General features: G+C 40.6%; 2 protein-coding genes and 1 long non-coding RNA gene across 5 annotated transcripts; 2 read left to right on the top strand and 1 right to left on the bottom strand.

Annotated features, from left to right (window-relative positions):
* Positions 1–9093: 9093 nt before the first annotated feature.
* LOC129643760 (uncharacterized) lies at positions 9094–21024 on the top strand. The gene is made up of 3 exons (XR_008710489.1): positions 9094–10496; positions 15744–17006; positions 19535–21024. It is a non-coding gene; the product is annotated as an uncharacterized LOC129643760 (long non-coding RNA).
* Positions 19606–39717, bottom strand: LOC129643759 (nmrA-like family domain-containing protein 1). The gene is given in 6 exon segments (XM_055568813.1): positions 19606–19785; positions 24470–24660; positions 32820–32919; positions 32921–33070; positions 35057–35295; positions 39678–39717. Coding segments are annotated over 6 exon segments (900 nt in total).
* Positions 39718–53250: 13533 nt separating this feature from the next.
* On the top strand, positions 53251–73044 carry TRA2B (transformer 2 beta homolog). Of its 3 annotated transcripts, none has more exons than XM_055568814.1 (9): positions 53299–53438; positions 64738–64871; positions 65925–66087; positions 67404–67592; positions 69506–69621; positions 69928–70011; positions 71217–71276; positions 72083–72156; positions 72619–73044. In XM_055568814.1, the coding sequence occupies exons 1-9, from the start codon at positions 53403–53405 to the stop codon at positions 72627–72629; spliced, it is 867 nt and encodes a 288-aa protein (XP_055424789.1). In that variant the 5' UTR covers positions 53299–53402; the 3' UTR covers positions 72630–73044. The 3 variants fall into 3 exon arrangements, with proteins under 3 accessions (XP_055424791.1, XP_055424789.1, XP_055424790.1); XM_055568815.1 differs by having other exon boundaries at positions 72086–72156; XM_055568816.1 differs by lacking the exon at positions 64738–64871 and having other exon boundaries at positions 53251–53438.
* Positions 73045–109723: the final 36679 nt, after the last annotated feature.

Genomic DNA, 109723 nt, shown 5'->3' on the forward strand with positions numbered 1-109723 from the left:
CTGAGCAGTACCCCTTGGGTCCTTGGGAAGGGGAAATCCCTCCACCATATCCTTTGCTTTAGCTCCTCTCTGAATAACAGTATCTGATATACATTTCCTGAGTTGTTTTACAGCTTCAAAAACCCCCACCAAAAGAAAGACAGTAACTATTTGATGACCATGAGCACAAACCCTCAAGCCCATAGGGATCTGAGGATTGATAACGTTAACCCCTGTGACACCACCCTGTTATGTCACCATCAGCCAATCAGATACTTATGCACAAACTGATCACAGAGCCCTCTCTCATCTTGCCTTTAAAAATGCTTTGCTAAAACCAATTGGAGAGTTTTGAGTATTTTGAGCACTAGCTGCCCTGGACTTCTTTCTTGGTGCCCTGCAATAAACACTGCACTTTACTTCACTACATCGTGGGATCAGTAGATTGGCTTGACTGCATACAGGAGAGTGGACCCAAGTATGGTTCAGTAAACACAGGGAGAGGTCAACAATGACACTCAGACTTTGGCTTGAATGACATGATGGCTGGTGGTGCTATTCACCAAGATGAAGAGCCCAGAAGGAAGAGAGTGTTGAAAACAATGAGTTTAGCTCTGGACCCTCTATCTGGGAGCTTTTCTGACCTTCTGCTCTGGCTCATGGTGGTCACTAAACTGGAATGCCCTATTCTTATATTCAGTCATCAAATCCCAACCATCAAAAAGTTTTGTGATCATAAAAGAGCTTATTAAGACCATTGAAGCAACATGGGAAACATTTATTAAGTAATGTTAGGCAAAGTAATAAAAATGCAAATTAAAGCAACATAAAGTTCTTCCCCTATTAAACTGGCAAAAAAAAATTTTTTTTAATTAAATTGTCCAAAGCTGCCAAAGATGTGGGAAAACTGGCACCCTCACACATTGCTGGTGGTAGTATAAATCGGTACAAATCTTTTAAAAGAAATTTGGCAAAATGTATTAAGAACCATAAAAGAGTTTGTATCCTGTGACCCTGTAATTCCACTTCTGGAAATTTATTCTAAGGAAATAACTCAAAATGTGGGCGAAAGTACTTCATATCCAGAGATGTTTATCATAGAAGAAATTGAAAACATCCAAAGTGTCTAATAATAGGAGATTGGTTAGATAAGTTATGAAAAATTTATTTGGCCTCTTGTACATAATGAAGATGAATATAATGTAAAGTATATATACGTATAATATATCTGCTATTGTGCTGAGTCACTTCAGTCATGTTCGACTCTTTGTGACCCTATGGACTATAGCCTGCCAGGCTCCTCTGTCCATGGAATTCTCCAGGCAAGAATACTGGAATGGGTTGCCATGGCTTCCTCCAGAGGATCTTCCCAACTCAGGGCTTGAAGCCGCATCTCTGGCATTGCAGACGGATTCTTTACCACTGAGTCACTGGGGAAGGCCTTATCTGCTCTCCACCCAGTAAGTTCATTTGTGCTATTTTTTAGATTCCACATAAATGATATCATATAATATCTGTCTTTCTCTGTCTGACTTACTTCTCTTAGTATAATAATCTCTATGTCCATCCATGTTGCTGCAAATGGCATCCTTTCTTTCTTTTTATGGCTGACTAATATTCCATTATATATATATACACACACACCACATTTTCTTTTTCCATTCAACAGTTTATAGACTTGTAGGTTCATTCTATGTCTTGGCTACTATTAATAATGCTGCTGTGAACATTGGGGTGCATGTATCTTTTCAAATTAGAGCTTTTGTCTTTTCCAGTGATAACTTTCTTGGAGTTGACCACTTAAAGCAAGTTACATCAGTGCTCCATGCTTTGGCTCAAGCTGTTCCTCTGCCCAGATTGTCCTTCAACCTCTATCCTATTCAGATCTCTATACATCCAAAACTCTCATCTTTGTAAGTCCAGCTCAAATGCCATCATCTTCTCTGTCACTGTCTCTCTCTGCCTGTCACCCTCTTCACCACCCCACCAATAAACCTTCAGTCCTGAATGCTCATGGTAGCTTGAGGCTGTGTTGTTTAGACTCATTGTCTTTGCCTGTTGAACTCCTATACATTCTTTAATGTTCAGTCCAGTATCACCTCCTTTAAGAAGCCTACCCTGATGCTCCCAGACTGAACTGAGCATACCATCAAACTTCTGTCTTGTCTTGAAATTATGTATGTGTCTATCTGTGAGGACCCCCATGGCAGGCACAGAATCACACTCACTTGTGTGTCCCCAGAGTCAAACACAGGGTCTGCCACATACTAGGGATCACTTCCAGGAGCTTAACTGAGCTGGAGTAGTTGCCAGTTGGGACAATGTCTTGGAGACATGTTCTCAGGGAGCAGTAACCCAGAGTAAACGAGAAGGCATTTCCCTAGCACACTGCACTGCTCTGGAGATTAGGACAGGCAGAACCCATGAGCCTGACACAGCCAAAAACTCAGTGTGCTTCTCTGGCTTCTCCTTGGCATCGTGGGAGTTTGTCTCATCAGCTTTCATAAATCCAAGTAATGGAGTATAAGCTGAACAAGGCACTAGGTGAGGGTGGGGGAGACACAGACAAGGTCTAGTCCAGCTTCAAGGTCCCGCAGTGGCACAGGTGAACAAGTGCGGCACACTGTCCCATGGAGCAGAGAGGAGGTGGTGGTAGCTGTGCTTGGAGAAGCTGAGACAGGCTTTGTAGAAGGAGCCGTCCTTGAACTGAGTCTGGGAGCCCGCAGAGGGATCCAGGTGCAGGTGGGAACTAGGATTGAGCCATCCAGGCAGAAGGACCAGCCTGGGGAAAAGCTCAAAAGGTTTGAAGGTACTGTACTGGCAAGTCAGTGGATAACCACGTGTCTACCTAGCTGGTGTTTGAGGCTCTGTGGAGGATGAGGGATGAGCTGAGATCAGGGGATAGTTTGGGGCCTGCTTGAAGGTAGGGGTACAGGGGAGCTTGAGCACTCACCTAAAAGTGGGGCTTTTGTTTAATAAGCACTGGGGAGCCTTGAATGTTTTTAAGCAGAAGAATAAAAACTGGCAAATGTGTTTAGGATGAACAAGAGGGACAAGGAGGTAGATTAGAAAGTATCGCTGTTGCTGGTAAGGGTGATGAGGACCAGGACAGGGGCTGAGCTAGAGAAAGAGAGGAAGGAATGGCTTAAGAGATGTTGTGTTGTGGGGGTGGAATCACAAGGAGCCAAGCCCGCTCAGCATCCTGAATCTTTCCAATTCCTTTCCACACACCTACCCCCTCAGCCCCCGGCTCCCAGCTCCCCAGCATCCTTCTTCCCTCCTTGGCTGTTATATTCTAAGGCAAGGAGATTCCAAATGCTGACTACATCTTCCTTGGCCCATGTCAGCTTTTGGCAAATAAGCTGGTGTCGCGTTCCCCAGAAAGCTTTTCTCGAACTTCATAAAGTTAGCAAAGAGGAGAAGTGTTAACAGTATGATCTGTTGAGTCTCAATTTCTAATCCCAGCCCTAACACTAACCCAGCTTTTCACTCCCTGAAGTTCTGCCAAAATGAAAAGAGAAGGTCTGTGCCAGACACGAGTGATTTCAGCTGAACAAGCACTTGGAGGGTCACAGAGCGCTGCTGTGCTCACAAAATGCTCTTGCTTCAGAATGGGCTTTGGGCGGCCGGTGGCGGTGCATCTGGGCGACATGGTCAAAAGGAGCATGGAAAGTATTTTTCTTTGGTAAATAAATATTCCAAACGTTGATGCTGAATTAAATCAGAAGCTCCAAGGAGACAGGTGCCTTTCCTTTATTTAAAAAAAAAAAAAATTGTGGAGGGAAAGAGAAGGAATGATTTTGGACAGCCTTCTTCTAGTTAGAGACATAAACAATTTAGCCCCAACAGCTGGAGAAAAGTCAAGGTTTGGGAGACAAACATTGCACATTCTTGTGTGTCTAATCCTTTCAAAATACTGTTGCATTTAATTCCCATAATCATCCAATATGGCTGAAGATATTATGCCCATTTCACAGATGAGGCATCTGAAGTTCAGAAAGATGAAGGCATGTGCCCAAGGGAATATATAATCAAATGTCATTATAATGAAGTACAGGCTGTACAGAAATAGTCTTACCTTGGGAAACGTGAGGTGAAAATGCTGTCAACTCCCTTCCATTTGCATAGGGCTCAGAGTTTGCAAAGCTCACTCACATATGTTATTCTCACATCGTGCTCAGAAAGGCCCTGGGAGGAGGACAGTAATATTCTCCTTGTAGAGAAGGGGAAACTGAGAGTCAGGGAGAAGAAGGGGTTTGACGGCTGGAAACTGGGACTGGAACACAGAACTGAGTCCAGACTTCGCTCTTTTTCTATAGAGGGTGGTTCTGAAAAAGCCAGGGGGGTTGCTAAGAGAGAGAAGGGCTTTTCTGGGAGAGAGAGGACCAGGGGAAAAGCCCCGAAGGGGAATTTAGGGTGTATCATAGAAGCACAAGCTGGTATCAAGATTGCTGGGAGAAATATCAATAACCTCAGATACGCAGATGACACCACCCTTATAGCAAAAAGCAAAAAAACTATAGAGCCTCTTGATGAAAATGAAGGAGGAGAGTGAAAAATATGGTTTGAAACTCCACATTCAAAAAACTAAGATCATGGCATCCAGTCCCATCACTTCATGGCAAATAGATGGGAAAGCAATGGAAACAGTGAGAGATTTTATTTTCTTGGGCTCCAAAATCACTGCAGATGGTGACTGCAGCCATGAAATTAAAAGATGCTTGCTCCTTGGAAGAGAAGCTACAACCAACCTAGACAGCATATTAAAAAGCAGAGACATTACTTTGCCAACAAAGGTCCATCTAGTCAAAGCTATGGTTTTTCCAGTAGTCATGTATGGATGTGAGAGCTGGATCTTAAAGAAAGCTGAGCACTGAAGAATTGATGATTTTGAACTTTAGTGTTGAAGAAGACTCTTGAGAGTCCCTTGGACTGCAAGATCAGACCAGTAAATCCTAAAGGAAATTAGTTCTGAATATTCTTTGGAAGGACTGATGTTGAAGTTGAGGCTCCAATACTTTGGCACCTCATGTGAAGAACTGACTCATTGGAAAAGACTCTGATGCTGGGAAAGATTGAAGGCGGGAGGAGAAGGGGATGACAGAGGATGAGGTGGTTGGATGGCATCACCGACTCAATGGACGTGAGTTTGAGTAAACTCCAGGAGTTGGTGATGGACAGGGAGGCCTGGCGTGCCGCAGTCCACGAGGTTGCAAAGAGTCGGACACGACTGAGCGACTGAACTGAACTGATAGAAAGTCTAAGATCCATGGGGCTGAGTTACACAGGCAGGGGCATTGTGGTCGTGTGTCAGACCTGGAGCCACATGGCCAGAATTTGAACCCAGATTCTGCCATTTAGCCCCCTCTCCGTGTCTCCATTTCCTCACCTGTAAATGAGGAGACACTAGTGATAGGAACTGTTACCCTCCAAGAGAATGCTGTGACAGTGAGCATGGGAGAAGCACTTAGAAGAGGACCTGAGGCGCATATAGTCACAAGGAAGCTTCTCTATTCTGCTATGGCTATGATTGCTGCCTCTGCCAGCAGAGTCCTGGGGATAAGGCTGGGCTGAGGAGGGAGGGCTTAGGATCTCAGTGTGCAAAGTTTGACCCTTGTTTTTTCATGCTGCTACAATAAAGTACCAAAGACTGGGTGGCTTATAAACAACAGAAATTTATTTCTCCCCATTCTGGAAGCTGGAAGTCTGAGATTGGCAAGCCCATTGGGTCAGCTTCAGCTGAGAGCCCTCTTCTGGGTTGCAGACTGCTGACCTCTCGTTGTGTCTTCACACGACAGAAATAGGGCAAAAGAGCTTTCTGGGGTCTCTGTTATAAAGGCACTAATCCCTTTCCTGAGTGCTCTGCCCTCATGACCCAATCACTTCCCAAAGGCCCTAACCTCCTAATAATATCACACTGGGGGCTAGAGTTTCCACACATGAATTTGAGGGTTAGGAAACATTCATCCCTTTGCAGACCTGAAGAAGCAAAAGTAATCGGAGGCCCATTGTGGTTAAAACAGGATAAAATTGTTATTTTATGAAAATAAGTCTGGCAGCAGTGTGCAGACCTCCCTAACACTTCTCCCCATCTGGACTTGGACTCCCTGAGGCATTCCCTAGCAGCTTGTACCCGTTCCATCAACACACTCACCCTCAGGCACCGTAATTGCCTGACAATTGCAACTGGACCATGTGTGTCTTACTCACTGGTATATCTTGTGTCCAATACATTACCTGGCACTTTGTGGGTGCTCAATAAATATATTTTTGATGAATGAATAATAAATGGATATGGGATGATAGTCTGAAGAGGAAAGAGTCTATAGAGAGACCAGCCAAGGAGCAGATGCAAGAGTCAGATACAAGATGCTGACTCGGGATGGAGGCAGAAAGAGTAAAAAGAAGTAAGAAATGCAAGAGGCATGGGGGAGACAGGACTGATAGGATTTTGTGAATGAGACTATGGGAGTTCCCGGGAAAGGAAGGGTCAATGTGGACTCCATTCCAGGGTTCCTGGTCACTGGCAATGGCCCTTTTAAAATGGGAAAAAAGAGGGAGAAATTAGCTTGTAAGAGAAGATTCAGCAGTGACTTTGCCCTTGCTGAGCTTCACAAAAGTTGCCGGTGAGGAAAATGGTGTAATAGGGGGCACTATGGGGTAAAAAAGTACTGGCTGGAGTTGGGGATTTGGGAAGAACCAGTTTGGTGACCTTCAGTGAGTGCCTCTTCCCTGGGAAAGGAGCGAGCACCAGGAGGCAGGTGGGACTGACAGTCGGGGGCGCTTAGAGCAGAGAGGAAGCAGGTAGATGGCAATAAGCCCCTTGGATGTAACAGTGTCCCCAGCTGTCAGCTTTGTCTCAGCAGCCCCACCCACTTCATGGAGCTGGCTTTACAGGCAACCCTTGCCCCTACCCAACCTTCCCTGGTGGCTCAGCAGCAAAGAATCTGCCTACAGTGCAGAGACACGGGTTCAATCCCTGGGTCGGGAAAATCCCCTGGAGGAGGACATGGCAACCCACTTCAGTATTCTTGCCTGGAGAATCCTACAGACAGAGGAGCCTGGCGGGCTACAGTCCTTAGGGTCACATAGAGTCGGATATGACTGAAGAGACTTAGCACACACACACGCACTTGGCCCTCCCCAAACTTGGACTTCCACCCTACCTCCTCATGATGCCCATCCTTGTTCTTCCCTTTCCTTGGGTGGTCACCCCACCTTTCCCCTGCTTCACAAAGAAAAACAAAAAATACAAGCAAGAAGAAGAAGGCACATTCATCAAGTGTCCTAAAAGAAGGCACCTCTTAGCCCTTGGGACTGCTTGTTCTCCTCTTCCTTTCTTCCTCAATCCACACCCCACCCAAGACCTGCCAGTGAAAGAATGACATCTGAAAGGAAAACCATTTTGTACCCGAAGGCCAGTTTAATGTAAAGTGAATTTAGTGAAAAAGAAGACCAAGCCGTTTTGCGTTTGTTTTGTTTTCTTGAAACACTGTATTACCGTCATGGCTACTATGAACTCACAACTTCTGGTTACCTCATTTCTGCAAGAAAACTATGACCGCTGGGGCTCCAGAGAGTGCAAGCACAGAGCCATTTCTGCATGTTTTTCTGGTGGGTAGAAAAATCAGGGAAAAGAAAATAAAGTGGGACTTCCCTGGTAGTCCAGAGATTAAGACTTTGCCTTCACATGCTCAGGACTTGGGTTTGATCTCTGGTTGGGGAACTAAAATCCCACATGCCTCACAGCCCAAACACAAAAACATAAAAAACAACAGAAGCAATATTGTAACAAATTGAATAAAGAATAAAAAAAAAAAAAGCTAATGCTTGTCCTCACTATGGGACAATGGGGAAAATTTACTTTGGAGTCAAATAATCTTTTTTATTGAAGTATAGTTGATTTACAGTATTGTGTTAGTTTCAAGTATATAGCAAAGTGATTCTGTTATATATTTTTTCAGATTATTTTCCATTATAGTCTATTATAAAGTATACATTATAGTTCCTTGTGCTCTACAGTAGATCCTCGTTGCTTATCTATTGTGTGTATAGTCATTTGTATCTATTAATCCCATACTACTAATTTATCCCTCCACTCCCTCCCTTTTCCCTTTGGTAATCATATATTTCTTCTCTATGTCTGTGAGTCTGTTTCTGTTCTGTCTATAGATTCACTGGTATTATTTTTTGGATTCCACATATGAGTGATATCATTCAGTACTTGTCTTTCTCTGTCTGACTTCACTTAGTATGACAATCTCTAGGTCCATCCATGTTGCTGCAAGTGATAATATTTCATTCTTTTTTTAATGACTGAGTAATATGCCATTGTGTGTGTATATACATTATACATACATATATATATACACACACACACACAGTAGGTGGCGCAGTTGGTAAAGAATCCACCTGCCAATGCAGGAGATACAAGAGAAGCAGGTTCAGTCCCTGGGTGGTCGGGAAGATCCCCTGGAGAAGGAAAATTTTTGCCTGGAAAATCCCATGGACAGAGGACCGTGGCAGGCTACAGTCCATAGGGTCACAAAGAGTCGGACACAACTGAGCATGCACACACGTGTATGCATACATACACATATACACACACATATACACAGCATACTTCTTAAGCCAATCATCTGTTGATAAGCAGTTGGGTTGCTTCCATGTTTTGGCTATTGTAAATAGTGCTGCTGTTAACACGGGTGTGCCTGTATCTTTTTGAATTAGTGCTTTTGGGTTTTTTTGATATATACCCAGGATCATATGGTAACTCTATTTTTAGTTTTTTAAGGAAGCTGCATACTGTTCTCCATAGTGGCTGAACCAATTTACATTCCTGCCAATAATGTAGAAGGGTTCCCTTTTCTCCACACCCTTTCCAGCATTTATTATTTGTAGACTTTTTGATGATGGCCATTCTGACTGGTGTGAGATGACACCTCATTGTGGTTTTAATTTATATTTCTCTAATAATTAGCCATGTTGAACATCTTTTCATGTGCCTATTGGCCACCTGTATGTCTTCTTTAGAAAAAGTCTAAGTCTTTGGCATATTTTTTGATTGGGTTGTTGGGATTTGTTTTTGTTCTTGTGTTTTTTTTTTTGATATTGAGTTGTATGAGATGTTCGTATGTTTTGAATATTAACCCCTTATTGTCTGCATTGTCTGCAAAGATTTTCTCCCAATCTGTAGGTTATCTTTTCAACTTATTGATGATTTCTTTGCTGTGCAAAAGCTTTTGAGTAGGTCCCATTTGTTTATTTTTGCTTTTATTTTTTTGCCTTGGGAGACCCATCTAAGAAAACATTGCTAAGATTTATGTCAGGGAATGTTTTGCCTACATTCTCTTCTATGTTGTCACATCGTATATTTTGGTCTTTAAACCATTTTGAGTTTATTTTTGTAGATGGTATGAGGGTGTGTTCTAATTTCGTTGATTAACACACAGCTATCCATCTTTCCCAGCATCACTTGCTGAAGAGATGGTTTTTGCAGTCATTCTATATTCTTGCCTCCTTTGCTGTAGACAATTGCCCAAAGGTGTGCGAGTTTGGAGTTGTATAATCCCAGGTGTGATCTGCAACTACTGGGCTGGCTCATCGCCTCTCAGAGCCCGTCCACTCATCGATCAAGCACAGCTGACGATGACTCATACCTCCCAAGATGACATGAGGAAACAACACAGTCAAGCTCTTTGCACAATGTGGGTGTGCCCTGAGGAGCTACTTCTGATGGCCCTTCACGTTTCTCCCAGGAGCCTCCCAGCCTCTGCTCCCTGCAGGCCTCTAGGGGAGCCACAGAGGAGGGATGAGTTAGGGGCCCACTCCAAACAGAGCTTTTCATCTACTGATTTCCAAGAATTTTCACTTTATTACACTTTTTTTTCAGGCTTCAGTCTGACTTGACTAAAATGTAAAGAAACCTCACGTATTTGGGTGGCCAGAGCAGCATGCCTGCTTTCCTAGGCTTATCACATTCTGTCAGCCAAAGCTGAACAACATCTTCAAACAAAATGTCTATTTCTAGCCAAACGAAGGCCCCAGAAAGACTGAACCATCTACCTCAACCATGGTGCACTTGCTTGGAAAAGATCCAAGCGTGTTGGAGTCCTGGCCAGCCCAAAGCACCCCAGCCACTTTCAGCGAGAGCAGGTGGAAGTGAGGGCTCTGATTTTCATGTGAAATCCCCATTTGGCCTCGGAAACGTTAAAAATAAACTTTCACCTGCATCTGATTTTCCTCTTTGTTACTGCAACCATTGTCTGTCTGAACAAAGAGGTAGCAAGAGCCTCTTTGAGCAGTTCACAGAGTTCAAGCCAGAGCCCGAATTGGAGGGGACACAGATGTTAATGAACAAGAGGACCAAGCGAGAGCGCTATTGGGAATGGAAAAACCTCCCTGGGATTGTCAGGCCCCATGCTGCTCTGCCAGCCGCCGGCCTGGCTCTCAGGAGAAAGACCCGGGACCTGCCTGTGCTTTGCCCCTCTGCAACTTGATGGTAGAGCGAGATCTTGGTGAGTCATACATGATTTCTTCCCACTCGCTTGCATTTTGGAGGCACCCATCAGATTTGGGGGGTGGGTGTGCTGGTTAAAATAAGGTGCGAAATCACAAATTATGACTGTGGCATTTATCATTTCTCTTGGAAGCAGTATGTTTTTATAGAAAGAGCCTGGGCTTGGGAACAGGATAAACCTGGGTTCAACTTCTTTCATTTTCAGTTTGTGACTTTAGGCAAATTAGTTGACTTCTCTGACCTTCATTTTACTTCTCTGTAAAATGGGTGTTTAAAATGTTGTATTGGTTAAAGCAATGCTAGTGGCTGTGATACACACACACACACACACACACACACACACACACACACACACAGAGTTAGAGCTCATTCGCTCTAACATTATAGAAACTGATTTCTGATGCTCATAAAGTCCACAACAGGTTTTCCTGGTCTCTGGGCTGCTCTTCTCCAAGAGAGGAAATAGGTGCCTGCATCCTTTCTTTATCTGACTTCACCATTTTCTAAGCACGGCTTTCAAGGTCACCAGCCTTGTAGATGTCCAGCCAAAGGTAGGTGGGAGAAAATGTAGGACTATGGCAAGTGGAAGGTTTTCTGCTGGGCCTACAAACACACCGCATCCCTTCCACTTGCAGGCTAGCATCTATCACTGCAATGAATTGCAAAGAACACTGAGAAATGAGGTCCAGCTGCGTGCCCAGGAAGATGAGGAAACAGGTTTGGTAAACATCTAGCTAGACTTGGCCACGTACACCAACTTTTCAGCGAGATAATAAGACTTAAATGAGATGATTATGAAACTGTGTGACTCTCAACAAATGTTAATTCCTTTCTTCTTTTTCTTCCCCCATGGCCAAATTTTGCTGGAAGCAATGAGAGAAAGCTTCACTTGTAATGACATACAAACATGAGCAGTTGCTGCCAACAAGCTCCTCCCCAACCCCTACAGCCCTTGCCTTCGACATTTTCCCCATTGACAAAGCGGGGAGCCCAGAGTCTTGTTTCTGCTCCTTCCTCTCATAATCTGTCCTTACGGCCTCACCAGGTGCCTCTCCTTCTACAAAATAGGAAGATGCAGCTATTAAACCCTGAAGTCAGAAAACCATCATGTTAGGAACAGTTGAAGCAATGATGCTTGGTGACACTGTGTTTCTCCTACATTCTGTTCTTAACCCCTGTGGTGTAGTTGGGTCACCCAGGCTCTCACTGCTGTGGTTCCCAGCATCCTTTATTGTGTTACATCTGGCTGCTTCATAAAGTTACCCGCCTGGCTCCAGGAAACATTTGGAGTTGACACAGCCAGCCCTCCTGAGGGTTCCCAGGTTTCTAGGCTGGGCTTTGTCCCTTAGGCCCACCCCTCCTATCCTGGATGCCTCACACAGTCAGCCATTCAGACGTCATGGCTTTTGCTGTACCCTGGGTCACACCTTGATTCTGCTTTCTCCTTTTTCACACATACAGCTTGAGACAGCCTTTTCATGACATCCCCAAGTACTGACTCGTCCTCACCCCTATACTCACTTGCTTGTACATCTGGGAGAAAGGGTTAGCAAGAAACACCTTATCAAAAGTTGTGGTTTCACAGTAAATGAGTAATGTGGTTTCACCGGTTTTGGAGGCTGGTCTTTATACAGTGTTGTGGGTTAGCATTGACAGTATTTCTAAGAGAAAAATATGCCCCCAATTCCAAACAACTAAATTCTGAATGAATTCGATGACCCAGTTCTTTCTTAAGTTGAGAATTGCATTGATCAAAGTCCTGATATGCAGAACAGCTCACAGACTTTGCATACATACAAACCTGAATTTAAATCCTGGCTCTGCCACCTAGTAATGTGTGACTTTGGGCAAATTACCTAAATTCTTCAAAATATGTTTCTTTATCTGTAAAATGAGAAAGATAATCTTGTTTATAGTGTTTGTGTAAAGATTTAGTGCAAGAATGTTCATACAGCTCCTATCACAGTGGCTGCTGCTGCTAAGTCGCTTCAGTCGTGTCTGACTCTGTGTGACCCCATAGACGGCAGCCCACTAGGCTCCTCTGTCCCTGGGATTCTCCAGGCAAGAACACTGGAGTGGGTTGCCATTTCCTTCTCCAATGCGTGACAGTGAAAAGTGAAAGTGAGGTTGCTTAGTCGTGCCTGACTCTTAGCGACCCCATGGACTGCAGCCCACCAGGCTCCTCTGTCCATGGGATTTTCCAGGCAAGTGGCTAGTACATAGTAAATAACAATTATTATAGTTGTCATAACATAAGGAAGAATTAAGATCATCTATGATATTTGTTAAACTTTAAAAGGAACTTTTTTACACAAAATTTTAATGTCTAACATATTTTAATTACGAAAACCTGGAAAAAAGGGAAAACTTAAAAGGAGAAAGTAGAAACCAACCAAAATCTCACTGTTCAACGAAAACCACTTTTAATGTCCTGGTGGTTTTCTTCTCAATATTTTACCATATACTTGCATATTTTACACAACTGGAATTAAGCTAGGTATAACATTATTTTGCATACAATATTTTCTTTTTTTGCCACACTGTGCAGATATGGGATGTTAATTTGCCAAAAAGGGATCAAACCTGGGGCCCCCTGCATTAGAAGCACATGGGCCGCCGCTGCTTAACCACTTAACCACTGGGCCACCAGGGAAGTCCAACATTTTTCACTTGAAACATAATAAGTTTTTTCCAGTAAAATTATTTACAAATTCTAGCTTTTAAGAATTTAAAATTTAAGGGAACTTTAAAACTATTCAATAATTAAATTATCCATTCCTTTAATGCTGAACATTTAGCTTATTTCCATTTTTTCACTCACGAGCCAACAGTTTCATATAAAATCCTGGAAATTTAATTGTTATCTGTATTTGTGTTTATTTACCTAAATAGTTTCCTAGAAGCATTGCCAAGTCAAAGGGTGTGCACGTTTTTTTTGTAACCGTTAGCTGACTAGCCCTTCAGAAATAGTCTAACAGCTTATACTCTGGGGAGTTTTAAAGTCTATGCTCTTGCCTTCCTGCTCACTTCTGCGAGGACTCCAGGAGCTGACTCTTGCCAGGGAACAGCTGCTTTGGAGAGTGCACAGTGTTTGGCCCAGTAGACACTTCCTTTTCCTAACAGTGCCCCGAATTCCTTTCGGGGAATCGTCTCTGCCCCTTGTGCAGTTTGGTGGGACATCAGAGTTGGAAGTGTGCCCTGGGCAGGAGAATGGATGCTGGTGAAGAAGCCAGCTTCGATGAGATTGCAGGGACCCTTTCCCATGCTAGATGCTAGACTCGTCCTGCCATCTAGTGGTCGGTAAAGGGAGATGGCAGCAGGGACCAGACCTCCGGCAGAGGGCAGGGAGAGCAAGATGAATCTGCACTCCAGGAGGCCACGAGTGCATGGCAGGTTAGTATCCCATAGGTACCCCCGAACTCAGAGTGCTATATGAAGAAGGTTGAGTGTTAGTCACTCAGTCATATCCAACTCTGCAACCCCATGGACTGTAGCCCGCCAGCCTCCTCTGTCCATGGAATTCTCCAGATAAGAATGCTGGAGTAATCCACGCACATATGGACACCTTATCTTTGACAAAGGAGGCAAAAATATACAATGGATTAAAGACAATCTCTTTAACAAGTGGTGCTGGGAAAACTGGTCAACTACTTGTAAAAGAATGAAACTAGAGCACTTTCTAACACGATACACAAAAATAAACTCAAAATGGATTAAAGATCTAAACGTAAGACCAGAAACTATAAAACTCCTAGAGGAGAACATAGGCAAAACACTCTCCAACATACATCACAGCAGGATCCTCTATGACCCACCTCCAAGAATATTGGAAATCAAAGCAAAAATAAACAAATGGGACCTAATTAAACTTAAAAGCTTCTGCACAACAAAGGAAACTATAAGCAAGGTGAAAAGACAGCCTTCAGAATGGGAGAAAATAATAGCAAATGAAGCAACTGACAAACAACTAATCTCGAGAATATACAAGCAACTCCTACAGCTCAACTCCAGAAAAATAAATGACCCAATCAAAAAATGGGCCAAAGAACTAAATAGACATTTCTCCAAAAAAGACATACAGATGGCTAACAAACACATGAAAAGATGCTCAACATCACTCATTATCAGAGAAATGCAAATCAAAACCACTACAAGGTACCATCTCACACCAGTCAGAATGGCTGCGATCCAAAAGTCTACAAGCAATAAATGCTGGAGAGGGTGTGGAGAAAAGGGAACCCTCTTACACTGTTGGTGGGAATGCAAACTAGTACAGCCACTATGGAGAACAGTGTGGAGATTCCTTCAAAAACTGGAAATAGAACTGCCTTATGACCCAGCAATCCCACTGCTGGGCATACACACCGAGGAAACCAGAATTGAAAGAGACACGTGTACCCCAATGTTCATCGCAGCACTGTTTATAATAGCCAGGACATGGAAGCAACCTAGATGTCCATCAGCAGATGAATGGATAAGAAAGCTGTGGTACATATACACAATGGAGTATTACTCAGCCATTAAAAAGAATACATTTGAATCAGTTCTAATGAGGTGGATGAAACTGGAGCCTATTATACATAGTGAAGTAAGCCAAAAAGAAAAACACCAATACAGTATACTAACGCATATATATGGAATTTAGAAAGATGGTAACAATAACCCTGTATACGAGACAGCAAAAGAGACACTGATGTATAGAACAGTCTTTTGGACTCTGTGGGAGAGGGAAAGGGTGGGATGATTTGGGAGAATGGCATTGAAATACGTATAATATCATATATGAAACGAGTTGCCAGTCCAGGTTTGATGCACGATACTGGATGCTTGGGGCTGGTGCACTGAGACGACCCTGAGGGATGGTATGGGGAGGGAAGAGGGGGAGGGTTCGGGATGGGGAACACATGTATACCTGTGGCGGATTCATTTCAATATTTGGCAAAACCAATACAATATTGTAAAGTTTAAAAATAAAATAAAATTAAAAAAATTAGTACTGTAAAAAGAAAAATTAAAAAAAAAAAAAAAGAATGCTGGGGTAGGTTGCCATTCCCTTCCCCAGGGCATCTTCCAGACCCAGGGATCAAACCTGGATCTTCCTCATTGCAGGCAGATTCTTTACCATCTGAGCCACCAGGGAAGCCCAAAGGGGATGAGGGCAGGAATTTTTCTCAATAATAATTAGTGAGCACTGACTATCTGCCAAAGACTATCCAAAGTGCTTTTTCCACTTTTAATCTTGTAGCCGGAGCCCAGCAGCACCTGTGAGGATGGGGAAACTGAAGCCAAATCCACACAACTAGTCAGTGGCACAGACAGAAGTCAAACCCAGCATTGTGTGACTTTATAGCCAACGTTTCTAGGAACATTTATAGAATCACAGAGAGATACCGCCCCCTGCACCCCTTCTGTTCCTGCACTTCCACCCTCACCCCTACCTGCCGGGAGCTGGCATATTGCATATTGAGTGCAGCACTTTCCACAGCATCATCTTTCAGGATCTGGAATAGCTCAACTGGAATTCTATCACTGCCGGGAGCCAGCGTGAGGAACTCCGCCCGTGACAAAGGTCATGAGGAAGGAGGCTCGGCATACGCAAAGGCGGGATCGAGCCTCAGGAGTCCCCCTGGAAATTCTCGAGCATCTACCCCCCAAACCTGAGTCTGCCTACTTTCTGCTTTGTGCTTTCACCTACACCTCTGACTTTACGGGGGCTGTCCCCCACTACCTCTCTCTGAAAAAAGAGTTAGCTTACAGCTCCAGTTAATAAGTCCTGGGTGTGACAGTGTTTAAACCTACAAACTCCTTTGGAAATCCTCTAGCCTGCCTGAATAGGTTTTTCCGGCCACATGTGATTGTTCAGAGCCTCCCAACTGTGAGAGGCAGGAGATGTTCTAAACTGTCTAAACACAGATTCTTTTGAGTAGTTAAAAGATTGATTAGAAATTGTATTGGTGAAGGGTTTTTCACTTATTGGGCCAATGTTTGCTGCTAAGTCTCCATACTCCTTACCTACTGTGTCCTTGGCAGTGTATTGATTGATAGAATGGGTGTATAGAAATGTAAAACGCAGCTTTGTCCAATGCTTTTTTGGAGGCTGGTGCCTGACTTTGGAGTAATCACCTTTAGAGAAAAATAAGTTTCTTAAAATGTTAACAGGCCTCCTGGCCAGAAGATGATGTCAATCACCTGAACTTTTGCATATGATAAGTTTGAAAGCCTGGCTTTGATTAGGACCAGGAACTGCTGTCCTTGCATGACTCCACCCCTTCCCCCATTATCCTCTATGCATAACTTAAGGTATAAAAACTACTTTGGAAAATAAAGTGCAGGCCTTGTTCACCGACGGTCTCCCCATGTCGCTCTCTTTCTCAAATTCTGGCTGAGTCTCCATCTGGAGTGTGGAACCCGCCATGCTTGCTAATTATGCCTGGGCTTCTACGATCCGACCGGGGAGGCCTCAGTGTCTCCTCTCCTTTGGGAGAACGGAAGGACGCCTGCGGCCTACGTAAGTGGTGCAAACTTCTTGTCTTGAAGTTTTATTGGTCTCCCGCGTAAACCAAGCTACTCAGCCTCTTTTCTCCACTGAATTTTCCTACTGACCTATCCTCATTCTATTACTCTTTATATCTTTAATTAATATCTAATTGAAGCTATTGTATCCTTATCCTCACCGACGCCGTCCCCGCTTCGAATACCCTGGATCAGCCGGGGCTGGACCCCGGCACCTACCCACCCCATTCCCTGGACCACAGAGGGTGGTTGCATTTCCTAAGGTGCATAGCTCATTTCCACCTGCTGTGCCCCTTGTGGGTCCCCAAGTCTCTTCTCTGAGAAACTTGGAAGGGAAGCTTTTCTCTCCGTAGGCTTGGAGATCATAGCAGGAAAGGGGCAGGGGTGGTAGTAGAGCCCCTCATCTACTGTCCACAAATGTCAAAATGTTTTAGGCCAATGTTAACAGCTCTTTCCCTTTATTAATTGTGAGATGGAGATGCAAACAAGATCTCTAAAAGGCAGACTTGTTTCAGATCAGCCACTGTAAAGTTTGCTTCTAAATCCACAAAGAGGGACTTCTGTGGTGGTCCAGTGGCTAAAACTCCACACTCCCAATGCAGGGGACCCAGGTTCTGTCATTGGTCATGGCACTAAATCCCACGTGCTGCAACTCAGAGCTTGCATGTCGCAACTAAAGATCCCACAGGCTGCAAAAAACACCCAAGGTCCTATGTACTGCAGCTAATACTTGGTACAGCCAAATAAATATATAAATATTTTAAACCCAGAATGGGTTTCTTGGGCTTTCCAGGAACAAGAGTGTGGCTGGCCCAGAGTTACCCTAGCCTTGTACCAAAGGCTAAAAGAACCAGCCTGCCACCCCCAGTGAACACACAGGGAGCCCAGGGGACCCACTGGCCTACAGACACTTCCACTTAGGGGATGCTGAGGTTTATTTAGGAAGCAGTGGCCATTCTTCCTGCCTGGCCCACCAGATGAGTAATAAGCCACCTATTTTTAGTTTAGGGCTTTGTTTTTCTTTTCCTGTTTTAGAAATTTATCCATACCCGTTTCTCAGGGTTGATAGCTTAGGCCAAATCGAGTTGTTCACTTGGAGAATAAGGAGAGTGCCCTTCAGAAAGGAGCATGGTCCTCAAGTTGACTGATTTCCCCTTAAGAATCAAAATTTGTCTGCAATAACCTCCATCATTTTCAACAAACACCACTGGATGCCTTAAGAGACAGAAAGGCTGGCGTCTGGCATTGCTGAGCGTCCTCTCTAAGCCAGGTCCCAGGCCACTGTGCCCTTTCACACAGGCATTGCCACCCTGTCCTTGCTCGGCCCCATCCGCTACCTGCCCCGGAGTAGTAGGGGTCAAGCCCTCTCCCGGACGCGGACAGCCTCTTGTGCTTTAAGTATCAGTTGCTGGTTCTCACCACTCTCCAACCCATGCACCTATTTATTTCCCTTTCCTTGTAATGGTATGATCAGTTAACTTTATGCACACATTTAGTCAATCAACGTTTATTGATCGCCTACCATGTGCCAGGTGCTGGGGTAAAAAGGGGTCCAAGTCTCTCACAGCCAAGAGGAAGGCTAGTAAGCAAGACAATTACAATATGGGATAGAAAAAATGCTAAGCTAGCTACAGAAAAGGACACCCTGGGGGCACTTCCATCATCTTCTTTTTCCACTTTACTACCTTTTGCCAGACATTGTCTCAAGCCCCTGGACTTTACCCACTGCACAGGCTCTAGGCTTCACTTGTCTCTAAGTAGTGACATAGCCCCCCTCTTGCCCTGGCATGACACAAACCCAACCACAAACTGAAAAGGGGCCATGGCAGCCTTTGGAGAATGGACCACTCCAATAAGAAAACAGGAGGGGAGCAATGCCTACAAATGTACCATTGGTGCTGGTGCTGAAAAGCAAGCTGTGGGATGGATAAATGAGGGATGGGTGAGTGAAAAGACGAGTAACTGAGTGATGATTCAACAGCTGATTTAATGACTGAATCAGAGATGAGCTTTCAACCTTGAAGCAAAACTGAATTTCCATTTCCAACACTTGTTCACTGAACACCGAGTTCCCCAGAAAACCCTCTACAGAGATTTTTAAGAAAATTAAAATCACTTAAAACCTCACGGAGAAGTGACAACACGCTTGAAAAAACTGGAGTTGTCTAGGGGAGTTCCAGAGATAGGCCTCAAGGAGGCCTTATGAAGGAGAAAGCTAAGGGTCCCCCCATCCCCACTGATTTGTGAGCGGGAAGGAGCTCCAAGTTGCTCAGGCCAGAGACTTCCAAGGCAACGTGGCTGTTGGGAAGAGAGAACTACAGGGTGGCAGGCTGGGAGCCTCTCACTTAGCCTGACAGGTGTACTACGTTTATTAGCAGCTGGAACGTTACATGCGGGTCAATTACTGTGTCAATCAGCTCTGCAGTATCCTGCAGTGTCCTACCCGCCCCCGCCCCACTCCCAACCCAGGGAAGCCTTCAGGGTATAACAACTGATTCTAAGCTATCTGTTCTATAAACATAGATTTAGTGCTCTAGAGAAGACCAGGATCTGGGAGGAAGAACACTGCGTTCTCAGAGACCTGTGTGAACAGTTTAGGAGCTCTTCAAGGCTGCCTGGTTCTCTGAGATGAACTGGCTGAAGCTTTTGACTTTGGGATTCAGTCGGTGGGTGAGCTGGATGTCACGGTCTGGCTTCATTTGATAGAACCGACAGATGTTGGCCATTTCCTTTGCTCCAGGAAATTCCAGCTTCTCGTAAGCCTCTGGGGTGATCTTTTAAGAACAAGTTAAAAAAGAAGGAAAGAAAAGAAACAACAGGAATTGTTATAGCCTTCATTTAAAACAGTTGGAGAAGAACTTGTTCACCTTCATGATGATACAAATCCAAATTCTTTCGCCTAATCCCAAGACCCAAGAAACACTGAAGTTTTTTTCATGGGCAATTTGGCAACATATTGACTTTCCTGAACTAATTTGGGGGCAAAACTTTATCTAAACTTATGAGAAGTTATTTATAGTCTTCATCCTGTTTAGTGGAAATTGCCCTGTCTTTCTCTGCAGAGATATTGATACGTTTTGTTATAGGGTCCTGCCCCAGCCCCTGATGGTGATACAGACATAACCCATCTAAAAGCTGAAAGATTCTGAAAGCTGAATTGTTTCTGGCCACAAGCACTTGGGATAAGGTACCATGGGTGTATAGCCCCTTTATCGGACTGGTTTTCATATACATTTCCTCCTGGGATTCCTCAGCATTCCTTCGAGATCTTCAACCCATCAAGCCCTCCATGAAGCATCAAGGCACTAGACTCTCCATCCTTCCCTCCTGATTGGAAACAAGCATCTGAACTTCAGCCATGCAGCCTCTGCCAGGGCCAGGCCCAACAAACACTGCCCATCACATACCCACTGAGTCACCCTCTGTCACCCTCTGCAAAACCCTTCTGACACTAAGTGGAACTATAGTGACACCATCTGCATCAACTAAGACCATTTCTTTCCTTCTTTCTTTCTTCTTCTTCTTTTTTTTTTTTTGACCATGACACATGGTATGTAGAATCTTAGTTCCCTGACCAGGGATCAAAATCTTGCTCCCTTCAGGAGAAGCTCAGAGCCCTAACCACTGGATCACCATGGGATTCCCATTAAGAACATTTCTAACTATTGGATCCAATATAATCAGTCTTTAGCCTCCAACAATAAACTCTAACCTCGCTCAGAAAACTCTAACCTCTCTCTGGCCTTAGAATAATGTGACAGGTGCAAACTCATATAAAACAATGACTGTCATGCCATTTATAATAATGAAAAATCAAGAACAATCTGCATATCCAAAAAATAGAGGAATGGTAAAATAAACTATGGTAATTATGGTACATCTACACTAGAAATATTATGCAGTCAATATTTTTTAAAAAGTTGAATAGAAATATATGCTCATAATTTAATGTCAAGTGAAAAAGCCAGATACAAAATGGTACTTGGCATGTTGTTTTAATTTTATTACATATATATTGGAAAAAGACTAGAAGAAAATGTACAAATCTTAACAGTTACTATCTCTGATAGATTAAACAATGTGACTTTTATATTCTTTTTTAAAATAATTTTCTGTATTTTCTGCCATAAGCATTTATCATTTTTGAAATCAGAAAACATTTTTAAATTTTAGTGAGTTTGAAAATAGAACACCATCAAAGAAGCATGGAAGATGACTTCTAAAATGTCTGTCTCCTTGAGTTACTCTCTCATCCTGTAACTTTGGTAACTAATATTCCTCAGGAAAATAAGGGATTCTTTTCTGCAGGTTTTTGAAGAAAAGAGATTTGCTCTGTTGTGTCTCACTTTTCTGAGAGAACACTGTCCCTTTTGGAGTTAGACAGGCAGTTTCAGCCAGATCAGAGTTTCTGATGGGAGTTTATTCTGGGGAGTTCAGGAGTGGGGTCGGGGCTGAGGGGGTAGTCACTAAAGAAATTAAGCAAACAGCGATCTTCTGAACAGACAGGGAAAGTCAGACTGCCGGTGCTGGAGCGCCACCTTGTGGCCACATGCATCCTTTCAGAGTACCGCAGCCTGTAAGCCCTTTTCTACTCCAGACCAGCACCAGGGGCTTTAAAGTAGTTTCTAAGAACTGGAGAACGAAATGGCAACCCACTCCAGTGTTCTTGCCTGGAGAATCCCAGGGACGGCGGAGCCTAGTAGGCTGCTGTCTATGGGGTCGCACAGAGTCGGACACGACTGAAGTGACTTAGCAGCAGCAGCAGTTTCTAAGAACAGCATTAACCATTCTGTAGAACTTCCAGTTTCTAATCCCATAAAATTCTGTGTGCCAGAGAAGTTTCTGCTGCATTGTGAAACAACTTTTTGTACCCAAAGCCGTCGGAAATCTGTTATGTGACTGAGAGATGCTTGGACAATCCTGAGCCATCCCAAACAATGTCTACCCAGTACTCTGAAATGAATGCACACACACCATATGCCCACATTCTTCACCTTCCTCCCCTTCTTCTTTTGGAGAAGACAATGGCACCCCACTCCAGTACTCCTGCCTGGAAAATCCCATGGACGGAGGAGCCTGGTGGGCTGCAGTCCACAGGGTCGAGAAGAGTCGGACACGACTGAGTGACTTTGCTTTCACTTTTCACTTTCATGCATTGGAGAAGGAAATGGCAACCCACTCCAGTGTTCTTGCCTGGAGAATCCCAGGGACGGGGGATCCTGGTAGGCTGCCATCTATGGGGTCACACGGAGTCAGACACGACTGAAGCGATTTAGCAGCAGCAGCCCCTTCTTCTTTATAGAGTTCAGACCCCACAGACAAAATGAATACAAGACTCAAATGCAAAGCACTGGGAGAGGGGTCAGTCACTAAATAGTAAATTTGCACCCAGGGATAGATGACTTTGCAGATGTTCTCATAAGTACATCTTTTGAATGAGTGGTGACTTCTTGGGCTTGAGAGTAACATTTTCTCCATGAAATTTGAGTGGTTTTCAGTAAGATCCCCAAATGTGGTTTTATAGCTGGATTGATACCTACAATAGTTTTCTCCCCAAAATATCTGTCGGCCTCCTCACAGGGCCAGTACCTGAACAGGTGAAATGGGAGTCTAGATAGCTTCTCAAGATTCACTGGCCCAAGAGATGCGATGAAAATGAAAACCAACCCTCAGCCCCTAACTCTAGGAAACATTCTAGAGCAGGTTCACCAAACTTACTCTTGAAGGGCTAAGTATAAATATCTAAGGCTTTCAGGCCATATGGTCTCTGTCACAACTGCTCAGATCTACCAATGTATCCTGAAACCAGCCAGAGGCAAATGAAATGAAATGAACACACCCACAAATGAAAGTGTGGGTGTGTTCCAATCAATCCTAATTTGCAAAAGCAGACTCGAACTCTGTAAAGAGGAAGGGACTCTCTCTGCTCTGGAGAAATGTCAGTGCTGGGCAGAACCTGAGAAACCATCCAGACTACACTCTCCTTTCACAGATGGGAGAACAGCAGCCAGGAGAGGCAAAGGGCCGTGTTAGTTGATGCCTGCCAGCCTGAGGGAAGGTGTGCAGGCCAGGCACACACAGACGCACACTTCCTTCTCAGAAACACTGTTCTCTCTCCATCCTGGGACAACAGCTGCTTGGAGAAATGGCTGGAAGCACTCAAGATGAACCACTGCCCTCACTTCTCCATAAAAGGTCTATCGTGGCCACACTCAAGCCCAGGCCATTCCAACCCAGTTCGTTATTGAGGGCTTACTAAATGCCAGACCCAATACTAGCCTTTCCCACATGGGTCTCACCACATCCTCACAACAAGCCTATGGCAGGTGTAATAATCTTCTTTAACATATGAACTAAGGGAGCCTGGAGAGGTTAAGTCTGCTTCCCAGGTGGCTCAGTGGTAAAGAATCCGCCTGCCAATGCAGGAGACAGGAGACATGGGTTCCATCCCTGGGTCAGGAAAATCCCCTGGAGAAGGGAAAGGCAACCCACTCCAATATTCTTGCCTGGGGAATCCCCATGGACAGAGGAACCTAGCAGGCTACAGGCCAGGGGGTCGCAAAGAGTCAGACATGACTGAACACGCACACACAACCATGGAGAAGTTAAGTAACTTCCCAAGAGTCCCCAGAGGGATAAGGGCAGAACCAGGACTTGCTCACTTCCCCAGACTGCCTCCGGTTCATTCCTGTTGATTCTAGAACTTGTCAGGCCAGCTCTATTGCTCCCTTCACCCATACGCAGTCTTGCCCAGACTCAAGGACCACCTCAAAGCTACTCCTTCCGTGAAGCCTTCTCCTACCCTCTCTGACCGCCCGTAGAGCAGAAAGTGTGGGCAACACAATCAAGCACCACAGCGTTCTGCTCTTGTCTGATCACTGTGACTTCACGTGTGTGAGATTTTCACCCCAACTCTGCTGTGACGTCCTCAAAGGTAGCACCAGGTATATAACAGGTCCTTGAGATATGCTTGTTATATGCCAAACACTAGCCTAATATATATCCCTGAATATACCCTAATTTTCACAAAATGCCCCAGGTAGATGCTCTCATCCACTTTGTGAATGAGGAGGCCACAACTCAGAGAGGCTAAGTGCCTTGCCTGATGCTGGCTAACTCTGGCACACTGGCCTGATCAGCAATGAGTCCCTGGGAGGGGAGGGATAGGATGGTGTATATGAGAACGTTGTACCTTGGTCTTCAGAGTCTAAGTTCTTTCCACCCAAAAGGAATTGTATTTTAATAAGCTGATTAATCTGAAGCCAAAGCAATAATGTCTTAAGGGTAGGATTCAGATGCACCAACAGATGAAGACAGATTCATAGAAGAGGAATCCTCTCCAATTTCTTCCGACAGCCTCAGCTCAACCCTGCTCAAATCTGTGAAAAGTCTCCCAGAATTTGTAAGTTAGTGGGATGTGACCTCCTGTGATCATGTTTATGTTTCTTAAAAACTCACCTTTGCATCTCGGACTTATTTCCCCAAACCCTTGGACAGAACATCAGCATACTGCTGTATGGTCAGCGCTTCTGCACTGAGACCCACGGCCTTGCCCACAAACTCCTCTGGAGAATTAAAGATGCTGCAGATGACAGCTCCAATATCAGCAACCGAGATACCATCCATTGGTACATCCCCCATAGGCAGTGCTAGTTTAAAAAATAAAAAGATAAAAATAGCTAATTACGTCACATCCTTGGTAGGTCCCATCAATCTGAATCAATCAACCAGTTAAACAAAAGGTATGGGAACACCATGTAACACTGAGTCACTACCATCTATGCAATTATAAGGTTTGTTTGAGAAAATAGCATAATACCTGGGTATTGATTTAAAAAAAAAAAAAAGAACTACCATTTACTAGGCATCTTCTTGGAGAAGGCAATGGCACCCGACTCCTGTACTTTGCCTGGAAAATCCCATGGATGGAGGAGCCTGGTAGGCTGCAGTTCATGGGGTCGCTAACAGTCGGACACGACTGAGCAACTTCACTTTCACTTTTCACTTTCATGCATTGGAGAAGAAAATGGCAACCCACTCCAGTGTTCTTGCCTGGAGAATCCCAGGGATGGGGGAGCCTGGTGGCTGCCGTCTATGGGGTCACACAGAGTCGGACACGACTGAAGAGACTTAGCAGCAGCAGCAGGCATCTTCTTAGTAAAGAAGAAGGAATGGGTGAATTTAACTCAGATGACCATTATATCTACTATTGCGGGCAGGAATCCCTTAGAAGAAATGGAGTAGCCATCATGGTCAACAAAAGGGTCTGAAACGCGCAGTACTTGGATGCAATCTCAAAAACGACAGAATGATCTCTGTTCGTTTCCAAGGCAAACCATTCAATATCACAGTAATCCAAGTCTATGCCCCAACCAGTAACGCTGAAGAAGCTGAAGTTGAACGGTTCTGTGAATACCTCCAAGACCTTTTAGAACTAACACCCAAAAAAGATGTGCTTTTCATTATAGGGGACTGGAATGCAAAAGTAGGAAGTCAAGAAACACCTAGAGTAACAGGCAAATTTGGCCTTGGAATACAGAATGAAGCAGGGCAAAGGCTAATAGAGTTTTGCCAAGAGAACACACTGGTCATAGCAAACACCCTCATCCAACAACACAAGAGAAGACTCTATACATGGACATCACCGGATAGTCAACACCGAAATCAGATTGATTATATTCTTTGCAGCCAAAGATGGAGAAGCTCTATATAGACAGCAAAAACAAGACCGGGAGCTGACTGTGGCTCAGATCATGAGCTCCTTATTGCCAAATTCAGACTTAAATTGAAGAAAGTAGGGAAAACCACTAAACCATTCAGGTATGATCTAAATCAAATCCCTTATGATTATACAGTGGAAGTGAGAAATAGATTTAAGGGATTAGATCTGATAGATAGAGTGCCTGATGAACTATGGACAGAGGTTCATGACATTGTACAGGAGACAGGGATCAAGACCATCCCCATGGAAAAGAAATGCAAGAAAGCAAAATGGCTGTCTGGGGAGGCCTTACAAATAGCTGTGAAAAGAAGAGAAGCGAAAAGCAAAGGAGAAAAGGAAAGATATACGCATCTGAATGCAGAGTTCCAAAAAATAGCAAGGAGAGATAAGAAAGCCTTCCTCAACCATCAATGCAAAGAAATAGAGGAAAACAACAGAATGGGAAAGACTAGAGATCTGTTCAAGAAAATTAGAGATACCAAGGGAACATTTCATGCAAAGATGGGCTTGATAAAGGACAGAAATGGTATGGACCTAACAGAAGCAGAAGATATTGAGAAGAGGTGGCAAGAATACACAGAAGAACTGTACAAAAAAGACCTTCACAACCCAGATAATCACGATGGTGCGATCACTCACCTAGAGCCAGACATCCTGGAATGTGAAGTCAAGTGGGCCTTAGAAAGCATCACTACGAACAAAGCTAGCGGAGGTGATGGAATTCCAGTTGAGCTATTTCAAATCCTGAAAGATGATGCTGTGAAAATGCTGCACCCAATATGCCAGCAAATTTGGACAACTCAGCAGTGGCCACAGGATTGGAAAAGGTCAGTTTTCATTCCAATCCCAAAGAAAGGCGATGCCAAAGAATGCTCAAAACTACCGCACAATTGCACTCATCTCACACGCTAGTAAAGGAATGCTCAAAATTCTCCAAGCCAGGCTTCAGCAATATGTGAACCGTGAACTTCCAGATGTTCAAGCTGGTTTTAGAAAAGGCAGAGGAACAGGGATCAAATTGCCAACATCCACTGGATCATGGAAAAAGCAAGAATTCCAGAAAAACAGCTACTTCTGCTTTATTGACTATGCCAAAGCCTTTGACTATGTGGATCACAATAAACTGTGGAAAATTCTGAAAGAGATGGGAATAGCAGACCACCTGACCTGACTCTTGAGAAACCTGTATGCAGGTCAGGAAGCAACAGTAAGAACTGGACATGGAACAACAGACTGGTTCCAAATAGGAAAAGGAGTACGTCAAGGCTGTATATTGTCACCCTGCTTATTTAATTTATATGCAAAGTACATCATGAGAAATGCTGGGCTGGAAGAAGCACAAGCTGGAATCAAGATTGCTGGGAGAAATATCAATAACTTCAGATATTCAGATGACACCACCCTTATGGCAGAAAGTGAAGAGGAACTAAAAAGCCTCTTGATGAAAGTGAAAGAGGAGAGTGAAAAAGTTGGCTTAAAGCTCAACATTCAGAAAACGAAGATCATGGCATCTGGTCCCATCACTTCATGGGAAATAGATGGGGAAACAGTGGAAACAGTGTCAGACTTTATTTTTTGGGGCTCCAAAATCACTGCAGATGGTGACTGCAGCCATGAAATTAGAAGACGCTTACTCCTTGGAAGAAAAGTTATGACCAACCTAGATAGCGTATTGAAAAGCAGAGACATTACTTTGCCAACAAAGGTCCATCTAGTCAAGGCTATGGTTTTTCCAGTGGTCATGTATGGATGCGAAAGTTGGACTGTGAAGAAAGCTGAGTGCCGAAGAATTGATGCTTTTGAACTTTAGTGTTGGAGAAGACTCTTGAGCGTCCCTTGGACTGCAAGAAGATCCAACCAGTCCATCCTAAAGGAGATCAGCCCTGGGTGTTCTTTGAAAGGAATGATGCTAAAGCTGAAACTCCAGTACTTTGGCCACCTCATGCAAAGAATTGACTCATTGGAAAAGACTCTGATGCTGGGAGGGATTGGGGGCAGGAGGAAAAGGGGACAACAGAGGATGAGATAACTCGATGGATGTTATTTTGAGTGAACTCCGGGAGATGGTGATGGACAGGAAGGCCTGGCGTGCTGCAATTCATGGGGTCACAAAGAGTCAGACATGACTGAGCAACTGAACTGAACTGAAGCATCTTCTGTGTGCAAAAACCCCAATATCTCTGTTCGGCTCCAGATGCATTTGTCCCATGTCCTACTCAATATCCTTACTTAAATGTTTAATGACATTTTACATTTTAATGTTTAAAAGACATTAGAAACTCACTGTGGCCCAAAATGAATTCCTGGACAACCTGCTTCTGCTACAGACTTCCTTCTCAGTTAATGGCAACTCTATGATTCCAGTTTCTCAAGTTAAAAATCTTAGATTCAACCTTGACCTTTGTCTCCCACTCCAGATCCTTTTTTTTTTTTTTTTTTGTAGTCGTGTTCATAGTGTCTAGAATTTGAAGACTTCTCATCAGACTCACTGGCATTACCCTAGTCTAAGCCACCATCTGAGAAGAGCTAACTTGTAAAAGACACTGATGTTGGGGAAGATTGAGGGCAGGAGAAGAAGAGAGTGGCAGAGGATGAGATGGTTAGATGGCATCACCAATTCAATGCACACAAATCTGAACAAACTCTGGGAGACAGCAAAGGATAGGGAAGCTTGGTGTGCTGTAGTCTATGGGGTCGCAAAGAGTCAGACACAACTCAGCGACTGAACAACAAAGCCACCGCCATCTCTGACTTGGATTATTGCAAAGTTGGGCCCCTTATTTCCAATTCCACTCTTGCCCTTCCACAGTCTCTTTTCAACACAAAAGTCAGAGTGATTCTGTAAAAACTAAAGTTAGTTCATGTCATATCTGCCCAGACCCCTCCAATGGCTCTCTGTGTCTCTCAGGAGAAAAACCATGGCTTACAGGACCAGACCCTCTACTACCTCTGGCCTCACCTCCTACTCCCCTCTCCCAAGCCCCCAGCCTGCTCTGATCCAACCACACTGGCTGTTCTGTCTGCCTGAAAATGTCTTCCCCTGAATATTCACAAAGCCAGTTAGTTATCTCTATCAGAAGTTGCTCAGATGTCACCTTCTCAAAGAAGCCCACCAATCACCTAATTTAAATTTCACACACCATGCTTACTGCTAACACTCCACATACACTTTACTCAGCCTTATTTTTTTAGAGCACTTATCGCTTTCTAACATATAATACATTTTACTTCTCTATTATGCTTCTCTGCTATCTACCTCCTCGACCAGAATATGAGCTTAATGAGGGCTGCTAAGTCGCTTCAGTTGTATCCGACTCTGTGTAACCCCATAGACGGCAGCCCACCAGGCTCCCCCGTCCCTGGGATTCTCCAGGCAAGAACACTGGAGTGGGTCGCCATTTCCTTCTCCAATGCATGAAAGTGAAAAGGGAAAGTGAAGTCGCTCAGTCGTGTCCGACTCTTTGTGACCCAATGGACTGCAGCCTACCAGGCTCCTTGGTCCATGGGATTTGCCAGGCAAGAGTACTGGAGTGGGCTGCCATTGCCTTCTCTGTTAATGAGGGCAGAGCTTTGTCTGCTTTGAGTGGTTTATTACTGAATCCCCAGTAAAGTGAAGTAAGTGACTGGCATGTTGGAGGCCTTCAAATATTTATTGAATGAATCAGTTAGCAAACATACTGGCTGGTTTAATCCTCAAAACAACCTTGAAACATAGCAATATCAGGGAGTTGCCTGAGGTTACTCAGCCAGCAAGCAGCAGAACTCAAGCCCTCATCCATCACTCCGAATTCTGTGCCCTTCCTACAGGTGGGCACAGCCTCTCACAGATTCCCAGAAGCCCACACTCCTGAGGCTGGAACCCAATGTGGACGCGATCTAGCCCCAGCACTGCTGGTTTTTAAACTGAAGAATCTAAGTCTATTGACTTACCCAGTGCCTTACAGTTAGAAAACAACAGGCCAGGACAAAAGTCAAGGTCTCTGAAGTCCAGTCCAGTGTAAAAGTGACTTAAGGTTTAGCAGCCAGGAACTAAATGTCACAGTTTGTCTTTTTGCAGCAAAATTAATCTCCTACCTGATATCTGGGTAGGCAAAATATCTGCTCATTCCTCTGCATAAATTATAACATATATAAATTTATAAATATAAATAAATTATAATTATAAAATATATAAATTTATAAATATAAATAAATTATATTATAAATAAATTACATATTATAATTGTAAAAAGGCAGTCTCTGTTTTTGAGGCATTCAGAATCAAGTCTATTCTGACTCTGAGGTTTGCTTTTATTTGAAGATTGAAGTTCTTGGGCTGAGTTTAAAAGATGCTAAGGGACAGTGGTTCTGGAATTCTGTTCGTAGCCGGCCAGCGTCGCCTCTAGCTTGCTTAGCTCCAGCCAAAGGAGAAAGGGTTAAGTAAGGAGGTCTCTATAACCATGGCTCGTATGTAGGCAAATCAACCAGCGGTAAAGCACGGAGGAAGCAACTCACTACAAAAGCTGCTCGCAAGAATGCGCCCTCTACTGGAGGGGTGAAGAAACCTCATCTTTACAGGCCTGGTACTGGGGCACTCCGTGAAATTAGACGTTATCAGAAGTCCACTGAACTTCTGATTCGCAAACTCCCCTTCCAGCATCTGGTGTGGGAAATTGCTCAGGACTTCAAAACAGATCGGCGCTTCCAGAGTGCAGTTATTGGTGCTTTACAGAAGGCAAATGAGGCCTATCTTGTTGGCCTTTTTGAAGACACCAACCTGTGTGCTATCTATGCCAAACGTGTAACAATTATGCCATAAGACATCCAGCATGCCGCATATGTGGAGAACGTGCTTAAGAATCCACTAAGATGGTAAACATTTCAGTCTTTAAAAAAAAAAATTATCTTCTTCCTACTTTTGGTAGTTCTGAACGTTAGATATTTTTTTTCCATGGGGTCAAAAGGTACCTAAGTATATGATTGCAAATGGAAAAATAGGGCACAGAAATGAGGTATTGGCAGTTTTTCCATTTTCATTTGTGTGCGAATTTTTAATATAAATATGGGACATAAAGCATTAACGAATGTCAGAATGTTTCAGTGAACAAGTCTCAGCAGTTCAACTTTATAACAATTATAAATAAACCTGTTAAATTTTTCTGGACAATGCCGGCATTTGGATTTTTTTAAAACAAGTAAATTTCTTATTGACTGCAAAAAAAAAAAAGAATATGGTTCTGGAATTCTCTGGTGGTCCAGTGGTTAAGACTCTGCACTTCCACCTCAGGGGGCATGATTTCAATCCCTGGTTGGGGAGCTAAGATCCCACTTGCCTGATGGTGAGACCAAAAAAAAAAAATTTTTTTTTTCCATTAAAAGAGTATGGTTCTGGAGTCAGATTACCAGAGTTCAAGTTCTGGTTCTACCTTACTATTGATCTTGGCAAAGTTAATCTATCTGTGCCTCAGTTTCCCCATCTGTGAAACAGACACCAAAGACCCAGTAAGTCCTCAGTAAATGTTAGATATTCCCTATGGTGTGTGTGTAGGAGAAGGCAATGGCACCCCACTCCAGTACTCTTGCCTGGAAAATCCCATGGACGGAGGAGCCTGGTAGGCTGCAATTCATGGGGTCGCTAAGAGTCAGACACGACTGAGCGACTTCACTTTCACTTTTCACTTTCATGCATTGGAGAAGGAAATGGCAACCCACTCCAGTGTTCTTGCCTGGAGAATCCCAGGGACGGGGGAGCCTGGTGGGCTGCTGTCTATGGGGTCGCACAGAGTCGGACACAACTGAAGTGACTTAGCATAGCATAGCATGGCGTGTGTGGGGGGGGGGGCGGGGTGGTGGCAGGGATTTATTCCCTATGGAGGGGGCGGCACTTGACGGAAGGGAGAGGATGAGGCTCAGGGATACCTGAGGCTGGGTTTTACAAACATGAAAGAAAGTGAAAGTGAAAGTGAAGTCGCTGTTGTGTCCTGTTCTTTGCAACCGCGTGGACTGTAGCCCACCAGGCTCCTCCATCCATGGGATTCTCCAGGCAAGAGCACTGGAGTGGGTTGCCATTTCCTTTTACAAATGTAGGCAACTCAAATGGGACCGGATACCAGCAGAAGTTTAAAGCATCACCTCTTCACCTAGGGCCAATCTAATTCATAGATTATAATATCCTAGCTTAGAACCTGGGAAATGTCACGTGTGCAGGCTTCTGAAATCTGGTAGAGGCATAGGAAGAAGGGAAGTGGGGTGAAGAGATGTATCACATTTACATACTTATCTGGTCACCTGCTGAACTATTACCCAAGTCATCTGTGACATGTGGCAGGCACTCCGGGCTCAGATCTACTTTGACACGAGTTACGTCCCTGGTAAGTCTTAATTATGTGGCAGGGAAGAAAGACTGACTTGCAGTCACTGATTCTCTCACACTCCCTCCATTCTACAGAGCCACCCTGGACTATGGACAAAGAAAATGTCCCCAAAGGGCAGGGGAGTGCTGGCCAGTGGACTGGCAGCACTGGAATTACCAGGAGTCCTGGTCTTGCAGGCCCCAGACCAGACTTATGGAACCAGACTCTGCAGGCAGGGCTGGAAACCCGTTCCCAGGGAGTCAGTGTCCCTCTCAGGATTCTCCCATCCAAGTACTAACCAGCCCGACCGTGCTTAGCTTCTGAGATCAGACAAGCTTGGGTGCATTCAGGGTGGCCATGGACCGTCTCAGGATTCTGACCCTGAGATCCAGGTCAAGAGAAGAATGTGTTCCCTGTGGCCACAGAAGGGCAGAGAGATGAGCTAGAAAGGAAAGTCATCTTGTCCAACTTTCCTATTAGACATGAGGAAACTGAGGCCTGAGGCCACATGGCTCACTGATTATATGAGGAGCGTCAGCTGGATGAGACAGGAAGTGTAATCCTTGGTGTTTCCAGCCCAAGATCCAGCTTCCCGGGAAATCTAGGACAACGCTGGGCCCCTGTCAGCACTTCACCCAGAGCCAACCACACAGCAGGCACTTGGATGGCATGCGGAGAGAGGAAGGAGGGGAATAGGGGGCTGGGCAGCGGGAAAGCTGGTGTCAGGGTAGTTTCATTCCAACCCTCCACGTACCCAGGGTGTAGTAATCTCCATCAGAGGCCTTCACCGGTTTCAATGGGCCAAGAAAGTTTTCAAAGTAAGCTGCCACTCGGACTCTGGTCATGGGAACGCCAAATGGACCAGAAATACTCCTCCACCTCTCCCTTCCCGTCAAAGTGCAGCACCTCCAGCTTGCCGTTTGTCAGGCGCTTGACGTTCTCCAGGCCGCCGTACACCACGTGCTTCAGACCCTGGCTCTTGGCAACATCAGCCACCACCTTGCCCTGAGGGACAAAGGTAGATGCCTTATAGAGAAGGTTGAATTTGCATGCAGACTGGGGGGCTGGTTCTGGGTCCTCTACCCACCCCCCTTTCTCTTACTGTGCTCCTTGGAGGGGACTTTTCCCAGCCTCAGATCATAGGAGAGGCCACTAGGATCCAGGAGCAGAGGCTCCATTGTGTCAAAATGCTGAACCCATCTTCTGGTGCAAACAGTAAGGAATCTGGCCCCTGCCTCTGGGCTCAGTAACTCTGTGATCCACTACCACATTATATATATATAAGAAGCTCAGGGATACCTGAGAAAGCAGTGTGTGATGTTTTCTGATGATAGATTATATCTGTTCACCATTTGGATACTGAGGGCAAAATGGAGGGAGATATATATATATATATAATTGGTTTTTATAAACACACACACACATACAAGCATGCATGGATGTACATATATTTTCTTTTTTGTAGTTTTAGTTCCATTTTTTTCAAAGCTCCTTCATCCTTCCTCTCCCTCTTTCTTTTTTCCTTCTTTTCCTCACAAAACCCCATACCAGACAGAGAAGACATAACTAATCTGGCTTAGGTTGAGAAAGTGAGACAGAGAAATGACTTGTACCCCTACATTCCACAGTGAGTGAATATCAGAATTAGAACTCAGAGTTCCTAAAATAAGCCCTTCCTAAATATATCACTTAAAGACAAGCTGTAAGTGATGTAATTAACAGACATTCCTAAAATGGTTCAATCCTGCTCTTAATTTTTTTGAATTTTACCATTTCTGAAAAAGTCTGACCCCATCCATTACATTTTAAAAATCTAATCTTCATATTTTCTATTTAAACTTATGTATAATTTGCAAATAGTACTGGCATAGGGGAAGGGATCTTATAATACTACTATAAGTAGGTCTTTTAATGACAGAAAAGTTCGCTGTACCCCCATGGTGATAACTACTTTCCAGAAATTCTATGGGCTCATTCCCGATATTCTACTTGCTCATTTTCATCTCTTTTAGCTGCTGCTTTATTTCTAAATAACATGTTTATACTGCTAATTCTCGATTTTTCTCAGTTTAAGAAATCATCTACTAAATTTCTACTATAACAGATGAGCCTCATCATCAGCTCGCTCTCTCTCTCTCTCTCCCTCTGTCTCTCTCACATGGGCTTCCCTGGTGGCTCAGTGGTAAAGTACCCACCGGCAATGCAGGAGATGCAGCAGGAGAAGCGAGTTTGATCTTTGGGTCAGGGAAGACCCCCTGGAGAAGGAAACAGCAACCCACTCCAGTATCCTTGCCTGGGAAATCCTCTGGATAAAGGAGCCTGGTGGGCTACAGTCCATTGGGTCACAAAGAGTTGGACATATCTTAACAACAGCACAACAGCATTCTCACACATACAGCCCACCACCACCATAACCATCACATACATACACAACTGCCTTTTTTTCATCCTCAGAATATCATATTTGGGGCTACATCATTCATCAGTGCTAACATGGGTGAAGCGGACCCACGCGATATTTTACGGTCACATTCACCTTTTCTACAAATTTTCATTTTCCCTGGAGTTCATCCTTGTGGCTCATTTGCTTGTTTGCTTACTTCTTTTCTTATGTACCCATTGCTAATTCATTTCCAAATTCTCTGCCGGAAGTCTAAACATAGTCCTTCCATTTTGTTCTTCCCATTTCACTCTCAGAGTAACCTTAATTCATGGGATGTCCTTGCTGCCAACCCTCACATGCCGTCGACAACAAACGGTAAGAATCAGAGGCTCTAAAAGCTGGCTTCACTACACAACCACTCTCAGATCTCCAAGGTCACCTCTGGACAGATGTCACACGATACTGATTTTACAGTCACCTAATAATCCACCTGAAGTACATGGATTTCATAAATGCCAGAGGGAAGTGATGGGGTGAGGCCCACCCCCTTCCAGGGAGGGGAGCATGGCCAGGCAGGAAAAAAGAAAGGGTTTGAACGTGGGTCCCACCTGACACACTTCTTTCTCTTTGCTGAAATGGTCCCAGATGTTGGTTACCAGGAAGGCCCCATAGGCTCCTTTCAAGGCAGCCTCCACCGATGCTTTGTCATTCAGGTCCCCTTTAACCACCTCGGCCCCAAGGTCCCGGAGCACCTGCACCTTTGGTTGGGTCACATCTCGGGTCAGCGCTCTCACCACATACTTTTTGCCCTCCAACATGGCCCTGGCCACAGAGCCACCCTGAGCTCCTGCAGAATTGGGGAAGAAAAAATACAGAAAGGATCAGGAAGAATGTTCACTAAAAGAAGCTGATCAAGGAATCCAATTACTCAGAGTAAAACTGCTGCTCTAACTACTTCAGGAGGCATTCCCATGGCTTGCAAGAGCCGTTTTCAAATTAGGTTTCTCACAGCGTTCTCAGAGGTAGCTTAGCAGAAGCCATGGGGAAGAGAAAGAATGGGGAAGCCCGGAGGCAACAGGGAGGCCAGGAGAGCAGGGGACCAGAGCCCACCCCAGAGTCCACTGAGCAATTCTACTTTTAACTGGTCAGGCTCCTCTGTCCATGGAATTTTGCAGGCAAGAATACTGGAATGGGTTGCCATTCCCTTCTCCGGGGGATTTTCCCAACCTGGGTATCAAACCTGGGTCTCCCACATTGCAGGCAGATTCTTTACCATCTGAGCCACAAGAGAAGCCTTAACTGGTCATAGGTTTCATTTTTTAGGTTCTTCATAGAATTTTACTTTCAAAAGAAGTTCCTATTCTATTATTTTTTTTAAAAAGTTGAAAATGCAGAAGTTTCTTTTTATGATGTTTAAGACTGTTCATGATATGATCATCACTCACCTGATTTACCCACTTTACAAATATTTACTGAATGTCCTATGGGGGGTGCCACATACTCTGCACATTCACTGATATTTGGGATCCTCCATCAAAGTGGTCCCATATCTGTCCTGAATTTTGTGTGTGTGGTTCAAAAAACACCTTCCGTTCTCTCTCCTACCTAGCTCCCTGAGAGACTGCCCTGTATGGACTCCATCAGTGGGCTCTTTTGCCTTCAGTCTGGGTCTGGCCAGAGGAGGGCATCAACAGGGGACCCAAGGGTTGGAGCAGAGGTGACCCCTTCATACTGCTGCTCTTCCCAGGGTTTGGTCATCTCTCTTATCCTTTGGTCCTTTCGTGTTGCTTACTTGGTCTTTCTGTTCTTTCCCATCTTTACTAAATTTTCTCAACTTCTCTGAGAGAGTGTGGCACTTCTTTTTGGGGGTACCCCAACTGATAGACCATTGATAATACTGTCAGCCTGCAGTTCAGTGGACTTTACCTTTGGACCCTTAGCCAGTTTTGTGCTCTTGTACTGAATATGAATGGATAGCCAAAGTTCATCAGATGTTCGAGGAAAGCCTCCAGCATGAAAGGTAAAATGAAAATAAACAAACCAATAAAAAAGAAAAGATAAAAAAAGGCAGGGAACAGAAGAAAAATTTTAAAGAATTAATATCCTCAGAGATTGGAGAAGATATTACATTGAGAACACTATTTCTGAAATGCTGCATCTATAAAAATTAAAAATCAATTTTAAAAAATCTGTTGACCTTATTAGTTTGCTAGAGCTGCCATAACCAGATTCTACAGAATGGGGGTTTAACCAACCCATATTTTTCACACCCCTGGAGGCCAGAAGTCCATGAACAAGGTGTCCTCGGCTGGCTTGATTTCTCCTGAAGCCTCTCTCCTCGGATTGTGAAAAGAGAGGCTGCTCACTGCGTCTTCATGTGGGCTTTCCCGTGAGCACTTGAGCCCCTCGTGTCTCTGTGTCAAACTTCCTTCTTCTCAAGAGAACAGCAGTCAGATTGGACTGTGGCCCACTCTTATGGCCTCACTTTAACTGAACCACCTCTTTAAATGACCTCTTTAACAATACAATAACACATTGTATATGTGCAAATACTGTCACATTCAGAAGTACTAGGGATTAGGGTTTCAACATATGAACTTGGGGAGGGACACGGTGCAACTCAAAACACTGACTGTTGTAATTATTTCCTTATGACTGTACTGTAACTTAAAGTTCACCTTGGAGACAAACTGTTTACTCTTTATCCCCGTTTGCAAATCACATTTTGAGATTAGTTCCTGGAACACTGCAAGCTTTCAATATCTGTTTACTGAATGAATGAATCAGTGAATGAAGGAAGTACAAATAATGAAACCTCTGTGCTCTGCATTCTCAGCTTTCAGATGGACAGTCTTTGCCTGGACCCACATAAAATGGAGAAGCAAGCGATATGGCCAAGTATGAAAAAATAAGAGGAGTTGAACCAAAACCAGGACTGGCTCTCCTAATCACACCCACTTTAATGTCTCATTAAGACTCCAACCAGGGGACGAATTCAGCCATATTGGCTGTGCTCCCTTGCAGGTGAGTCCATGAAGAGAGCAGCATTTTAATGGCAGACACTGGAGATGATGCTCAAGAGTTTGACATGCAAACGCATCCACAAGTAACGGTTAACACTTTCCCTATCACATTTAATTAGGCGTCTTGTATTTTTATCTGCCAAACTAGTAACCTTTTCCCAAATCCCCAAACACACACCCAGAAATCCAAGGTTATTGAACAAAGGATTAAAACTGGGCAGTAAAGCAATCAGCACACCTCCTCAGCCAACTGCAAGTCAACTTTCTTCAACTTTAACACCTCTAACCTGATTCCTTTAGGAGCCACTCCCAAAGCTATTACCATCCTTCTACTCTGAATGCCTAGGCAGCAACTCAAGTTTAAAGAGACTGAAACAGGGCTCCTGACTTGTCTTGACCTGCTGCCTCCAGGTCCTCCCCATTTCAGTGAATCACAACTTTATTCTTTCAGTTGCTCAAGCCAGAACATTTAGGAGTCATTCTTTACCTCTGATATCTGACCCATCAGGGAACCAAGTCAATGCTCCGTAAAACATATTGGGATATGACCAGTCCTTAGTCTAAGCCACTGTCAATCATGCCTGGTTTAGGGCAACAGCCTCATAAGTCTCCCTGCTTCAGCCCTTGCCCCCTACAGCTTCTTCACCAAACAGAAGCCAACATGAAACTTTAGCACCAAGTCTTATCATGCCACAACTCTGCTCAAAACCCTTCAGTGACTTCTCATCTCTTTCAGGAAAAACCAACAACTTCACTATTGCCCTAATATGATATACAATCATCCCCTCATCTGATTGCCTTTTTTTTCCTTTTAAAGTCAGTGTCATACCTGGCTCTTGGAGTTGTTTTGGGGGCAATGTGGGCAGCTGCTGTGCTGGGTCTTCCCTGCTGTATGGGCTTTCTCTAGTCCAGGCTCGTGGGAGCTACTTTCTAGTTGCAGAATGAGGGCTTCTCATTTTGGCGGCCTCTGTTGTTGCGGAAGACGGGCTCTAGAGGGTACAGGCTTCAGCAGCTGCGGCAAACAGACTTGGTTGCTCTGCAGCATGTGGGATCTTCCTAAACCAGGGGTTGAACTGGTTGGTGTCTCCTGCATTGACAGGCAGATTCTTTACCACTGAGCCACCTGGGAAGCCCATGGCTGTTGGTTTTTTGATAATTTACTTCTCTTTTCTCCCCACTTTAGCACTTGCCTCCCTTAAGACAAAACCCCTGTCCTCATAGAGCTTCTATCCTAGTGTGGAGAGAAGATGGTAAAGGAAGAAATCAAGCAGGAAGGGGAGTCAGACGTGGAGTGAAGCAGGGTGGAGTGAAGTTGCCATTTTAAAAAAGGAAAGTCTGGAGAGCGGTTATGGAGAGGGCTTGGAAGACATGAGAGAGAAAACATCATGGGTGACGAAGGAAGGAAGATTATTCTAGGCTGAGGGAGCAGCCAGTGCAAAGGCCTTAAGTTGGGAGTGTGAAGAACAGGCAGAGTGGCAGAGGGAGAATGGCAAAGGAGGAAGTGCGAGAAGGGTCTTGCAGGCCAATAGTCTTTCGTTTCACTTGACTGAGGTAGGGGGCGCTGTTGGGGGGTTTTCAGCCGAGACCTGCCATGATCTGAAGTTTCAAATAGATCATCAAAAGGCAGAAATGAGAACTGACAGACGGAGAGTGAGCTGATTGGAAAGATTGGCAAAGATAGGTCTAGCTGTTGGAGAACAGATTGTGAGGGAGGCAGAGTGGAAGCAGAAATGCCAGTTTCAAGGCTCGGGCAGCTGTGCATGAGAAAAGTCCGGGCATGCGTTCTCCTAATCCCCACCCACTCCGTCCTTTCAGAGTCCTTCCAGTACTGGTCAGGATGCAGTTATCTTCTGCATGCCCATGGCCTTCTCACATTTGCTCCTTGTGTTTGTCAGGAAGCGAGTGGAGAAAAGTCTGTAGCGGATAACTTGTGCTGAAATGAGACTTACACCAACAAATCAGCCCATGATCAAGAACAAGAGAATATGTCAGATGTCCTTGTGCCTCTGAGATCATTTCTGAACAAATCAAGTCAAATCACCCTGCCCCTTTACCACATCAGAAATGCAAGCAAATGATAAACTTTTCTCAATTTTCTCCAAAGGGCTCTTTGTTCAGTCTATGCTTGCAGGCTCTGAAATTAAAAACAGGAAAACAAGAAAGTAAGCCAAGTCAGCACACACATTTAAAGTAAGAAGTTTTTCACCTGTTGCTCCAAACACTGCAATTATTTTCTTGCTGGTCATGTTACTAAACAAAGAATCAATGCAGTAGCAGTACTTTCCTCCGAACCACGACAGCAGCTGAAATGCAGTTTCTGTCGCATGTGAGAATTTTAAATCTTTCTGATTACCACACCCACCGCTGACTTTGTCCCTGCCTTGTAAAAACTTTTGTTATCACCACCTAACTCACTCACTCTGACACTGCAATTTTCTAAAGGAGGCTTCATTTATTCACTTACTCATGTGTTCAGCAAATGTGTAGTGAGTACTTTTGGTATACTAGGCACTGAACTAGAGGCTCTGGTAAGGGAGACAGACTAGTAAGTAAAAGCAGAGAGAAATGCAGAGGGAACGTAGGTCCTGGAGGGAAAACACAAAACCCAGAATGGGGGTGTTAAGGAAGGCTTCTGAGGAAAGATGTCGCTGGAGCTGGCCTGAAGACCCCATGAAGTGTTCAGTTAGTGAGAGTAGGAAGAGAGACCATCCCAGGCAGGAGGAGCCACACACAGTCAAGCTCACAGGCAGGGTAATCATGACGAAGGGCTCCAGATGGCTGCAAAAATGCTACTTGAGTGGTGGGAAGTAAGACTGGGAAGGATAGCGGAAGGCAGAGGACAGAGGGCCGGTTTGTGGATTAAAGGTGGCTCTCTCCTTCCCCCCATACTCTGCTTTATTTTACTTGATAACATTTATGACCTGACATGTTACAGGCATGTTTATTTGCTCATGTTTATTTCTGCTCCCTGCTCCCCAGAGCTAGGCTGTTTTTGTTCTATTCACTTGCCTATATCTCCAGTGCCTACAACTATATCTGGCACATGGCAGGTGCAGGTTAAATATTTGTTGAATGAATGAAAGAATAATTGGTAGAGTTAGGTCACTGGGAAAGCTGTAGGGCACAAACTCTGCGTCACAAATGAAGAGGAGCTGAAAACAGCAGATAGCACAGGATTACCTGGAGCCCTCTGCCAAAAGGCTGTGAAGATGGATCCAAAACAGGGAGTAACCTGCCCCTTGCCTGCAGCCTGTCTGCCCCTTGCCTTTCCCTCCACCCTCCTGCTCCTATCACCTACTCCTGCCTGTTCATCCTTGTGAGAGGAAGCCGTTCTCCCACCCACCCTCCTGTATAGTATAACCCACAAGGAAACAGAGAGGTAAATTCTGGAGTTGCTTCAGACTGGAAGAGTTGATCATTCACATCTTTCCATTTCATGTCACAAGAAAGATATATGATACCTCTGCTATCCTACACTACATATAGTTTTACCCTAGCCATATGGAGAGTTCTCAGTGCCATTACAAAGATTTATATTCAAGGAATATAATCAATATATTTTTCAATATATAATTCAAGGAATATAAATAATCCATGGCATTATTTGTATTTAAAAAACACCTGGGGACAATCTAAACGACCACTACGTTGTTTTTCAGTCGCTCAGTCATGTCGGACTCTCTGTGACCCCATGGACTGCAGCACGCCAGGCTTCCATGTCCTTCACCATCTCCCAGAACTTGCTCAAACTCAAGTCCATTGAGTCGGTGATGCCGTCCAACCATCTCGTCCTGTGCGGGAAAAAAGTTAGCTTTTTAACTAAGCTAATCCCTACCAGGGCAAGTAGCAACCCATTAAGAGAGTAGGTGTTCAAACAGAAGTCAGTGATGCCGTTTTCTTTGTAATTTGAAGGCATCCTAAGCTTATGTCTCAACATTTATTTAGGGTCCCCTTTATAGGAAGAGTTTGCTTTTTTGGTCTGCCCAGCCATGAGAATGAGAGAATGGGCAGGACTCTGCTCTCAACATTCAGCTATGCACTCCCTTGCCTATGTCTGCTTCTTATTTCCAAGTGTAATTAACTCAACCCAGTAAATACACAACTAGAAAGCTGTGCAACACATGACAAAAGCTTTAGAGTATGACCATCCCAATCCTACCTCTTGGACACTTTGTAAAATTTCCCTAAACTTCAGTTTCTTCATTTATAAAATGGGGGAGGGAGGCAGTGATTGTAGTATCTCCCTCTTATAGACGTGGTGAGGATTACATGAAATTAAACTACTTAGTCTTCCCTGGTGGTTCAGTAGTTAAGACTCCACACTTACATTGCTGGGGGCACAGTTCGGGGAACTAAGATCCTGCATGTCTTGGGGCCCAAAATAAAATAAAAAATAAATTAAAAAAAAACTGAAAGATAAGCTATGCAGTCTAAGTCAGAGGCCCCAGCTCCCATGGTCCTGACTAGGGGTGGTAGAGAAATGCCATAAAGAGGAAGCAAGTGAGGACCCCTCCTTAGAAAAATTCTTGGATTATCAGGAGGAATTAGGGCTGGCTGGGCATGGGGAGAGGATTTGGGAAATTTAGCTGGTTGAGCATCAAATACTGTTTTGTAATCTCTCATTCAGCTTCTCACTTTGGCATGCTGATGTGGTCTGAGAAGATCTGTGTTAGACTTAAAAAACTCAGTCATTCAGCAAGGTAGCAGCATACAAGATCAACATACAGAAATGGGTTGCATTTCTTTACACTAACAATGAAATATCAGAAAGGAAATGTAAAAACAAAAATAAAATCCCTTTTTAAATTGCATTAAAAAAATACTTTAGGAATAAACCTGATCAAGGAGGTAAAAGACTTTTATGCTGAGAACTACTAAACATTTAATACAGGAAATTGAAGATGATTCAAAGAAATGAAAAGAAAGTGCACGTTCTCAAATTGGAAGAATTAATAAAGTTGAAATGGCCATACTACCCAAGGCAACCTACAGATGTCTTTCAATCCATATCAGAAAACTCAGTCCATCCTTTGTGTGTGTGTGTGTGTGTGTGTGTGTGTGTATGTTAGTTGCTTAGTTGAGTCCGACTCTTTGAGTCTTCTTTTAATGATGCTGGCCCTATAAATATGCTGATGAGGACAATATTAAGATATTCCATTTTACCCTAGCAAACCAGAAAAAGAAAATCATATCAGAAAATTCTCTGGTGCTCGAGTGGTTAGGACTCTGTGCTTCCAAGCAGAGGGCTCTGGTTCTAACCCTTATTTAGGGAACTAACCTTCTCCTGAGACACACAGCACCCCCCAAAGAAAGTCTGATGTAATGTGTATCAGAAGACAAAGAAAGTTTTCCTTTCTTTCACATCTGTCCAGTTCAGAAATGTCTTCCTGTACGACACACTTTGTTTTCTGTGTCTTCTTCTACATTTTCACAGTGACACCCGTCCAACTACTAGCACATGTTTAAAGGAAACAATAAAAAGAAAACACCTAGAGGAAAATGTAAAGGTACATTAATTTCACTCAGGATGAGGACTTTTTCAGTCCATATGTGATAAAGAAATTCCTAACAAAGAAAATCTGCAGCTCTGACTACATGAAAATTTAGAATGTCTTGTGGTCGATACAAACTGGGATAGCTGCCCAGCTCATAATAATTTCCCATTGACCATTTTTGTGCCACTGCTTCTTTTCTCAGTAATAGACCTGCCTCCCAGCATAGGCATGTAACCTAGGCTAGCCAATTATAGTGTCTCTCTCTTCCCACTTCCTATTCATTTTTTTGTCTATTTATTCATTCCATAACTGTTTCTGGAGTGAGGATTCAATGATGAACAAAATATTCCTGCATTTTCTTGAAGCTTTGGATTTAGGGAGAAATAAGCATTAATCAAACACTTATGCTAATAAACACATAATTATAAACAGAAATATGTTCTCTGAAGGAGAAGAACATGGGTCTATGAGGACTATAAAGAAAGCCGAGCACAGAAGAATTGATGCTTTTGAACTATGGTGTTGGAGAAGACTCTTGAGAGTCCCTTGGACTGCAAGGAGATCCAACCAGTCCATCCTAAAGGAGATCAGTCCTGGGTGTTCATTGAAAGGACTGATGTTGAAGCTGAAACTCCAATACTTTGGCCACCTGATGTGAAGAGCTGACTCATTTGTAAAGACCCTGATGCTGGGACAGATTGAGGGCCGGAGGAGAAGAGGACGACAGAGGATGAGATGGTTGGATGGCATCACCGACTCAATGGACATGGGTTTGGGTGGACTCCGGGAGTTGGTGATGGACAGGGAGGCCTGGCGTGCTGCGGTTCACAGGGTCACAAAGAGTCAGACACGACTGAGCGACTGAACTGAGCTGAGAGGTAGGGAGGAGTGCAGTCAGGACTGAAGGAGTATCACTGGAGATGAAAGGTGAAGAATTGGGTCAAATAAACCACTGGGACTTCCCCAACGGCTCAGTGGGTAAAGAATCTGCCTGCAATGCAGGAGACAGAGTAGATGGGATTGGACCCCTGGGTTGGGGAGATCCCCTGGAGGAGAACATGGCAACTCACTGCAGTATTCTTGCTGAAGTACCATATGGACAGAGGGGCCTGGCAGGCTACAGTACATGGGGTCACAAAGAGTCAGACAGGACTGAGCGACTAAACACAAACCAGGTGAAAGGGATAATGAGGAGAAGACTGCAGGTAAGGAGAACCACACCTTCTGTCAGTGGAACAGCAATAGGAGATTAGCAGAGATAATCCTATCACTGGTTGTTAAAGAAATGCAAATTAATCAACTAACCTTTTATATTAGATTCACCTTTTATATTAGATTCACCTGGCTCAGACGGTAAAGGGTCTGCCTACACTGTGGGAGACCCGGGTTTGATCCCTGGGTGGGGCAGATCCTCCGGAGAAGGCAATGGCACCCCACTCCAGTACTCTTGCCTGGAAAATCCCACAGACTGAGGAGCCTGGTAGGCTACAGTCCATGGGGTTGCAAAGAGTCAGACATGACTGACTGACTTCACTTCACTTCACTTTACATTAGATTAGCAGAGTTTTTAATTTTGATCCCCATGGTATGGTGAACATTCATAGATTGTGACCAAGAGTGTAAATTAATACAACTTTTTTGGAAACTAAGTTGATAGTATGTTTCAAAAGTCCTAAAAAAGAGATCTATCTAGTACACAGTATAATGAATATAGACAATAATATTTTACTACTACAAAAAGAACCCTAAAAAAGATCATGTTTGTTGACAAAGAACTGTTTCTAAAACCTATTCTAAACCCCCTCAAAAATTATTTTAAAAGCTCAGATGTAGATTTATGAACAAAAAATATTCATTGAAGTATTATTTCAAATGTCAAAAAATTAGAAAAACACAGAAAATGATTAAATTATGTACAGCCATATGGTAGAATATTATACAGCCAACAGTGCACATGCAAGATACAGCGCTTTTCTAGTTAGAGGAAAGAATCCAATTAAAATGTTCCATTGCCAATAAAATGTTAGCATTCAATGCATAATTTGTTGCTTAATAACTACTTGTTGAATATAAATTCATGATTGACAACAAATAAGATTAATGAAGCCTAGATGCATTATAAGATTTTAACATATATCTAATTTTGTATTTGTAGATGGAACTGCCTACTTGACAACATCTACTTCCATATTTCATAACATCTCCAACTTACTGAGTTCAAAATCAAACCCTAATCCCCTCCCAGTTCTTAACTCTTTCCCTTTCAGGCTTCCCCAGTCTGGCACACCACAGCCTTTTTTGAGAGCTTCTTGATGTCTCCATCCGCTCACCCTCCTACAAGTCCATTCAATTCTGGCTTCAACATAGATCTAAGATCTGTTCATGTCTCTCTGTCTCCTTTCTCACCACTGTATAGCAATGGTCTCTCCTGGACCAAAGCAATAGCTTCATAAGTGAGTAGTCTAGTTTTCACCTCCCTCCAACCCATTCTTCATCCAATGGAGAATGTGATCATATAAAAATAAAAACTGAGTCAACTCTTTCCCCTACTGAAAACATTTCAATGGCTTTCCACTGTATTTACATAACATTCAACACCCTATTATGACCTACATAATAATTGCTAACTTATTATGGGCTAGACAATTATCCTAAATGTTTTATATTTACTAACTCAAGGAATCTTAACAAAGCCTGTGAAGTAGGTGTTCTCGTAATTTCTAATTTACAGACAAGGCAAATGAGGCACAGAGGTTAAATTTGCCTAAGGGCTCTCAGTAACGGTGGAAACAGAGTTCATCCCCAGGTGGTCTAGCCCCTGCTTTTAGCACCACTAGCCCCCTCCAAAACTTAGCTGTGCTCAGGGGATCCCGTGGTCTGGTCACTAGGCTCCTGGAGACTGACCAGTTGTCCTCATTTTAATGCATTTGTGCCCTTGCCTGACCCTCCCAGGGACACGGTTTCTACTTCTCTTTAAATAGCTGCTGCTTCTCATCTGTATAAAAAGGGAATAATAAAATAAATCATGGCAAATACATACAGTGGAACATCATGTAACTAGTTTTAAAATATGAACTAAATGTATATGTACTAATATGGAATTTAGTGCATTTTAGATTGCTAAGCAAAAAAAGCCAACCTGTAGGATAGTATATTAAAATAAAAGAATATGTATAGCATGATATTAATAAATTTGTCTACCTATTAAAGGTCTAAAGGTTCAGACATTAAATTTTTAACTGAGGTTACCTCTGAGGAGTGAGATGGAAAAAAAAAAGAATAGGAAAAAGGACTTTCACCTTCTACATTGTACAGTTCTTGTTTGAATATTTTTATTCCCAGACTACATTAGTAATGTAATAATAACTCTAAGGCAAATATTTTCTTTATATGCTAAATGTCTGATTGCTAAATTTTGTCATCTGGTATTCTAATTTTGGCTACTTTTATCCCTTTCCCAGTTTTCTCTAGGTAGCTAGAAAAGATGCCTAATTTAATAATTTTTTTATAGGCTGAGCTTTTCTTTAGTGTTCACAATACTCCAAAATGATTGGCTGTTTCACCACAATTATTTACATTATGCAGCCATAGCCATCATTATTAACTAAATGTTTTCCTAATTTTCTTTCAGCTCTAAGCTGGTTCATGAAAATCAGCCTTAACTAAGTCGCCAACTTTGATTTCCACGCTCATGTTTCCAAGCAATGAACAAGTGTTCAGCCACTTTGTTGCTGTTGTTCAGTTGCTCAGTCCTGTCCGACTCTTTGTGACCCCATGGGCTGCAGCACACCAGGCTTCCCTGTCCTTCACCATCTCCTGGAGCTTGCTCAAACTCATGTCCATTCAGTCACTTTATCTGCTATTGGTTCTCTGAGTGTTACTGAGTCCAAGCTCATACTGATCAATGCATGACAGGCCAATAAATCGAGAAACAAAGTGTTGAGGCAAGAAATAGCAACTTTATTCAGAAATCCAGCAGACCAAGAAGATGGCAGGCTAGTATCCCAAAGAATCATCTTACCCAAATCAGAATTTAGGCTTCTTTTATATGAAAAGGGACATCCTTTTTTTTTTTTTTGGGGTATTAGTTTTAGAAGATCTTGTAGGTCTTCATAGAACTGTTCTGCAGCCATGAAATTAAAAGACCCATGCTCCTTGTAAGAAAAGCTATGACCAACCTAGACAGCATATTAGAAAGCAGAGACAGTACTTTGCTGACAAAGGTCTGTATAGTTAAAGTTATGGTTTTTCTAGTAGTCATGTATGGATGTGAGAGTTGGACCATAAAGAAAGCTGAGTCCTGAATATTCATTGGAAGGACTGATGCTGAAGCTGAAGCTCCAATACTTTGGCCACCTGATGGAAAGAGCTGACTTATTAAAAAGACCCTGATGCTGGGAAAGATTGAAGGCAGGAGGAGAAAGGGATGACAGAGGATGAGATGGTTGGATGAGTTGGCATCACCAACTTGATGGATGTGAGTTTGAACAAGCTCTGGGAGTTGGTGATGGACAGGGAAGCCTAGTGTGCTGTGGTCCACAGGGTCACAAAGAGTCAGGCACTACTGAGCAACTGAACTGAACTGAACTGATACTAAAAGGGAAGGGGGTGTGACTTGTTGTCACAGACTTCCTGGTGCCCACCAGACTCCAGACAGCATGTGACAATGCTTTGATCTTGTAGCTGTCCATGTAGGTCCTGTCACTATGTTCCCGTACACCTCCAAAAGGACAAATGTTATTTCCTGTTCTACAGCTTTTTATCTCTGTATGAATGATCTACAACTTTTTATCTTTATGTGAATGAAGTGTTAACCGTTCTAAAGGTCAAGCCTGGGAGGCAGAGCCTTGAGAAAGGGATGCATGAGCCAGCATGACAAAGCAAAAGCAACAGAGCACAAAAGTTAGAACTAAGAGAATAAACTCAATATGGACTCAGGTTTGTTTTCTGTTACACGAGGACATCACTCCTTTGAACATCTTCTTTATTCAATGAAAGGTTTTCCTGACCATCTCTATACTGGGTAATTCTAGTTCAGGATGTATATTCCACTCAGATCTTCCCTAAGCCCCAGACTGTTATAACCAGTACTCACTAGACACCTTCATTTGGATGTCCTAAATTGAAATCATCATTCTGCCCCACCTTCCCTCATTTCCCCTTAGTTCATGGTACCATTGTCCTTTCACCTGGTCACCCAAGCCAGAACCCAGAAGTTGGTCTAGTTATTCTCTTTCCTTCACTTTCACATCTCTGTAGTATTTTGGGAGACCTCTCCTGAGAACAATTCTGAACCAGTTCAGAGTCCAATCACACAGTAATAGTAAGTGCATGCTCAGTTTCACAGTCATGTCCAACTCTTTGCAACCCCATGGAGAGTAGACTGCCATGTTCTTCTGTCCATGGAATTTTCCAGGCAAGAATACTGGAGTAGGTTACCATTTCCTACTCCAAGTAACATGAATAGAGAAAGTTTAATATAAAAATATATTGGGGGAGAGGGCCTCAGTTCTATAAAGAGATACAATAATTAAATTTGGGGCCAGCCTCTGATTTTCCTGTAGTTCAGTTCAGTCGCTCAGTTGTGTCCAACTCTTTGCCAGGCTTCTCTGTCCATCACCAACTCCTGGAGCTTACTCAAACTCATGTCCATTGAGTTGGTGATGCCATCCAACCAACTCATCCTCTGTCCCTTCTCCTGCTGCCTTCAATCTTTCCCATAAGTGGTAGAATAAGCCTCATTTAGAGAGTACACCAAGTGGGAACATTATTTACTCATGTACGTGTGTCTCTGTGTATGTGTGTGTGTGTGTGTATATATATATATCCCCTGTTGTTGTTTAGTCACCAAATCATGTCTGACTCTTTTGCCCAATGCCATGAACTGTAGCCCACCAGTCTCCTCTGTCCAGGGGATTTCCCAGGCAAGAATATTGTAACAGGTTGCTTTTTCCTTCTCCAGGGGATCTTCCCAACCCAGGGATCAAACCAGTGTCTCCTGCATTGGCAAGCAGATTTTTTACCACTGAGCCACCAGGGAAGCCCCTATATATCTCCCCTGCTGCTTCTGCTAAGTCGCTTCAGTCGTATCCGACTCTGTGTGACCCCATAGACGGCAGCCCACCAGGCTCCCCTGTTCCTGGGATTCTCCAGGTAAGAACACTGGAGTGGGTTGCCATTTCCTTCTCCAATGCATTAAAGTGAAAAGTGAAAGTGAAGTCGTTCAGTCGTGTATGACTCCTAGCAACCCCATGGACTGCAGCCTACCAGGCTCCTCCGTCCATGGGATTTTCCAGGCAAGAGTACTAGAGTGGGGTGCCATTGCCTTCTCTGATATATCTCCCCTACCAAGGCATAAACTTTTTATGGTCATTTTTTACTATCTTTTTTCACTGTGTCCTCAGATTCCCATCATGAAGACCAGTCAGGCCCACCCTTTCAGAGTCTTCTCACCCACTGTTTACTGTTCATTCTTGCTGTCATGAGGGTCCAGTCCTCCTCACCTCATGGTTATATGGAACATAGTACAGGGACCATGTTCCACAAGGCCACTCATTCAACAGCCCGGCACTATGCAAGGTGCTGAAGATACAGACATGAACTGATAAATAAACCTTCCAGCCTGATGTCCATGTCTTTGCGAGGACAATCTTTCCTGCTTTCAGCAAGTCAGTTCCCTTCTCAGGAACCTATAAAGGCATGTTGTTGCCTACTCAGTTCAGTTCAGTTCAGTTCAGTCGCTCAGTCCTGTCTGACTCTTTGTGACCCCATGAATTGCAGCATGCCAGGCCTCCCTGTCCATTGCCAACTCCCAGAGTTCACTCAATAAATTTTAAATTCATACTTTGCTTTCTTTCATTTACTCAACAAATGTTACTGAAGGGTCACTATGTGCCAGGCGCTGGTACTACAGCTAAAGTGGGGAAGACAGACATAAAAGCCAAAATCACAAAAATAATTAAATAATTCTATAATTATTATTATTATTATTTGGTTCGGGGGTCTGTGCAGCATAGCATGCAGAGTCTTAACTCCCCAACCAGAGATCATACCTGTGCCCCCTGCAGTGGAAGCTTGGAGTCTTAGCACTGGACCACCAGGGAAGTCCATAAGTACTATTGCTTAGTTACAATTATTATGAATGATATGAGGGGTGCTTATAAGAGTATATAAACAAGGTATCTAATCTATTCTAAAGCAAGACAAGACCAGAGATCTGAGTTGGAGCCCAGGTTTAGATGTGTGTTGGGAGGAAGGTAGTTGTTAAATGCCCCAGAGAAACAGTTCATTCAAAGGTATAGCTTTGATGATACATGGAGTGTGAGAAGCTGTGTGCCTACTGCATAGAAAACAAGGAGAACAGTGGCAGGTAAGGAACAAATCATGCAGAGACTTGCAGATTGTATTAAGGTTTTTGGACTTCTAAAAGTTATGAGAAGCCATTGAAGGTTTCAAAGCATGTGATACCATGGCCTGACTTACATTTTTTTTTTCTCTCAACAGTTTATTATGAAAATATTCAAAGAGTGGAGAGGACTGTACAATGAACACCCGTATTGTTGACTTACATAGATTTTACTATTAACATTTTACTCCTGACTTAAATTTTTACATTACATCACACAGAAAGGTATGCAGGTGTTAAAAAGGAGGAAATAAATTTAATTTCTTCATCCTAGGGAGAATATAAAAAAGTTTAGAAACAGTACAGTCTAGCTGCTACAATGATTTGGTGTGGTGCTCAGTTATGTCTGACTCTTTGCAACCCAGTGGACTGTAGTCAGCCAAGCTCCTCTGTCCATGAAATTTCCCAGGTAAGGATACTGGAGAGGGTTGCTATTTCCTCCTGTAGATCTTCCTGATCCAGGGATCAAACCCATGTCTCTCAAGTCTCCTGCATTGCTGGTGGATTATTTATGGCTGAGCCACCAGGAGCCTCCCTGATACAGTGAGTAGAAATCATTAAATACACAAAAGCACAAGGGATCATCACAAAATTCCAAGCACAATTATTGGGAAAAAGTGTACTAGAGTTGTTTTCTCAGGTACACGCTGTATCATTTTAACTTTGAAATGATAAGGTAAGATTTCTAAGGTAGTATTTTTGAATTTTTTATAACACGATTTTCTCTTATTAGAACTTGAAATATAGTGTTTAAAGAGGTAAAAACTCCACAAAAGGTAAAAACTCCACTAAAGTGTCTAAGATAATTTGCACTTCATCAAAGTGAGTTGATGAAGCCCTGACAAATGGTGGCAAGAGTAATGGAGGAAAAAAAAGATAAATTTTAAAAATATATGAAAAGTAGAATTAATGAGAAGTGTTAACTAATTAAATGAGGCAAAGAGAGAAGAAAGTTTTAGCAGAGATGTTTCTAGGGCATATTATTAAAATGCTTATGCTAATTTTTAAAAGCCTCTGAAATATCCAGGTAAATATTCCAGTAAGCACCTAGAATTTAAACATGGAACTGTGTGTGTGGGGGGGGGGGGGGTGAGTGTTGAAGTAAATATAGATTTGGAAACCATAATCATATAGGTCCCTGACTTAAGCTATGAAAGCAATGAAGTTGACTCTGAAGAGCATGTAAAAAGAGAGGACAATTGTTACCTTGATTTATCACGAAATCTCTGGATCTCAGGTACCTTAAGTTCTAATGCTGTTCCAGATGACTATTTTAAATCAAGCAAGAATCAAATTGCCAGTTCTTACAACTCAATGATAAAAAGTAATGGTGGGCAAATTATCTGAACATTTTCCCAAAGAAAATCTACAAATGGCCAATAAACACATGAAAAGATGCTCAACGTTCTTCTTAGGAATAGGCAAATCAAAACCACAATAGCATACCACTTCACGTCCACTAGGGTATCTGTAACTAAATGGCAGTTCCTTAAAAAGTTAAACAGCATTACCTTCATGACCCAGCAATTACATTTCTAGGTATATTCCCCAAAGAACTGAAAACATGTTCACACAAAAACTTGTATCAGAATGTTCATATTAGCATTATTCATAATAGCTAAAAGGTGAAAATCACCCAAAAGTCTACCAACTGATGAATGGATGATTAAAATGTGATACATTTATACAATGGAATATTATTCAGCAATAAAAAGGAATGAAATAACTGATGCATGCTACAGCATGGATGAACCTTGAAAACTTTGTTAAAGAAGCCAGTCACAAAAGACTCCGTATTACATATGTGATTCCATTTATAGGAAATATTCAGAATATGAAAAACTACAGATAAAGTAGATTTTAGATTCCTTAGAACTAGGAGAATTGGTGGGGGGAAGCTGGAGAGAAGAGAAAACATAACTATTAATGACAGGTTTCTTTTGGGGGAGTGATGAATTGGTCCTAAAACTGCGAAGGTTGCACAACTCTGCAAATACAAAAACGACTTGAATTGTACATTTTAAATAAGAGTATTGCATGGTATGTGAATTATATCTCAAGAAAACTGTTTTAAAAAATCATATGACCCTTTATATGTATCAGAGTACCTCACCAGCCGGGTACCACACACACACACACACACACACACACAGACACATATTTTTTAAGGGAAACAGCAGGCACAGAGAGATGTCTGAACTTCCAAGTTTGAGCTCTTTATCATGCTGTTGGGTGATGGCATAATTAATGTTTACTCCGAGACACCACTACAGTTGTACGTCTAACCAAATCAGTTTTTAAATGTATGTTTAACAGTTCTCCCTTACTAGACCACTAACTTCCTTGGGTTACGGATCGTGCTTATTTCAGTGCATCAGGATCTGGTAACGTGATTTGCTATTTGACAGATGCTCACATGAATGGATTTCAGGTAGGAATGATCCACAACTGAAGCTACAAAAAACCAAATTTATGCACAGAACCCTGTATACCCATATCTGCCCTCTGCAACCAAATAAAGACACAAAGAATGAATAAAGCGGAAGCAAGAAGGATGGGAGAAAAGGTGGGTATCTCTTCTCTCCATTCCCCACCTTCCACGACAGTTTACAGAAGGGAGTCAGGCGTGGAGGGTGACATCACTAACCCCCGCGGCGCCCACCACAGAAGCGATCCACTGTGCTCACTTTCCCGCCTCAAAGAAACTGGAGATGGGTTTAGCGCGGCGCGACGCGTGGGGCTTACGTCACATCCGGCTCGGGACGCGCCACAGCTGGAAAGCGAAGGCCTAACGCCGAGGGGCGGAGCCAAGAAAGCGCGCCCTCTGGGAGGGGGTGGGGCCGGGTTAAAGAGCGCCGCGTCACGTCCGGGACCCTTAGAGCCCAAGCGGAGGCGGCGCGGAGCGTTTCGGCTCTCAGCGGCTCGGGAACACAGCGTGTGGTGCGAGCCTGCGGCGGAGCCTCTACACTGAAGGCGCGAGAGGTTGGCAACTTTGATTGAAGCACATCGAGCGGCGACAGCAGTGGAAGTCATGAGCGACAGCGGCGAGCAGAACTACGGAGAGCGGGTAGGTATCGGTGGTGCAGGGGGCGGCTGTGTGGTCCCAGCTTCTTACATCTCTTTCCAGGCCCATCGGCCTCGGGCCGGGAGACTGGGGCGATTTTGGCTCCGAAGTCTGAGACCGGGAGGGATGCAAGTCAGGTTAAGAAGCCCTGGTAGTATTGTCCTTATTCAAGAAGGAGGCCGCCGACGGGTTTAGGTTGCCCGGTACTCGAAACGGCGGTTTTTTCCGTTATCGGGAGGGAAAGATTAAAAATGGCCGCTGCGTCCCCTCGGTGGTGGGGGAGGGGAGCGGTATCTGGTTTCGCCGTTGCTCTCCTGCGAAGCCTCGCCGCAGCCATCTTGGGCTGGCGGGCTGGGCGCGCTGCCAGAGGCACAAAATGGCGGAGGCGCCGCGCGACAGTTTCCAGGCCGCGGGCGGCGAACAGGGGGCGCAAAGAGCGATGTTCTTCAGGGTTTATGCTCAGCATTTAGGTTAAGACAGGATCATTTTGGACCCCGAAAAGATGTGAATCTAAGGTGTTCTTGGCTTCTTTAAAGATGGCAAATTAGTCTGACGTATACTTAAGTTCTGGGCCCGTTAGAGGGGATTGCGCGCGAGCTTTGTGTTCGGCCTAAATGGCGTGCTTTTCTTGGATGCCAAAAGGGCTGTTAAACCGCAAATAGTTACCGGTAACCAAGTAGATCACGAGGTCGCTGAGGTTTTCTTGCAGATCGAGTAGGTCTTTTTCCCACGGGATGGTGAAGGAGAAATTGGCGGGCAACAATTTTTGGCGCCGTTGTTTCCTTTGTTTTGAGCCATACCTATTTTATGAACCACGAATTGTGTTTGTGCGCTTTTTAAAGTTTCCACCCCAAAATGTGGAGTTTGGTGAGGACTGGATAAACCGCAGAAGTAAAGTTCCCGGGCTTAGAAAAAGCATAATATAAAGCTTGGTCGCGGGTCCGTGAGTACTAAGACGCAGAAATGTCAGTCTATTCGAATATTTTTGCAAACTTACGAAAAAAATTCTAGGTGATTTCATTAGGGCGTTTTTGAAAGGAAAGATCTTAGCTCTTGGAATCTTAATTTATTGTGTAACTTTGGGGCCAAATCTGATTAATTTGGTTTGAACCAGTCCTCGCCTTTACCTATGCAGATGAATACTGGCTTTTTTATTCTAAAGACGATTAATTTCCAGTCAGCAGTATGTGTATGATTATCGTTTTAAGCTCTTTGGTGAGAAAGCTTGGATCAAGCTCCCAAGTTGTTAAAAACTGTGGGTTATGGTTTCCGCCAGTTGAAAATAACTGGAAACTAGGCGTCGGTGTTTGGACTGAAGGCAAGTGATAATTTCAGTCTTCAGCTATTAAAACAATTATTGGGTACATTTTGAGAATAAAAAATGGCTGGTTTTAGTGGAGGAGCTCTCAGTTAGATAAACCTGAGTAAGTTACTTGTGGAAGTTCGTGAGAGGAAACAATTGCAGGGATTGGGTCCTGGTTTGAGACAGCTCAAGAGACATTATCGTCCCACTAACCAAGCTTTTGAATTTGGTATTTTTTTTTCTGTTAGTAGAATATACATCCTAGTTACCTCACAATCTTGTTACATAGGGTTATTCAACAAACTCTTAAGGAGGAAGAGAAAATAATAAAGGTACATGTTACAGGTTGATGTTCTGTCTTAAGCGCCTTGACTTGGAAGAGATCTCTGAACTTCGACGATGTGGAGTACTTCCACATTGTTTTCTTTGGCCTTTGTTTTGTCTGTAGATTGCTTTCTAGTTGGTTTATTGGAACCTGAAGTGGTTAGACTAGACCTAAAACAAACACTTTGGGAACACTTTGGGACTCCCAAAGAATGCTTGGCAAAACCATAAAGCTCAATGAAGTAGTTTAAATATAGTGCCACAAAAAGCATTAGGTAGACTAGTCAGGGCTGATTGGCTGAAAACTTGTTTTGGAAGTGCCTGAAAATAGCGGGAAAACTGTTGTGTGCAGGGTAGTGATCTTGTACTTGGATGCTATGAATAGCTTATCAAGAGCCTGAAAAATTACTTTCATTCCACTCTTAAGCTGTCTGCCATGCGGGAGACCCGGTTCAATCCCTGGGGTGGAAAGATCCCCTAAAGAAGGGAATGGCAACCGACCATGGACAGAGGAGTCTGGCAGGCTGCGATCCATGGCGTTGCAGAGAGTCGGACATGATTGAGTGACTAACATAACACTTAAGTTTTCAGACCTTACAAATCATTAGTGTAAATCACTAACACCTACTAATCTAATCATCTAGTGATAATGTAATATTAAAATCTTATCAGCTGAGGTCACTCATCACCCCCACCTTCTCGTGGCCCTGCCGCCACTTTAGAAATGTTTTTTTTTTTTCTCCTCTCTTTTAGTCATAACCAGACCGGAGTAGAGGAGGTGAGAGCAATAAATCAGCTTCAGTTCCGTTGTTTATAGCGTGTTTACTTATTGGGTGAATATTGACACTTAGAGATGTGATTTTTTTGTGTGTGTGTTCCTCTGTTTTAAACGTGCAGCTAGGGTGCATTCCTGAATTTTTGTGGTTTGTTGAACACTTTCGGTTACTGCTATATCTTTTATCGGTATCGGGATTTTTCATGTCTTGGTTAGACTTAAAATGTTTCTGGTTAGAGCTGACTTCCCTGATCTGGCCAAACCCACGTTAAAGTAAGATTACTCATTCGAATTCAAGTTTTTTCCAGTAATTCCCTAAAATTTCTCATGTTTTTTTGCAGAGAAGTTGGCTAGCACCTTTGGAAGGAAGAGGTGGTTTTAGACCTGTTGTCAAGATTTGGGAGAATAAGAACATGATAGGATCTGTAGCCAAGTGTAGAGATGTATGGTAATGGGGAAGGAAGTGATAAATCCTATGGCCTAATTGTGTTCACAGTTTAGGGTGTGGTGAAGTTTGGCCTTGGCACTGGTTTGTTGCTCTACCCTGATAACTGTAACTTCTTTTTTTTTCTACAATTGGGTCTTCACCTGCAGAAACCAGTAATTAAGTGAGGAAGCAGTATTGTAAATATTGTAAATTGTAAAAAAAAAATTGTAAAATATTGGAATTGTAAAAAATTTTAAGTATTGTAAATACTTAAAAGACCAAGTCTTTTAAATTTGTCTTGCTGTCAAGATTATGATACATACTCTTGTAGAGTATTGCTCATTTTTGCGAAAGTAATGGGTTTACAATGTAGGTATATTACCTTTAGTCTTCTTTGTAGAGATGAATGGCATTTGTATACCATCCCATCAAACTGCCTTTCATACTCTGCAGTTTCTCCTCTTCTGCTTAATCTTGGGTTATCTTTTTGAATTTTTAGTAATTTTCAAAACTGAAACATCTCAGCCTTTTTCTTCCCAAAGGGTTGTAGCCATTGCACCAAGTTCCTTAAATAGAGAATTAATGTTGGAGGGGTGGAAATAGTTTTGTTTCAGTTTGAGTCTGGTAAGGCAACAAGTCTCTTGAAACCAAGTTGAAGAATATTTTTGGTGGTTTTAATTAAGAATGATTTAATATTGTGGATATGGTCCAGAATTAGAAGGTGGCACCTTCAAACTGAAAATACAAGTGGTTGCAAGGTAAGTACTGGTTTTGTAGAGATTGAACAGGAAATCAGATGATGAGAGATAATGTTAAATGGAATTCGCTTTGTACAGCCTTTTCCATTTTTTATCTCCAATAAATCCCAAACCTAAATGATAAATATTAGTACTTTCATAGGTTTTTGTTTTTTTTTTTTTTTTTTTTTACATTTTTTTACATTTCACCCAAGAGGACAGGGCTAAAGCTTTGTATATCTTTTGAGCCTTAGCATGTGTGTTATATTTATCTTTTTTTTTTTTTTTTTTTAACACATAATTGCTTTATTTCCTCATAAAAGACAGTGATGAGGTGGTGGTTGAAGTTGGGTAATTTTAAGTGTTTTGCTTTTTTGAGGGGTGTGGGTCACACAGAACAGAATTAGGTATTGTCATGTAGTTTTGTTTTTAAGCGGGGGAGGAATTCTTTACAGAAAATTAGTCTTCAAATTCTCAAAAATCTTTGCTTTGAATTGGGTTTTGGAGGTTACATTCTGATTTTTATCAATGCAATTGCTAAATATGACAGCATGGATGAGGACTTCTTTTTTTTTTTTTGGCAATGATTTTTGTGCTGAGATAATAGACTTTTTTAAAAGTAGTAATAAAACATACTTGGCATTTCTGCTGAAAAGTACTAAATGTTTATGAATGTAAATTCAGAGCCTACTGTTTTTGCAAAGGATCTTTTAAAAGCATGGGATTAGAGCTGATTTAGGCTTGTCATGATAATATTTTCAGAACATATTCTCAGTCTTTGAGGATTTTTCTATCCAAACTTCTGGAAAGTTTAGCTGCAGAAAGAAAATAGTCCTTAATGTTGATATGAGCATTGATTTTTATAGCATAATCAGTGAGTTTTTCTTAGCCCGTCCCAGTTATTAAAATACTGTCTAGTCAACCTAATGAGTTTGCACTTATTAATATTGCATAAATTCCAGTTATAACCACTAGAATGATTTTAACAAAAATTGTGTTGGTGGTGAGACAAATTTCCGCTTATTTTTAAGTAGGACCTCTTAATATGTGTTTAACATTAGCCCAGTAGTTGGTCTTCTGGTTTTATTGAGTGGCCACCGCAACTTAGCTGAGTTTGAAGAAATGTAATGCTTATATTATCTAGCAGCTTATTTTGTTCTTCAAATATAAAGAAGATTGGGAAGGGGTAGTGAAATATCAGCAGGAAGGCATTCATATTGAAAAATTGTCATATCTAGAGCTTTGGCCTCTATTGAGCATTTTCTGAACCTAAGCCCTGTATATATATTTAAAGTTTAGGAGGCCTTAAAGGAAACCTGCTTGGGCATTCTGATTCCACGATTACAGTTGTGCTGCCAGTAAGCATTTCCCATTACATTTTAGTGATGGATATTAAGAGAAAACAATTACTGTGACTCCCTTAAGTAAAAAGCTTAAAATTTTTTTTCCCCCTGGATTAAATAAGCAATAATTGACTTTGAAAAACTAGACTGAAGATTATGCTTACTCTCTTAGAAGAGACATCCTAACACTTCCATCATAGCCATGCATGGTTGTCTTTGTGATCAGATAGGTATAAAGGATTTCTCTCTTTTTTTTTTTTTTTCTTTTCCTAAGGCAAGTTTTATTTTCAGGAAAAAACTAGGAGAGGAAATTGACAGTGAAGGATCATAAAGTCAGAAGTACAAGAAAACGAGGATGTTTTAGTAGAGCAGTATTTTGTTTAGGATGTTCAATAGACACTTCCAACTTATTGATCTTTTAAGTGATACTGAGTCTTTTTAATAATTTCAGGTGAGCTGCAGTTTTATCCACAACATTGCCACCTTTAAAAGTAGGGTTGCTCCTTTGGACTGCAGAAGATTTTAATAATCATTGGGGGGATGGATTTACCAAAAATTCTTTGAAAACACCGCAGTTGGGTTCAAGTTTGCTCTGCTTCCATCACAGCTCCTTGCATACAGTAGTTGGTTGACTTGATTTGGTCTTTTTATGCTTAAGTTAGTAAGTTGGGCCATTCATATTATAAAATCTCACTAGGGCAGCTTTCTAGAGGTGGGTTAAACATTAGTCCAAATTTTCAAATTCCCTGACACTGTTTTTTTACAGGCTACTTTTTCAGTTAAAAAGTGTGACATTAAATACATATCTTGACGTTAGTCACAATTTGTAGACCTCTTCAACCCTGAGCCTTGTCATCATTGTGCAAATGAATTGTCCGTGCTTTTCCTTTCTTGCACTTTTGTATTAATGTGTCATTTTTTGACTAGAGATGTGCTTTTGACACTTAACATACTTTCTATTGATGAATACAATAAGTAAGAAGTGTGAAATGTAATTGTAGTTCTTAATGTTAGATGAACAGTAAATGTTCAGTTGCGCACTTCACATTTCAGCTTAAGCGTGATAAATCTACATGGAGTAGACAAATGAGATTGACTATATTTTAGAACCAGCAGGAAACTAGTTTCAGATTTTTGAGCTGCATATTTTAGTTTTTCTAAAAAATCCAAAGCAAAAGGGATTTTTTTTCTAGTTTCAGTTTTGGCACTGGCTTTTATCCTGGAGTTTTAAAATATTCTTCATCCTGTTCTTTTTCTATTAAGGTTAATGTTGAAGAAGGAAAATGCGGAAGTCGTCATTTGACAAGTTTTATAAATGAGTATTTGAAGCTCAGGAATAAGTGAAGCTGAAATTTGAAAAAATAAAAGAAAGAATGCATGCTAATTATCAGACCAGAAGTCCCACTTGTAGAATATTGAGCAATTTGTGTGAAGTGGGGAAGATGAAAGAAGTCAGAATTTGAAACGGAAGAATGAAGAAAAGAAATAAAAATGAAGTTAAGATAAGAAGTAATCTGGAATCAGAAAGCACTACGCTAAGTAATTACTAGTCTGTTTATGTGTCCCTGTATATTTTGCTAAACATGCATGCATTATTTGTTTAATAGAAGAAATATATACAGGGTAAAGAAGTGCCTTCCAGGGGAAACGTTTAAATTAGGTAATTCTAATTTTAACTTCTTAGTCAACTGATTGAAATGCAACTTTTAAAAAAACAACCCTTTGTAGTCAAATAGGAGGCAGGAATGAGCTCTCCGATTTGGATTTGGGTAACAGCCGGCTTCATGTTGTCTCCTGGATTTTTCATCTCTGACATTGCTGGTCCTGGGGCGTGAGTACTTCCAGAATTGAAGTAGGTGGTCTAGGCCACCCTCTCTGGACTCAATGTACTGACCCCTATCCTTCAGTACAGATCAGTATAAGTAGAATGTTGTAAGTTTGTCAAAGTTTTCCTAAAGAATGTTACCAGGATGGTTATAGAACCGAACCCCCAAAATCCATTGGACAGGATCCTTCCTTTTGTCATTTATGAAAAAATTAATTTCTTTTTAGATGGCAATAGTGGAAAACTATGACCATTTAGGCCCTAACTTTAAGATGCATGTGTGCTAAATTCACAAGATGATTCTTAATTCTTTTTGTTTAATGCTTATTCCAGCTGAATGACTGGGGTTACTGCTAAAAAGTTGTAGGGGCTTCCCTTAGCATGAGATAGGTCATATAAGTGAACAGGATACCTAACTCCACAGTGGCAGTAACAGTAAGTGCCTTATTCCCTTTTCTTATTTTCTGCTATTAACAACTTAACTGTTAAAATGATGTGAGAGATAACAGATCATAAAGTAGCTTTGTTTCTGGTTCTCTACTCCTACCACTTGCTGGAAAAATAGACCTAAAAGTTCTGTCATTTCCCTTTCTGTATGCTTGTTTTAACTGAACAGAAGAGTCAAATGATTGGTGCAGTGTTGTTACTTTCAGTTGGATGGGGAAAGTTCATGTGTCAAAATAACAGTAGTAGGCAACCAACAGATAGCTTCTACTCTATTGGGAAAACTAAGGCTATCACTTCTCCCTGAAATTAAGATAGCCTAAACTTTGAGAGTTTTTGAACCTCACAACTCTTGGGGCAGTGTCTTAAATGACTTAGAGGGATTCATTTTCTGATACTTCAGGGCCTACTTGTGTCAAATTTGTGCTTTTTCAATTCTGTATCTTGCAAGCAGATGATTACACCCATTTATAGTTTCCATCATTTGCCCTGATAATTTGTAGAACTTGCCACGTATAAACTAATAACATTAAATTGGTAGTGTTAGTTTTGCATTCTGAATTACTTACAGATTAGGCTGAGGCAACTGATGTGAAGGGATGTTAAATTTTTATTCAAGCTCATTGATTCTTTTATCAGGAGACCTGAAAAGTCCTTGGGGTCTGAAAGAGAAAGTATTTGTTAGTCATGTAATGGGAAGAAGCAGTTTGGAGTTTGTTTGGAAAGGTGTAAAGTAAAAGTAAACACTGATGCTAGTGGACCATCTCATCCATTCAGGTTTTTGCCCCCCTTTGGCCAAAGCATCTTGGAGTCCGAGAATGCCTCTCTCCACCTCCTGCCTGGGTAGTAGGGGGAAACAGACTTCTTGTCCTGGGGCAAGCGTAAGGTACATGCCCTCAGGACGGCTAATAAATGACAGGGTGGGGAGGTGGGGGCAGAGAAGGTGACAGAAAACAAGGTTTCAGGAAAATGTTGAAAAAACCAGATAAGTAAGAAGCATAAAACTTGAAATTAAGTCAGTGAGACTTAAATAAGCATCACAAATATGTATGGTGTTTTTTAAGAAATGCAGATGCCCAACTCCAGACCTACTAAAATAAGCTCTGGTTGGGGATCTATATTTAAATGCTCGGTAGGTTTACTACATATCTGTAAGAGCCTTTGTTGAAGGTCTACTCTATTGCATCTAGTTTTTAAAATATGTGAGAAACCTAGAAATTGGATGGTTATTCCTACTTCTTTCATCTCTTTCAAAAAGTTTTTTTAAGATTCTGTCATTCTCAGAATAGGGAGATACTGGCTGGTATTTTGTTGGAAGGCTGAGTTTGTTTCTCCCTGATGTGTTCGCTATTGATTAGTACATGACTAAGATTCAGTTTGTAAGAACTTAATGCCCTGTGTGGTTTTCAGGGAATTTTTGGTTGTGTTGTTCATGCTAACTTTACGTTTGTGATCCTTTTCCTTGAGGTATTGTTAGGGTTTTAATGTGTTAGCACTGAAGAGTTTTGTGAGCCCTGAAAGTGGTCTTTGAATTTTTTGTGTTTAGGGGCTTTTCTAGCTGATTTTACGGATTTAACCATGGACCAAGGTTTAAAGCTAACTTTATGCTTTTAGATTTGGCCTTCTAGACAAGCTAAATAACCTTGCATATATTTCCAAACCTGTTAATAGCCAACATAATTGCAAAAGGGTTTATTTAACTTAAAGACTACCTCTGATATGAAAGGTAGGAGGTAGAGACAGTGTTTCTGTGTTAGCCTAACAAGTGTCAGTACAGAAGAAGACTTAGTGTTCCAGTGGTTTCTCCTATTCCTGGTCTGAGAAATGATTGTTCATAAAATACATCTGCATATAGCCAATTAGTTTTAGAGGTTGAGTGAGAAGTCTTATAATTTCACAAATACTGTTATTTTTGACCCTTGATCTGCTAGAAACCTCATTAAAGTTTATTCTGAGGCTATAAGGACTTTGTTTTCCTTCTTGAACAGATTGGTAAAGCACCTCAGCTTAGAATAAGGCTTTTCTGTTTTACTGAAGCAAGAGGCTTAAAAGAGGATCTTGACTTTCTACTCTCTTTTTCAGACGAACTGATTTCTGTTAACTATAGTTATTTTATCGGTAATCTTTTAACTCTTATTGTGAGGCACCCATATTGTCTCCCTGCTAGAGCAGATTGCTTTCTTTAGTTTCCACTAAAGGTCATAATCTTTCCATGAAGTCATCTTTGTAGCATTGCAATAAACAAAGGTGTTAGAGTCCCTCTTTCTACCTTATCTTCTAGATTAGCTTTTGCCTGTTGAATGATTGCAGAAACTGCATCCCCAATTTGAGAACCTCTTTATCCCAGGAGAGGAGAATTGTGCTTTTAAATGTCCAGAATATTTGCCAGAGAAAGTCAAAGGATTGTTAGTTGGGTCCTCAAAGCCATAGTGCCTCTTTTAAACATTCCTCGATGATAAAAGTAGCTATTTTCACTAATAATTAGGGGTGTCATCTTTTACTTTCACTCTTTATTAACTCATGGCAGGAAGGGAGAGTAGCCATGTTTCATGCCACTTCACACCGTTTTGTGTGACTTTGAAATGTAGAGTCATTTGGGGATATAGAGACCAGAATTCATTTTGCCCACTGAGTTACTCTTGTTCTAAACTTGAAGCCTTGTTTCTTCTGTGTTGCATGTAAGTTGTCCTTAAGCATCATAGGAAAGATCTTCCTAATTTTCTCCACTGTTCTCTTAAGTCACAGAACGTATTCCAAAATGTTTGGGGCTGTGATTTAGATGAATTTTCTTCCTTTATCCTTTTAAGAATGGCTGGAGTGTTTTATTCTGAAAGTCTGCCACACAGGGAGGTCTCGTGATAAAGTTTTATGCCACTTCAACATTGATTGTTACCCCTACAGCAACTTACCTGTAATGTTGATTCCTTTTGAGTCAAGCCATTTTAATTCTGTGTTGGGCAGGAAGATTCATGAGATTAATTAATGCCTTTAAGTTTGATGAAGGTGGATAACCTGAAATGTTGTCTTGTTTGATAATACCTTGGTTAGCTGTCAGACTGAGTTAATTGTTATCTTTTCCACTATTTCTATTTTGGTGCCTTGGCAGAACGTTCCTTTAGCTTTTTTCTCTAATTATATGTCTTTGGTTCACCAAACTAGTTATCCTGTTCAGCCATTTCTTTGCTAGTTCCTTTTAGAGATTTTGTTTTTGTACAACCTACCTACCAGCTAGTCACAGCTACGATAGGGGAAAGGTTAGGTATAAAGTATGTATCTAGATTTTGTTTTTTACATACAGTTCCTGAACTTCCTTCCTGAAAGTAGATTAGGAGCCTGTGATCTAAACTGTTGCAGTTTTAATATGTCCTTTCTGTATGTAACTTTTCTAACTACTTATTCCCAGTTTCCCATCAATTGGCCCTGGCTCATCTACACTTAGCTGAGGAAAATCTCTGGTACCCTCTTAATTCTTACCTCTGCAGTTCATTCACTGCCTTTCGACTGGAGCTTCATCTGGTTGCTTTGAGATCCGTAAGGGCTTCCTACATAGTTGGATGGACAGGGTCTACAGATCTAGTCTCCTTCAAGCTGGTCCTTGCTCTCTAGGTTTCTGTTCTTCCTCTGTGACTTGAAACAGTACTGTCCTTGTCTTTTTTCTCCACTCAGCAATAAATAAAAGTTGAAAATAAAGTAAATTTTATAAATTTCATAGGTTTTTTTTTTTTTTTTTAATTGATGGCAGTTTGACTGAAATAATAGGTATGAGGTATAGGTGTCATAGTTAATAAGGTTCTTTCTCACCCTAGTCTTTACGGAGTAACATTCCCAAAACAATCCTTGGGCAGTTCCCTTAACTGCTTGGCTTTGGCACCCATTTCTGAAGAGAGTGGGGTCAGTTAACTCTTATCCCTGCTCCCCAAGAAAGGTGGAAGTTCAAGTTAATTGGCTTATGTCAATTGGAGCAACGTAACTATTATACCAGGTATATTCAGTTCCTGCCCTTACCTATGTTTTCTTATCTTGGAAGGGGATTGCTTTCCCTCACCATTTATCTCACCACAGCTTATTTGTTTTTAAAGTTGCCCAGAAAGTATACAAATTAAACTTTTGACATCTACGTGTAGGAATCCCGTTCTGCTTCCAGAAGTGGAAGTGCTCATGGATCTGGGAAATCTGCAAGGCATACCCCTGCAAGGTCTCGCTCCAAGGAAGATTCCAGGCGTTCCAGATCAAAGTCCAGGTCCAGATCTGAATCTAGGTAAGAAAGACTGTCTTGGGATTTTCTTGTTACTCTTAGCTTTCAAACTGGTGTGTGCTTTTGTAAACTAGGAAGATAGAGAGGGTTAGATCATTTGTTGGCTTATTTAATATTGGTACTAGAAATGAACTTAATTGTTATGTTCTGGGAGACAAAAGACTAAGTGGCTAAGAGCCTGGGCTTTTGGTGTTAGGGTTCATATCTTACCTCTCTGTTTTTTTCTGGCTTGGGCAGATTACTTAACCTTTTCAATCTTAACTTCCTTATCTATAAAAGATGAATTAGCAATAGTACCAGTTCTTCAGAATTGCTGTGAGGATTCACTGAGTTTATGTGAACTGCTTAGTAGTATGGCAAAAAAAGACTACAGAGCATTGGCTTTTAGAAACTGCAATTCTTGATAAATAGGTGTAGTCTAGTATGACAAATGTACTATAAAACAAAAAACCTTAACACAGCACTTTTTTTTTTTTTTTTTTTAATGTTCAAGTGTAGGCTATATATCCTGGTTTGCCCAGGTCAGCCCCAGCTTGATGCCTGCTGTCAGGCATTATTAACAGTGCCCCTTTTCTCTCTCACACTGTATTCTTCCTGGGTTAGATGACAGTTCATATGATCACTGTAGTTAAGAGCAACTGGTTGATTTTAAAACTGCTGGAGAATACTGCTTGTAATGGTGATGTTATCATAAGTCAATAATGGGCATAATGCAAGAAGCTTAAAAATGAAGGATGGTATTGTGAAGGGTAAAGGTGGACACAAATCAGGCTAGTATGAAATGTTGCATGTTTTATGATTTTTAATAGATACTGTGTTGTTTAATCTTTGAATTATTTAAGATACGATGGAAGGGACCTTTAGTTAGTGATGGTTTTGGAACTCTTCCTAGCACAGAAATGACAATATACAAAAGAAAAGTATTGATCCCACTACATACCTGGATTGTGTGTTTTACCTTTTGAAGCTTAACTTTAGAATAACGTTTTTAAAGAATTAAAAGCCATATCCTGCCGTCAGCTATTCAGTCATAACCTTGAAGCCTTTGTCTTTCAGGTCTAGATCCAGAAGAAGTTCTCGGAGGCATTATACAAGGTCACGATCTCGGTCCCGGTCCCATAGAAGATCTCGTAGCAGATCTTACAGCAGAGATTATCGAAGACGGCATAGCCACAGTCATTCTCCCATGTCTACCCGCCGGCGTCATGTTGGGAATCGGGTAAGGTGAAAACAGTTGTTTCTGAAGCAGTGGACACTGTATGAAGCCACTTTATAATTAATGTATAGTATATTCCCCTCTGTTTTTGGTGTTTTGTTCTGTAATAATTTAAAACTGATAACTTTTGATGCTGGAGCTTTAGCATGATTCCTCTCTAGAGCCTTTTCAGTGTTTGGAGATTTTTTTCTTTTTAAAAGATTCTCCCTCATATATGGTCTACATTTGAACTGTTGATCACAAAAATTTAAGATACTGTCACACTAACAGCACATCAAATAAAAAATTCTCTGTGCAATACGGTTAATATAGTTAGATCATATATCTATGTTCCATACTATTGTTTGAGTTTTCTGGGTTTAATATGCTTTAAAATATGCTACGATTTTCCCATTTAGTTTTAAGCAAGTTTCTTTCCAGTTTTAAAGCTTTGCTTGTCTTCCATGCTGCTGCTAAGTCACTTCAGTCGTGTCCGACTCTGTGGGACCCCATAGATGGCAGCCCACCAGGCTCCCTGGGCTTCTCCAGGCAAGAATACTGGAGTGGGTTGCCATTTCCTTTTCCAAAGCATGAAAGTGAAGTCGCTCAGTCGTGTCCGACTCTTAGCGACCTCATGGACTGCAGCCTACCAGGCTCCTCCGTCCATGGGATTTTCCAGGCAAGAGTACTGGAGTGGAGTGCCATTGCCTTCTCCATGTCTTCCATGAGAAGTTACAAATGAGATGGCATTTAGTGTGTTCCTTTTGTGGTTTTTATTGAATAATATACAAGTAGACCTATAGGGAGTGTATGTTTTTGAAAGTGGGGTGGAATTTAACTATAAAATGTATGTGCGAAGTAGTGAAACCTTTAAGCAAACTCATGGCAACTGGGATGTCAGCAACATTTATTATTATTTTTTATAAATAATATAATAAATAATATAAACATTATTTATTATAATAGTTGACGCTGCTTAATATCTGTTTTAAAAAAGTTTGGTACACATCTGTAGTTTCACTTGTACGTATATTTGAACACTTATGATTTTTCTATAGAAATCAAGCTGAATGTACTTCTGTACCTCTTTGGCAGTTTAGAGCCTCCTATTGTGTGAATGGTATATGTTAATTCACCATTATGAAGTTTTACCTCTCCTCTTGCCCCAGCTTATAGAGACATTAGTTCTCTGCATACATGCTTGTGATGCTGATGTAACATTACTTTTAAAATGCTGTTTTATTTCATTGTTATCTTTTCATATTAGTGACAGTTTGGGGGGGGAGTTGATATGTGATGCTTTTTAAAAGTTTTTTTGAAATCTGTTTTTCTATTTCTAGGCAAATCCTGATCCCAACTGTTGTCTTGGAGTATTTGGATTGAGCTTGTACACTACAGAAAGAGATCTAAGAGAAGTGTTTTCTAAATATGGCCCAATTGCTGATGTATCTATTGTATATGACCAGCAATCTAGACGTTCAAGAGGATTTGCCTTTGTATACTTTGAAAATGTAGATGATGCCAAGGAAGTAAGTAAAAAGTCTTGTACCTTTGTGTAAAAAAAAAAAGGTATATACACACGCTTTCACTTTTACACACACTCTCAGAGTCTTTAACTATTCTTCCTTGGATGACTTTTGCTTTAGTAAGTCCATCAGTCGTGTCAGACTCTTTGCAGTCCCATGGACTATGCAGTCCATGGAATTCTCCAGGCCAGAATATTGAAGTGAGTAGCATATCTTTTAATGTGGAAATTTCAAAGATTTGTAGCATAACAGCAAAGTGACAGTTTGGTTCTAAATTCCAACTCAGTCTCTTCCACCATTTTATTTGAAGTAAATTCAAACATAGTCAACTGTTTCCAGATGTGTGCCTAGATACAGATATTTCTAAAATAGAAGAATATTAATAGTCCAGTTTGGAATATTTAATGAGTGTTTACATCAGATTACTTTGTAAAATGAAAAGAAACATTAAGAAGTGATAAAGCTATGACTCAGGATAAAGGAACTGGTACTGTGTACTGGCAAGTGATTCTATGTTTTGGATGTTGAGGTAAAACATAGGAAGTAACTTTTTTTTGGCCTTGAGGCTTATGGGATCTTGTTTCCCAACCAGGGATTGAACCTGGGCCACGGCAGTGAAAGCACCAAGTCCTAAACATTGGACCTCCAGGGACCTCCCTAAAATTTTTTTTACAGAGACTAAAGTAAAAATTCAATGTGTGACTCCTGGCCCGTTTAAGAAATTTGAACTTCAGATACACGGGGGTGATTGCTAAAGTCATCTCCAAGGACAGTAATAAGGAGGGGAGAATCTTGAGAAACTTAATGACAAGCTGTCTGAGGTTTGTCATTATTGACAAATAATGAGGTAGGTCATTTACTGAGATTAATAATTTTGAGCTCTAAATAAAATTAAATGAATAGAGTAAGCCCATCTACTAAAGGAAGAATTAAAAGCTGAATGCAAGTGGTTATAATTTAAGAGATTTAAGGAATGCTTTAAGATGTCATTCAACTTCATTTTGGTAATAATTGATGTGAAAAATGTTAATAACATTTGTCCAAGGTTACTTATGGGATCGGCTTCTTTGCTTTTCTACGTTGTGTGTGTGTGTGTCCTACAGAACCACAGTTCCCTTTCTGAAAGATAGTATATTTTGTATCTAAATCAGTAATGCCGGAAACTGCCTTGAGGCTTAAAACAATCAAACTAGAAAATAGCATAATTGGAATTAGAAATCTAAATTCTATTTCGATAGAGAGATGTTTGTTTAAATTGTGAATAAACTGCTATGTCTTTGGGATGGGGTTTTTTTTTTCTCGGTACAGTATATTTTCATTTTAATGTTTGAAACTATATGTAATTCAAGCTTTCATCCCAGCTCTTTGCTTCCATAGCAGGGGTCCTCAAATTTGTGTAAAGGATTAGACAGGAACTATTTTGGGCTTTGGGAGCCATAAGAGCTCAATTTCAGCTTTTCAACCCTGCCATTATAATGTAAAAGCCATATAAAATGCAAATTAATGAGTGGGGCTTTGTTTCAGTAAAACATGGTCACTTAATTTTGAATTTCATTTCTGATGAAATACTACTTTGACACCCACACCTGTTTAAATTCTTAGCTCGTGGGTCATAGTTTGCCAACTGTGTACTATTTTATAGACTCACAGGTACTGTCAAATCTATAGTTGGTACAGTAATTTCAAATAGTTCATGGCTTAAGTTGGTGCTCACGGGTGGCTTTTTTTTTTTTTTTTAATGAACTTTTCTAGGCTAGCTTTTGTAAGTGAAGATTTGATAGGCAGAAAAACTTATTAATAAACTGTCACATATAATGCTCTGGCCTAACTGAAACATCTAGTTGGGTTTTATATATAGATAATAGTTAATTTGGGGCTTTGTTCATGATGTATATAACAACTCATATCTTTTGAAGGCAAAAGAGCGTGCCAATGGAATGGAGCTTGATGGACGTAGGATCAGAGTTGACTTCTCCATAACGAAAAGACCACATACTCCAACACCAGGAATTTACATGGGGAGACCTACCTAGTAAGTATGTTTTCAAGGTTGTTGAAATACTGACAGTTCACTTTAGGGCACAGGGAGGCTTTTGGCATTTCCAGTTGACTAAAACTTAAATTCAATATAAATATATTCAGTAGAAACATTTGATTGGTACCATAAATTGTGATGACATGTAATAGATTAATCACATCCTACTTTTATCATAAAGAAATGCCATATATTTGACATTCCTGGGTAATTAAATGATTCTCATCAGACCAGTTTTCCCACTCTGGGAACTGTTAAGTATTAATGTAGGTAAAACCAAGTTTGTATAAATCTTATTCACAGTGGCAGCTCACGCCGTCGAGATTACTATGACAGAGGATATGATCGAGGCTATGATGATCGGGACTATTACAGCAGATCGTACAGGTATGTTAACCAAAATACAAAGTTTTTAAGTTGTTGAAAGATAAATCAGCGCTTCTGGTTCAGTTGCAACATAAAACAGCACCGTTTTAACCTTTGATAAAGGTATTTACCTTTAATAAATTGGAGATCCAGAGATTAAACTGGATTTTTTTTTGGCTGCAACTCAAAGCATGAGTGCTAAGATGCTTCAGTTGTTTCCAACTCTTTGCAACCCTATGGACTGTAGCCCGCCAGGCTTCTCTGTCCTTGGGATTCTCCAGGAAAGAATACTGGAGTAGGTTGCCATGCACTCCTCTGGGGGGCAACTCACAGCATGTGGATCTTAAATTGCCCAACTAGGAACCAAACTTGTGCCCCCTACAGTGGAGTATTAAACCAGTAGACCACCAGGGAAGTCTCTGGATTTTATGGTTATACTTTTGTTTTTGGTATGTGTATTTTTAAAGCACCAAGTTGTAAACCAACGGGACAATAAAATTATAGACCATACTCCAGGCTCTCCCTCCCCCCTTTTTGTTTTTTAAAGTGAGTTTCATGAACTGATTTTGAATATCATTGCTTTATAAAGCAATTTTTGGTAGCTGAGGAATTGTGTTGAAGGGCAGGGCAAATTGATTCTTGGAAAAATCTAAAGAAATTATTTAAGGATTAGTTTGCTATAACAATGGTAAGAGGTTTATTATTAACAATATTGACATTTTTCAGGGGTTGATAGGGAAATGCTTATGATACTAGGAATACTTTGGAAAGTAAAAATGAAGTAAAGTTCTCTATTTAAGCAACAGCAGGTAATTTAGATCTTGTATTGTTTGTCAAAATGTAAATTGTGTAGTAAATATTGACCATAACAGTTAATCCTTGATACCCTATTTTGGTGTGGTAGTGAGCTGTTGTCTTTTTTTGTACACTATTCTGTAATTTTTAGAAAGTTGACAGTCCTGACATTTAGCACCAACAAACTTTCTTAAGTGGCATTTCTGTACTGACATGTAGGGGATTGATTTGTGGAGGCTGCAAAGATTAGTCTTAAGAGTACTTAATATGATACTCATTTTAACCACCAGGGAGAGCTCTATGTCAGTTTGTAAAGGGGTGGCAAAAGCAAGTCTATTGCTTAAAGAAAACTAGCTTTCACTTCTGTTTTAATTTTATTGCATGAATTGTGCATTTTTAAAACTTAAAATGTTTGTTTTCTGCCCTCACAGAGGTGGAGGAGGAGGAGGGGGAGGATGGAGAGCTGCTCAAGACAGGGATCAGATATACAGGTACAGGAAAAGGTTTCTGTTTAACATTGCTTCTGCACTATGTGAAGGTGTTTGCAAGAGAATCGGGTACATAGGAATTTCCTGATGACAGAAAAGTTTAAAATTCTCAACATTCAATGTATGCACTGGCCAGGAAAAGATTTAAATCTGTACAATAGTAGAATGGCTCACATAAAGATATTTGTTATTCATATTTTGATAAATTATAAATGGCATTCATAAAATTTTATAAATGAGAAGTTTATAAAAATACTGTAACTGAAGTCAAATGACAATGTACATGGCTTAATTTATGTTCATAGAGATTGGGCTTGTACTTGTTACCACTCAGTGGTACCATTTTATACCTTAATATGAGATGATGGCATAAACTAAGAATCCATAATATTTTAATCTTATTTATCCCTAATGGTTTCATTAGCTTATTATAAGCATTTCAGAATAAGCAAGTAATTATTCAAGTTTATCTTAACACAAAACTAAATCACTATGAATGAAATTTGGGGTGTTCATTCATAGGTTGTGGTTAAAATTAGTGGTAATGATTTTTTTCTTCTCTAACCCAGTTTAAATTTGTTAGATATAATGTTAACTAGCAGATGATCAGATTCAACCTCATTGATAGTTACGGGTTTTTGGTACTGGGCCTGATAATGTGCTTCATTCTCAGGACTAAAACAGACCTTACTACTGCAGTGTTTTTGAAGGTCAGCTGAGGGTCTTTTAGTTTTGGAAACTGATAAAGGGATCATTCACTTTAATCGGTGATCTATGGAGTCTTAGATGGTCTTGATATTTGTTTACAGAAGACGGTCACCTTCTCCCTACTATAGTCGTGGAGGATACAGATCACGTTCCAGATCTCGATCATATTCACCTCGTAAGTTTTTATTTTGATATAATTTTGTTATAATAGTGTGACTTGCTATGACTTATGGAAACCACAGCAGATAATGGGTTGATTCAATTAGTATTTCCTCTGTTTTTCTGTAGGGTTCAAGGAAGTATATATGAAAACAACCCTTGGATCTTAACTCTTGTTGCTAATTAAAATAGTACATGTGTATTTTGTCACCATTTGTAGCTTTTTTTTTTTTTAAGGAATTCTTAAAATTTTTTTTTACAGCTTAGAAACATTTTTGAGTGACTTAAAACCTTAGCTTTCAGATTGAGTTAGCTAAATTCCCAGCTATTTCTGTTTAACATTGGTTCTGCACTATGTGAAGGTGTTTGCAAGAGAATCTGGTACATAGGAATTTCCTGATGACAGAAAAGTTTAAAATTCTCAACGTTAAATGTATGCACTTGAGTATTGAAGTGTATTTATTTCCTTTTTTTCTAGGTCGCTATTAAAGCATGAAGTTGAAGACTTTCTGAAACCTGCCCTAGAGTTGGGATATTGTTTGTGGACAATATTTTTTATTGTCTCCTGTTTAAAAAGTGAACAGTGCCTAGTGAAGTTAGGTGACTTTTACACCTTTTATGATGACTACTTTTGGTGGAGTTGAAATGCTGTTTTCATTCTGCATTTGTGTAGTTCGGTGCTTTGTTCAAAGTTAAGTGTTTTCAGAAAAGTATGTTTTGCATGTATTTTTTTACAGTCTAAAATTTTGACTGCTGAGAAGTTTCTATTGTACAGAACTTCATTTAAATGGTTTTTCTACTGAATCCAGGGTATTCTGAAGATCGAAGCCTGTGTGTAAAATGCTACCAAATGGCAAAAAGCAACAATAAAGTTTGGTTTTTACTTTTCTTTCTAACATATCAATGCTTAGCAGAACTATTCAGATTAGATTGTCAGTAGTAAATTAAAGACAAAAATGCCCGTTTTCCTCGAGTCCATGAAACATACCATACTTAATATACCTGCAATTAAGTGATAAAAATTATGCTCTGTAACTCTATACTGCTAGTGTTAAAAACTAAAGATCTTTCAATACAGCAAATGCTTAATGCTTATATAAATGTGAATTTGTCAGCCTTTATGTAATCTGTATTATATATAGCAGGGAATAAGATGAGTTACACAATGTATGCCTTAAAAAGGCTATTTCTTAAAGCTGTTAGAAGGGGATAATGGTATTTCAATTAGTTATCAGCAAGTGACAATACATTCCACCACAAATGTACTCTTGTTCTTCTAGCTTTTAAGACTATATGGAAAAACTGGGTGCTTCAGAGTTTTGAGAAAAAAGAAGGGAACACTACACCTGTGTTGTGGATGATCTGAAGACTTTGCCTGTTCATTTTTTAAATATTACTTTCAGGTCCTTTGCTTACCAAAGGAGGCCCAATTTCACTCAAATGTTTTGAGAACTGTGTTTAAATAAACGCAAATGAAAAGACTAAAAAGGCTGGTAAAACTCAGTTTATAGAGATTTTGTTTTAACTTTGCTACATAAGAGTTCTTTTATAGTTTTTAGTACCTTATACAGTATTCCTTGGACTGAAATGTATTCTTTCTGTTGTTAAAATTGTTTTAAATAGGTAAATTTTGTATTCCTGGAAAATACATTTAAAGTAAGTAACCAGGTCTTGAAATGAACATCTCCACTTGGGGATGGTATTATATTAAAATATTCTCCACACTTGCCCTGAAGGTGCCTGAAATGAACATTTTTTCTAAGATATTTTCATGGTCAATTCTAGGCAGGTAAATAAGTTTGTTAGCCTGCTGACCCTTTTATTATTACTTGAAGGGCATGGCAACCCACTCCAGTATTCTTGCCGGAGAATCCCATGTACGGAGGAGCTTGGAAGACTACAGTCCATGGGGTAGCAGAGTCTAGACACGGCTGAAGCGACTAAGCACAATATGCCGAGGCTGCATCAATCATAATGGTGTAGTAATTTACCATAGGTCAAACAGCAATTAAAATACCAATGCCAGGATCTGAACTTGACCAGTCTCAATCTGTAGTCTGTGCTGTTAATCACGATGTCATTTAATCTGGGTAACCAGATGAAAAATACTGGTAATAGAATGTTAGGTGCCAGGGTGAGATGGGCTGAAGAGTGGTGAGAGTCCTGTTCTGGGATAGCAAGTAGTACACTAAAAAAGTGTATCATGGTGGTCATCTTGTTTGCAAAAAGTGTTTTTGTAAAAGCCATAAAACTATATAAGCATATGAATTTTGAAGACAGCACATAGAAGCCAGATAGTCACAGAATTTGGTACAGACACATTTCTTTAAGACTTAAACTATTTACAACATGTAAGTTTTATTCCTATAATTAAAACTTTTGCACTTAATTGCCAACCTTTTGTCCCCTTTGGAGCTCCTCAGAATACTTTCCAAGTGTATCTGAAAAGCTATTGCTTGCATAATCATTAAAACTCAGGTATACTACAAGGACTTTGCTGCTGTTCTCAGCTAGGCTCTCACAGGACAGCTGAGGTTGACTGATGGACTGCAAAGACAGGTTCGCTTCACACTGCAGATTTGTGGATCTGTTTCACATGGCTCAGCCTCCTTGAAGTAGACAGACCAGAACACGTTCCTCCCACTATGATGTGGAAACACAAGTTAAATCAAGTACCTTTTAAGCTTTTGTATTAACATCTCATAGGCAAAAGCAATTTGCCATACTGGTATATGTGTCACTTTCTCAGCTTCCCAGCACACAGACATGCTGGGAATATATCCCAGCGGCAGCAGGATATTCTGCAAACAGTCCTGCTGAGAGGCAGAGCCCAGCTAACCTTGTTCAGTTGCTGAGTTGTATCCAACTGAGACCTAGACCTGGTGGGCTGCAGCAATCCATACTTCTCTGTCCTCCACTAACTCTGGAGTGTGTTCAAATTCATGTCCGTTGAGCGCCTCTGGCCTTTTGTCTTTAGTCTTGACCATCAACAAGGTCTTTTCCAATGAGCGGATTCTTGGCATCAGGTGGTCCAAGTACTAGGATCAGCATCAGTCCTTCCAATGAATATTGAGGCTTCCCTGGTGGCTCAGTGGTAAAGAATCTCTCAATGCAGTTTCAATCCCTGGGTTGGGAAGATCCCCTGGAGAAGGAAGTGACAACCCACTCCAGTATTCTTGCCTGGGAAATCCTATGGACAGAGGAGCCTAGCAGGCCCCAGTCCATGGGGTTGCAAAAGGACACAATTTAGTGACTACGCGACATAACATAGAAGGCCTAAATCCCAAATACTTCTTTAGCCATCCTTTGCATTGAGAGTATTTCAGCAAAAAGTGCTTGCACAACACTTTAGTCAGTAACACTTAACCCCAGGAAGCAGGGGCAGTAGCAAATTGAATTAGAGAGTGGGTAGGTGATACGGAGTGCCTTAAAGATGGCAGCAGTATGTGAAATGGGTGCAGGGGTGGACCTGAGGAGTGGAGAGGTGGTGCTGTCGAGCTGAGAGAATTTGACTAGTGTTGACAGCAGTGGGATAGGCTGTGGTGTCCAGGGTTTGACAGTGGTGACCTCACTGAACTGACTTCCTAGCGTGGCTTTGGCTGTTAAACTTCCTTCATAGCTCGGTTCTTAACTCCTGCAGTCTACAAACTTCAAATGTTCTTAAAAACGGACCCCCCCCAAAATTCTCTGCTTGTCATCTGGCATTTTTTGTTTACAGTCAAAAGTCTTGACAAACGCTCCTCGTCATTTGTGATGCCTAATTGGTAGCCATCTGTGTAGTTGCAATTCATATTCCTAATCCATTCTTCACTTACGCAGTGAAAGTGAATGTTTTAAGAGGTAAATAAGATCATATAATCCCTTTGCTTTAAAATCCTTCATTGATTCTTGCATTTAGATATAAATCCAAACTTTTTAGTGACCTGCAAAGACCTTCACTATGTAACTACACAACCCACTGGGTCTCCAACTGCATCTCCTAGTTTTTCTTTTCCATACTAGAAGCAGGAGCTTCCTCAGCTTTAGTAAATTGGAATAGAAGCTCCAACAATAAGCTCATTATGAAGAAAGGAAAAAGGAGGAGGTAAGATGAAGACAAAACTTGGAACTAAGTACCTATTATGTTACATCTCAGACTTGGGACCCATTCCCCTAATTTTTATTTGGTTTATTGCCTGCTTGACTTTTGTAATCACGATACAATTTAAAGCTTGCTTTAAAATGTCAATACCTTAAAATTCTTTATTAAAAAATATTTTAAATTTCCTAAAGTAAAGCTGCTTATGTTCAGGTTGATTTACTTTTTCAATACAATGGATATATAGTTTTTAAAACTAGAAGTCACCAAGTTTATAAGATTCCCTGCAGGAGATTGTCCCTTTAGGTAACATAAGAATTATCTGATAATTGTAAAAAAAAACAAACACTCTGCTTCAGTCTAAATGTGCTATTTGGATTTAAAGGTTATCAAATGATTTCTGGTTTTTAGTTCAGCACATAGGAGCTTAGAGGTCACCTTTTTCCATCCTAACAACAAATACAAAGTTAAACAACAAAAAGTCAACAGCTGTTTTTAGATTCATAAGAGAGTTAAGGTCATGGGGCAAACTGCTGTCCCCCAAACTGGAGACAGGCAAATCTCAACATTCTGGAGCAGAAACCCACAAGTAGAAACCGGGGGCGGGGCGGGGGGGGGGGGGAGTACTATGGCCATAAGGAAATTCTCACAGTTCTGTGAGCTTTGCCAGCTCAACTAATTTTTCAGTGAATGTTGAGAAGTCCTTTTGTGCTGTCAGAGGGAGAGAAAAAGGAACCACCATGAAATTCCACCAGAACTGTACCTCTTAAGATCTGGTCCCAGTTAGAGCTTGCTGAGATTTTATCAGAGCCTCACTGACAGGTAAATGCTCAACTCTAGCTCACTAGCCATCCTGTCCCACCTAAAGGGAAGGAGTTGAGGGGGGAGGATGATGCCCAGAAGCACTTATAAAGTTAGAGGCAGAGGCACAAGCACAAAAAGATACCAATCATAAGAGTATAGACCTTACCCATACCAGATGCACACTTTACTAAAGGCTTAACAGCAATTTCTGAGTGTATTATGTCCAGCTAACACCAAGGAAAAAAAATAGGCATATTAAAAGCAAAATTGAAGAGAGTAACCATTAGAACCAGACAGGGATATGGCAGGGATGCTGGAATTAACAGACTGGGAATTTAACTGTGATTAGCATGCAAAGAACTGATGGATAAAGTAAACAGCATGCAGGAACAGATGGGCAGTGCAAGCAGAGACATGGAAATTCTAAGAAATCAAAAAAATGCTAGAGATAAAAAACATTAGAAAAAAAAAAACACATTAGAAATAAAGAATGCCCTTACCAGTCTTAATAACAGGACATAGCTGAGGAAATAATCACTGAGCTTAAGGAATTCATAGAAACTGCCAAACTTAAAAAAAACTGCGATAATTGCAAAAGGTATGGCTCATATGTCATGGCAGTACTAAATGGAGAAGAGAAGAAATATTTGAAACAGTAATGACAGAATATCCCCCATGTTAATGTCTGTTAACAGACTCCTGTGACTGAATGTGTGCCTTCAGTAAACTGAAGCTTAATCCCTGATGTCATGTTACTTGGAGTGTTAGGCCTTTGGGAGGTAATTAGGTCATGATAATGGGGCCTTAATAAATGGGATGAGTCCTATAAAATGGACACCAGAGAGCTCCCTTGCTCTCTGCACCATGTAAGCACACAGTGAAAAGATGACTATGAATCAGGAAGTAGATCCTCATCAGACCCTGAGTCTGCCCGTGTCTCCATCTTGAATTTCCCAACCTCCAGAATTGTGAGAAATTTCTGTTTATAAGCCACCCAGTTTATGATACTTTGGTTAGAACAGGCTGGATGCCAGACCACAGATCCAAGAAACTCAACAACAAACGGTAAATGCCCCCAACCACACCAAGGCATGTCATTTTCAAAGCACAGATAACTGAAGATTAAAAATCCAGAAAGAAGCCAGAGGAAAAATACATCTTCCTATAAAGGAGCACAGGTAAGAATTAATCTGACTTCTCAGAAACCATGAAAGCAAGAAGAGAGTGGTGTAACATTTAAAATGTTGAGAGGACCCCCCCCTCCCCAACTTAGAATTCTCTGCCTCATGCAATTATCTTGGAAAAGTGAACAGTAAAGACTATCAGAGGGAATTTGTTGCTAGTACACCTGCCTAGCAAGATGAGCTCCAGAAAGAAAAGGAAAATAGAAACTCAGCTCTACATAAAAGCATCAAAGGATTAAGGAAAGGTAATTTTTTTTTTTTTTACTGAGTGAACATTTTGTTGAAAATAATAGCAATAGTACTATCTGATTAACAATATGTGATTATGTATGCTTATATATATATTTGCGTATGCTTATAAAAATGGAATGATAAGCGGTGCTAGGAATTAGAATCACTTTATTAAAAAGTAAAGTGCTCACAGTACTGGTGAAGCAGTAGTGTCATTTTCAAGTGGACTTAGATTCGTTGTAAATGTATATTGCAAACAAGGATAACTTAAGTATAACTGATATGCTAAGAAAGGAAAGAAAATGCAAATACAAAAAATATAAAAGCCATAAAAAGAACAAAAATAGGAACAAAGAACAAGTATAACACATAAAAAATAGTCACAAATATGGAAGGTATTAATCGAACTATATCAGTTGTGTCTCTTTGCGACTGCATGGACCGTGGCCCACCAGGCTCCTCTGTCCTTGAGATTCTCCAGGCAAGAATACTGGAGTGGGTTATTGTGCCCTCCTCCAGGGGATCCTCCCCACCCGGAGACCAATTCTATAATCCCACATGCCGTATCTTCTGTGACTTCTGCACTGCAGGTGGATTCTTTATCCCTGAGCCACCAGGGAAGCCCAGTGGTACAAATACACACATTAAAAGACAGAAAATGTCAAAGTGGATCATAAAACAACCCAAATATTATTGTCTACCCTAAACCCATATATAGATTAAAAGTAAATGGATGGGGCCTTCCCTGGTGGTTTAGTGGCTAGGCCTCCGAGCTCCCAATGCGGGGGGCCCAGGTTCAGTCCCTGGTGAGGGAACTGGATCCCACAAGCTGCCACCAAAGAGTCCACATGCCACAGTGAAGATCTAACATTCCATGATCCCGTGTGCCACATCTAAGATCCAGCACAATCAAATTACAAAAAAATAAAGATATACCATGCTAATACTAATGGAAAGACAGCAGGAGTACTCTTAAATAATTTCAGACAGAGCAGACTTCAGAGCAAGGAAAATTACCAGGCTTAAAAAGAGGCAATGCATAATGATAAAGGGGTCAGTTCTTCAAGAAGACAAGAATTTGCACCTAACAACAGAGCATCGAAATACTTGTGTAGCACAAACTTAACTGGAAGAAGAAACATAAATCCACTAGTTTGGATAGAGACTTCAACTCCCCTTTCAGAAATGAACAAAATCCAGCAGGCAGAAAATCCGTAAGGACAACTGAACTTACAGCACCAACAATCAGCTGGCTATAATGGACATCTATAGATTGATTCACACCAACATCGGAATATGCATTTTTCTCAAGTTCACCTATAAAGATACATTCTGGGCCATAAATTAAAACTAATTTTAGAGTCCGATTCTTTGCCACCCCGTGGACTGTAGCCAACCAGACTCCTCTATCCATGGGGGTTCTCCAGGCAAGAATACTGGAGTGGGTTGCCATGACCTCCAGGGGATCTTAAATCCAAGTCTCCTGCACTATAGGCAGATTGTTTACCATCTGAGCCACCAGGAAATTTAAAAAAAACTAAAATTTTAAAAAACAGAAACCATCCAAGGCCCGCTCTCAGACCAAAATGGAATTAAACTAGAAATCAATAATAGCCAGCAGAAATTTGCTGTATGATACACAGAGCTCAAATTAGGTGCTCTGTGAAAACCTAGAGCAGTGGGAGGTGGAAAAGTTCAAGAGGGAGGGGACATATGTATACCTTTGGCTGATTCGTGTTGATACATAGCAGGAACCAACACAATATTGTAAAGCAATTATCCTCTATGAATGAATATTCATTGGAAGGACTGATGCTGAAGCTCCAATACTTTGGCAACCTGACTTGAAAAACTGACTCATTGGAAAAGACCTTGTTGCTGGGAAAGATTGAAGGCAGGAGGAGAAGGGGACGACAGAGGATGAGATGGTTGGATGGCATCACCAACTCGATGGACATGAGTTTGAGCAAGCTCCAGGAGTTGGTGATGGACAGGAAAGCTTGGCACAGTGCAGTCCATGGGGTTGCAAAGAGTCAGACACAACAGAGTGACTGAACTGAACTGAACTGAACTGAATTATCCTCCAATTAAAAATAAATAATTTTTTAAAAATAAAAAATAGAAACTCTTCAATGCCTCCTCTCAGGTCAAAATAGGATTAAACTAGAAGTCATTGACAGAAGGACAACTGGAAAAAAATCTCCAAATAATTGAAGATTAAACAGTACACTTCTAAATAACACACGGTCATTGAGAAAATTTCAAAGAGAGTTTCTAAAATATTTTCAAATAAAAATTGTGAGATGCTGTGAAAACAGTGCTTAGAGGCAAATGTATAACATAGAGTGCAAATATTGGAAAAGAAGAAAGGTCACAGGACTTCCCTAGTGGTCCAGTGGTTAGGACTCTGCACTTCCGGTGCAGGGGGCACGGGTTCAATCCCTGGTCAGAGAATTAAGATCCCATATGCTGTGTGGTGCAGGCAAAATTTTTTGAAAAAAAGAAAGGTCTAAAATCAATCCATTAAGCTTCCACCTTAGGAAATTAGAAAAAGGAGAGCAAATTAAATCCAAAGTAAGCAGAAAAAAAAAAAATTAGAGAAGAAACCAATTGAAAACAGGAAATCAATAAAGAACAAAAAGCTTGTTCTTTGAAAAGGTCAGTAAAATTGATAAACCTCTAGCAAGGCAAACTTTAAAAAAGAGGGCACACAAATCAGTAATATCATAAATGAAAAAAAGGAACATCATCTCAGACCCATGGGCATTAAAAAGGATAATTAAGGAATACTATGAACAACTCTATCCCCACACATTTGATAACCTAGATGCAATGGACCAATTTCTAAAAGACACAATCTGCCAAAACCCACAGAAGAAAAAATAGACAATTTGAATAGGTCTCTACTTTTAAAGCATTTGAATTGCTAATGAATAATCTTCCAAAACAGCACCAGACTCAGATGAATTCACTGGTGAATTCTACCAAACGTTGAGGGAAGAGATTATATCAATTCTCTTTAGTCTTTTTCAGAAGACAAGCAAAAGCAATACTGCCTAACTTATTCTACAACAGCATTACCCTAATGTTGTTGTTCATTCCCTAAGACATGTCTGATTCTTTTGAGACCCCATGGACTGCAGCATGCCAGGCTTCCCTATACTTCACTATCTCCAGGAGTTTGCTAGAACTCATGTCCATTGAGTCTGTGATGCTATTCAACCATCTCATCCTCTGTCATCTTCTTCTTCTTCACCTTCTCCTCCTGCTTTCAATCTTGCCAAACATCAGGGTCTTTTCCAATGAGTTGGCTCTTCACATCAGATGGCCAAAGTATTGGAGCTTCAGCTTCAGCATCAGTCCTTCCAATGAATATTCAGAGTTGATTTCCTTTAGGATTGATTGGTTTGATCTTGCTGTCCAAGGGACTCTCAAGAAGTCTTCTCCAACACCACAGTTCAAAAGCATCAGTTCTCCTGTACTCAGTCTTCTTTATGGTCCAACTCTCCTATCCGTACACAACTACTGGAAAAACCTTAGCTTTGACTAGATGGACCTTTGTCGGCAAAGTGATGTCTCTGCTTTTTAATATGCTGTCTAGGTTAGTCATAGCTTTTCTTCCAAGGAGTAGGCATATTTTAATTTTGTGGCTGTAGTCACCGTCTGCAGTGATTTTGGACCCCAAGGAAAAAGAGTCTGCCATGGTTTCCATTTTTTTCCCCCATATATTTACCATGAAGTGATGCATGTAGATGCCATGATCTTAGTTATTTGAATGCTGAGTTTTAAGCCAGCTTTTTCACTCTCCTCTTTAACCTTTATCCAGAGACTTTAGTTCCTCTTCACTTTCTGACATTAGGGTGGTATCATCTTCATATCTGAGGTTGATATTCCTCCTGGCAATCTTGATTCCAGCTTGTGCTTCATCCCACCTGGCATGTTGCCAGATGTACTCTGCATATAAGTAAAATAAGCAGGGTGACAATATACAGCCTGGATGTACTCCTTTCCCAATTTGGAACCAGTCTATTGTTCCATATCCAGTTCTCAACCAGACAAATACAAGAAAACTACAGACCAATATCTCTCATGAAAACACATGCAAAAATCTTCAACAAAATATTAGTAAATCAAATCCAACAATGTAAAAAAGAACTATACACCATGACAATGTGAGATTTATCCCAGTTAAGCAACAATGGTTCAGAATTCAAAAATCAATTAATATAACCCATTACATTCACAGGATAAAGGAGGAAAAAAAATCATGTGATCATATCAATACATTCAGAAAAGGTATTTGATAAAATTGAACATTTATCCATGATAAACTCCCAACTAAAAATAGAAGGGAACTTCTTCAGCTTGATTTAAAAAAAATCTATAAAATAAGTTATAGCTAATACTTTACTAGAGAAACTAGAAACTTCCCCACCAAGCTTAAGACAAGGATGTCTCCTCCCACCACTCCTTTTCAATATCACACTCAGAGTCCTAGCTAGGGCAATCACAGAAGAAAAGGAAATTAAAAGTATACAGATTGAAAAGGAAGGAATGAAACTTTTTATTCACAGATGGTATGATTTTCTATGTAGAAAATCTGAAAGAATTAACCAAAAAACTCTCCTGGAACTAATAAGCAATTATAGCAAGGTTGCAGGATACAAAGGCCAACACATTCCTATATACCAGCAATTAACAAGTGGGATTTTACATTAAAAAACAATGCTATTTACATACCCCCAAAAACTGAAATAATTAAGTAAAATCTAAAAAAATATGTGTAAGAACTATATAAGGAAAACTACAAAACTCCGATGAACCAAACCCAAGAAAAAATGAGTGAAGAGGTGTTCCATGTTCATGGAAAAGGAGATTCAATATTGTCAAGATGTAATTTCTTTCCAAACTGATCTATAGATTCAATGCAATTCCAATCAAAATCCCAGTAAGCTATCCTGTGGACATTGAGAAAGTGATTCTAAACTTTATATGGAGAGGCAAAAGACCCAGAATGATTAACACAATGGTCAACACAACACAAAAGGAAAAGAATAATTTTGAGGGACTGATATCATGTGGCTTCAAGACTTACTAAACGCTATAGTAATAAAGACACTGTCGTATTAGAGAAAGAATAGACAGAGATCAACAAAATAGAATAGAGAATCCAGAAAACAGACCAATATAAATATAAATACAGTCAACTGATTTTCAGCAAAGGAGCAAAGGTAATACAACAGAGAAAAGACAGTCTTTTCAACAAATAGTGCTGAAACAACTGGACATTCACATGCAAAAAAAAAAATGTAGACATGGATGTTACACCTTTTACAAAAATTAACTCAATGGATCATGCACCTAAATGTAAAATACAAAGCTATAAAAACTTCTAGAAGGTAGCATAGTGGAAAATTTAGATGACCTTGGATATGGCAGTCACTCTTTAGATATAACAGTAAAGAAATAATCTATGAAAGATTTCAATAATCTGGACTCTTTTAAAATTTAAAACTGCTTTGTGAAAGATAATGTCAAGAGAATGAGAACACAAGCCACACCTTGAGAGAAAATATTTGCAAAAGGCATAAGTTCAGTTCAGTTCAGTTGCTCAGTCATGTCTGACTCTTTACGACCCCATGAATTACAGCACACCAGGCCTCCCTGTCATCACCAACTCCCGGAGTCCATCGAGTCAGTGATGCCATCCAGCCATCTCATCCTCTGTCGTCCCCTTCTCCTCCTGCCCCCAATCCCTCCCAGTGTCAGAGTCTTTTCCAATGAGTCAACTCTTCGCATGAGGTGGCCAAAGTACTGGAGTTTCAGCTTTAGCATCATTCCTTCCAAAGAACACCCAGGGCTGATCTCCTTTAGAATGGATTCGTTGGATCTCCTTGCAGTCCAAGGGACTCTCAAGAGTCTTCTCCAACATCACACTGAAACCATAATCACAGAAAACTAGTCAATCTAATCACACAGACCACAGCCTTGTCTAACTCAATGAAACTAAGCCATGCCGTGCGGGGACACCCAGGATGGGCAGGTCATGGTGGAGAGGTCTGACAGAATGTGGTCCATTGGAGAACGGAATGGAAAACCAGAGTCTTTTCCAATGAGCTAATTCTTCACATGAGGTGGCCAAAGTACTGGAGTTTCAGCTTTAGCATCAGTCCTTCCAGTCAACACCTAGGACTGATTTCCTTTAGAATGGACTGGTTGGATCTCCTTGCAGTCCAAGGGACTCTCAAGAGTCTTCTCCAACACCACAGTTCAAAAGCATCAATTCTTTGGCATTCAGCTTTCTTCACAGTCCAACTCTCACATCCATACATGACCACAGGAAAAACCATACCTTTGACTAGACGGAACTTTATTGGCAAAGTAATGTCTCTGCTTTTGAATATGTTATCTAGGTTGGTCATAACTTTCCTTCCAAGCAGTAAGTGTCTTTTAATTTCATGGCTGCAATCACCATCTGCAGTGATTTTGGAGCCCCCCCAAAATAAAGTCTGCCACTGTTTCCACTGTTTCCCCATCTATTTCCCATGATGTGATGGGACCGGATGCCATGATCTTAGTTTTCTGAATGTTGAGCTTTAAGCCAACTTTTTCACTCTCCTCTTTCACTTCCATCAAGAGGCTTTTTAGTTCCTCTTCACTTTCTGCCATAAGGGTGGTGTCATCTGCATATCTGAGGTTATTGATATTTCTCCCAGCAATCTTGATTCCAGCTTGTGCTTCTTCCAGCCCCGCGTTTCTCATGATGTACTCTGCATATAAGTTAAATAAGCAGGGTGACAATATACAGCCTTGACGTACTCCTTTTCCTATTTGGTTTCCTATTTGGTTTGCCATTCCCTTCTCCAGTAAAAGGCATAAAGGACTTATCTAAAACATATAAGAACTCTTAAAACTCAGCAATAAGAAAATGAACAACTCAGTGAAAAAATGGGCCACTGACTTTGACAGCCTTGCCAAAAGGAAAATAGACACAAGGTAAATAAACAAATGAAAAGATGCTCATATCATATGTCACCAGGGAATGCAAATTAAAACAAGATGCCACTACACATCTGTTAGAATGACTAAAATCCAGAACACCAATAACATCAGATGCTGGTGAGAATGTAAAACAATAGGAACTGCTGGTAAGAATGCAAAATGTACAGCCTCTTTGGAAGACCGTTTGGCAGCTTTTTGGAAAACTAAACATCAGTTCAGTTGCTCAGTTGTGTCTGACTCTTTGCAACCCCATGGACTGCAGCATGCCAGGCATCATACTAAACATACTCTTATATAATCCAGCAATCACACTCCTTGATATTTATCTAATGAGCTGAAAACTTAGGTCCACACAAATCCTTGTTTATGGCAGTTTTGTTCATGATTTCCCACTCTAGGAAGCAACCAAGATATCCTTCAGTGGATGAATAGATAAACAAACTGGTCCATCCACGCGATGTAATATTGTTTAGTTGCTAAGTCACACCCAAATCTTTCGCGACCCCACTGTAGCCCTCCAGACCCCTCTGTTCATGGGATTTTATAGCCACGAATACGGGAGTGGGTTGCTAGGGGATCTTCCCAACCCATGATTGAACCCGCATCTCTTGCATTGCTGAGCCACTGAGGAAGCCCAATACTGTTTACCACTAAAGAGTTACCAAGTCATGAAAAGGCATGGAGCAAGCCTAAATGCATATTACTAAGTGAAAGAAGCCAATTTGAAAAGGCTATATACTGTATGATTCTTACTATATGATACTCTGGAAAAGGCAAAACTATGAAGATAGTAATATATAGTAGTTCCCAGGGGTTGTGGGCAAAGGACAGGGATGAATAGGCTACGCACAGAGGAGTTTTAGGGCAATGAAAGTACTCTATATGATACTACAATAATAAATGCACATCATCATACGTTTTTCAAAATCCTTAGAAAGTATCAATACAGTACCAAGAGTAAACTGTGATATAAACTATGGACCTTGAGTGATATGATATGGCAATGTAAATTCATTAATTGTAACAAATGCATCACTTTGCTGGGGAATGTTAACAACGGGAGAGCCTATGCGTGTGTGGGGACAGGAGGTACAAGCGAAATCTATGTACGTTCGTCTCAATTTTACTGTGAACATAAAACTGCTCTGAAAGAATACAGACTTTTTAAAGTTAAACATAGAGTTAAACATTGCAGCAATTCCACTCCTAGGTATTTACCCGAGATAACTGAAAACATGTTCATACAAAAATTTATACATGGATATTCATAGTAGCATTATTTATAATATCAAGTAGAAGTATCTGAAATGACCCTCCAACTGTTGAATGAGTAAATAAAATATGATATATCCTTATAATAGATTAAAAGGAATCTGGTACTATCACACACTATAACATTAATAATCCTTCAGTACATTTTGCTAAATGAAAGAAGTGAATCCAAAAAAAGAATAGGATTTAATTCATATGAAATTTGTAGAACAGGCAATTTATATCCAGAGAAGGTAGATCGGTGGCTTTCTAGGGCTGGGAGTTTGCAGAAGGAATGAGTAGTGACTAGTGATGGGTGTGAGATTTCCTTTAAGGATGATGAAAATATTCTACCACTGACTGTGGTGATGATTACGTAACTTGGTGAATGTGCTAAAGGTACTGAATTGGACATTTTAGACGGACAGATTTTAATAAAGCTGTTAAGAACTTCTAGTCATCAAAAGGCAGTATTAAGAGAGTGAAAATTCAAGTCACTCTGACAGAGTTTTCATATTTCACAGGATTTCTGGTCAGAATATGGATAAAAGGATAGATACCTGTAGAAGTCAGATCCCCCAAGTGGCTCCAGGGGCCACTGCTTCCTGGTATTTACACCCTCAATTAATTAGTGTCTTCCCATATTGAACTAGACTGATTTATGCAGTGAACAGTGTTACGGAAAGACAAACTATTACTTCGAAAGCTGGATCAAAAAGACATAGACGCTTCTGCCTTGCTCTCTCTTGAGCTACTTGCTTTGGGCCAGGCCAGCAACATGGCTGTGAAGAAAGTCAAAACATCCCATGAAGGATCCACGTGGCAAGGAACTACAGCTTCCAGCCAACAGCTGCTACTAACTTGTCAGCCTTGTACACCATCTTGGAAACGCATCCTCCAACTATACTCAAGCCTGCAGATGACTACAGCCCCAGTTAACCTCTTGAGGCTAGCTTCATGAAAAATTCCAAGCCAGAACCACCATTATAAGCCGAATTTCTGACTCATAGAGACTGAGATAATATATGTTTATTGGTGTATTCAACCAGTATGTCTTGAGGTAATTTGTTACTCAAAAGAGAAAAAATACATAACCAAATTTTCTAAAAGTGAACAAAGTGTTAAATAGGGCTTCATGCACAAAAAGGATATGCAAATAGCGAATAAGCTTAGCTTCCAGGTAGCACTAGTGGTAAGAACATGTCTGCCAATGAGGAGACATAAGAGACGAGGGTTCAGTCCTCACTGGGTCAGGAAGATCCCCTGCAGAAGGAAATGGTAACCCACTCCAGTATTCTTGCCTGGAGGATCCCCATGAACAGAGCAGCCTGGAGGGCTTCTAGTCCATGGGGTTGCAAAGAGTTGGACACAACTGAAGCAACTGAGCATGCACAATAAGCTTAGCAAGGGAATGCAAATTAAAACTGCAATGAGTATGTATGTATACCTGTGGCTGATTCATGTTGAGGTTTGAGAGAAAACAGCAAAATTCTGTAAAGCAATTATCCTTCAATAAAAAATAATTTTAAAAAACTGCAATGAAATATTGCTACATACCCACTAGAATGACTAAAAATTTTAAATTGACAATAACAAGTGTTGATGAGGCTGCAGATCAAATGGAACTTTCATACATTGCTGGCAGGAGTATAAATTGATATAGCTACTTTGAAAAATGATTTGAAAATATATTTTAAAGCTAAACCTTCATAAACTCTATAATCTACATTTCACTCCTAAATATGTACTCCACAGAATTGAGTGCTTACATCTATTATAATTTTTATAATAGCTTTATTCATAATGATATAAACTGGAAAAAATTCAAAAGGTCAATAAGAAATGAATAAATAAGTAATGATGTACTTATATAATATGGTACTATATAGCCATAAAAATAATTAACAACTGCTATATTTGGTTTAATGAATGAATTTCACACACATTGTATGATTGAATGAAATAAATCAGACATGGAAGAGACATATGAATCCAGCGATAGAAAGTTCGTGAACAAGTAAAACAAACTGTTGTTGATAGAAATCATTTAGAGTGATTATTCATAGGGGTTGTATTGTCTGGAAAGGGAAATGAGAGAGCTTTTTGTCTTATTGGAATATTCTGTATCTTGATCTGAGTGTGGTTATATGAATGTAATGATATGTAAAATTTGTAATCTGTATGCTGCTGCTGCTGCTAAGTCAGAGCAGTCGTATCCAACTCTGTGCGACCCCATAGATGGCAGCCCACCAGGCTCCCACATCACTGGGATTCTCCAGGCAAGAACACTGGAGTGGGTTGCCATTTCCTTCTCCAATGCTGAAAGTGAAAAGTGAAAGTACAGACGCTTAGTTGTGTCCGACTCGTCTCGACCCCATGGACTGCAGCCTACCAGGCTCCTCCAGACGTCCATGGGATTCTCCTGGTGAGAGAACTGGAGTGGGGTGCCATTGCCCTCTCCTGTCATCTGTATAACTGAATCCTATATACATTTCAGTGAGTGAGTTATACCTCAATTATAAAGCTAAACTTGGGTGGGGGTGGGGTATGAAGGATTAAGACAGTGGGCAGTACAATCTATTAGACATGATATAGGCTCAATATTACGCTGCATACGTGGGGAAATAGTAACTATAAATGGAAAATAACTTTTAAAATTCATGTAAACTTTTAAAATTTTTTTAATAAATAAAGTTTAAAATCATGATGGGGGATATGGCAAATGAAGCAGCCTGTTTGAGGGACCCTTGGTGGATCCTTGGTAAAACAAAAGTTCTTCTGTCATGGCAAAATGTGTTCCCTACAGTTTCCATTCTATGATTATAGATTCTTAAATAATGATTTGTCTTTAATTAAGACACAACTGTGACCAGAAAAATTTACCTGGTTTTCATCTGTCATTAGGAATGTCTGGGGGAAAAAAGCTAAAGTAGGGGGATTTGTATAAAAGAGAGACCATACAGGGAACAGAAGAAAAATATTTTAAAATGGTCACTAACAGCATCAGAGTAATAATATAATTATTGCATCTATGAACTAAGAATATTACATCTAAAACCATGAATAATCAGACAAGATAGAGCTCTTCAAAATTAAAAACATGATGGGTGGAATAGAAGGTTCAAAGGTAATGTTAAGGAAAACCTCTAGAAAGTATAATAGAACACAAAAACCAAAGAGGTAGAAATTATTGATGATAAGAGAAAAATAGAAGAGCATTCTAGGAGACTGGGAATAACAGAAGTTTCAAAAGGCAAGATCAGAGAATATGGAGGGAAGAAAATTATCTAAAATACAAAGAAATTTCCCAGAGCTAAAGGAAAAGTCTCCATATTGAAAAATCCTACTCAGTACCCAAGCACAGAAACATCACATCAGGAGAACTTTAAAAAAAAAAAAAAATATATATATATATATATATATATATATATATATATACTAAAAGGGTGGTGTGGAGCAGAAGAAGAGGGAAGGAGAGAAACAAAGGAGGAGATGAGACAGAACACACGTACCATGCAAAGAAACAGATAACAGAATCAGAACAACATGGAACCTTTCCACACAACACTGGATGCTAGAAAACGGTGGATAAATACTTTTAAATTCTGAGGAAAATTATTTTCAACATAAAATCTTACTCTCATTCAAATTTAAGTATGAGGATTGAATAAAGATATTTTAAGACATACAAAGACTCTCTTTAAAGAAAATTTTCCTTACATGACTTTTAAGGAGTCTCTTAGAAGATAGGCTTTGGAAAAATTAAGGCATAACCCAGTAAAGAGATAGGAATGGGATCTAAGGGGCTGAGGATTCCAAGCAGAAAAACAGCAAAGGGAAGCCCAGGATGATAGCCGTGTCTCCAGGCTAGAGATGCCATGTCCACTTTGGAGGAAGGTTTCTAAAAAAGAAATGGAATTGCAGTTCTTGCATTCAGAAAAATAATTGAGAGATGACTTGTTACTTTTCAAAGTAATTGGGGGGAGTTAGGTATATGCCTATGAAAAACTTAAAAAATGAAAAGATTTTCAACTCCAGGATAAAAATTTGTGGTAGATAAAAAAGCCATAAAGCAGACATAGATGTTTTTCTGGAACTCTCTTGCTTTTTCAAATGACTGCTTTATTGACTATGCCAAAGTGTGACTGTGTGGATCACAACAAACTGTGGAAAACTCTGAAAGAGATGGGAATACCAGACCACCTGACTTGCCTCCTGAGAAATCTGTATGCAGGTCAGGAAGCAACAGTTAGAACTGGACATGGAACAACAGACTGGTTCCAAACCAGGAAAGGAGTACGTCAAGGCTGTATATCGTCACCCTGCTTATTTACCATATATGCAGAGTACATCATAAGAAATGCTGGGCTGGATGAAGCACAAGCTGGAATCAAAATTGCCAGGAGAAATATCAATAACCTCAGATATGCAGATGACACCACCCTTATGGCAGAAAGTGAAGAACTAAAGAGCCTCTTGATGAAAGTGAAAGAAGAGAATGAAAAAGCTGGCTTAAAACTCAACATTTAGATAACTAAGATCATGGCATCCAGTCCCATTACCTCATGGCAAACAGATGGGGAAACAATGGAAACAGTGACAGACTTTATTTCCTTGGGCTCTAAAATCACTGGAGATAGTGACTGCAGCCATGAAATTAAAAGATGCTTGCTCCTTGGAAAAAACGCTATGACCAATCTAGATAGCATATTAAAAGGCAGAGACATTACTTTGCCAACAAAGGTCCATCTAGTCAAAGGTATGGTTTTTCCAGTAGTCATGTATGGATGTTCGAGTTGGACTATAAAGAAAGCTGAGTGCCGAAGAATCGATGCTTTTGAACTGTGGTGTTGGAGAAGACTCTTGAGAGTCCCTTGGACTGCAAGGAGATACAACCAGTCCATCCTAAAGGAAATTAGTCCTGAAAATTCATTGGAAGGACTGATGTTGACGCTGAAACTCCAATACTTTGGCCACCTGATGTGAAGAACTGACTCATTTGAAAAGATCTGATGCTGGGAATGATTGAAGGTGGGAGGAAAAGCGGATGATAGAGGATGAGATGGTTGGATCACATCACTGACTCAATGGACATGAGTTTGAGTAAACTCTGGGAGTTGGTGATGGACAGGGAGGCCTGGCATTCAAAGAGTCAGACAACAACTGAGCAACTGAACTGAACTGAACTGAACTGACTAAAAAAAGCCATTCACTGAACTCATCAAGTGGGTATAACAATGTAAATAAGTGCACACAACAATACGCAACAAACTGTGGAAAATTCTTGGAGACAGGAATACCAGACCACTTGACCTGCCTCCTGAGAAACCAGTAGGCAATAAAGAAGCAACTGTTAAAACCAGACATGGAACAATGAACTGGTTTAAAATTGGGAAGGGAGTACCTCAAGGCTGTATATTGTTACCCTGCTTATTTAACTTGTATGCAAAGTACATCATATGAAATACCAGGCTGGATGAATCACAAACTGGAATCAAGATTGCCAGGAGAAATATCAATAACCTCAGATATGCAGATGACACGATCCTAATGGCAGAAAGTGAAGAGGAACAAAAGAGCCTCTTGATGAAGGTGAAGGAGGAGAGTGGAAAAAGCTGGCTTAAAACTCAACATTAAAAAAACTGGCATCATGGCATCTGGTCCCATTGCTGTGCTGTGTTGTGCTTAGTCGCTCAGTAGTGTTCTACTCTTTGTGACCCCATGGACTGTAGCCCGCCAGGCTCCTCTGTTCATAAGGATTCCAGGCAAGAATACCAGAGTGGGTTGCCATGCCCTCCTCCAGGGGATCGTCCAAACCCAGGGATCAAACCCAGTTCTCCCCCATTGCAGGTGGATTCTTCACTGTCTGAGCCACCTCATGGCAAATAGGTGGGGAAAAAATGGAAACAGTGATAGACTTTATTTTCTTGGGCTCCAAAATCACTGTGGATGGTGACTGCAGCCATGAAATTAAAAGACACTTGCTCCTTGGAAGAAAAGCTATCACAAACCAAGACAGTGTATTAAAAAGAAGAGACATCACTTTGCTGACAAGGGTCCATATGGTCAAAGATGTGGTTTTTCCAGTAGTCATGTATGGATGTAAGAGTTGGACCATAAAGAAGGCTGAGTGCTGAAGAATTGATGCTTTCGAACTGCAGTGCTGGAGAAGACTCATGAGAGTCCCTTGGACTGCTAGGAGATCAAACCTGTCCATCCTAAAGGAAATCGGTCCTGAATATTCATTGGAAGGACTGATGTTGAAGCTGAAGCTCCAATACTTTGGCCACCTGATGCAGAGAGCTGACTCACTGAAAAAGCCCCTGATGCTGGGAAAGATTGAAGGCAGGAGGAGAAGGGGATGACAGAGGATGAGATGTTTGGATGGCATCATCGACTCAATGGTCATGAGTTTGAACAAACTCCAGGAGATAGTGAAGGACAGGGAAGCTCAGTGTGCTACAGTCCATGGGGTCACAAAGAGTCAGACATGACTGAGTGAGTGAACAACAGCAACAACATTAATGCATCTAAATATACAAAGCGAGTATTAACAGATCTTAAGGAAAAAATAGCAATACAATAAAAGGGAGGTCAATAACCCACTTTCAACAATAGATATATTATCTAGACAGAAAATCAATATGGAAAAATTGGACTTGAACTATTCTTTAGGCCAAATGAACATAATAGACATACATGCAACAGCACTGGAATACATATTCTAAATTGCACACAGAACATTCTCCAGTATATCATATATATATATAATATGTTAAGACACATACAAATCTGAACAAATTTAAGAAGACTGGAAATTATATCAAGTAATTTTTCCAACCACAATGTGAAATATTATATCTGAAACTAGAAATAAATAACAGGAACAAAACAAACTTTTGAAAATATGTAAAAATTAATACACTCCTGAACAATGAATGGATTCAATAAGAAATCAAAAGGGGATTTTTAAAAATACTGAAACAAATGAAAAGGGAAACAATATACCTAAACTTCTGGAATGCAGTATAAGTAGTTCTAAAAAGAAACTTTAGAGTAATTAACTCCTATATTTTTTTAAAAAGAGAGAGATCTCAAATTAAAGAAGCAATTTTAATCTCATGGAACTAGAAAAGGAAGAACAAAACTCAAAGTGAGCAGAAAGAATGATCAGAGCACAAATAAATATGGACTACAAAACCAATAGAAAAGATCAACAAACTAAGAGAGAATGGCACCTTGAAAAGATAAACAAAATTTGCAAGTCTTTAGCTAGACTACCTAAGGAAAAAAGAGAGAAGACCCAAATAATATAAAAAATGAAAGAGGAGATATTAAGAACTCATACCATGGAAATACAAAGAATCATAAAATTTTATGAGCATAATTTCATAAAATATTATGAGCATATAATTGCTCATAATAGCCTAGAAGAAATGGATAAATTTCTAGATAACCTAGAAGAAATCCATAAATTTCTAGAAACATTCAATCTACCAAGACTGAATCATGAAGAAAGAAAACCTGAACAAACCATAAGTAGAAAGGATAAGGAGACTGAATCAGTAATCAAAGAAAATCCCAGGATCGGTGGCTTCACTGGTGAATCCTACCAGATATTTAAAGAAGAATTAATGCCAATCCTTCTGAAACTCTTCGAAAAAGCTGAAGAGGAGGGAACATTGCCAAAGTCAGTTTGAGATAAGCATCATCCTAACACCAAAGCCAGAAAAGGACATTAGATAAAAAGAAAACTGTAGGCCACTCTCCCTGATGATCATAGATTCAAAAATTCAATGTATGGTAAAAACCACCACAATACTGTAAAGTAATTAGCCTTCAGTTAAATAAATTTAAAAAAAAAACTGCAAAAAAAAATTCTGAACAAAATATTAGCAAATCAAATTCAGAAATACATTTAAAGGATTATAGGCCATGACCAATGGGATTTATTTTGATACCAGGTGGCACTGGTGGTAAGCAATCTGCCTGCCAGCGCAGGAGACATAAGAAACACAGGCTCGATCCCTGTGCCAGGAAGATCCTGTTGAGAGGGAAATGGCAACCCACATCAGTATTCTCCCTTAAAAAATTCCATGGACAGAGGTGCCTGGCGGGCTACCGTCCATGGGGCTACAAAGAGTCAGACGTGGATTGAGAGACTCAACAACAAGTATGAAAAAAAAAAAAAAAAAAACAAGTATGGTACAATATACTCAAGTCAATGAATGTGATTCATTATATTAAATAGAATGAAAGATAAAAATCACAGTATCATCTCAACAGATACAGAAAAAGCTTTTCATAATAAAAAGTCTCAACAAACTGGGTTTGAAAGGAATATATCTCCACACAATAAAGGCCATATATGACAAATCCACAGCTAACATTACACTGAATGGTGAAAAACTGAAAGCTTCTGCTCTAAGATCCCTCATTCCCAGCACTCTTATTCAACACCATACTGAAAGCCACAGCCAAAGTAAATAGGCACTAAAAAGAAATAAACAGCATACAAATTGGAGACAATAAAGTAAAATTGCCATTATTTGCAGTGACATAACTTTATGTTAAAAAATCCTAAAGACTCAACCAAAAACCTATTGGAACCAATCAATAAATGCAATAAACTTGAAGGTGTAAAATCAACATACAAAAATCTGTTGTGCTTCTATACACTAAAAACAAACTATCTGAAAAAGAAATAAAGGAAACCATCTCATTAACAATAGCTTCAAAATAATAATAATATACTTAGGAATAAATTTAACCAAGGAAGTGAGAGATCTGTACAATTAAAATTACAAGACTTTTATAAAAAAAAATTGAAGAAGACATAAACAAATGGCAAGATATCATGTTTATGGATGAGAAGAATATTGTAAAAATGTCCAAACTACCCAAAGTGGACTACAGATTCAACACAATCTCTATGAAAATTCCAATGGCATCTTTAACAAAAATAGAAGAAAATGACCCTAAGATTTTTATGGGATCATAAAAGACCCTGAATATAGTCAAAGCAATCATGAAGAAGAGGAATGAAACCAGATGCATCCGTTTCTGGTTTTAAACTACAGATCTTCCTCAACTTATGATGAGTCACATTCCAATAAACCCACTGTAAGTAGAAAATATCGTTAAGTCAAAAATGCATTTAATACATCTAACCTACTGAACGTCACAGCTTTGCCTAGCCTACTTTAAACATGCTTAGAACACTTAACCAGCCTGTGTGTGTGTTAGTCACTCAGTTGTGTCCAACTCTTTGAAACCCTATAGAGTGAAGCCCGCCAGGCTCCTCTGTCCATGGGATTCTCCAGGCAAGAATACTGGAGTGTGTAGCCATTCTCTTTTCCAGGGGATCTTCCCGACCCAGGGATTCAACCCAGGTCTCCCTCATTGTGGGCAGATTCTTTACTGTCTAAGTCACCAGCGAAACCCACATTAGCCTATAGTTGGACAAAATCATCAAACACAAAGTCTTTTTATAATAAAGTGCTGAACACCTCATGTAATTTATTATATACTATACTGAAAGTGAAAAACAAAATGGTTGTATGAATACAGAATGGTTGCAAATGTATTATGTGTTTACCCTCAAGACTGTATGGATGAATAGGAGCTGTAGCTTACTGATACCTGGCACTATGAGAAAGTATTGAACTGCGTAATGCTAGCCTTGGAAAATACAAAAGTTCAAAATGTGAAGTATGGTTTTTACTGAATGAGTATTGCTTTTGCACTGTTATAAACTTGAAAAATCATAAGTCAGAGACCCTCTGTGTGCTCAGTTGCTTCAGTCGTGTCTGACTGTGAGACCCTGTGGATGGTAGCCCCCCAGGCTCCTCTGTCCATGGGATTCTCCAGGCAAGAATACTGGAGTGAGCTGCCATTTCCTTCTTCAGGGGATCTTCCTGACCCAGGAATTGAACCTGCATCACCTGCGCTGCAGGCAGATTCTTTACCACTGAGCCACCACGGAAGCCCCTGCATAGTACAAAGCTGTAGTAATTAAAACAATATGATACTGGCATAAATATAAAAACATAGACCAATGACAGAATAAACAGAAATAAGTCCCTGCGTATATGAACAATTAATATTTGACAAGGGAGCCAAGAACACTCAATGGGGAAAGAATAGCCTCTTCAACTAGTGCTGCTAGGTAAGTTGGATGACCATATGCAGAAAAATTGGACCCCAGTCTTACACTACTCACAAAAATTAACTCAAAATGGAGTAAAGACATAAACATAATACCTGATATTATAAAACTCCCGAAATAAAACATAGGGAAGAAGCTCCTTAATATTGGTCTTGGCAGTGATCTTTTTGGATTTGACAACAAAAGCTTGGGTAACAAAAGCAAAAATCAACAAGCAGGACTATATCTAGGCAAAAAGCTTGTGCACAGCAAAAGATACAATAAAAAAGTGAAAAGGCAGACTACAGACTAGGAGAGAATATTGCAAGTTATATATTCCATAAGGTATTAATGTCCAAAATATATAAGGAATTCATACAAATTAATAGAAAAATAACCTGATTTAAAAATGGGCAGAGGACTTGAACAGACATTTCTTCAAAGAAGAATACAAATAGCAAAAAGGTTCATGAAAAGGTGCTCAATATCTCTAAACATCAGGAAAATGAAAATCAAAATCATAATAAGATATCATATCTGTTAAGATGGCCATTATATCAAAAAGTCAAGAAGTACCATGTATCAGTGAGGATGTGGAGAACAGGGAACCCTATCCACCACTGATGAGAATGTAAATTGGTGTAGTCACCATGGAAAACAGTGTAGAGGTTCCTCAAAAAAATTATGATCCAGCAAATCCTACTCCTGGGTATTTATTAAAAGGACATAAAATCACTATCTAAAGGAGATATCTTCACACCCATGTTCATTGAAGCATTATTCACAGTAGCCAAGATTGGAAACAATCCAAGTGTCCATTAATGAATGAATGAATAAATATAATGTAATATGCATGTATGTGTGTGTGTGTGTGTGTGTATAATGGAATATTATCCACCCATAAAGAAGAAATCCTGCCATTTGTAACAACGTGGATAAGCCCAGGGCACACTATGATAAGTGAAATAAACTAGACACAGGAAGAAAAACACTGTATGGCATCACTTATACATGAAATCTTAAAATGCTCAACTTACAATAACATGGTAACAGAGAATAAAGTGGTGATTACAAGTGGGTGAGGGATGGGGAGAAAGGGGAGATGTTGCTCAAAGGGTATAAACTTTCAAACATAAGATGAACGAGTTCTGGAGACATAATGTACAGCATGGTAACTACTGCTAAAAATGTACTAAATACTTGAAATTTGCTAAGAGAGTATGAGTTTTGTGCAAATGTAATAGCAGTTTTTGCATTGTTGAAATCTGCCGTTTGATACTGGAATACATTCTTAAATAAATGTGGTTATGTTATATATCATTTTAATTCCCATTTCTCACTTTATGTTTTTTGCTGTTTATTTTAAATTTATTTTAGACTAGGGAAATGATGTAAGCCAAAAAGTAAGTTGGAGTGATTTTCATATGCAAATTTAAAAAGGGTCGTAAAGCAGCAGGGACAATTTGCAACATCAACAACACATTAGGTCCAGGAACTGCTAATAAACGTACAGCGCACTGGTGCTTCAAGAAGTTTTGCAAAGCAGATGAGAGCCTTGTATATGAGTAGCTTAATGGCTAGCCATCAGAAGTTGACAAATGACCAGCAGAGAGCAATCATTGAAGCTGATCCTCTGACAACTACACGAGAAACTGCCAAAGAACTCAGCGCTGACCATTCTACGTTCATTAGGCATTTGAGGAAAATTGGAAAGGTGAAAAAGCTCGATAAGTGGGTGCCTCATGAGCTGACCACAAATCAAAAAAAATTGTTTTGAAGTCTCGTCTTATTCTATGCAACAATAACAAATCATTTCTTGATTGGATTGTGATATGCGATGAAAAGTGGATTTTACACAACAACCAGCAATACCAGCACAGTGGTTGGACCAAGAAGAAGCTCGAAAGCACTTCCCAAAGCCAAACTTGCACCAGAAAAAGATCATAGTCACTATTTGTAGTCTGCTACCCATCTGACCCACTACAGCTTTCTGAATCCCGGCAAAACTATTTCATCTGAGAAGTATGCTCAGCAAATCAATGAGATGCACTGAAAACTGCAACACCTACAGCTGGCACTGGTCACCAGAAGGGACTCAATTCTTCTCACACCTTGTACAACCAAAGCTTCCAGAGTCGAAGGAACTGGGGTATGAAGTTTTGTCTTATCTGCCCTATTCATCCATCCCACCTCTCACTGACTGACTACCACTTCTTTAAGCATCTCAACAACTTTTTGCAGGGAAAATGCTTCCACAACCAGCAGGATGCAGAAAATACTTTCTAAGAGTATATTGAATCCCAAAGCAAGGATTTTTATGGTATAGGAATAAATAAACATTTCTCATGGGCAAAAATCTATTGATTGTAATGGTTCCTATTTTGCTTAATAAAGATGTGTTTGACAGATGTATAGAACAGTCTTTTGGACACTGTGGGAGAGGGAGGGGGGGATGATTTGGGAGAATGGCATTAAAACATGTATAATATCATATAAGAAACGAATCGCCAGTCCAGGTTCGATGAAGGATACAGGAAGCTTGGGGCTGGTGCACTGGGATGACCCAGAGGGATGGTATGGGGAGGGAGGTGGGAGGGGGGCGGTCAGGATGGGGAACATGTGTACACCCATGGTGGATGCATGTTGATGTATGGCAAAACCAATACAATATTGTAAAGTAAAATAAATAAATAAAAAGAAAAAAATAATATAGAAATAAAGATGTGTTTGAGCCTACTTATAAGGATTTAAAATTTAGGGTTCAAAACCACAATTACTTTTGCACCAAGCTAACTAAAAGATGCTTGCTCCTTGGAAGAAAAGCTATGACAAACCCAGAAAATGTATTAAAAATCAGAGACATCACTTTGCCAACAAATGTTCATATAGTCAAAGCTATGGTTTTTCCAGTAGGCATGTACAGATGTGAGAGTTGAACCATAAAGAAGGTTGAGCATCAAAGAACTGATGTTTTCAAATTGTGGTGCTGGAGAAGATACTTGGGAGTCCCTTGGACTGCAAGGAGATCAAACTAGTTAATCATAAAGGAAATCAGTCCTGGATATTCATTGGAAGGACTGATGCTGAAGCTACAATACTTTGGCCACCTGATGTGAAAATCCAACTCATTTGAAAAGACCCTGATGCTGGGAAAGATTGAGGGCAGGAGGAGAAAGGGGTGACAGAGGATGAGATGGTTGGAAGGCATCACTGACTTAATGGACAAGAGTATGAGCAAACTCTGGGAGATGGTGAAGGACTGGGAAGCCTGGCGTGCTGCAGTCCATGGGGTTGCAAAGAGTCAGACATGACTTAGCGACTGAACAGCAACAAATAGATCTCAGGTGCTCCCACGAAAAATAAATAAATAAAGGTAACTATATGAGATGATTGGTATGTTAACTAGCTTGATTGTGGTAATCATTTCAAAATGAATACATATATCAAAGCATCTTATTGTACATCTTAAATATATACAACACTTATTTGTCAATTTTACATCCCATAAGTTAGGACAGTAAATAAACTCATTCATAAAACAGTACTTGACTCAGAAGTGAACAATACTGACTAATACTGACAGTAAGACAAACACTGCAAATTAATGCACTGAAATCTGTGATATACCTACACGGAGAGGATACGGAGGAAATAAAGGGGCATGTGCATAAGTAAACGTGCTAAGTTTTCAACTTCCATACAAAAAAAAAAAAAAAAGGATAATGTCTGAAACTGAGAAATTAGAAAATAAAAATAAAAGTTTAGTATTTAGAATAGAGGTAGAAACTAGAAGAAATATTTGAATAAAAATCAGAAGGGGTGTTGGTGGTTGTCTCTGAGGAAAAGAACTGAGAGAGGAAGAGAGGGAGATACTCCTGAGTTTTTATTTATAAGTATTTTAGTTTTATGTGATTTTAAAATGATTTTGACAAGAAATATTTTATAAAGTAAAAATTATAAATAAATTAATTATGTTACTTCCTTATTTATTTATTAATGGGAATTCCACACATTCCAACTGAAGGAAATGATTTCATGCATGATTCAGAAATTTATTATCCTTGGCTTTAAGTAAAAAGAAAAATAAATGTGCAAAAAAGTGTGATTATGTGTGTGTGTAGTTGTGTGCTAATGCAGACATGCTTTTCATCACTTTTTCTGATTGAACTTTTCCTTAACCTTCAAAGAAGTTAGTGCTTCTGAATTTCATGTCGTCTGGGAACTTTGAAAACAGGCTCTTCTGTTTGATGTCCCTCTTGTTTCTGTTTAGAACTTCTGGCTCAGCGTGTGGCATTTCAGGAAATTTAACCACTCTACTAGTGACTGGAGAAGGAAATGGCAGCCCATTCCAGTACTCTTGCCTGGAAAATGCCATGGACAGAGGAGCCTGGTAGGCTGCAGTCCATGGTCGCAAAGAGTCGGGCACGACTGAGCAACTTCACTTTCTTTCTTTCACTAGTGATCAAAACTGACCTGTTGGGAAATCACGGAATGGACAGAGGAGGGAGTTGTTATAGCTCAAAAGAATAATGAGAAAGAAACTGAAACTCTACTTAGAATAAGCAAAGGTTATGAGAAAATAAAACTCATTCTGGAAAATCTGGCTGTGTTTATGAGCTGTGGTGTTACTAGTGATTGCAGGAATTGACTTATTTGGGGGGAGTTACTTGAGCCAAAAGTGTGGGATTACAGATTAAACTAGAGAATACAAATATGTGGTTGTATACAGAGTACTTCCGTGTATTTCTGTAGTTTTAATGGTGCGAAAATGAAACAAAAAATTAGTATCTGTTGAAGTCATTCATTCAATAAACAGTTGTGTTAAATTTTTCACTCAGCACCTAGAGTGAGAGTAAGAGTCAGAGGCAAATGGACGGATATAAAGAGAAATTGGCATATGCAGGTTGGTGACTTTCATAGAGGAAACAAAACAGATACTGAAATAAATATAGCACATGTAGAAAACAATAAGAGAGGCACAGATAAATGCAAAAAGCAGCAGCCATCATTTTGAATTGGGGAATGGGGTCTGGTACAAGGAAAGAGATGCCATTTGTGCCTGTGCCTCAAAGGATGTGGGCTGAACCTCATAAAAAGGAGTCATGTGGGAAGGAATCACAGGTATTTCTGACCATCATTAAGGAATTAATAATATTCACAGAGGTAATGGTCCAGCCTGGATTTGAACACTAGAATCAGTTTTCTTGAGACACTCACTTCCGTCCAGCAGAAAGCAGGAGAGTGTCCAGCAGCTACTCTCTGCCCAGAAAATGCTGACACCAGGCACCAGTAGGCCTGCTGACTCAGCGCAATGGCAGCGGCCAAACTCTCATCTCCCCTCGACACATGAGGCTTTACTACAGCTGTTGGAAAAAGGCCAGCCTTGCAAATTGCCTTTCATGCTACTTGCCAAGAGCGAGTGTTCACTAATTTTTTCCCCCCTGGACAGAGGAATAAATGAGTGATCTTCTTGGCTTTCTCTCCTAAGGGAAGGGTAGTTAGTTCAAATGTAGATTCTGGTAAACTTTGTGCATTTCTGTACAGGCCCAAGGCTAGATGTTATATAAATATAATTATGTCTGTGGGTTTGCCTATATAGTATCACATCATTTAAAAATAGCTAGATGGATGAAACTTAGTCAAGTTTAAAAGTAGTGAAAACAATAACATATTTGTTAAGATGCAAAGTAAAATTATATATATATATATGTGTGTGTGTGTGTATACACACACACACACACATATATGCTGTTGTTTAGTCACTAAGTCGTGTCTGACACTTTTTGCGACCCCACGGACTGTAGTCTGCCAACCTCCTCTGTCCATGGGATTTCCCAGGCAAGAACACTGGAGTGGGTAGTCATTTCCATCTCTAGGGGATCTTCCCAACCCAGGGATCAAACTCAGGTCTCCTGCCTTGGCAGGCAGATTCTTTACCACTGAGCCAGCAGGGAAACCCACATTTACATATATGTATATGAAGCAAAATGATAAGAACAAGCATTATTAGGATAATAAACACAATATTCAAGATAGTGATTAACCTTGCAGGGGAGAAAAGGATAAACAGGGAATTTCTGGTATTTGTACTGTCTTATTTTATAATCAGAATGATAGCCATAGGTGCATTTCTCTATTTGTTTTTGTGTGCCTGGAATATTTACAAATATAACTTTAACTCAAGTCTTTGTTTTTTTTTTTTTTTTATGAATTTTATTGAGGTATAATGTACACACAATAAAATTTACCATTTTTTGGTATACAAATCATTGCAAAACATTTCTATTACCTCTCAAAATTAAAATATAAAATCAACTGAGAGCCAAAGATTAATGTTTCTACATATTATGTTTATTATATTTCAAGGATTTATGACAGGAACTGATATTCAACCAGTCCCCCGCTATAAACAACTAAAAAACTGAAAAAATACATGAAATAACTGTTTTCAGATATTGCATAACAGGAAATACAAGACTGTGATATTGCTAGAGAGAAGGAAAAATATTAAGGTGAGCCCCATATGGTCTCTCTTTCTATCTGGAGTTAATTTATGGACTGTGGTGTAAGGAACAGTAGTCTAAAAAGAGCACAGCTGTCTCCCTGACTTAACAGGACAGAAATCAGAGCTCAGAAATACTTAGTGATCTGGAATGTATGGGGTAAAGTACCAAAAATAAAGGAGTGAAGCCAAAAGCTTCTCTAGAAATCTGAACAGGACTCTCTTGAGTCTTTGGCCCAATACTAAACTATGCACACACAGGACAAGACTCCAAGAGATCAGGCAGAGAACAGTCATCAGGGAATCAAGAGATATCAGTTAACTGTAAGCTAAGTAATTACTGAACTCATCAAGGACTAGGAGATATTCAAGTTTGAAGTGAAATGTTAGCCGCTCAGTCATGTCTGATTCTTTGTGACAGACTCCTCTGTCCATGGGATTCTCCAGGCAACAATACTGGAGTGGGTTACCATGCCCTTCTCAAGAGGATTGTCCCAACCCAGGGATTGAACCTGGGTCTCCTATATTACAGGCAGATTCTTTACCATCTGAGCCATAGGAGAAGGCCAAATGCAAACTAAGATTGAACTCTCCAGGTAAGAATAAGCCATTCCCTTCTCCAGGGTCTCTTCCTGACTCAGGGATAGAACTTGGGTCTCCTACATTGTAGGCAGATTATTTACCATCTGAGCCACCAGGGGAGATCAGAGTTAAAACACTTTACAAAAAATGATGCCTTGATAGAGTTTTCAGAAAGATTTCATCTTCGGAGAAGGAGTAATCTAGCCCTAGAGTAAAAGTTTCTCTAGACTCATGCTACAAAGCTTAAAAGTAAGTCTCAAAGCAATAAGCTAATTCCGAAGCAAATTAACTCCATGACAGAATGGAGAGAAACCTGAAACTCTCATAGAAGTTAAAAAAAAGTCTAGGCGCCCAAAAATGCATCATAATGTCCATAATATAATAAAAAATTGCTAGATATGTGAAAGAAGAAGGAAAGTATGATCTATAACCCAAAGAAAAATTAATCAATAGAAATACACCCCCAAATGATGGAAATGATGTTATATCAACAAGGAATTTAAAACAGTATTATGAACTGTTGTATTATATTTATTAAACTGTTATAACGTGGCAACTAGATTAAGAAACAGATCAACACAACAAAGCGAAATTAGGAAATCTCAATTAAAAAAATGGAAACTGCAAACAGGATCAAATAAAAACCCTGGGATCCAGAAACAAATTATATGAATTAAAAATTTCACTGGGTACATTTAACAGTGGGCTTCCCCAGGTGGTACTAGTGGTGAAGAACCCACCTGCTAATGCAGAAGGACCTAAAAGATGCAGGTTCCATCCCTGGGTGGGGAAGATCCCCCTGGAGAAGGGCATAGCAATCCACTCCAGTATTCTTGCCTGGAGAATCCCATGGACATAGGAGCCTGGTGGGCTACAGTCCATAAGGTCGCAAAGAGTCAGACATCACTGAAGCAACCTTACACTTAGCACAGATTTAACAGCAGATAGGGATACAGAGAAGAAAGAGCAGTGAACTTGAAGATATGGCAAAAGAAAGTATCTGATAGAGTGCCTGATGAACTATGGTCAGAGGAGACAGGGATCAAGACCATCCCCATGGAAAAGAAATGCAAAAAAGCAAAATGGCTGTATGGGAAGGCCTTACAAATAGCTGTGAAAAGAAGGGAAGCGAAAAGCAAAGGAGAAAAGGAAAGATATACGCATCTGAATGCAGAGTTCCAAAGAATAGCAAGGAGAGATAAGAAAGCCTTCCTCAGTAATCAGTGCAAATAAATAGAGGAAAACAACAGAATGGGAAAGACTAGAGATCTCTTAAAGAAAATTAGAGATACCAAGGGAACATTTCATGCAAAGCTGGGCTCGATAAAGGACAGAAATGGTATGGACCTAACAGAAGTAGAAGATATTAAGAACAGGTGGTAAGAAGAATACACAGAAGAACTGTACAAAAAAGATCTTCACGACCAAGATAATCACGATGGTGTGATCACTCACCTAGAGCCAGATATCCTGGAATGTGAAGTCAAGTGGGCCTTGGAAAGCATCAGTACAAACAAAGCTAGTGGAGGTGATGGAATTCTAGTTGAGCTATTTCAAATCCTGAAAGATGATGCTGTGAAAGTGCTGCACTCAATATGCCAGCAAATTTGGAAAACTCAGCAGTGGCCACAGGACTGGAAAAGGTCAGTTTTCATTCCAATCCCAAAGAAAGGCAATGCCAAAGAATGCTCAAACTACTGCACAATTGCACTCATCTCATACGCTAGTAAAGTAATGCTCAAAATTCTCCAAGCCAGGCTTCAGCAATACGTGAAGCATGAACTTCTAGATGTTCAAGCTGGTTTTAGAAAAGGCAGAGGAACCAGAGATCAAATTGCCAACATCTGCTGGATCATGGAAAAAGGAAGAGAGTTCCAGAAAAACATCTACTTCTGCTTTATTGACTATGCCAAAGCCTTTGACTCTGTGGATCACAATAAACTGTGGAAAATTCTGAAAGAGATGGGAATAGCAGACCACCTGACCTGACTCTTGAGATATCTGTATGCAGGTCAGGAAGCAACAGTTAGAACTAGACATGGAACAACAGACTGGTTCCAAATAGGAAAAGGAGTTCATCAAGGCTGTATATTGTCACCCTGCTTATTGAACTTATATGCAGAGTACATCATGAGAAATGCGGGGCTGGAAGAAGCACAAGTGGGAATCAAGATTGCTGGGAGAAATATCAATAACCTCAGATATGCAGATGACACCACCTTTATGGCAGAAAGTGAAGGGGAACTAAAAAACCTCTTGATGAAAGTGAAAGTGGAGAGTGAAAAAGTTGGTTTAAAGCTCAACATTCAGAAAACTAAGATCATGGCATCTGGTCCCATCACTTCATGGGAAATAGATGGGGAAACAGTGGAAACAGTGTCAGACTTTATTTTTTGGGGCTCCAAAATCACCGCAGATGGTGATTGCAGCCATGAAATTAAAAGACGCTTGCTCCTTGGTAGGAAAGTTATGACCAACCTAGATAGCATATTGAAAAGCAGAGACATTACTTTGCCAACAAAGATCCATCTAGTCAAGGCTTTTGGTTTTTCCAGTGGTCATGTATGGATGTGGGAGTTGGACTGTGAAGAAAGCTAAGCACCGAAGAATTGATGCTTTTGAACTGTGGTGTTGGAGAAGACTCTTGAGAGTCCCTTGGACTGCAAGGAGATTCAACCAGTCCATTTTAAAGAAGATCAGTCCTGGGTGTTGATTGGAAGGACTGATGCTAAAGCTGAAACTCCAGTACTTTGGCCACCTCATGGGAAGAGTTGAATCATTGGAAAAGACTCTGATGCTGGGAGGGATTGGGGGCAAGAGGAGAAGGGGACAACAGAGGATGAGATGGCTGGCTGGCATCACCGACTTGATGGACGTGAGTTTGAGTGAACTCCGGGAGTTGGTGATGGACAGGGAGGCCTGGTGTGCTGCGATTCATGGGGTTGCAGAGTCGGACACGACTGAGCGACTGAACTGAACTGAGGCTGAAAGAAATGATGTCAGGTGGTAGTCCTTATACTAAAGGACTAAAGGTCTAAAAAATGAAGAGTACTAGAAATGGTAAATATGGAAGTGAATGTAAAAGACTATTTTCCTTATTTTTTAATTTTTTAAAAATAGTTGTTTGAAGAAACAAAATAACAATGTACTGCAGGGTTTATGATGCATGTAGATGTAAGATGGATGTGAACAGCAGCAGAAACGATAGAGGGGAGTGAAAATAAACTATCACAATTTTTAAAATTATATGTGAATTTGTATTATTTGAAGGTAGAGTATAATGAGTCAAAGATGAACAGTACATTCTAGAGGAACCATTAACAATAGAAGATAAAGAATATGTACAGCTAATAATCAAATAATAGAGATAAAGTTGAATACTGGAAAACACTAATAAATAATAATCCAGAAAAGGCAAGGATGGAGGAGGACAAAAACAAAGAACATAAAAAAGAAATAGAAAACACAGCAAGATGGTGGGTTTAAAACAAGCCATAGCTAAACTTACAGTAAATGTAAATGATAAAATATTCTAATTAAATAACAGAGGTTGTCAAACTAGAGTTTAAAAAGCAAGAACAAACTTATGCCATCTAAGAGATTCCCATTAAATAAACGACACAGAGAGATTAAAAGTATGACAAAAACATATATACCATGCAAAGACTAATCTTATGAAAATATAGTTATGTAGTTATCTAGAGCTAGCTGCTCAGTCATGTCTGACTCTTTGTGACCCCATGGGCTGTAGGCCTCCAAGCTCCCCCATTCATGAATTTTTCCAGGCAAGAATACTGGAACCAGTTGCCACTTCCTACTCCAAGGGATCTTCCCAACCTAGGGATTGAACCTGTGTCTCTTGCATCTCCTAATTGGCAGGCAGATTCTTTATTCTTATGAAAACTGAAATCTATGTTAATATCAAACAATAGACTTCAGGGGGAGATTATCAGAGATAAAAGTTATATTTTATAATGGTAATAGTATTAGTAGACTTCCCTGGTGGCACAGTTGATAAGAATCTGCCTGCCAATGCAGGGGACACAGGTTCAACCCCTGGTCCAGGAAGATTCCACTTGCCATAGACCAACTAAGCCCACGAGCCACATCTCCTGAGCCCACGCTCTGGAGCCTGTGAGTTACAACTACTGAGCCCGCATGCTGCAACTCCTGAATCCCTTGCACCTAGAGCCTGCACTCCACAACAAGAGGAGTCACCATGGTGAGAAGCCCATACGCTGCAATGAGAAGCCTGCACACCACGAAGAAGGGTAGCTCCTGCTCACCACAACTAAAGAAAGCTAGTGCACAGCAGTGAAGACCCGGCACAGCCAAAATTAAATTAATTTTAAAAAAGATCACTTCATCAAGAAGACATATAATCATAATGTGTGTGCAATTAATAACAGCTTCAACATACACGTACAAAAACACCGGTAGAACCAAAAGAAAAAATTAAGATTCTTAATTATATTTGGAGATTAACATTCCTCTCTCAGGAATGAACAAAACAAATAGAAAATCAGCAAAAATAAGATATTTGAACAATACTGTCAACAAACTCAATCTTTTCACATTTATAGAACACTGCATTGAACAACTGCAGAATACATTCTTTCCCTGTGCACATGGACCACTCATTCATCACAAATGAGCCATAGAATAAGGCACAATAAATAAAGAAAGGTACAAATAAATAAAAAGTAGTAATGATATAGACTGTTCCTTGACTATAATTTAACTAAAATAGAATAAAACAAAAGGCATCTGGAAGATTTCCAAGTATTTGGAAATTAAACAACATGTTTAATTAACATGGATCAAAATAAAAATTATAATGAAAATTAGAAAACTTCAAACTCGATAATGATGATACATCATGTAAAATTTGTAGTATTCAGCTAAAGCAGTGATTAGGAGGAAATTTTAAAATTAAATGACTTTTACTATAACAGATTTTTTTGATGGCCTGTGCCATAAACCAACAAGAATCGGCCATGAGCATACAGGCCCTCCCTTCTGAAAGAGAAGTCCCACACACAGCAGCAAAGACTCAGTGCAGTCAAAAAAAATAATAATTCTTAAAAAAAAAACAAAACCACAATGAACTACATATAGGAAAACAATGATTTGAATTACTTCAGTTTTCTTATCAAAAGCTATGGAGGCCAGAAGTTGCTGAAACAAAGATTTTACTGTGCTGAAAGGAAAGAACTATCAATCTAAAATTCTATACCCAGTAGAAATTCCCTTTAGGAATAATGGTGAAATTCACTAGTGAAAGAAAATTAAAATTTGCTGCCATCAGACTTTCTCAAAAAGAAATGCTAAAGGAGGAGAAGAAAATGGCAACCTGCTCCAGGATTCTTGCCTGGAAAAGCCCATGGACAGAAGAGCCTGGTGGGATGCAGTCCATGGGGGTTACACAGCTAAGCCTACAAGTGTGAGTGGGGGTGGAGGGAGACAGATTGGTAGCAATAAGCAGGTAGAACTAAAAAGAAAGAAAAGAAATGCTAAAGGCCATTCTGTAGGTGTAAGGAAGATGATACTAGATGAAAATTTGAAATTTCAGGAATGGAGAAAGAATGATAGACATGGTAAATCTGGATAAACTTGGTAGAGTATTTTCTCCCCTTGCTGCTGCTGCTGCTGCTGCTAAGTCACTTCAGTTGTGTCTGACTCTGTGCGACCCCATAGACGGCAGCCCACCAGGCTCTGCCATCCCTGGGATTCTCCAGGCAAGAATACTGGAGTGGGTTGCCATTTCCTTCTCCAATGCGTGAAAGTGAAGTCGCTCAGTCG

The sequence above is a fragment of the Bubalus kerabau genome, chromosome 2 (genome assembly GCF_029407905.1).
Source record: "Bubalus kerabau isolate K-KA32 ecotype Philippines breed swamp buffalo chromosome 2, PCC_UOA_SB_1v2, whole genome shotgun sequence".
NCBI classification, from domain to species: domain Eukaryota; kingdom Metazoa; phylum Chordata; class Mammalia; order Artiodactyla; family Bovidae; genus Bubalus; species Bubalus kerabau.

What these genes read in the sequence shown, in the direction of transcription:
- TRA2B (XM_055568814.1), top strand. Translation starts at nt 53,403, where the DNA reads ATGAGCGACAGCGGCGAGCAGAACTACGGAGAGCGG. An exon ending in ATGTAGATGATGCCAAGGAA is followed by an intron (nt 67,593 to 69,505) that starts GTAAGTAAAAAG and finishes TATCTTTTGAAG; the next exon opens with GCAAAAGAGCGTGCCAATGG. An exon ending in TATTACAGCAGATCGTACAG is followed by an intron (nt 70,012 to 71,216) that starts GTATGTTAACCA and finishes CTGCCCTCACAG; the next exon opens with AGGTGGAGGAGGAGGAGGGG.